This window comes from Homo sapiens, chromosome 4 (genome assembly GCF_000001405.40).
Source record: "Homo sapiens chromosome 4, GRCh38.p14 Primary Assembly".
In the NCBI taxonomy this organism is placed as follows: Eukaryota; Metazoa; Chordata; class Mammalia; order Primates; family Hominidae; genus Homo; species Homo sapiens.
In genome coordinates, this window is record NC_000004.12 from 89,528,865 (window position 1) to 89,646,009 (window position 117,145).

General features: G+C 37.2%; 1 protein-coding gene and 1 long non-coding RNA gene across 8 annotated transcripts, besides 1 other annotated feature; one reads left to right on the top strand and one right to left on the bottom strand.

Annotated features, from left to right (window-relative positions):
• Positions 1-9,343: 9,343 nt before the first annotated feature.
• Positions 9,344-22,460, bottom strand: LOC124900855 (uncharacterized). Of its 3 annotated transcripts, none has more exons than XR_007058464.1 (5): positions 22,196-22,460; positions 16,462-16,723; positions 12,008-12,163; positions 11,044-11,370; positions 9,344-9,522 (listed from the first exon to the last, which is right to left on the bottom strand). XR_007058464.1 is itself a non-coding variant. In XM_047416552.1 (3 exons), the coding sequence occupies exons 1-3, from the start codon at positions 22,322-22,324 to the stop codon at positions 9,466-9,468; spliced, it is 342 nt and encodes a 113-aa protein (XP_047272508.1). In that variant the 5' UTR covers positions 22,325-22,460; the 3' UTR covers positions 9,344-9,465. The 3 variants fall into 3 exon arrangements, 1 of the variants encoding a protein (XP_047272508.1); XR_007058463.1 differs by having other exon boundaries at positions 12,008-12,202; XM_047416552.1 differs by lacking the exons at positions 11,044-11,370; positions 16,462-16,723.
• Positions 12,802-13,310: an enhancer, noted in NCBI's record as "H3K27ac-H3K4me1 hESC enhancer chr4:90462817-90463325 (GRCh37/hg19 assembly coordinates)". NCBI's record gives its function as "activates a minimal SCP1, AML or CMV promoter by ChIP-STARR-seq in naive H9 embryonic stem cells {active_cell/tissue: H9 hESC(naive)}" and the evidence as "EXISTENCE:reporter gene assay evidence [ECO:0000049][PMID:30033119]".
• A 65-nt stretch (positions 22,461-22,525) lies between the features above and the next one.
• On the top strand, positions 22,526-116,582 carry LOC105377329 (uncharacterized). 5 transcript variants are annotated; one of them, XR_007058469.1, is made up of 4 exons: positions 22,526-22,706; positions 58,957-59,076; positions 98,918-99,053; positions 113,553-116,582. It is a non-coding gene; the product is annotated as an uncharacterized LOC105377329 (long non-coding RNA). The 5 variants fall into 5 exon arrangements; XR_007058468.1 differs by lacking the exon at positions 113,553-116,582 and adding an exon at positions 101,544-101,822; XR_007058467.1 differs by lacking the exon at positions 113,553-116,582 and adding an exon at positions 99,721-100,316.
• Positions 116,583-117,145: the final 563 nt, after the last annotated feature.

Sequence of the window (117,145 nt, forward strand, 5' to 3'; positions counted from 1 at the left end):
TAGGATGGGACTATCCTGTCCCATCACATTGCAGTTATGTGTGGATTTCTATACTAGCAAGTAAGGGCCAATTCAGAAGAGAATTACAGCAAATCTTTCATAGGCAGGAAACTCTACATTCCTTTCTGATAGTTCTTTCTTCTTTCAGGCATAGATAGTGTTAAAGGCTGTATGTAATTAGTGTGCCTCAGTAAGGTACTATAAGGCTATGTGTGGCTATACTCAGTTGAGAGTTTACACATAGTTAACACATTTTGCAAGAATAGACAAGACCTGTAATATCTGGGAATTTCCAGGAGAAGCTCTTTTATCTAAAAATTACATAATTAGAAATTGGATGAAACTTGTCCTTTTGTATATTTAAGGATGTAGCACGGTGCCCCCAAAGACTCTTGATTTCTGCTAACAATCTTATAAAAAGGTGTTAGAGTATTTCCCACCTTCTTTAAAATAATTGTTCCATCCCGCCCACAGCAGATGATCCCAGATGCGCCCCTAAGGCCAAGTGCACCGTGCCAACCAAGGGTTCCAGGATTTTATGAATATCAAGCAAATTCCACCTTTAGCAGAAGTTAACTTGTAGCCCAACACTGCTTAGCATCCCTTACATAGGGACTAAATGGGCATTTAGAAATTCAAGCAGGTCTCTGTCTCCTCCCTGTAATGTCTATTTCATTGTCATTAAAAATTCTATGTAATTTATATTTTCCTTTAAATGCCCAAGGATAAAGCACCTAAAGACTACAATCTTCACAAGAAAATAGAGTGGATATCTTTTTTGGGAGGGAGAGGATTGGTTATTAATCCCTTCCCCCTTCTTCTGGTAGGAGCACCACGTACCCTCACTTGTGTTCTGGAATATATTCCTTAACCACCTTTTGTAGTTATTGTAGGAATGTCCATAGGGTATGCTGCCACCCAAACCCCTGTCCAGCCACCAGGGAGCTCATATGACCTAGTCTGACAAATCATAACACTCTATCCATACAACTGGGGTTGTTTATCAAATGGTGTGTGACTTAAGCCAGGACAATTCGATTTCTTCCCTGGAATTTTATATGACCAAGTAAAAAGAGAAGCTCTTTTTTTTTCCCTCTGGATCACTAAACTGGGACAATGTAAACCCAAAACAGATACTAGATCCATGATTGCCCTTCCCCATCCCAACTTACTGGTGGATAAAATTGTCCACAAGTTAAGGCAATAAACAACCCACAGAGAGGAGTAGGGACAAGAATGTTGTGTGATTTCCCTGTTATAGTTCCTTTAGATTTTCCTTTTTTTTTTTTTTAGTCTGTTAGCTACTCCGTAGCCTTGCAATCCTGCAATAAGTCTTTATCTATCTATCTATCTATCTATCTATCTATCTATCTATCTATCTATGTATTTATTTATCTATACTTAAGCTGGTTTAAGATTTGAGTGTTGAAGTTATCGGTAATAAGAAGGTCTAGGAGGCAGGGATCAACAAACCTTTAAGTAAAAGACCAGATAGTAACTATTTTCCACTTTGTAGGCAATAAATCTGTCTCGATTACTCGCTCTGCTGTTGGAACATGAAAGCAGTCATCGACAATATATACACGAATGAACCTGGCTGTGTTCTGCTTAAAAATATAAACACCATCCTTCATTTTCAGTCTTTACAAAAACAGACAGTGGACTCAGTTTGGCTATGGGCCATAGTTTGTCCACCCTCTGGTCTAAGATATAACCATGAACATCAGTGTAAGACACTGGACGTGGAAAGAATTAAGGACCTGCAGAGTGAGAAGTTTCAGTGAATCATCTAGAGATATTAAAGTCACCATGAACAATAACAGAAATTCTGAGGGAATAAGGACTTGGAGACAAGTGCTAAAATCATCAATAAATATAGACATTCCTGGGCGGGGCTGGGTGCGGTGGCTCATGCCTGTAATCTCAGCACTTTGGGAGACCTAGGTGAGTGGATCAGCTGAGGTCAGGAGTTCGAGACCAGCCTGGCCAACATAGTGAAACCTCATCTCTACTAAAAATACAAAAATTAGCCAGGCATGGTTACATGTGCCTGCAGTCCCAGCTACTTGGGAGGCTGAGGCAGGAGAATTGCTTGGACCTGGGAGGTGGAGGTTGCAGTGAGCTGAGATTGCGCCACCGCACTCCAGCCTGGGTGACAGAGTGAGACTCTGTCTCCAAAAAAAAAAAAAAAAAAAAAAAAAGAAGAAAAGAAAACAAAAAGAAAAAGAACTGCCTGGGTGGATGGTAGATATCTGTGAAAATGAAATGTGGTGTCAGATGGCATATGTTTCATGTAGTTTCTTTGTGTGTTTGTTTTTGGCGAGGGGAGGAACATTAATTTCGAAGCTGTAATAGAGAACAAGGAGGACACCAACCTGCCTCCTCCCAGTGTTCTGTGTAAAGAGGGAGAACAAACTTTCTCCATTTGTGACCATGTGGGAAAAGTAATGTCATTAGGGCATAGCAAACCTTCAGCTGGTTTTGGCTAAGCAAGAAAGTTATAGGATCATTCAGATAACTTGAGGATACAGGCTTTTTTGCAGATGCCATACTGGAGGGCACAGTGGAAGCACAAAGACATTCAGGATGGGAGGCTGAGTAAGCTTAGGGGGCTATACATACAGAGGTAGAGATAGGGGACTGGAAGACTAGGAGTTCTTGTGTCTATGGAAGAATGTTTTAAATATGATGCGATTCATCTGTATGATTTCTTACAGAAAGGTGAGTAATGGGTTTTAATTATAGTCCCCTTCTCAATGTTTATCTCTGACTGTTACAGGGGGTGAGACAGGCAATATTTTGAAAGAAGATAGGAAAGGAGAATGTTTCTGCTGGATTGTGAGGATCTCTGTGGCATCCTCTTTGTCCTGCTAAGGAACTGTATATCTCCTTTGTAATTGTATTCCCAAAGTCAAGCAAAATTACTGGCAATTCATCTTTGTGAAATAAAGACAAGTATACAAACAACAATATTAACAGGTAGAATAACAGAATGGTGGAATAAATACACTGACAAAGTAATTGGGGTTGGGGAAAGGCAAATAATTTATCAGATTAAGATCTCAGGGAAAGATTCAATACGGTGATGCCTTTGCCAAGGGTCTTGACAGGTGAAATTGTGACAGGTCATTGATGGGCTCTGATGCTGCTCTCAGGACTACAAAGGTGTTTTTGTGCTTCCACAGCCCTCTGACAAGGATAGGTCTGGGCATTCTGGTTACATCTATCTATGTTCCATGATATGAAATTAAAAGATCTCATCATTCCAAATTACATTTCCCAAGAGATAAGGAGCTAATTGCCAAACAAGCAACAATACATCGAAAAGCCCAAATCATCTCATCCATTGTCTGCCTTAAAGGGAAGCTGGAGCCCTTTTGGAAAGGTACCAAGGGTGGAGAAAAAAAAGTAACAGTTTGGAAGATTATTTCTATTATTTCTCCAAGGAAATCAGTGGCATTAAAAAAAAAACTGGCTTCTAGACTAGTTTCAGTATAATGTCAGTATCATATAAAATGTCATGTTCAGTTAGCCTTATCATATGTACAATTTAGTCAGTAGAAAGCCTGAGGGCCCTTCTAGATATAGAATGATTTCTTTGTGCTGTCAGAGCAGGAAAGTAATAACTCAATGCTTTCAATTTTGGTTTGCTTCTTTGGTCTAGTTTTCAATAAAATTATAGACACAGGCTATTTTTATAAAATTCCCAAGTTGGTACAACATTACTTTAACCTTAAGGGTTTTTTCCCACTCTTGGATTCACTTTACATCAGGCTTTTCTATCAGTCCATATATAATCTGTGATGAAAAATATTCCTTCTTTACAGATATGAAAATAAATGAAAAAAGGGTCTGGAGTCATCATGTTGACCAGATTTTTCACTTTGTGAGAATTGTTCCAAACCTGAAGTCTTTATAAATAAAGGTTAATAATGTTTAAAAACTCCCAGGGGAAAGTGTAGGAGCCATCTGAGAAAAACAAAAAGACTTTCTGTCTACCTGGTTATTTGTCTTTATCTTCAATGTTGTAGGGGGAAAACAGTTAACTACTGCTGAGTAATAAATTACCACAAAACTTAGCAACTTAAAATAACACTTATTCATTATAATCTGCAGTTTCTGAGGGCCAGGGATCCAAAAGGTCTTCCGGACTGGCTGGTTCAGATTCTCGTGAGGTTGCAGGAGAACTTCTAGCTTCACTGGCAGTCACCCTCAGACTCTGTTGCAATTGAAAGATCCACTTCCAGGCTCACTCCCATGATTGTTGGCAGGCATCAGTTCCTACTGGCTGTTAGATGGAGACCTTTATTCCTTGCCAAGTAAGTCTGTTCATAGGCTACCTGAGTCTTTAGGACATGTCAATGGCTTCCTTCAGAATGAGTGATGAGACACACATACACAAAGAGAGAAAGAAAGGGAAAGGGAGAGAGAGATGAGGAAAGTGTGGTAGAGGATGTTGCAGACCTTGTCCAGAGTCACTAAGTTAGTGAGTGTCAGAGTCTGCCTCCCAAAGGAGATCTCTTAGCCTCTTTGTGCTAATATTACATCCCAAGGTGTCCCAGGTGCTGTGCTAAGCAATATATATGCATATATATGTATATATATTCTGATGTTTAATCATTCTGTGACACTAAAAGGTAGATATTTTATATTTATTTTATTTATTTATTTTCAACTTTTAGGGTCAGGGGATACACATGCAGGTTTGTTACATAGGTAAGTTGCATGTCATCTCGTGAAGACTGGTGTAGGAATGATCCTGTGACTCAGGTGGTGAGCATAGTACCCTGTAAGTTAGTTTTTCAGCCCTCACCTTGCTCCCACCCTTACCCCAGTAGTAGTCCTCAGTGTCTATTTTTCCCATCTTTGTGTCTGTGTGTACTCACTTAAAAGTGAGAGCATGTAGTATTTGGTTTATTGTTCCTATATCAATTCACTTAGGTTAATGGCCTCCAGCTACATCCATGTTACTGCAAAGGGCATAATCTCATTTTTAATGGGTGCATAGTATTCCATGATGTATATGTACCACATTTTCTTTATATAGTCCACTGTTGATGGGCATCTAGGTTGATTCCCTGTATTTACTATTGTGAATAGTGCTGTGATGAACATATATGTGCATGTATAACAGTTTATTTTCCTGTGGGTATACACCCAGTGATGGAATTGCTGGGTCAAGTGGTAGCTCTGTTTTAAACTCTTTTGAGAAATTCCCAAACTGCTTTCCATGGTGGCTGAACTAATTTGCATTCCTACCAATAGACTATAAGCATTCCCTTTTCTCTACAACCTCACGAACATCTGTAATTTTTTGAGTTTTTAACAATAGCCATTCTGACTGTTCTAAGAGAGTATCTCATTGTGATTTTGATCTGTATTTCTCTAATGGTTAGTGATGTTGAACATTATCTTCATGTTTGTTGGCCACATGTATGTCTTCTTTGAGAAGTGTGTTCATGTCCTTTGCCCATTATTTTAATGGGGATATTTGTTTTTTGCTTGTTCAATTGTTTAAATTCCTTATGGATTCTGGATATTAGACCTTCATCAGATACATAGTTTGCAAATGTTTTCTCTCATTCTGTAGTTTGTCTGTTTACTCTTTCTTTTGCTATGCCAAAGCTCTTTGGTTTGATTAGGTCCCACTTCTCAATTTTTGTTTTTGTTTCAATTGTTTCTGGGACTGAGTCATAAATTCCACCTCTTTCCACCTCTGCAAGCTAATAATTTTAAAAACTTATTATTCTTATTTTTTTTTGTAGAGACAGTGTTTTACTATGTTTCCCAGGCTGGTCCCAAACTCTTAGGTTCAAGAGATCCTCCTGCCTCAGCCTCCCAAAGTGCTGGAATTACAGATGTGAGCCACCATGCCTGGCCTGGATCTTGCTTCTTTATCCAACTTGCAACTCTATGTCTTTTAATTAGGGTGTTTAGCCCATTTACATTCAAGGTTAATATTGACATGCGAGGATTTGATCCTATCATTGTGTTGTTAGCTTGATTAGACTTTATTGTGTAGTTTCTTTATAGTGTCAGTGGGCTGTGTACTTAGGGGAATGTTAAACATGGAAGCAAAAGAAACATGCCACCACAAAAACACACTTAAGAACCTCTTATACAGCAGGTCTAGCACTAGTAAATTCCCTTAGAGTTTGGTTGTCTGAAATGGATTTTATTTCTCCTTTTCTTAAGAAGCTTAGTTTAGCAGAATATTAAGATTCTTGGTTGGTCTTACTTCTCCTTAAGGATGCTGAAAATAAGGCCTTGGTCTCTTTTAGCTTGTAAGGTTTCTGCTGAGAGGTATGCTGTAAGCCCAATGGGGTTCCCTTTGTAGGTGGTCTATGACTTCTATCTAGGTGACTTTAAGATGTTTTTCTTTCATGTTGATCTTGGAGAATCTGATGACTGTGTGTCTTGGGGATGGTTATCTTGTATAGTATCTCACAGGGGTTTACTGAGTTTGTTGAATTTGCCTGTTAACCTCTCTAGTGAAATTGGGGAAATTTTCATGGACTGTATCCTCAAATACGTTTTCCAAGTTTCTTACTCTCTCTCCTGTTTCCTTCCCTTTCAGGAACGTCAATGAGTCATAGGTTTGGTCTCTTTACATAATCTTGTATTTCTCAGAGGTTTTGTTAGTTTTTTAAAGTTCTTTTTTCTTTATTTTTGTCTGCCTGCATTGATTTGAGGAGTTGTCTTCAAACTCTGAGATTCTTTCCTCAGCTTGGTCAATTCCATTGTTAGTGCTTCCATCTGTGTTATGAAATTCTTGTCGTGAATTTTTCAGTTCCACAAGTTCAGTTTTGTTCTTTCTAAAAATGGCTATGTTGTCTTTCAATTCTGGGATCATTTTACTCTTTTTCATGGGTTGGGTTTCAACTTCCTCCTGTATCTCATTGAGCTTCCTTGCCATCCTGATTCTGAATTCTATGTTTGTCATTTCAGCCATTTCTATCTTGTTTGGAACCATTGCTGGAGAGTTAGTGTGATCATTTGAGGGTAAGGTGACACTCTGGATTTTAGAGTTGCCAGAGTTCTTACACTGGTTCTTTCTAATCTGTGAAAGCTGATATTTCTTTATCCTTTGAAGTTGCTGTCCTTTGGATGAGGCTTTCTGTTTTTATGTTCTTTATTTCCTTGAGGGTTTGACTATGGTGTAATTTGGATGTAGCTGATTGTCTTCATTTCTGGATGCTTTCAGAGGACCAAGGCTCAGCTTGGCACTCCTGGGCTGTGTGATCTAACTCTGGGGGGCTGGGACTAGGCACATGGGTTTGTCCTCTGGATCCCCACAGAGGTCAAGGACAAGCTGCATTGGAGGGGTCAAGGTGCTCCCAGGCTGCTGGCAAAATTGCTATGTCAGGGGCTGCTGACAAAAGCACTCCTGTGGGGGCGCAGGAATCTCTTGTTAAAGCACTTCAGTGGGGTGATGGGGCATCCATTGAAAGCACTCTGCTAGGGCAGCAGGGATGCTAGCACAAGTACTCCTATGAGGGGCCATCATCAAAAACACTCTGGTGGGGCACTGGGGGCCCCCTGCAAAAGCACTCTGGCTGGGCAGTGGGATCCTATTGCAAAAGCTCTCTGGTGTAGTAACACAAGTACCAGCGAAAGCACTCCAATGGGGGGCCATCAGCAAAAGCACTCCAGTGGATTTCCTTCATGCCATAAATGGGGAAATTGAGGTACAAAGAAGTTAGTTATTTTGGCCAAGCTTTTATGGCTAGTATAATCAGAGCTTGCATTAAAACCAAGGTTTGTCTGACTCTAAATTCTATTCTGGGAAGCATTAGGTAAAACATTACAGGAAAAACTTTTCTCTTTGAACCCTCAGGAAAACACAAAGATATGTGTGTGCACACAGGAAAGACTATATGAGGACACAGAGAGAAGGTGCCCATCTGCAAGCCAAGGAGAGAGGCCCCAGAGGAAACCAAGCCTGTTAATACCTTGATCCTTGCCTTCTAGCCTCCAGTACTAAGAAAAAATAAGTGTCTATGTACTTAAGTCTGTGGTATTTTGCTATGACAGACCTAAGAGAAGAAAATACTCATAAAGTGACTTTTTGTGTCCTCCTAATATCACTGTGATATCAGACACTTACACAATTCTATCCTCTGTCCTGGAAAAGGGAAATCATCATCTCCCTCGTATTGACATATATTCATGTAAAAGACTATGAGTTATTTTGAAATAAGATTAGATACCAGTTGGCAATTAAGCTAGATTTTTTTGTGTGCTTGTGTGTGTATGTAAAGAAAAAGCCAGTATTGAGCCAAAGGACTTTCTTCAGGTATGGTATGTTCCTGAATAAATAGGCAAATAATTTGCAATTCACAGGAGAAGAAATGAGTCTAGGAAGACTAATGAACCTAGAGTTGGATGAAAAAGCTTCAAGTTCTTTAAACTGAAATTGCTTTTAGGGAGGTGAGATTCTCTTATAGCATTAATATAAACCACTTCAGGACTAAGAAATAGGCAAATTATTGTTTGTTTGCTTATGAGCCATAAAAATAAGAGTAAAGCCAACATGTAATTTTTCTTTACATTGTTAAGAGTGCAGTTTTTCTCTCTATTCATTATACTTTTGGCAAACATTGCTGTTTGCCTTCCCAACTCCATAAATCATTTTTTCCGTAACAATAACAAAATTTATCTACCCAACTCCATAAACTACTTTTTCTCCACTAACAGCAAGAAAATTGGGATACTTTTGTTCCCAGTTAAAAATACTCAACCTTTTATACTCCATTGGTGCTAAAGTTGGCTCTATTATCCTGTTCTGGTAAATGTCACATAACTAGAAATATACTAGCTAGGATTTCGAAGAAATCCATTGTTTCCCTGACTATTTTAAAGTGAAAAACTCAAATAGAATGTATCTTTTGCTTTTCTAACTTCCACCTTTTTCTGCCTGGAACAATGATGATATACCTGAAGATACAGCTGCCATCTTGCAATCATGAGGAGAAATTTGCATATAAAGAAGTCTAAAGCAGAAAGTTAGAAGGAGCTTCAGTTTTTGTTTCTTTTAACACCTGCACCAACTCTTGGCTTACCTCTAGCTGTCTTGTTATGTATAAAATTAATTCCCTGATTAATTCACTGTAATAGATTATTCTCCCACATTTGCCAAACATATTTCTAGTCAATATGTGGACTATTTCCCCCTTTGTTTTTGAAAGAACATCCTGTTGAAACACTTCAATATTAGAGTGCTGGAGCGACATGGAGATACACTGTTTTGGATTCTCAGATGTACTGTTGTTTCAAATAAAAGTCAATTTTTTTTTTTGTAGATTTCTTACTGGAGGACAAATAATGGTCTAAAAGATATGAATACTTTAGCACACTTTATTGTGAAAATTCATGTATATTCCAATGATTGAAAACATTAAAAAATAACCACTGGTTTTATTATATTGGTTTGACTTGCAAATACACATTGCTTCTTTTTAAATTTCAACATGCCACACCCTCTTCCTCCAGGTTTCCTCTATTGCTCATGTCCTCATGTTCCTAGATTAAGAGAACAAATTGTTTTATTGTGATGGGCAGACACAAAGGGAGTACTTAGCATTTTAGAAAAATTCCATGTAAATTAAACAGGGAAGTATAGTTTGAACAGAACATACAGGCTATATTTTAGACACCTGGTTTAATTATGACAATTTTTTTTATTTTCTTAAGGTTCACCTTGAATCACTTTGGGCCTTACCTTTAGAAGTGGTGTTTATTTTCATGGTCAGATTATAGAAAATATCTGAAGGTGATTGTGCATTAATGGAAGTTCCTTCTGGTATGGCATCTAGGTTTTATCAGTGTAACTCAGTAAATACTAAAGCAGAGATATATTCAGCTCTTGAGTCACTTGATTTAGAATCTTCCATTCATGCACATGTAAATATATGAACATGTGTGCACGTATGCATACACACTGAGGACATACAATCTATCAGTTCTGTGTTTGCATGCAGACATTTGGAAGAGGTTAGGCACTGGAGAAAGAATAATGGTATTCCAATATATTTTATATTGTATTCATATAAAAGAACTTAAAGGGCTTCATAAGTCTGCATTAGTGAAAGATAGTGGAGGTTAAGTTTCTTCACAATTGTGTATAATTTTATGTTATCTCTGCTGAGTAATGTATTTATGTGAGCATACTTGAATATTGTTATGTCTGATGTTTTCCAGTGAAAGGAAATCCTTGCAATAAACCCGAGTCACAGGAAGAACTAGGGCTACATTCCATTTTCCATTCTGGTTTTTTGGCTTGGGTCTTCCCAAACATGGAAATAAACAGCTTATCTGAACTAAAACACTGACCTTTCTTGGAGCAAGTTTTGTGATTAAATATTAGTTTTATACAAGTTCCTTTCTGAAAAACATAGACATTTATATAGAACCAAGAGTAGATTGATAATGGTAAGGCACAAAAATGTTATGTGTTTTAAAGTTAGTACTTTGATTTTCCATGGATAAACCTTTACGAAGTTAAATATTTCAGGTCATCCTTAGCCGTAAGTGTAAAGTTGTAAAATGTTATTTCTAGCATCTTCCTACTTATCCTGTTTATTTTCTTTTTCTCTTCTGGGTTTTCACCTCCTCTTCTCTTTCTCCCCACTATCACCACCAAAATACCCTTGCCCTCCTCCCCTCTGGAGGCCACATGATATGTGTAATGACTGCAGAATGGCCTTGTAATTATGCCCTCTATCTGAGGTCCTTATCTTAGACTGATTTATTTAGATGAGTCACACGATTTCACTGATGCGCTTTCCTAACATGCAAGCTGGGGTAAATAACAGTGACTTTGCAAAGTTGTGAGTTTTCCCAAAGATTCTCATAAAATGCCTGCCACATGGTAACTCTGACTCAAGATTATTATTATCCAGGCAGTCTCACCCAAACTACATTCATACCTCAAAATTATTCTGTGCCTTCCCTAATCAGCAGTTCCATTTCCACTGTGACTTCACATCAGAAAACTAAGTGAGGAAAGGATTAGACGAACTAATTTAAATATGAATTACTTACAACAATGTGTAGCCAGATTAATGAATGATGTGAATTTGATGAGACACAGATATGAAGTTGTTTCTCTTTTTCTTTTAAAAGTCATTTCCTTCAACTGTTCTGTAGAATTTTCATTTCTATCCCTTAGTGACATTCTAAAGGAAATCCCATTCTTTCTCATCACTCTCAGCTATTTGACATCAACCTAGCTAGCTTATATCCAATTTAAATCTTTCTCTTCCTTCCATCAGCAACAAGATTTTGGCTCATAAGACTTGGAATTGAAAAGTATCAAGATCTGTTGCAGAAACTCTTCCCCATCCTCCCTTTCCTGAAGCTCTTTTTCTCCTGGTGGGTTAAGAACAGAGAAGTGAGAAGCAAAGAAAAGTTCAGTCAAATGACTCATTTAATTGGGGTTGTTCTTTTCCTGTCTTGACTTTGACAGTTTCCCTGGTGATGACCTCTGAGTGAAAACCAAATGCTGATTCTCTTGTGGGGTGCATGTGTGAATTCTTTAGGAGACCCTGCAGAGGCCTCCCAACTATACAGTTCTGTGCCACAGAAGATCTGCTCTGCCTTGAACTCTTCTGCCCAATGAATCCCTAGGGATAGAATTTCAGATGGTAAGGCAGCTGTCCAAGGTGATTTAGGGTGGGGGCTTGGACAACTTTTGCTATCGTATCCCAAATTATAGCACTTGGGTAGGCAGTGTCTAATGTATGTATCCATTTCTGAATCCATTCTTGCCTCAGAGGATTGTGTTTGCACTGTCTTTATTTGTCTTTACTTACTTCAAAGAGTGTTGTGGCAGAGGCAGGCACAGCATTTGAAAAGTGAAGGAATTAAAATGACTCTAACAATGATGAGGGAAACTGGCAGAGTTTGGAACCAACAAAAGCTAAATCTCAGGGACTAAGTACTCTTAGAATTTCTAATTGCATCTGCTCTGAAAATGTGAAATCCCCTATGAAGAAGGAGAGTTTACCTCTTGGAGACTTAAAGATGTAGTCAGATTTGTGCTACTGAGAAGGTAGTGTTCACGTTTAACATCTGTGCTGTCCAAAATGCCCCAGCCTCTTACATTCCAGTCGTGTGGCTGAGCAAGGTTACCAGTGAGGCTCCAACTGAAATTATTATCACCCTTACAACAAATTATAAGCAAATACTCATTATGAGAAAGCTGTTAAGAGAAAGCATAATTTTACCACAATGTAGATCTCAAAGTTTAGGTCATTCCACTTACTTGTTTAGCTTTTAACAAGAAATTAAAGTTCCAGTTTCTTTCGTACAGTGTATAAAACCTTATATTTAAAAAATAAGAGCCAATATACCTTACTTAGAAAGGGGGTTACATCTTTACTATGGCAAGGGCAAGATGAAATACTCTTCCTCTCAGTAGCTACTAAAACAAGATATTTTTATATATTTATTTTTCTCTCTGTGTACCCACAGTGTAGTGAAATGCCAACACTCTCCTTAAGTCATTTTTACAACCTTCAGTATGAGCAGCTCCATTGAAAATTATCTATAAAAGTGCAATTAGAATTTGTGATCTCCCTCTGGGTCACTAAAACTTAGATTTAGATTGTCTAGGGGATGGCAACAAGTTGGCAGAATAGGGCTTTCCAGTGCCCATCCCCCAACGGAAACATCAATTTGAACCATTTTCCACACAAGAGAATACCTTCCCAAGAGCTAAGGAAACCGGGTGAGACATTACAGCACCTTAGTGTAGCACAGAAATAAGAAAAGACACATTGAAGAGGGCAGGAAGGACAGATTCACATGATCCAACTATCCCTCCCCAAACCCTAGGCAGCACAGCGTGGAGAGAGAAACCCACACTTGGAGGAAGGAGAGAGAAGTGTGCACTGGATTTTGCCTTAAATATAACACCAGACCTGCCACAGTAAAACCCAGAACTGGGCAGGTGTCTATGGCCTCAGACCCCAGGCTGACACACTTGGACTGGGCCTGCAGGCCCACCTCACCACCAGGCTAACCTAATTGGCCTCAGAGTTTGAGGCTGCCCCCAAGACTCACTCAATCTCTTTGAGCTGGCCCTGGAAGTCATGGGCTCTGGACTGCCCTAGCAGCAGGTTGGCCTCTGTAGCTGCAGGCTCAGGACCATCCCAGCACTAGGCCAGCACTCAAAGCCCTAGTCATCAGGCCAGCTGCAGTGGGCCCAGCCTCCAGGCCAGCCCCTGCAGATATTGGCTCCAGAACTAACCCCAAGCTCAGAACAGCCCAGAGACAGGTTGGCCCACAGAGTCCCAGGCTTCAGGCCTGCTTTAGTGCTGAGTCAGCACCCCTAGTCTCAGGTACCAGGCTGACACCCAAGGACACAGGCTCCAGTCCTGCCCAGTCCCAGGCCAGATCCTGCAATACCACCCTGCAGGCTGGACCCTGTGGCCATGCACTCCACTAGGCTGAGGGTCCAGGCCTACTTTACAAGACCCAGGGTACAAGCTCATACCAGTTAACCCCAGCACTGAGCCAGACCTCATAGACACAGGTCCAGGACTGCCCCTGTGGACCCAGATTTATGTCCACTTCCCACAGCTCTAGGCCCCAGCTCAGTCTCTATGGCTCCAGGCTTCAGGCCAGCAACTGCAATCTCAGGCTCCAGACCAACCAACCCCCACAGATTCAGGCTCTATGCTTGCCCCAGTATAAGGCCAAGCCCTAGCTACAGTGAACCTAGGGTCCAGGCCCACCTGAACAGACCTGGGTGTGAGGCTGGCCCTCAAAGATTGAGGCTCCAGGATGACTCCTGCAGACCCAGGCTCCAGACAGCCCCCATGGACTCAGGGTCTAGGCTTGTCCCCATGGACTCAAGCTACATGTCCATTCTGGTGGACCCAAGTGCTGGGACTATTCTGGTGCCTCTAGATTTAGGCTCAAGGCTCACCCATGTGCCAAGTCAGCCCCTATGGATCAAGGCTTTGGGTTGGTCCCTAGGGATACAAGCTCTAGGCCTGCCCTCATAGGCCTAATCAACAAGTCTGTCCCAGTGGATTCAGGTTCCAGACTCAACCCCAAGGACCCAGACACCAGACCTACCCCCACCTGATAACCCACAATCTAGACCAGCCTGCTCAAGAGCTTCAAAAATAAACCTGCCCACAGGCCACACCAGACAGTCTATCCAGAATCTCTGGATGGACTGACTGGTTTTTAAGGGCTTTCCTAGAAAAAGCTAGTATGCAAAAACTAGGATAAATTTCTGCTTCTACAAATGTGCCACAGACAAAAATACAAGTCAACAAGCAACATGAAAAACGAAGTAGACATAGTACCACCAAAATAACGCAAAAAAGACCCCATAGAAATGTAGATATACAAACTGCAACACAAAGAATTCACAATAATTGTTTTAAGGAAGCTTAGCAAGCTTCAAGAAAATACAGAGGGACAATTTAATGAAAGCAGGAAAACAATAAATGAACAAAACTAGAAATTTAATAGAGAGATGGAAATTATTTAAGAAAATCAAACAAATTCTGAAGCTGAAAAATGCAATGAATGAAATGGGAAAATTCAATAGAGATTATCAGCAGCAGAACTGATCATGCAGGAGAAAGAATCTGTGATTGTGAAGATAGGTTATTTGAAAATATGCACTGAAAAGAAAAAGAAAAAATAAATAGGAATGAAGAAAGCTTACAAGACTTATTGGACAGTATCAAAAGAGCAAATGTTTGGGTCATTAACATTCAAGAAGGAAGACAGAGACAAAGCTGGTAGAAAGTTTATTTAAAGAAATAATACCAGAAAAAATTCCAAATGCAGAAAAATATAAATACCTAAATATAGGAAGGTCAAATTTCTTCAGTTAGATTCAGTCCAAACAAGACTATATCAGGACATATTACAATCAAATTGAGAAAATTCAATGGCAAAACGTATCTTAAAAGCAGCAAGAGAAAAGAAGCAAATCACATATAAGGTAGTTCCAATATGGTGTGGCAAATTTCTTAGCAGAAATCCTGCAAGCCAGGAAAGAGCAAAATGATATATTCAAAGTGCTGAAGGAGAAAAATTGCCAAGCAAAAATATTCTACCTGGCAAAGCTATCCTTCAGAAATGAAGAAGAGATCAAGACTTCTCCAGGCAAACAAAAACTGAGGGAGTTTATCACCACCAGAACTGTCTTACAAGAAATGTTAAAGGAAGACCTGAAGAAGCAAAAAGACAAGGATGCTAATTGGTATATGAAAGCATGAAACTCACTGTTAAAAGTAAATACACAAATTCAGAATACTCTCATGCTATAATAATTGTTAAATTACTTATATCTTTAGTATAAAAGTTAAAAGAAAAAACTTTTTAAAAAAGCAATAAAAACAATAACTTATTAAGGGATACACAATATAAAAATACATATTGTAAAATCAAAAATATAAAATGTAGGGTGGGGGCTAAAGTAAAAGTGTAGATTTTTAAATGCAATCAAAGTTAAATTATGATCAGCTTAAAATTGCCAGTTATAATTACAAGATGTTTTATGTAAGCCTCACAGTAACCATGAAGCAAAACCTAATAATTGATATGTGAAAGATAAAAAGGAATCAAAGCATACCACTACCGAAAATCACCTAATCACAAAGTAAGACAACAGGAGAGGAAGATGAGAACAAAGTATCTGCAAAACAACCAGAAAACAATTTTTTAAATGGCAATAGTAAGTCCTAGCAATAATTAAATTAACCAATCAAAGATACAGAGTACCTGACCAGATTAAAAAAATAAGATCTAACAGTATGCGCTCTATAAGAGACTCACTTCACCTTTAAGGGAACACATAGACTCGAAGTGATGGAAAAAGATGTTTCATGCAAATGGAAACCAAAAGAGAGTAGGGGAAGCTATACTTATATCAGACAAAATAGACTTTAAGTCTAAAGCTGTAAAAAGAGACAAAGAAAGTCATTATATATTAATAAAGGAATCAATTTATCAATAGGACAAAATAATTGTAAATATATATGCACCCAACATTAAGTCGCCCAAATATGTAAAGCAAATATAAATAGATTGGAAGGAAAGACTAACTGTAACACAATAATTAGCAGGAGACTTTAACGTATAAGTTTCAGCGATGGACAGATCGTTCGAACAAAAAATCAATAAGGAAACGTTGAACTTAAACTAAACTTTAGACCAAATAAACCTAACACATATACATAACATTCCATCCAACAGAAGTATAATATGCATTCTGCTCAAGTCCATATGAAACATTCTCCAGGATATATTATATGTTAGGTCACAAAACAATCCTTAAGAAATTTAAGAAGATTGAAATGGTATCAAGTATCTTTTCTGACCACAATGGTATGAAATTACAAGTGAGTAACAGGAAGAATTTCAGAAAATTAAAAGATACAGTAGTCCTCCATTATCTGTGGGACACATTCCACAATCACCAGTGGATACCTGAAGCTGCAGATTTCCAAAATGCCAGTGACTCAAACTTTTGGTCTGTTGATGCTGTCTCATAATTCCTGTAAGCTTTCTTCATTTTTAAAAATGGTTTTCTTTTTCCTCTTCTCACTGTATATTTTCAAATAACTCATCTTCAATTTTGCAGATTCTTTCTTTTGCTTGACTAATTCTGCTGCTGATAGTCTCTGTTTCACTTTTCACTTTGTTCATTGTATTTTTCAGCTCCAGAACCTTATATATACTATGTTTTTTTCTGTGCATACATACATATGATAAAAGTTAATTTATAAGTTAGGCACAATAAGAGATGAACAAAAATATAATAAAATAGAACAATTTTAACAATATATTATAATAAAAGTTATATGAATGTCGTCTCTTTCTCTCTCTCAAAATATCTCAATATTTTCATACCTATATTGACCATGGCAAACTGAAACTTGAATAAGGCCTGATTACTATACTTGGAAATTTACAAATATGCTTCTGAACAAACAATGAGTTAAGAAGAAATTAAAAGTATCTTGAGACAAATAAATATAGATAAATAACATATCAAAACTTACGGGATGTAACAAAAGCAATTCTAAGATTAGAAGTTTATAGCAGTGAACACCTAAGGCAAAAAAGAAGAAAGACCTCAAAAAAAAAAAAAAAAAGGAACTCGAAGAATAAGGATAAGCTAAGCTGAAAGTTAGTAGATGGAAGGGAATAATTATCAGAGCAGAAATAACTGAAATAGAGCATAAAAGAATAGGAAGGATTAATGAAACTAAGAGTTGGTTTTTTGAAAAGAGAAATAAAATTGACAAAACTTTAGCAAACTAAATTAAAGAAGAGAGAAGACAAATATCAGAAATGAAAGAAAGACATTACAGCTGATACCACACAAATGCAAAGAATCATAACAGACTACTATGAATAATTATATACCAACATATTGGATAACTTAGAAGAAATGGATAAATTCTTAGACACATACAACCTACCAAGACTAAATCATGAAGACCTAGAAAACCTGAACAAAACAATAATAAATAAGGAGATTGAATTACTATTAAAAAGTCTCTAATAAAAGAAAAGTGTAGGACCTGGTGGCTTTACCACTGATTTTTTTTTTAAGTGAAAGCAAGTTTATTAGGAACGTAAAGGAATAAAGAATGACTACTCCATAAGCAGAGCAGCCTTTACCACTGAATTCTATCAAACATTTAAAGAAAAACTAATACCAATCCTACTGAAACTCTTTCCCAAAAATGGAGAAAACAGAATACTTCCAAACTCATTTTATGAGACCAGCATTACCCTGATACCAAAGCCAGACAAGGAAATGAAATTTCAGGCCAATATTCCTGAAGAACATCGATGCAAAAATTCTCAACGAATACTAGCAACCCAAATTCAATAGCACATTAAAAGAATAATTTACTGTGATCAAATGGAATTCATCACAGGGATATAAGAATGGTTCAACATTTGCATATCTATAAATGTGACTCACCACATTAGCAGAATGAAGGACTGAACCATGTGATCATCTCAATAGATGCAGAGAAAGCATTTGACAAAATTCAACATCCTTTCATAAGAAAAAATTCTCAACAAATTAGGTATAAAAGGAATGTATCTCAACACAACAAAGGTCATATTTGACAAACCCACAGGTCAATATCACACTGGTGAAAAGTTGAAAGCTTTTTCTCTAAGATCAGAAGAAAGAAAATGATGCCCACTCATCGCCCTTTCTATTGAACATAGTACTGGATGTCCGAGTCAGAGCAATTAGCCAAGAGAAAGAAATGAAGCATATCTAATTGGAAAGAAAGAAGATATTTTGTCCTTGTTTGCAGACAACATTATTTTATATATATGCGACCTTAAAGACCCTACCAAAAAAAACTGTTAAAACTAATACACAAGCTCAGTAAAGGGATTTGCAGGATACAAAATCAACATATGAAAATCAGTTGCATTTCTACACATTAACAACAAACAATCTGAAAAAAGAAATCAAGACAACAATTTCATTTACAATAGCTCCAAAAACTTTAGAAATAAATTTAACCAAGGAGATGAAAGTCCTGTATACTGAAAACTATAAAATATTGATGAAAGAAATTGAAAAAATCACAAACAAATGGAAAGATAATTCCATTTTGTTAATGGATTAGAAGAATTAATATTGTCAAACTGTTCATACTACGCAATGCAAGCTACAGATTCAATACAATCTCTATCAAAATTCCAGTAACATTTTTCACAGAAATAGAAAAACAATTCTAAAATTCATATGGAACTACAAATCACCCTGAATAGCCAAAGCAATCTTTAGCAAAAACAACAAAGCTGGAGACATCACACTACCTGACCTCAAAATACTGTACAAAGCTATTGTAATGAAAACAGCATAGAACTGGCATAAAAATACATACATACAACAGTGGAACAGAATAGAGTCCAGAAATCCACACATTTACAGTCAACTGGTTTTTGACAAAGGTGCCAAGAACACACAATGGGGAAAGGACAGTCTCTTCAATAAGTAGTATTAGGGCAACTAGACATCCATATGCAGAAGAATGAAATTATACCCTTGTCTCATATGATATACAAAAGTCAACCCAAAATGGATTAAAGACATAAACATAAGATCTGAAAATGCAAGACTACCAGAAGAAAACATAGGGAAAAACTCCATTACATTAGTCTCGCCAATGAGTTTTTGGATTTGACCCCAAAAGTGCAGGCAACAAAAGCACAAATAAACAAAAGAGATTGTATCAAACTAAAGGCTTTTGCACAGCAAAAGAAACAGCAGAGTGAACAGACAACCTATGGAATGAGGAAGTATTTGCAAACCAGACATCTCACAAAGGATTAATATCCAAAATGTAAAAAATTCAAACAACTCAATATCAAGAAAACAAATAACCCAATTAAAAGAGGGACACAGAACTTGAATAGAGATTTCTCAAAAGGAGACACACAGGCTGGGCGCAGTGTCTCACGCCTGTAATCCCAGCACTTTGGGAGACCGGGGAGGGTGGATCACGGGGTCAGGAGTTCGAGACCAGCCTGACCAACATGGTGAAACCCCGTCTCTACTAAAAATACAAAAATTATCTGGGTGTAGTGGCACGCGCCTGTAATCCCAGCTACTTAGGAGGCTGAGGCAGGAGAATCGCTTGAATCTGGGAGGCAGAGATTGCAGTGAGCCGAGATCACACCACTGCATTCCAGAGACATACAAAGGAGACATACAAATGGCCAATATGTATAGGAAAAATGCTCAATATCACTAATCATCGGGGAAATGCAGATTCAAACCAGAATGAGATATCACCTCACACTTCTTATAATGGCATTTATCAAAAATCATGAAAGATAACAAGTGTTCGTGAGGATTTAGAGAAAAGGGAACTCCTGTACTCTGTTGGCGGGAATGTACTAACTTAGACTACTTACATGTACTTATATGTGAGTTAGTACATTCCCCCCAACAGTGTACAGGTGTTATGGAAAACATTATGGACATTCCTCAAAAAATTTAAAATGAAACTACAATATCATCCAGCATTCCCACTACTGAGTATATATCCAAAAGAAATGAAATTGGTATGTCAAAAAGATACCTGTAGTCCCATGTTCATTGAAGCACTATTTACAATAGCCAAGAGGTGGAAACAACCTAAGTGTCCATCAGCAGCTGAACAGATAAAATGTCATGTACATGCATAACTGAATACTATTCAGCCTTAAAAGAAAAGGAAATCTTGTCATTTGCAACAATATGGATGAACCAGAGGACATCATATTAGGTGAAATAAGCCAGACACGGAAAGACAAATAACTATATGATCTCACTTACATATGGAATCTAAAAAAGTTGAACTCATACAAGTAGAAAGTAGAATGATGGTTACCAGTGGCTGGAAAGGGTGGGGAGTTAGGGAAATGTTGCCAAAGGATCCAAAATTTCAATTAGGAAGAATAAGTTCAAGAGTCCTATTTTTACAACATGGTTAACTACAGTTAATGACAATGCATTGTATTCTTGAAAAGTCACCGAGAGAGTAGATTTAATTATTCTTATTACCAAAAAAGGTATATGATATAATGCGTATGTTAAGTAGCTTTATTAACCATTCCATAATGTAAATGTATTTCGAATCATGTTGTATATAATAAATATATACATTTTTGTCTTTTATTTTTTTGAGACAGGGTCTCACTCTGTCACCCAGGCTGGAGTGCAGTGGCACGATCTCGGCTCACTGCAACTTCTGCCTCCCAGGTTCAAGCGATTCTCCCACCTTAGCCTCCCAAGTAGCTGGGACTACAGGTGTGCGCCACCACACCCTGATAATTTTTGTATTTTTAGGAGAGATGGGATTTCACTGTGTTGGCCAGGGTGGTCTGAAGCTCCTGACTTCAAGTGATCCATCTGCCTTGGCCTCCCAAAGTGCTGAGATCACAGGCATGAGCCATAATTAATTTAAATATATAAATCAATAAAACTGCTATATTTAGGGTCATTTAGCTGTTTATGGGATAATCACATTTTAACTTGAAAGAATCTCACTTTGGACAACAGAGTTTTACTTTGTGTCCGAAAGCTTTCTTTTTCCTTTCTCTTTTTGTTTCCTGCTTAAACTGGCAAATTGCACTATGTTTATAATTTACCCTGATGCCCTTTGCCCTTCATGTGATTCATTTCCATCTGGCATTCTTTTCTAATTTCTTTCTTGAGAGTTATGAATTATTTTCTAGCTGTTTCTAATAACTGCCTTTAAATGGACATAAGCCACTGCCTAGATGTGTACCTGCTTCTAATAAACAAGTGAGTCAGGGCTCATTGTGCAAATGAACACAGCAGCATCTGGCCCATCACACAAACATTCCATTTCTCTCACAGGTTCATTATTTCTCTTTTGTCCATATTTAGTTAGTAAAGCCATATATTCAAAATGTAATTTTGACTTTTTGTCTATAGTAACAAAATATAAGAATAGAACTTTGTACAAACTATGCAGTCTACAGAAGGTAAAAATATATATTTTGATAAAAGTTTCAAAACCAAAATAAGTCCATACAAGGTCTGAAATCAGAGTGCATATTTCCAATAATAAAATAGATTTTTAAAAAATTTATGGAAGCTTGTGTTAACTCCAAAATGGATAATTGAGGGATTGAATCTTAAGAGTGCTTTTTAAAAGTACTTGAAAGGGTGGAAAAGGATTCCCTAGGAATATTATATAATTTTCAAATATAAAAATATAAAATTTAATTTCAACATAGAAATAGAACAGCATCTCAACAAAAAGAAAACAAATCTTTATCAAATTCAGTAGAGGTGTATTGAATACACATTTTGCTGAATGCTGAAAATGTTAAAGTCGACAGTTGGTCAACATGGATGTCATGTTATAGAAACAACATGTAAAAACAAAAATCTGAACTGTTATTAAATAAAGTTTAATTGTTCAACTTTTGTTATAATTTTAGAAATTGCATTTTAAAACTTGACATTATAGCACAGAAACATTTTTTTCAGCATTAACACCTGATAGCTTGCTCCTATGGTAATTATATTATACATTAGTGAGACTATAAATAGGCATTCATTTTCCACTGAGGCTAGAGGAGGAGCAACTTCTTTGGTCTAGCTCCTGCAGCCTAGGGTACAGATGATGTAGCAATATAACCATTATTCAACTTTCCCTACCTCTGTAATTCTAACTGACTCAGTTCCCCTCTTCTTGAGCTCCTGAGCGGGATGGTGATGATAAAATGATGCCAATGATGCAGCCTCACAAACTCTCTGTCTACCTGGAAAAAGATGTTTTCTAAACATTCTTTCGGAATATTTTCAGAAACAGTCTTGTAATTTTGGCTCTTGCTGATATTTTTATATCTACTATTTTCACAGGCATTTGCTGCTCCACTCAATCACTTGGGAAAAATTGTCCTTACTTTGGACTAGAACTTTTGCAATAGAACAATATGCTTGGCTTTTAGAATGACAATATTGTTCCGGAATTTTTAGCTGGCACTCAGATTTCTGTCTGCCTCTCATTGGCAAACATGACATTTCAGCAATTTCTCTAAAGAGGAATGACTGGGGGGTATGTACAGCAGGCATCATGTAAGAAAAACTCACACCTCACGACATATTTGTTTGATTTATTCAGCAGACTTCAGCAAAGGAAAGATGTGAAAGCAACCCTTGATTGTTGGTATGTCTGAAGATATTGGTATTGTGGTGGTATTACCTGCAAAGTATGTAATAAGGCTTGCTTTTATTTGCTCAGTCTTTGGATGTGTATTAGCTTTCATTCTATCTTGGTTGAACATCTTATATAAGTGTAAGATAAGGTAGTTCAAAATATCTTGATAACATGTAGCCTATTTTTGATTAAAGTCCATTTTCATTGCAATTTTACATTTATGATGATTACCAATATTTTAAAGAAAGTATTCAGGTGTTAAAAAGATAATCAAAGATGGATAAGTGAACAAACATTTGATAAAGTAAAGTTGAATATAGATGGTAGAATCTAGGTGGTAGACACATGATACAAAGTTTTAAAAACCTTTCTTCTTTTGGAAATTTACATAATAAAATGTTAGTTAAAATAATAAATCTAAACAACATGCCTTACATTTATACGGTAAGTTAGGATCTCTGGGGAGAGAAACTGAGGTTTGCAAATAGGAGGTTCATAGGGAGTGCTCATATGCAATACTTGTGAGGGATGGGGAAAGCAGGATTAGGCACAGAGAAAAGTTAAACTGTGATGCAGTTGCAAAAGCAGCCTCAGCTGATCCTAAGGGGATCCAGAAGCTGAGATGACTATTTAGAATACCAGTTGAGTCAAGGGGCCAAGGCCTTTGCACCCCGACTTCAAGCAGTTATTGGATGTAATCTGCTCACAAGGGGGAGAATGTAATCTTGGGCAAGGCAGGTTCTTCAGTGAGGGCAACTTACAGAAAAAGACTCAGCAATGAGCCTCAGCACTCATCATTCCTGGCTGCAGGAAGAATGAGTGTCTCAATAATGTACCGCAGTGTCACAGCAACTTATTGATATTTTTAATGTGTTAAAATAACTAGGTAGAAAGGTTACCTACATGATCATGTATCCATTGATCACACATGAGTTCATAGATGCCAGAACTGAACATGTAGCATTTAACTATTCATCTAAAGCTGAAAGGTAACACCAGATTTTGCTAATACCCACGCTGAAACAAAAGTTTAGTACCACCTATACACAATGGCATTTGAAAGATCAATGTTTTTTCAGAAAGTCAAGCTGTAAATTATTTTGAAAAACAAAGCAAATCAGTACATGTTAAAATAACTTTAAGTGGCTTGAGTACTGCCAGTGCCTCTTATAGAAACACGTCTATGTTTACTGTGTAAATCTCTGTTATTTTTTCCACTTATAATTGAGTCACCTCCTTACACAGCTTGGGCCCAGGAGTTTGAGACCACCCTAGACAACATAGTGAAACCCCATCTCTACAAAAAATAAAAATAAAAATAAATTAGCCTGACATGGTGATGCACACCTGTAGTCCCAGTTACTCTGGAGGCAGAGGTGGGAAGATCTCTTAAGCCTGGGAGGTCGAGGCTGCAGTGAGCTGTGACTGCGCCACTGCATTCCAGCATGACTGACAGAGCGAGACTCTGTCTCAAAAAAATATATATACTATTAAATATATTTATTCAGTATGATAACTGCCATTTCTTTTATGCCCACTGTGAATCAGAAATTGATCTTATGCTTTAAATAGATTACATGTATTTTACCCAGGAAATCTGCAAGATTAAGTATTACTATTCGTTGAGACATATAAAAGAGCTCTATGATTTTTCGACTTCTTTTTTCATAATTAAAACACTCTTCGTTGTGAAGCATGAACGGAAGGTGAGAAACTTGGCCATCATTATTAGCTACATATTATATGTGTGGGTAGTGGTCATACCTCATAACTCATCATTATGGCAATTATGTTTGAACTATAGTGGTCACAAAGATGATTTATTTTTCTTTCTTTTTAAAAGAAACTTTTATTTCAGGCTCAGGGGTGCATGTGCAGGTTTGTTATATAGGTAAACTCACGTCATGGGGTTTTTTTGTACAGATTATTTCATCACCCAGGTACCAAGCCTAGTACACAATAGTTACTTTTTTTGATCCTTTCCCTCCTCCCACCCTCCAATCTCAAGTAGGCCTCAGTGTCTGTTGTTCCCCTCTTTATCTTCATGAGTTCTCATCATTTAACTCCCACTTATAAGTGAGAACATGTGGTGTTTGGTTTTCTGTTATGGAGTTAGTTTGCTAAGGATAATGGCCTCTAGCTCCATCCATGTTCCTGCAAAAGACATGATCTCATTCTTTTTATGGCAGCATAGTATTTCATGGTGTATATGTACTACATTTCCTTTATCCAGTCTGTTATTGATGGGCATTTAGGTTGATTCCACATCTTTGCTATTGTGAATGGTGCTACAATGAATATAAGCATGTATATGTCTTTATGGTAGAACAATTTATATTCTTTTAGGTATATATCCATTAATGGGATTGCTGGGTCAAATGGTAGTTCTGTTTTTAGCTCTTTGAGGAATCAACATACAGCTTTCCACAATGGAATTTACATGCCCACCAACAGTGTATAAGTGTTTTCTTTTCTCCATAACCTCTCCAGCATCTGTTATTTTTTTGACTCTTTAGTAATAGCCATTCAGATTAGTGTGAGATGGTATCTCATTGTGGTTTAGATTTGCATTTCTCTAATGATCAGTAATATTGAGCTTATTTTCATATGCTTCTTGGCTGCATGTATGTCTTCTTTTCAAAAGTATCTGTTTATGTCCTTTGCCCACTTTTTAATGGGTTTGTTTGTTTGTTTTTTCCTTGTAAGTGTGTTTAATTTTTTTACAGATGCTGTATATTAGACCTTTGACAGATGCAGAGTTAATAAATATTTTATCTCATTCTGTAGGTTGTCTGTTTACACTGTTGATAGTTTCTTTTGCTGTGCAGAAGCTGTTAAGTTTAATGATACCTCATTTGTCAAGTTTTTGCTTTTGTCACCATTGCTTTTGGCATCTTCGTCATGAAATCTTTGCCTATGCCTATGTCCAGAATGGTATTGCCTAGGTTATGTTCCAGGGTTTTTATAGTTTGGGGTTTTACATTTAAGTTTTTAATCCATTTTGATTCTTTTTTAGTATGGTTAAGAAAATGTAACATGAGATCTACTCTCTTAATACAATTTTGGGTGTACATTACAGTGTTGTTAAGTATAAGCACAATGCTGTATAGCAGATCGCTAGAACCTTTTCATGTCGCATGTGCGAAACTTTATGCCCATTAACCAGCAACTCCACATTTTCTTCTCCCCCTTAATCCCTGACAATCACCATTCTACTCTCTGTGTTTATTTTTAATTATGTGTATGACAACTTTAGATATCTCATGTAAGTGGAATCATGAAGTATTTGTCTTTCTGCAACTGGCTTATTTCACTTAGCATAATCTTTTCAAGTTTCATTCATGTTATAGCATATGGTAGGATGTCTTAGTTTGTTTGAGCTGCTATAACAAAGTACTGTAAACTGAGTAATTTGTAAACAACAGAAATTTATTGTTCACAGTTCTGGAGACTGGGAAGTCCAACCAGCACACCAGTAGACTCAGTGTCCAGTGAGGGCTCACTCTCTGCTACAAAGATGACACCTTCCTAGCTGTGTCTTCACATTTGCATAAGGGGCAAGCAAGCTCACTCAGGCTTCTTTTCTAAAGGCATGAAATCCGTTCATTAGGGTGGATCCCTCAAGACCTAATCATCTCCCAAAGGCCTCACCTCTTAGTACCACCACATTGGAAATTAGGTTTCAACATATGAATTTATGGACAACATAAACATTCAAATGACAGCACAGTATTTTCTTCTTCTTAAAAACTGAAAAATATTCTACTACATTTTATATATATTGTCACTTTTTAACCATGCATTTGTTGATAACTTAGGTTATTCTCACCGCTTGGAAATTATAAACAATGCTGCAATGAACAGGGGAGTGTAGATGTCTCTTTGACATACTGATTTTATATTCTTTGAATATATACCTGAAGTGGAATTGTTCAATCATATGGTAATTCTATTTTTAATTTTTTAAGAAGTCTCCATACTGTTTTTCATAATGGCTGTATGAATTTACATTCCCAGTAACAGTGTACAAGGGTTTTCTTTTCTTCACATCCTTTTCAACACTTGTTTTCTTTCAACTTTTTGATAAAAGCCACCCTAAGAGGTGTGATATCTTACTGTGGTTTTTAATTTGTGTTTTCCTGATGATTTGTGATGCTGAGTATTGTTCCATATACCTGTTTTCTATTTATATGTCTTCTTTTAGAGAAACGTCTATTTAAGTCCTTTGCCCATTTTAAAATCCAGTTATTTGTTTTCTTGCTATTTAATTCTTTGTGTTCTTTATATATTTTAGATATTCATGCTTTATCAGATGTATGGTTTACAAATATTTTTTTCCAATCTGTAGTTTGTCTCTTCACTCTGATAATTGTTTTATAATCATGATAAGGATTTTTTTTTTACCACAATTTTGTTGTGTTCACTTTAAAGTGGTTCAATGAATCCAGATATTCATTAGATAGCATCATTGCTAGGGGCCTGTACATACAGCATAATGGTATGGCTGTAAGAAAAGTCTCTAGGTGGCCAGGCGCGGTGGCTCATGCCTGTAATCCCAGCACTTTGGGAGGCTGAGGCGGGTGAATCACAAGGTCAGGAGTTCAAGACCAGTCTGGCCAATATAGTAAAACCCTGTCTCTACTAAAAATACAAAAAATTAGCTGGGTGTGGTGGTGTGCACCTGTAATCCCAGCTACTCGGGAAGCTGAGGCAAGAGAATCGCGTGAACCGAGGAGGCGGAGGTTGCAGTGAGCCGAGATTGCACCATTGCATTCCAACCTGGGCAACAGTGCAAGACACTGTCTCAAAAGAAAAAAAAAAAAAAAACGGAGAGAGAGAGAAATCTCTAGGTTAAAGAAAATGGTGGCTTTCCTTCACTCTGCACCAGAGTACATTTTGAGGTGCCATGGAGCTGCAATTGCTAGTTCATGAATCACTGACAGAAAATTAAAAAATGTTGTGGTGATCTGTTTTTGGAAATTTTTTCTGTAATTATAGACAAGCAAAAAAGGAACCTTACTTAACTTTACATGTGGTATCTTGAAGTAGAAAGATTTACTTGTCAAGCAACTGTATTAATATTGTTGCTAACAGCAGAAAAAGGACATATAGAATTTCCTGATGAGATAGTCTACTGGGGCTCCCATTAAACTTAAGACATATTTCTTGAATACAAAAGCAGCCCTGGGCATCATTTAAATCACTTGGAGTGATGCAACTCAGAAGCCAGTGAATTCTGAAAGAGCACAGGTTCTTTCTTCCCTTAGTGATTGAGTCACTTCCTAACAGAACAGTGCAATTAAATGAGCTGATGTTCTGGATGTTACTTATGTCTGGGAATCAGGTTTGGGAAATACGTTCAGGGGCATCACTAATAAACATCACCTACCATACTGTGTGCCATGTAGTCTCTATCAGTACTACTGACATCTTAAATCTGGGATATCACAGTACTGGTGACAGTTTGGAAACAGGAAGCTAAAACTCAAGAGACTAAGTCAGTTGAAATGCTGATAATTGCCACTTGAAATGTAGTCCTGATTTGTTGATAAAAGAAAAATGCCTGAGGCATAGTGGAATTACCTCGGACCTTCTACCATCCTTTGAAAAGAAATCGTGGATACATGTGCATAGTATCTCTTTCAACGTGAAAGTTATTCTTAATCTCAAACTGAGGTAAGAGACATGCTGTTTGAAATGAAGTTAATTCTGAAGCATGAAGATGAGAATTACCTCCTGTAGGGTAATTTGGCCATAATTTGGGACTGTAGAAAAAGATAAGGAGGAGCAGGCAGGAGCTGAGAATAGTTGCTTAAAATAAATGTTCAGATCGAAGCTGGCTGTAAATGGAAGTAAACTCAAAGAACTGAGGATGGCTGGCTTTCAGTGGTCAGATGAAGGAAAAAGGAAAGACTCATCACAGCCTTACCATAATTACAGGCAGAGATTGAAAGTCCAAAAGGTACATAAGTTAGCATAAAGCTACCTGTTACACATCTGAACAGTGATTACAGTAATCAAATTTTGTTTAAGATACCTCAGAGACAAGTAGCAATGGTAGAAATTCTGTAATGGAACCTGCTGATAGTGCTCATCCACAGGGCTGGCCTGATAAATGCTGGGTTCAGTTATGGAGTAATTTCCTTTTTACTGTTGAGGAAATATAATTAAAAACAATATCTTCTCCCAACCCAGAAAACTTCTCCATTAAGGTAGTAAAGAAATAAACAGTTTTATTACTGAATGAGTGTGAAATGAGAATGTGATGCTTATCACAGGCAATCCACCAAAAGCTTGCAAAGAACTAGCAGAACAAAATCTTACCCTTTTATACTGTCACTATGTGTAATCCATCACACACATACATGTTTTCTCGGTAAATATTCAATAGTCTTCAAGTAAGAGGACTAGATAACACCATTTGTCATACATATTTCATCCTAGATTTCATCACATAGATTCATCTAGTAATTGGGGTGACCATCTGTGTAAACTGATTGGCTTTATCCAGAGGAAAAGCAAATTTCTTATATCTTTTTGACAGGAGGTAGATTTGTAACTTGGATCAAGGCACCCATGGAACATAATCTCATATCCTCCCACAGAAACTGGTAGATGGGGGGTTGTATTAGTTCCTTCTCATGCTGCTATGAAGAAATACCTGAGACTGGATAATTATAAAGGAAAGAAGTTTAATTGACTCACAGTTCCACAGAACTGGAAAGAGCTCAGGAAACTTACAATCATGGTGGAAAAGGAAGCAAATACATCCTTCTTCACAAGGTGGCAGGAGAGAGCACTGCTGAGCAAAGGGGGAAAAGCCCTTTTAAAACCATCAAATCTCATGAGAACTCACTCACTATCACAAGAACAGCATAGTGGGGTAATTGCCCTCATGATTCAATTACTTCCCACCGGGTCTCTCCCATGATGTGGGGATTATGGGAACTACAATTCAAGATGAGATTTGGGTGGGACACAGCCAAACCATATGAGGGGTGCTAACTCCCTTTATGTTTACAATCAATTCCTTTTTTTTGGAGGGGACTGAGTCTCACTCTATTGCCCAGGCTGGAGTCAGTGACATGATCCTGCAACCTCTGTCTGCTGGGTTCAAGCGATTCTCCTGCCTTAGCCTCCCGAGTAGCTGGGATTACAGGCACCCACTACCATGCCCAGCTAATTTTTGTATTTTTAGTAGAGACGGGGTTTCACCTTGTTGGCCAGGCTGGTCTCAAACTCCTGACCTCAAGTGATCTGCTGGCCCCGGCCTCCCAAAGTGCTGGGATTACAGGCGTGAGCCACTGTGGCCCCTTGATATTTACATTTCAAAGAGATAGCTCCCAGGTCTTTGAGAAAAACATTCCTGAGGCATAAAGTTGACAAAAAGCCTATCGAGTTTTCAAAAGGATTTATATTCATTTCAAAGAGAGGAGAAAGAACTTACAATTGCAAATTTTCTAAAATAAATGCCTTAAGAAAATGGGAAGGGGGGGTAAATTTCTTTATTTCCAATAGAGAGGATTAAGCATCTTATTTTTAATTTGTATGTGTTCTTACATTACTCATGAGTAACATTTTTGGAAACTGTCCTCTGGCACAATATCTGTTAACATATCTGAGTATTATGGCCCTCTTAACATAAAAAAAAAGCCTCATAACATCTCTCTATGATAGTAGTAGTATATTTAGTATCCATTTATTCAGAAAATATATACCGACCAAGCCTTGCTATGAATTCAGATACTCTTTAGATCAGTTTGTAGTTTATTAGTTGAAACATTTAAAACTAATAGTATCCATATGTGCAAAGCATACTAGTTAGTGCATAGTCATGCCATATTCCTTGAAATAACCTAACAGCCACCCATCATGGCTCAAGATATGAAAAATACTAATATTAACTAAAATAGCTTCTGATGAGCCAAACTTGTTCTTTTTTTTTTTTTTAAAGACACCTGAGCACTGAAGTTATTTACTTGATTTGATTAACAAGGAATGAGCCTCAGAGCCTCATTTAGCTCTTCCTGATTCCAATTTACAGAGAATTTGGCAGGTCTGATTATCTGGTATGTCAGGTCACTGTAGGGAGAGTCTGTAACAGTCATTGAAACATTGACCAAAAAAAAGTGTTAAGGATAAAATTATTACATTAGAAGTTGAGATTATGATTGAAATTTATGGTAATAACATTGGATCTTTAAGAAGGACTAATATCCAGAAATTTTGCTAAGAATATAAGAACATGAGTAATACAAACAAACAGATTTTCTTTTCAAATCAATAGACCTTTTTTGGCGAGGGTCTGGGGAGACATTTGATGCTTAAAGGAACTTGCTCTTTAAGACCCACTCTGTATTAACACTTTCTTCCCCGGTTAGGAAACCTGCTTATTATGTGCTAAGTTGCTTGTTCAGTGAAACTTAAAATCAGGTATTTTGAATTGTGGAGTGAATATGGAGCCTTCTGTCTTAAACAGAGTTCCAGTATTTGCATGTTTAATGTGGATACCACAAGGATGGGAAATCAAGGTTGTGTCAGAGGCTGGGATTGTGGTGATGTTTGTGGAAGATTGTTTTTCAGAGCTCTGTTAGCAATCATCGGTCCTCAGACTTACCTTTGGGTTGGGGATTATTGGAAAGGAACTGTTGTGTAAATGTCCAGCAATTCTGATAAGATCCCAATGCAGCGTGCAGAAAATACTGGTTCTTGGAGTGTAATATTTACCTAGTACTAGAATTATCTGCATTTATCAGCCAAAGTTCAGAGAAAAAAAATTACTGCCTTAAAATCTTAAGCAAAAAGGAATTTGACACAGAGAAGTAGGTGCTTACCAAATTGTTAAAGACATTAGAGGAGTGGGTTTCAGACCCACTAGATTAATTCCCCAAACATCATAGAACTGACTCCCCAAGTGAGCTGTTACCTCTGGCACCATCAGATGCTAGGAAATCAGGAGACTGCCTCTGGAACTATGGAGCTGAAGATCATATTACCATTGTGGTCATTAGAAGATCAGGAAGCTATTGCTCCTTCTCTTCACACATCCAGGTCCATATGTGTCTGTCCCACGTGGATTCCACAGGTGTCCCACACTAGGGCTTCAGGGAAGCCCAGGGTAGTATAGTAAGGCAGGTGTCAGGTCATAGCAGCACAAATCTGGATGCTGAAGCAAAGGCTGGAATAAAAGTTGAGCCAAGAGGAGGTCAAGTGTAGTACAAGGGGTGTCCAACACAGGAACTCACATCCTAGCTACCCTCAAAGCCACTTCAGTGCTAAAGGCAGGCCTTCTCCTGGATGCCTGCAGAGCTACTGGAAAAAGGTCTTTGGTGTGGAGGAACCTAACTTTTCAAAACTTTTTAATCTGAAGACAATGACAATTGGATATAAGAGTAAACTATGGTATTTTACTGGCATAACTTGAAGACCCTAAAACGTATCCAAACCCCTTGACTCTTCCCTATGATCACCCCAAAACTGCCCTTTCAACAGTTTACCCCCTCTCAACAAATGGTACCAGCTTTTACTCAATTTCTCAGATCACACCTTGGAGCCTTGGTTGACCTCCTTGTTTTTCTCATATTCAATATCCAGTACAGGAGCAATCTTGTCTGTTGCATTTTTACAATGTATTCCAAACCCTCCACTGCACTGCCTCCGGCACTACCATGCTAGCCCAGGCAGCACCTCCTCCCCTGTGGATTATCCCAGCAGCTTCCTGACTATTCTTGTTTCCGCTTTTATCCTCTATAGACTGTTCTTTTCACAGTAGCCAGAGTGGGTACTTTAAAAAATGTTAAGCCATGTCATTTCTCTGGTCTCAACTGCTCTATCATTCCCATTAGATTTCAAATAAAACCCAAAGTCCTTTTTATGATCTTGTTTCTACATGATCTGGGCCCTGTTTTAGTCTGTGGCCTCATTTCTTATCACTCTATCTCTTGCTCTCTGGTCTGTGCTTACTTTTACCTCCCTGATAGTCCTCAGATGTGCCAGCAAGTTTCTAACTCAGGCCTTTACATTTGCAATTTCTACTTGGAGTTGAGAATTTCATTCTCACACTCAATTGATACTTCAGTTCAGATGTTAACCTCTCAAGGAGACTTCTCAGAACTCCTTCTTTAAAATAGTCCCTCATCATACTGTATTCTCTCTCTCTCTTTTAAGAGATAGGGTCTTGTTCTGTTGCCCAGGCTAGAGTACAGTGGCATGATCGTAGCTCAGTGCAGCCTCGAACTCCAAGGCTGAAAAGATCCTGCCTCAGCCTCCCAAGTAGCTGGGACTACAGGCTTATGCTACCACACTTGGCTAATTTCAATTTTTTTGGTAGAGATTGGTGGGGGTCTCGCTACATTCCCAGACTGGTCTCGGACTTCTGGCCTCAAGTGATCCTCCCACCTCAGTTGCCCAAAGTGTTGGAATTACAGGTGTAAGCCTGTTGAATTTTTGTTCATAGAGCTGATTACCCAATGTGTGTGTGCATGTGTGCATGTTTGTGTGTGTGTGCATGTGTGTGTGTGTGCATGTGTAAATTCCTTATTTATTGTCTGTTTCATTCACTGAAATATTTGCTACATGAGGGCAGGAACTATGTTGAATTTATCATCCTATTTCCAGTGTCTATAATGGTTCTTGGCACATAAGTGTTCAATAAATGTTGTTAAATTAATAACTGAATTAAATCAGATCAAATTGGTGTTTGGTTTTTCTGACAATAGATTTCCCTTTAAATGTTATGCTGTCCAGAAGCTACTAGTTAACAGAAAAAAGAAAATAACATTTCTGTAGTATTTGACAGTGTAAATTCACTCCATACAACTATAACCAAATCATTTACTTATGTTCATTTCATAGTCTATTGAAGGACATCTGGGAGTGCAGTAATGTAACGACCTAGTCTGGTGAATACTTCTTCAGAGTCCCAGGATACTCTTCAAAGTCCTAAAGTTATCTAGCCATCAAGTTGGAGGCTGAGCTTGGATTGTGGAGGACATTTTAGAACCCTCTGTTGAAAATGACATTCATCATTTCCAATACCTCATTGACCAAAATTTAATCTTATGGCCCCGCTTAACTCTAAGGGAGGCTGGAAAATATAATTTAGCTGTATTCCCAGGAGGAAACGTAACTGTATTAACTCTGTCAAAATAGGTATATGCATGATATTCTTTAATGCTTAAAAATCTCTGAATGATAAGTACTGCATCATCATTTACAGATGAAAAAATCTGACCCTCAGAGAGGTTGAGCTACACAACCAAAGTCATACGGCTAATGATTATGTGGCAAAGCCAGGGCTTCACTCCAGGTCTCCTATGATTTTCTCTGTCATTTGGGTAATGGGAATTCCATACATAGTACCAGTCATTTTGATGAGACTGACTTTGCTAATCATTTTATTTATGCTTACACATCACTTAAGAATGCACATATGCCTTGGACTTGAATGACTTTTATTATGTTTGTTAACATAGTATGATTATTCTTTATAGTTCGGCCTTATTCACTCTGTCTTCTTTGATCTGTTCCCACTCCTGCTTAGCAATCGCAGTATCTCAGTACTTTTCAAAAATTACAAAAAAAAGCAACACAACTTTTGTTCTACTTTTCAGTCAGCTTGGATGATGTATTAAAAATCTTCATTGATGGCAAGAAATACATAGTTGTATTGATTAATGTTTCTGATTTATTTCATTTGAATGACTCCCACTTTGACAGAGACATGAATTCTACTTGATTGCCTCTAGTTGCTAAACACCGATTACTTGGAAAGAATGTTGTCCCTATGAATAGATAATAATTAAGCAGAACATCAATAAAATAAGAGATTCAACTTGAACCAGTGGAAGAGTAAGATGTAGCTCTAAGCCTACACACAGATTTCATAGAAAACATTGCAGTGGGGCCTTGTTTACATGAAATCTCTGTTACTACATGCTGACCCTCATCCTTGTAGGTGCAGAAACTTTATGTCATCAGTGTAGCCTCAGATGAGTAGACACCTCAAAACCTCACTCACCAAATACTTCACAAGCCATTGATGACTCAAACAGAATCCTAATTGTTCACTTATGATCAAATGTGTGACAGCCAGTGACTAGAGCACTCGTTTCCTTTATCTAGGTCACCGCCTCCTGCTTTCAAGGTATCTAGGAAACCAAATTATAAACCTGCTGATTCCATGGCAAGCAAGAATTATGAAATATGATTAGGGACATTTTGTCCAGGAACTGTTAAGACTTGACAAAATACTTCCATACCACAAAATCAGACACACAAAGTAAAACAAAACCAACAATAACTCTTTCCTAGGGAAAGAAAAACTCCTGTACACTAGACATATTATTTCCATACCCTGAAGATAGTTGAATAAAGGCATGACCAAATTAATTTTGTCTCTCTGAACATTTTCTGAGATTCATATATTTTATCCAGGAAACATATTCTTTATACTAGAAAGAATCTGTTAACATATTCTTTCTTCAGGGAGATCACAAACTTTGATTAGACCACAGAGTCTTCTACAACAAAAATTGTTTTCAGAGTAGCATTATTTTTAGTGGAAAGAACATAGAATATTTTCATGGAAAGGGAATATAAATTTAGGCAAATCTAGGATTAAACACATATAACAGCTGCTTATCTAATGAATAATTTCATGTAAGTTACTTAACCCTGCTAAGAATCAATTATCTCTGAAAATAGTATCTACCTTTCAGGGTTTTTCTGCAAATTAGAGACAACAGATATTAACTACCTGGCATATAGTAGATGTTTAATACATTATAGTCATTATTATTAGAGTTTTTGGGACTTCTTCCCAGTATTAATTGTGGTGACATTCTCTTTAAAATAGTTCTGCAAATAGCTAATTTCATTCAATACATGTGGTTTTTATACATTTAACTCTTATAAGGTAATCTTCTTTTTTCTTTTTTTTTTTAGGTCAGATTTATTGAGGTCTGATTTATGGATAGTAAAATTTACCCCATTTAGGTGTAGAGTTGATGATCCTGGTCAAAGACATGTAGCCCTGTAATCAAGACTACAACGAAGATATAGCACATTTCATCACCCCAAACTCTCCTTAGTGCCACTTTGTAGTCAGTCTCTTCCCCTAATACTTGCCTCTGGCAACCATTGGTGTGGTCTAGTTTTGCCACTTCTAGAATGTTATATAAGTTACAGTTTACACTATATAATTTTTAAAATCTGGCTTATTTCACTTAGCACAATGCTTTTGCAACATATCCACATTGTGTATCAGTAGTTCAATCTATTACCAAGTAGTATTATATTTTGTGAACATGAAACAATTTGTTTATCCATTTACCAGTTGATGACATTTGGGTTGTTTTTAGTCTTTGTCAATTATGGATAAAGCTACTATAAACATTCATGTATAGTGGTTTTTGTTGTTGTTGTTTGTTTTTTGAGACAAACAACACTTTGAGACTCACTTTGTTGCCCAGGCTGAAAGGCAGTGGCAGATCATAGCTCACTGCAGCTTCAAACTCCTAGGGTCAAATGATCATCCCACCTCAACCTTCTGAGTAGCTGGGACTACAGGTGAGAGACAACACGCCCGGCTCAACATTTACATATATTCTTTCTGTAGACACATATTTTCATTTCACTTAAGTAAATATCTAGGAGTGGGATAGCTGGCTAATATGCGTGTATAGTTCACTTAAAAATATATCATATTTTTTTCCATAGTGGTTGTACCATTTTGCATTACCACTAGCAATATGAGAGTTTCAGTTACTCCACATTTGTACTAGCCCTTGATATCGTCAGTTTTTTCTTTCATTATTCCTTTAAAAAATCCTCGATTTTCTATTACGTGTATAGTGGTATCTCATTGCAGTATTAATTTATACTTCTCTTATTTTTAATGATATTGAGCATCCTGTTATGCACTTATCTGCCATTGGTATCTTTTCTTGGTGAAGTGTCTATTTAAATTATTTGCCCACTTTAAAAATTGTGTTTTTTGTTTCTTATAATTGAATTTTAAAAGTTTTAAAAATATATTTTAGATACAAGTCCTTTATGTGTTTCGTGAATTTTTCTTCCAGTCTATAGTTTGTCTTTCACTTTTTTGGCAATGCTTTCCAAAGAGCAGTAGTCCTTAATTTTAATCAAGTCCAATTTAGCAATTTTTTTTCTTTTATGGCTCATGCTTTTTGTATCATATCTAAGAAAGCTTTGCCTTGCCCATGGTTGTGAGCAATTTTTTCTATGTTTTCTCTCAGAAGCTTTATAGTTTTAGATTTTATATTTAGGTGTATGATCATGTTGAGTTAATTTTGTATATGATATCTGGTAAAGTTTGATGTTCAAGATTTTGCATATAGGGGACCAATTGTTGGAGTAACATTTATTGAAGAGACTATCTTTTCTCTATTGTATTACCTTGGGCCTTTGTCAAAATTCAATTGATATGTAGGTTGAATTTCTGGACTCTTTATTCTGTTCTATTAATCTATATGCCCTTATGTCAATACCACATTCTCTTGATTATTATAGCTTTATAAGATGTGTTGAAACCAGGTGGTGAGAGTCCTCAAACTTTGTTTCTCCAAAATTATTTTGGCTATTCTAAGTCCTTTGCTTTTCTCTACAAATTTTATAGTCATCTAATCAATGTCTACAAAAAAAATCAGGCTGAAATTTTTATTGGGATTGCATTAAATTGATAAATCACATTGAAGAGAATTGATCTTTTAACAGTATTGGGTTTTTCCTACCTATGAGCACATACCTTTGTCCATTTACTTAGGTGTTCTTTAATTTTTTCATCATTGTTTTGTGATTTTTAGCATTCAAATAGTTCACATGTTTTGTTAAATTCATCCCTAAGTATTTTATGATTTTTGATGCTATTATAGATGGCATTTTATTTACATTTAATTTCCAAATGTTTATGCCTAATTTATAGAAACACAATTGACTTTTGTATTCTGACTTGTATTTTTCAGCTTAGCTAAACTCACATATAATTCTATTAGAATTTTTTTTTTTTATACTTTAAGTTCTGGGGTACATGTGCAGAATGTCCAGGTTTGTTACATAGATATACATGTGACATGGTGGTTTGCTGCACCCATCAACCCATCATCTACATTATATATTTCTCCTAATGCTATCCGTCTCCTTGCCCCCCCGCCAACAGGCCCCAGTGTTTGATGTTCCCCTCCCTGTGCCCATATGTTGTCATTGTTTAACTCCCACTTAGGCTTGTCTGTAAAGGATTTTATTTCTCCTTCACTTATGAAGCTTAGTTTGGCTGGATAGGAAATTCTGGGTTGAAAATACTTTTCTTTAAGAATGTTGAATATTGGCCCCCACTCTCTTCTGGCTTGTAGGGTTTCTGCTGAGAGATCTGCTGTTAGTCTGATGGGCTTCCCTTTGTGGGTAACCCGACCTTTCTCTCTGGCTGCCCTTAACATTTTTTCCTTCATTTCAACCTTGTTGAATCTGACAATTATGTGTCTTGGGGTTGCTCTTCTCAAGGAGTATCTTTGTGGTGTTCTCTGTATTTCCAGAATTTGAATGTTGGCCTGTCTTGCTAAGTTGGGGAAGTTCTCCTGGATAATGTCCTGAAGAGTGCTTTCCAACTTGGTTCCATTCTCCCCATCACTTTCAGGTACGCTAATCAAACGTAGGTTTGATCTTTTCACATAGTCTTATATTTCTTGGAGGCTTTGTTCGTTCCTTTCATTCTTTTTTCCCTAACCTTGTCTTCATGCTTTATTTCATTAAGTTGATTGTCAATCTCTGTTATCTTTTCTTCCCCTTGATCGATTCGGCTATTGATATTTGTGTTTGCTTCACAACGTTCTCGTGCTGTGTTTTTCAGCTCCATCAGGTCATTTATGTTCTTCTCTAAACTGGTTTTTCTAGTGAGCAGTTCCTCTAACATTTTTTCAAGGTTCTTAGCTTCCTTGCATTGGGTTAGAACATGCTCCTTTAGCTCGGAGGAGTTTGTTATTACCCACCTTCTGAAGCCTACTTCTGTCAATTCATCAAACTCATTCTCCGTCCAGTTTTGTTCCCTTGCTGAAGAGGAGTTGTGATCCTTTGGAGGAGAAGAGGCATTCTGGTTTTGGAATTTTCAGCCTTTTTGCACTGGTTTTTCCTCATCTTCGTGGATTTATCTACCTTTGGTCTTTGATGTTGGTGACCTTCGGATGGAGTTTTTGCGTGGTCATCCTCTTTGTTGATGTTGATGCTATTGCTTTCTGTTTGTCAGTTTTCCTTCTAACAGTCAGGCCACTCTTCTGCAGGTCTGCTGGAGTTTGCTGGGGTTCCACTCCAGACCCTGTTTGCCTGGGTATCACCAGCAGAGGCTGCAGAACAGTAAAGATTGCTGCCTGCTCCTTCCTCTGGAAGCTTTGTACCAGAGGGGCACCCACCAGATGCCAGACGGAGCTCTCCTGTATGAGGTGTCTGTCGACCCCTGCTGGGAGATGTCTCCCTGTCAGGAGGCACAGGGGTCAGGGACCCCTTTGAGGAGACAGTCTGTCCCTTAGCAGAGCTTGAGCGCTGTGCTGGGAGATCCGCTGCTCTCGTCAGAACCAGCAGGCCAGAACGTTTAAGTGCTGAAGCTGGGCCCACAGCCAACCCTGCCCCTAGCTGCTCTGTCCCAGGGAGATGGGAGTTTGATCTATAAGCCCCTGACTGGGGCTGGTGCCTTTCTTTCAGAGATGTCCTGTCCAAAGAGGAGGAATCTAGAGAGGCGAGAGGCACTCTGGCTACAGCAACTTTGCCAAACTGCGGTGGGCTCCACCCAGTTTGAACTTCCCGGTGTGTTTCCTATCCTCAGCAGCACATTTGTCTTGCCTAAAGCTCCAATTTATATTTCAATCCAGTTAACACAACGTCATCCATATAGTTAGCCAGCGTGATGTTCTGTGGAATGTTTGTGTGGCTCAAATCACTTTGGATTATACTTTGAAAGAGACCAAGAGAATTTCTGTAGTCTTGGGGAAAGACCATACTGCATACTATTGTCCATTCTATGTGAATGTGAACTGTTTTTTGTCTTCCTTATTGATAAGAATGGAAAATAGTGCATTCATCAAATAAGTGGCCACATAAAACGTGCTGGTGGCTGTGTTAATTTGTTCTAGCGTAGAGTATATCTGATATAGAAGCTGCAATTTGGGCTTCTACTTGGTTGAGTTTCTGGATTTATTTAATTTTTGCAGGGACCAGACTTTTAAATTAAGTAGGATATGATGAGGGCTAATACCTCCACATATTTTATATCATAAATATTTCACTAATCTCATAGATACTTTTATGACATGTTATTATTTTGACTGTATTTACTATTCTACTACTATGTTTACTATGTTGGTCAGAAGTGGAGGGGCAATTTCAGAGGCTTCCATTTAACCTTTCCCTCTGTTATTTCTGTTACACCACAGCTCAAGGAACTGATTCTACTGACTACCAACTATAACTAGCACAATTATACATTTAGGAACTGGAAAATAATTTTTGTGTGATCATAACTACAAGCTGAGCCAGCCCTAGGACAACATTTATTACCTAGAAACATGTGTTTGTATTCTTTTATGGGGCAAAGGTGACACTTTTCCTTGGTTATCCATGCTACTATAAATGCTGTATACTGACATTCTCAAAATATTTGGAGGTATTCTCTTTTTCCCAATGTATGATTAACCAAATAAATGGCTGTAGGTTCCTTTAGGAAAAGACTGGGGAAGTTACTAGTGAATATACTTGTCATGGTTTTGCATGGTGCTTCCTTAAAGAAACCTAGGATTTTCTTTAGTTAGTGAGTTCTGGGTCTGACAATGGGCTCAAGTCCAGAAATTCTGCATGGGTTCAATTATATTTTTAAATATTTCATTATGATTGATTTTTAAACATATTGCTATAAATTTTATCAAAATATAGAAAAGTTGAAAGAATTACGTGGTGAATAACCATGAGCTCATCACCTAGATTCTACAATTAACATTTTGCTATAATTATTTATTAAATATTTAACCATCTTCTGTTCATCCCTCTAACAGTTCATCAAATAGTATTTTGATGCTTTCAAAGTAATTTGCTTCATCAGTACACTTCATTCTTAAACATTCCCGAATGTGTTTCCTCATCTAGAGTTTAACATTTGTGTTGTGTTAAGACTTCTTTCCAAAATACAGTTCCAAGCAAACCCATAGAGTAGGGAATTTACTGTCACATTATCCTCTTCATTTCCCTTTTGTGAATATCTCCACTGTTCCTATTGGCTGGTAAAGGGTTTTACAAATCTATATACTTAGAAAGCAAGAGTATACAAAACAGAGTATCAAAAACAAATGCTACTTTTGTCTCAGAGCAAAACTCTTACTGTAAAATAAAATAATAATGAAGTAAACTATTCTTTATATTTACATTGACCAGCTTGACAAGCAAAGAAGATCATTTCTAACATGACGAAATGCATCTTTGTTTTTATTTGAGTGAGATCTTAGTTTTCTTTGATGTTTAACAAAATTGTGAAGCCCATTTTTTTAGATTTGTCAAATTATAAAGATTAGTGAATATTAAAGAGAAATAGTTGCCTTTGAAGTAAAACCATGTTTATGCTTATTGATCATCCACAGGTTAAAACAAATAATGTAGGCAAAGTAGACTGATGAATTTTGGGGGTTTTGCATATAAGATTTTCTTTTTAATGTGGTTTGTTAAATAAAAGAGACAGAAATCTCCTTCCTCCTCAAAATAATATAAAACAACAGGAAAGTAATGACAACAATAAGAATAGAAACAAAGAGATTTATAGTGTCCTTACTTAGATTTATCTTTTATCCCAAGTTCTCTCTCATAATACTGACTCTTTTCTCCATGTCCAATTTATATGCGACTTGAGGAGATGATATGACATAGAGTAGAATAAGAACCATATATTAATGTAGACAAAGATTTGCAAAATGGTTTTACTATTTCTCTCCTGTGTATTTGAGTAAGCCTCATATTGATAAACTTCGTTTTTCTTTTCCAAAAAATGGCAGAAACTAATGCCTTGATTAAAGTATACTTTTGAAAATGTTACACAGTGGGGTAATTCCTAGCATCATGGATCATGTTATGCAGAAGACATTTACTGGGGAGGTATTATATTCAGACACTCTGATGTATCACAAAAATATAAAGACAGTAAGTCTCTAACCTAAAGGTACTTACTGTTTAAGAAAAAAAAAAATGAAGAAAACCAATAGTTAATATACTACGCAATAATGTTAATATTATAAGAAAATAAGACACTGAATGGTAAAGAACTAAAGAGAGAGTGTGATGAGTAATACCCAATCCAGCCTTGGGGTTAAGAATATGGGAGGGAAATTGGAGAAAGGAAAATTGACTTCCTTTCAAGAGGAAGTCAGCTTTGAGTTACTTCTTAAATAATGAAATATCTAAAGTTGGGTGGATGAGAGAGAGGGATGTTACAGAAAGAAACACACCTGATGTATAAACATACAGAAGTAGAGCATGGTTTATTTGGGAGTTTTGTGTGACTGATACAAAAAGCACATGTGGGGCAGTGAGATAAAGAGTGAGAGAAATAGGCAGGACCCATATGATAAAGGATTTTGCAAGCTTTGATAAGAATTTGAGCTTTAAGCTAGAGGCCACGAGATACCATTAAAAAGTTAAAACAAGGACATTGTAAGAATTTTAGGAAGATCAGTACATTATCCAGACACAGTGGTGAAAATGAAATTGAAGAAGCTAGTTATGATTTTATCACAGTAGTATAAGCACTCTAATTTAATGAAGTGGTAGTGAATGTGGTAATTGCGGAAATTTACATTGTATTTAAGAGATACAACGTATAGGACTTTGTAACTAAGTGGACATGGATAATGATGAATTAGAATTAAGAAAGATTCAGACTTTGGGCTTCTGGGTTTGAAGGATGGTGAAACCATTCCTCGATATAGAAAACCCAGAAAGAGTGGTAGATTTCAAGAGGAACATAATAATTTCTTCTTTAGATATATTGAGTTTGAAGTTTTATATGGCACTGAAGTGCAAAAATAGTGGGAATTATAAGTGTAAATATATTCCCTACAGATGTTCCTTAAACAACCAAGTGTGAACTGTGTGGGTTCACTTAGATGAGGAGTTTCTTCTGCCTCTGCCACCCCTGAGACAGCAAGACCAACTTCTCTTCCTCTTCCCCGTTAGCCTATTGAACGTGGAGGCCACAAGGATGAAGATCTTAATGGTGATCCACTTCCACTTAATAAATAGTAAATATATTCTCTCTTTCTCATGATTTTTAAATAACATTTTTTCTCTAGCTTACTCTATTGTAAAAATACAGTATATAATAAATAGAATATATAAAATATATGTTAATTGTTTATGTGATTGTTAAGGCTTTTGGTTAAAAATAGGCTATGTTCAATTCCAAGGTGAGCAAGACAGGTTTGTCTGTGCCTTCATGTAATTTACATTCTGATGAGTGAGAGAGATCAAAAACATAAAACAATTGCAATAAGTGCTCAGATAAAGAGGAGGCCTTAACATTTAAAAGGCATCAAAATTGTTTAAAGAAAGGAGGAAACTAGCCATATGAAGAAAGGTAGAAAAGCATTCAATCCTAACCCTTTTCTTTTCCACTGGACTACTAGAAATGTAACTATTTAGTCTTGGAATAGAGAGCACATTTTCTTACTCTCCACCTCCTTCACCTCCTTTGTGTGTTTTCCATGCAAACACTTAGGGCAACTAGGCAAGCTTTTGTCACTTCCTTAGTGTCAGCATTTCTATTATAAGTCCAACAGAGGACTCTTGACAAGATTTACTTGAAACTTGAAGCTATAAAGTCATTAAGTGCTGTGAATAGCTCTGAACATTTTGGCTTTCCTCCAACATACTCTCCTCCTACTAACAGGGAAGAATTACAAAGCAAATAAGACAACAAAAGGAAGCGCATTCATCTCCATGACCACCGACATTTTCCAATCATTCAATATCCCCAATGGGACAGTGGGTTGGGGTGTATGCATATATATAAAAACAAAATTCTCCACTGTTTTTCTTTTTCTAAGGAAGGTTTAAACTCAGCATATTTACCCACTTAGCTATATTCATCCTGCCCTTAATGCCTTTAGGAATCTGGACTAGTAAATCACTAAAAAACAATATTTTCAATTAAATTGTTACATCATAATTCTGTTTTTAATCCTTGAATGCACAGCAGCAGCAGACAGAATCTATCTGACTTGGTGACCCTCACTAGAAACCTCAGTTAATTATAACCCTCCTCATTTTGATTATAGTACTTTGCTCATTTGAAATTCCACCTAGTCAATTAATGCAGCTTATGGTATCTGTAGAATATCATGAACCCATGGTTACGATTTTAATTATAACATACATTTTACAGATCTCAGTCATCCATCTCCAAGGACATTCTCCTTTATATAAAGTGTCTTAAATTGGGCTGCTTCCTTTGACTTAATATTGCCTTCTTGGAATGTAATGAATACCTTTTGGTGACAGCATCTCTTTCCCAGTCTGTGCTGATGAGAATCATGAACTGTACTAAGAGGTATTTTGCTAAACACAGGTACAGGAGTAAATGTGCCATTTATAAAATGTCATGACATATGGCATTTTTGAAACGCTATACGAACTTGGTGTCTAATAAGCTAACATAAAAGTCTTTTTGAGAAAAGAAAATATTGACAAGAAAAGTGAAAAAATAAGGTATATTATTCATAAATACATGTAACTGTTTCTAAGATTTTCATAAGCATAAAATTATAAAGGGTATTATCACAGCCTTTAGAACATTAACCAAGAATAAGGACAGTAATTGCAAAAAGGATAAGAGAAAGGAAATCTAAGATTATTCAAATTTGGGTTTCTGTGGTTTTCTGGTATTATGATTTGGTAAGAAGTAATATAACTGATAGTGTCTTATATGCAAAAGCATGTGAATTGGTGTCCAAATTTTATTTCCTAGTTTTTTAACCTCTAAAAGATACCTGATATATTTCAGTTCTGACTTCATTACAAAAATGTAGCATATTCAAGGTTCTCATAAGAAAATAAGCTTTGAATTCAGGCATTACACATATATGAGGCAATTAATTTATGAAGCTTTGAAAGAATGCTTAGAGCTAGTGTCTCCATTGTCAAGCCAGGAAATAAATATAGTAGCCATTGTAATAGATTCATGTGTGATCTCATGTCTATAATTTGTTTACCAATTAATATGCTCTGTTGAAAAGTTACACCCATATTCCATTCGATGGCTCAGAGAGAAAGATGTTAGCCAAGAGTTTCAATGTGTCATGTTTAAGATTTCAGGCCCTGGACCTAGTTTGGTTCAGTTCAAATCCCAGCTCTGCCATTCATTAGCTGTATGACTTAGAACAATTGATTTAACCTCTCTGTGACTCAGTTTTCTCATCTCTAAAAATAAATGTAATAATGGTGTCTACCTCAAAGGTTTGTAGTGAGTATTTTAAAAATGCATAGTAAGCACTCAGAACAGTGTAAGGTCTCAAATATTAACTATTATTAATACTATCTTTATTGTTATTACCCATACGACATTTCTGGAAACAACTAGGCCTTTCTCATAAATGATTTTGCCAATTTCTATCATGTGCCAGTGTTATTATATGCTGTTAGCTCCATGGGGAAAGAAGAGAAGGGGACAGAGTGAAAGGGAGGCTGAGAACTATGGAAGTTGACCTGTTCACATCAGGTATGATAAGTGCTTCTGCTGACACTGAACAACCTTCCACCAATAATATTTTTCTATGTCTGTATGTTAATTCCTTCAGTTATTGACTGGGGCCTCACCTAAGTATATTGATTTCATTATTTGAATAATATAATTTTGCTGCCTTATCAGTGAACCAGGAGATAAAACTCCAGGAAATTCTCAGCACTGTATCAGCCTAGGCAAGCACACTGATGGTTTTTAATAAGCGCTTACAAATGACTGGAGCCTTATACTTTCAGGGGGATATTTTTGAGTAAGTGCCCACTCCCCCAAAATATTCCTCTTCCTCAGTCTGCTTGGCATCATAAAGACAGAATCATCATCTTCACACATCATTCACCTTCTTCATTGCCATACTATTGCAAATAGGAGTTCAAGGCCTCAGGGAAGAAAAAAATATATACATTATTTAGGAAAGGAGCTGGTATTGGCAAAGAAAACAAAATGAGAAAAACTAAAACCCACAGATGGGTATGCTTAGAACTTTAATGCCTAAACTCAAATTATTTGGTAAGCTGCAACAGCAGATTTTTATGAATAAATTATAAATTTCAATTTGGGTATGTTGAGTTTAAAAGAATTAAAGGGCTGTGATATGATTTGGATTTTTGTCCCCACCCAAATCTCACAACAAATTGGAGGAGGGACCTATCAGAAATGATTGGATCATAGGGGCAGATTTTCCCCTTGCTGTTCTCTTGACAGTGAGTGAGTTCTCATGAGATCTGATGGTTTAAAAGTGTGTGACACTTCCACCTTAGCTCTCTCTCTCCTGATCCACCATAAGAAGATATGCCTTGTTTCCCCTTCACCTTCTGCCATGATTATATGTTTTCTGAGGCCTCACCAGCCACGTGGAACTGTGAGTCAATTAAACCTCTTTCTTCATAAACTACCCAGTCTCAGTTAGTTCTTTATAGCAATGTGAGAACAAACTCATACAGAAAATTGGAACAAGGAGTGGGTTATTGCTATAAAGATACCCAAGTATGTGGAAGCAGCTTTGGAACTGGGTAATGGGCAGAGGCTAGAACACTTTGGAAGGCTCAGAAGAAGACAGGAAGGTGAGGAACGTTTGGAACTTCCTAGAGATTTGTTGATTGGTTTTCACCAAAATGCTGATAGTGATATGGAGCATGATGTCTAGGCTGAGATGGTCTCAGATAGAGATGAGGAACTTATTGGAATATGAAGCAAAGGTCATTCTTGCTATGCTTTAGCAAAGAGACTGGCAGCATTGTGCCCCTGCTCTAGTAATCTGTGGAACTTTGAACTTGAGAGAGATAATTTAGGGTATCAGGCAGAAGAAATTTCTAAGCAGCAAAGCATTCAAGGTGTAACCTGGCTATTTCTAAAAGTGTACTGTCATATGTGTGAACAAAGAGATAGGATGGTCTGAAATTGGAACTTATATTTAACAGGTAAACAGCATAAAAGTTTGGAAAATTTGCAGCCTGATGATGTAGTAGAAAAGAAAAACCCATTTTCTGGGAAGAAATTCGACAGCTACAGAAATCTGCATAAGTAAAGAGGAGCCAAATGTTAATAATGAATACAATGAGGAAAATGTCTTTAGGGCATTTCGGAGACCTTCACAGAAGCCCCTCTCATCATAGGCCTGAAGGCCTAGAAGGAAAAAATGGTTTCATGGGCCAGGCCCAGGACCCACTGCTCTGTGCAGCCTTGGAACATGGCACCTGGTGTTCCAGCCACTCCAGCCATGGCTAAAGGTATAGCTCAGGCCATGGCTTCAGAGGGTGCAAGCCCTCAGTGCCAGCCCATGAAAGCAGCTGCTGGGGCTGTATCCTGCAGAGCCACAGGGGTGGATCTGCCCAAGGCCTTGGCAGTCCACCTCTTGCATCATCATGCCCTGTATGTAAGATATAGAGTCAAAGGAGATTATTTTGAAGCTTTAAGGTTTAATGACTGCCCTGCTGGGTTTCAGACTTGCATGGGGCCTGTAACCCCTTTGTTTTGGCCAATTTCTCCCATTTGGATTGGGACTATTTACCCAATGTCTGCACCCCCATTGTATCTTGGAAGTAACTAGTTATTGATTTTACAGGCTCATAGGCATAAGGGACTTACTTTGCCTCACATGAGACTTTGGACTGTGGACTTTTAAGATGATGCTGAAATGAGTTAAGACTGGGGGCTGTTGAGAAGGAATAATTGTAATTTGCAGTGTGAGAAGGACAGGAGATTTGGGAAGGGCCAGGGGCAGAATAGTATGGTTTGGATTTGTGTCCCTGCCTAACTCTCATGTTGAATTGGAGGAGGGGCCTGGTGGGAGGTGATTGGATCATGGGGACGGATTTCCTCCTTGATGTTCTTGTAATAATGAGTGAGTTCTCGTAAGATCTGATAGTTTAAAAGTGTGTGACACTTCCCCCTTAGCTCTCTCTCTCTCCTGCTCTGCCATGGGAAGGTATGCCTTGCTGCTCCATCACCTTCCGTCATGATTGTAAGTTTCCTGAGACCTCCCCAGCCATGCAGAACTGAGTCAATTAAACCTCTTTCTTCATAAACTACCCAGTCTCAGATAGTTCTTTATAGCAATGTGAGAATGGATTAATACAGACTTAATGTTCCCTTATGCTCTTGTACACGGGAATATCCACACACCAGACACCCTGAAGTTCTTATCACTCCTGAAAATGCCATTTTTTACCCCTTGCCTGGTATTCTTGTCCTTGCATAGTGAGGTATTTAGATTGCCCTCAAATCTGTGTTCAGATTGTACTTCCTCACCGAAACTGTTTATCATTCCCCCTGCAAGTCTTAGGAAGTAACTCTTATATGTAGGATGAAGTTTTAAAATCTTTAATGTGATAGAGGTAACAACAAGTCCCAGAAGGGCAGCCCAGGTTGCAGATCAGTAAGCTGCAACAAAAGTACAGTCACTGGCAGACAAAGAAAGCTTAGTGGGTTTAACAGAAAAACTGAAGTTTAGTGCAGATGAGGCACACCACGAATCCTAGGTATTTTAAACTGGGTTAAGGACAGCAAAATTTAACCAAGATTCTAAAAGCCGATGAAACTAAGCCTTCTGATAGAAGTATTGGCTGAAGAACAGGCAGGGCTGTCTGAGAAAGGTGGTAACAAACACTCTGGGAATTGGCTAGAATAATGTCAAATAATTTTGAAATAATTGAGATCTTTAGCTTTCATGAATTTATATACAACCAGTTTAGAGTAACACAAATAAATATGTGTGAAATTCAAACAACTGATTGATTGAGTGCAAGATAAGCTGCTTGTTTGAAATGTTGAGTATTTCAAGAATTCTTTTTTTATTATTATTATTATACTTTAAGTTTTAGGGTACATGTGCACAACGTGCAGGTTTGTTACATACGTATACATGCGTCATGTTGGTGTGCTGCACCCATTAACTCGTCATTTAGCATTAGGTATATCTCCTAATGCTATCCCTTCCCCCTCCCCCGACCCCACAACAGTCCCCGGTGTGTGATGTTCCCCTTCCTCTCTGCAAAGACTGAGAGAGCTGTGCTAATATTTCCCTAAGATAAAGACCTGCTGTTTTGCTCATAATTGTAAATCTTTGACTGCATGGAGGAAAGGTTAGCTACCTTGTGAATGATTTTCTGCCCCTTCCCAAATAAGCAGGCCAATTAATTATATCTAACCATTATGGGAAAAGCCCCTCCTAAGGGAAAGTAAGGCCATTCTTTAAATTGTCATCTGAGTGAATGTAATTCATAATTCCACATTTATCTTTGATCATTTCTTAATTATTACTGCAGTTAAGTCCCATTCTATTTGATATACTATATATATCTTATTATTTTTTACTTTTATTCTACACAATCTTTGCTTAGCTTCTTGCTGACCACAAAGCTAAAATTAATCTGTCTTTAGTCATCTTATACTTCTGTTTAGCTTTTCTTTTGCTATTTGATATTTGATAAAACTTGATGAAATACTATATAGAGATGCATTACCAAATAACATGGGTTTTCATCAAATGCCTTTTTTTTCTGAGAAATTAGGAATTCTAGAAGTAAAAGTTTTGTTAAGTCTTCAAGTTATTCCAGTGCTTAGGGACCCTGAGTATTGAAAAATGTTATGTTTAATTTATTCATTCATCCCCACCTTGCCTCCCAAAATATTTAAATGACTTTTCAGCTTTATAAATGATTTAGTGCTTTGTGCCTTGTTGGGAGATTTACCTCCATTTAGCAAAAAATTAGCACTTTTAGGTATACTGATTTTTGGCCTGGTGGAATCAGTGATTTTTTACTCATTGTGGAGTTGTTAACACTTCATGTGGCTCAGATTCAAAGTACTGATATTTACAGGAGATACATGGATGTGTGTTAATAATAGACATAACTGGTATTACAGAGAAGAAGGGGCAACAATTCAGGCCACATAGACTCTGTTTATAATGATAAGAAGCGAATTATACCACAACATTATGTATGACCTTAGGGCATAAATTTTAAAAAATGTCCTAAAAACTCATCAGCTACTGCAGATCATGAGCTACGAGAAACCACTTGAAAACTGATGCACAGATGAATTGACTAAGTATGCTACTCTAGAGTAAAAGCTTGGCCAGCTTTGCAGAGGTTCACATTTACGTGGCAGAATCATCAACTTCCAGAGAAGTATGTTTCTAGAATTTCCTACTTTTTCATAAATATCTTGAAAGAATTTCGATGTAAAATTCTAATTATTATTGTCAATAGCATTTACTATAAAACCTTTAAAAATCTACTTTTAAAATTCAATCATATGTGGTAGACATATTTCCATTTTGAAAGAAGTAATCTAAATTACAGTTTTTAAAAAATAAACTTTATTTTTGGCCGGGCACAGTGGCTCACGCCTGTAATCCCAGCACTTTGGGAGGCCAAGGAGGGCGAATCACAAGGTCAGGAGATGGAGACCATCTTGGCCAACATGGTGAAACCCTGTCTCTACTAAAATACAAAAAAAATAGCCGGTGTGGTGGCACGTGCCTGTAATCCCAGCTACTTGGGAGGCTGAGGCAGGGGAATTGCATGAACCTGGGAGGTGGAGGTTGCAGTGAGCTGAGATCACACCACTGCACTCCAACCTGGCAGCAGAGCAGGACTCCATCTCAAAAAATAAAAAAAAATTAAAATAAATAAATAAACTTTATTTTTTATTTTTAAACTTTTTTGATGTACAGAAAACTATGAAAATAGTACATTGTTCCTGTATACCCCATCCTCAGTTTAACATTTTATTAACATTTTACATTACTCTGGGCCATTTGTCATAATTAGGGAACTACTATTGATACATTATTACTAATTAAAGTCCACACTTTATTTACATTTCTTTGATTTTCACCTAATGCTTTTGTTTTCTGTTCTGGAATCCTATCCAGGATGCCACATTATGTTTCATCATCATTTCTCCTTAGTTTTTTTTTTTGCTATGGGAGTTTTACATATTTTCCTTGTTTTCGATGACCTTGACAATTGTTTCAAAAGCTGGTCTGGTATTTTGTAGAATGTTCCTCAGTTGGAACTTGCATTTATTTTCTATTAGATTGGAATAAGGGTTTTTGTAAGGAAGAGATCAAGGTCAATTCTCATTGCTTCTTATCAAGGGTAGCTAATAGCCACATGACTCATCACAGCTGATGTTAACCTTGGTCAACTGGTTGAGGTAGTGTTAGGTTTCTTCCTTGTAAAGTTACTTTTTACCCTTTTTCAGTCTGTAGTCTTTGTTTTTTTTTTTTTTTTTTTTTTTTTTTGAGAGAGAGTCTCACTCTGTCACCCAGGCTGGAGTACAGTGGTGCCATCTTGGCTCACTGCTGCAAGCTCTGTCTCCTGGGTTCACGGCATTCTCCTGCCTCAGCCTCCCAAGTAGCTGGGACTACAGGCACCTGCCACCATGCCTGGCTAAGTTTTTTGTATTTTTAGTAGAGATGGGGTTTCACCATGTTAGCCAGGATGGTCTCGATCTCCTGACCTCGTGATCCACCCGCCTCGGCCTCCCAAAGTGCTGGGATTACAGGCGTGAGCCACCACACCTGGACTTCAGTCTATAGTCTTTGAAAGGAAGTCACCATGCACAGCACAGATTTAAGGAGTGAGAAATTATATTCTCCCTCCTTGAGAGTGAAGCATCTGGTGAAGTATACACATAAATTATTTACAATTCTCCTGCATGGGGGATTTGCCTTTTCCAGCCTCCCATTATGTTTTTTTAATTTGTTTGTTTGTTTGAGACAGAGTCTTGTTCTGTTGCCCAGGCTGGAGTGCAGTGGTGCAATCTTGCTCACTGCAACCTCTGCCTCCCGAGTTCAAGCAATTTTCCTGCCTCAGCCTCTGGAGTAGCTGGGACTACAGGCACGTGCCATCATGCCTGGCTAATTTTTTGTATTTTTAGTAGAGACGGGGTTTTGCCATGTTGGCTAGGCTGGTCTTGAACTCCTGGCCTCAACTGATCTGTCCACCTCAGCCTCCCAAAGTGCTGGGATTACAGGCGTGAGCCACTACGCCCAGCCCCATAATGTATTTACTTAGTCATTTATTTATATCAATATGGACTCAGGCTATTTTACAATTTGAGTGATAATCCAATACCACTTTACTTATTTGTTGCTCAAATTATTTTAACTTTGGGCCAGATACAGAAGCTCATGTCTGTACTCTCAGCACTTTGGGAGGCTGAGGTGGGAGGATTGCTTGAACCCAGGAGTTCAAAACCAATCTGGTCAACAGAGCAAGGCTCTTGTCTCTACAAAAAACTGAAAAATTAGTGAGGTGTGGTGGCATGTGCTTGTAGTCCCAGCTACTCAAGAGGCTGAGGCAGAAGTATTACTTGAACCCAGGAGTTTGAGTCTGCAGTGAACTGTGATCACACCACTGCACTTCAGCCTGGGTGACAAAATGAGAACTGATCTCTTAAAAAATAAAAAATTTCAACTTTGGCCATAGGGAGCTCTCTCAGTTAACTCTTATGTCCCTTTGATATGCCCATCAATGTGTGTGCGTGTGCACCTGCATGTGTGTATGTGTTTGTGAATTGGAGTACTTTCTTACTTTTGGACGCTACAATGTTTTCTCATCTCTTCTAATATATTTCTCATTTTGTATATTTCTTGTCCCAGCCTTACAGTCAGCCATTTATCCAAGGAACTCTGGTTCCCTTTATTGGAGAATAAAATTGGTACTATTAAAAAGAAACCAAGATCTAGGCACCAGGTGTGCTCATCCCTTCCAGGGTGACATTTCTTTTAGGTCCTCTTAGCTAACAAAGCAAAAAATATATGTGTGTATACTAACCTGTGTATGTACACAAATATATAAATATTGCCCCATATGTATTTACAGTGAGCTAAAAATTAATTCATACTGTGATGGTTAAGACTGAGTGTCAACTTGACTGGATTTTAGGATGCAAAGTATTGTTCCTGGGTGTGTCTGTGAGGGTGTTGCCAAAGGAGATTAACAGTTGAGTCAATGGACTGGGAGAGACAGACCTACCCTCAATCTGAGTGGACACCGTCTAATCAGCTGCAAGCATAAAAGCAAGCATGGGAAGAGCAGACTTGCTGAGTCTTCCAGTCTCCATCTTTCTCCTGTGCTGCATGCTTCCTGCCCTCGAACAACAGACTCCAAGTTCTTCAGCGTTTGGACTCCTGGACTTACACCAGTGGTTTGCCAGGGGCTCCTGGGCCTTCAGCCACAGACTGAAGGCTGCACTATTGGCTTCCCTACTTTTGAGATTTTGGGACTCCGACTGGCTTCCTTGCTTCTCAGCTTGCAGACGGCCTATTGTAGGACTTTACTTTGTGATTGTGTGAGTCAATTCTTAATAAACTCCCCTTAATATATTCATCTATCCTGTTAGTTATGTCCTGTTAAAGAACCCTAATACACATACTGATGTTTAGAACTCATTTATTACCACATGAATCATTCTGGTTTTCTGTTACCTGTCTATAACCTCCCACTCCAACTGTGAGAAACCTGGCTCCCACAGTTGCCATTCCTTTACTTAATTGTTCACTTTCACTACACATGTATTATGGCTTCTGAATTGTTAATATGTACCTCATGGGAAACACCTTCAACTCAAATACAATGCTATGTACAATTCCTTTGTATTGGTTTTGTGAATGATGACACTGAAACTCTAGCTGAGGAGATTTCTAAGCAAAGTGTTGAAAGTACAGCCTGCTTTCTCCTTACTGCTTATAGTAAAATGTGAGAAGAGAGAGATAGATTGATGGAATTAGTAAGCAAAAAGTAACCAAAACTTGAAGATTTGGAAAATCCTAAGCCTATTCATATTGCAAAACAAGAGAAAGAATATTCAGGAGAGCACACCAAGGTTATGTCTGGATAATCACCTAATAAAGGGATTACCCATAATTTTAATCAGCCATCTCAGCAGAAGCCAGGAAGAAATGAGCTTACACCAGCAAAGTCACTGGAGTTTGAACCGAAGGGTATAGAGATAGGACAAAATGAAGAAAGGTTTTCCAACTTCTGGGATTTAAAACATGAGACAGTAAAGCCACCCAGTGATGATCATGCCTTATCTTTCATGAAAAGGGAAGAATGACCATGAAGGCTATTTAAAGATCATCAGAGTTGCCACTTCCACCACAGGCCCATGGGTAAAGCTATTTCCTCCTTGGTTTCAGAGGATGAACTCACCCCCTTGATTTCAGTGGGCCAGGATGCCCCTGTGAAGAGCTGAGAGGGTGAGGCCACTGCCTAGGGCCCTGGGGTGAAGGTGCCACCACAGTAGGCTTGGAAAACAGAGCATAAAGCCAAAAAGATTATTCTCGAGGCTTAACGTTGAATGGAATTTGTCTTGCTGGGTTTTGGACTTGCTTTAAAACCTGTCACCGCTTTATTCTTTCCTATTTTTTCCTTTTTGAAAGGGAAATACCTATCCTATGATTGTCTCACCTTTGTATTTTGGAGGCACATAACTTGTCTAGTTTCACAGGCTCACAGCTGGAGAGAAATTTTGCCTCAGGACAAAGCATCAGTCTCATTAAGTCTCATCGTGCCTGATTTAGAGGAGACTTTAGTCTTGGAATGGATGATGGAATAGGTTAAGAGTTTCAGGGCTGTTGGGATGGAAGAAGTATATTTGGCATGTGAAAAGGACATGAATTTTGCAGGAGCCAGAGGGCAGAATTTTATGGACTGAATTATGTCATCCCTAAACTTATATGTTAAAGTCCTAACCCCCAAGGTCACTGTATTTGAAGATAGGGCCTTTAGGAAACCAATTAAGGTTAAAGGACGTCACAAGGGTGAATCCCTAATCCAATAAGACTGATGTTTTTGTAAGAAAATAAAGAGAGATAAATAAAAAATAAAAAAAAGGGAGATCTCTTTCTCCAAATCCTACCAGAGGAGAAAGGGCCATGTGAGAACACATGGAGAGGCAGCAGTCTGCAAGCCAGTGGGAGAGTCTTCATCAAAAGCTGAATTTGCTGGCACCTTGATCATGGACTTCCAGCTTCCAGAACTGGAAAACATGTATTTTGTTTGTTTGTTTGTTTAAGCCACCTAGTCTGTGGTATTTGATTATGGGAGCCCTAGCAGATGGATACACTCTTCATGAGGTAGAAACTACTAATTTATAACAAAAAAAATAAGAGTTGGGGTAAAACACTATCTTAGGCATAGCCACTTTCCAAAGCACATATGATTTGAAAATAAAAACAATATATGTGGAGGAAGTGGATGTAATAGCTACTTTAAAGCCTTTTAAAGGTTGATGTTTTAGGATAGCCTAAGTCATACTGATATCTACTTTAAACATACTAAATGGGTTTATGTGCAATATATTCCCTTAAAATAGGATTTACTATTAAGTGGTAGTTTGGTAAAATATTTCTATAAAAGAACTGATTTAATTAATTCCAATTTAATTATTGCCTTTGAACTATGCAGATTAAATTATATATATATAGGCACGTGCACATATTTGTATGTGTGGTATGTGCATGTGTGTTAGACATGTGTGTATTAAATGAGTCTTCTGCACATTGAGTTCAGTTTGATAAAGTGTTTCATTTTTTATCCTATTTCATTGCTTAAAACGTAAAAATTGTATAACATTAAATTATAGGATAGCTGTGTGACATCCAAATTAGGTGGAAGATTCTAACAACTGAATCACCAGTGTTTTGTCATCTGAAAAAACTGAGCATTGTTTTAGATTATTCCAGTACCAGAGTGTTGTCCATCGAGTGGCTCTGCAAAGGCACCCAGCAGCAGTGAGGGTGAGCAGAAGAAAACTGCAGACACTGGCAAATACCATGGTCCAGTGAGGAGTGAGTGAATAAATCTATTCTTTTTCCTTATACTTTTGATTTGCTCTGGGTGCCTCCAACTGACCAAACTCATCTGCAACCAGAGTGTAAGGAAGGAAGCCCATAGAGAAGATCCTCCTGGAGCATATTGTGGTACAGAAGAGGGTGGAAAATGGATCCGAATTGACAAAGGGAAAATCATTTAATGGTTGTGGGCACTTTGTAGAACATTTGGAAAATGCCAGAAGTCACACAGAGGAAAAACCGTTAAGGGTGGTTCTAAAAGGGCAAAGAAGCTATCTATACATTTTTAGGTAGATTTTTAAAAATCATAAACATAAACCCTGGTTTTTGTAAAAAGGATTCCTCAGAGCTACTATTTTGCCTATATTTTAAATCTATGGCCTTGACTACTAAAGAGAGGGTTCACATAATTATGTCCATGGATGAAGGTGTGAGAGTCTGCTCAGCATGGCTCAGAAGTTGACAATTAGCAGTAAATCAAAGGTTTTGGACAGTCTAATGTTAACATCATCATTAAATTGAACAAGAAAATTACACTGATCAAATAAAAAAAAGAATACTTAAAACATTAAATCTTTGGGCTTTCCTGCAAATTATTACCTCAGAAGGCTATTTTTCAACTAATTGCCAGTACTCAAATGATTTTACTACTGTGTTATAATTCAGGATCTAGATTTAAAGTATTAAAGTAGCAGCTTATTTAAAAGAAACTGTGCTGTTTGTCCCATTTTCTTCATTTTGATCTTAGACTCTAAGTTTGAAATATCTTAGAACCTTTAGGAGGATACTCTTCAAAAAGTAACTCTGACAACACTTCTTTGGAAGCAAATGGGTACTGGGCTTGGTGTATTCAAATGACGTTTCCCATAGGTCTTTAAAAACCAAGAGTCTGATTCTTCTATCATCATTGTTACTTGACATTGTTCGTTGAGTTCTGGACATGATGATAAGCTATAAAACAGAAATAAAGCATAATTAGTAGAAGAAGGAGACACAAATTATCACTTTCACTGTAATATTCAGATTTTCATCAATGAGGAAATTGAGCAACAAAGATATCAAGCAACTAAGACAAGTTTAATAGCCCATTAGCATAAAAGCTGGGTTAATAGAGCTAAGATCAAGGAAAAGTGGTAGCAATTGACTTTTTGTGTGTGGTTTACAATAAGTAGAGATGATTGTCAGAAGAAATAATTTAAAGTCAAATCTTAAGGCATTTGTTCACTTACTTTTCATTTAATGAATATTCTTTTTAGTGCCAACTTGTGTAAGAAGAACCTGTGCTATGCTCTGGGGAGGTCAAGCTGGTCTAGATAGATGCTGTCTTTCCCTGGTCTTATGTTGTCTTTGTTCTAGCAGGGTTGCAGATTTTTAACCCAAATCCATTACTGTTGTGATAAATACTTCCAGAAAGTAACACAGGGTGCTAAAATAATACAGGTGAGAAGGACTTGACTCTCTTCAATGAATCAGAGTTAAAAAAAAAAAAAAACCCAGCATAGGACCTTAATCATTTGGGGAATATATGTTTTTTTTTGTTTTTGTATTTTTGCTTTATCCCTTTAAAATACAGAAAATGATACAATATTGCATTTAGAAAAATTGGTGGTAAAGGCAAAAAATTATGCTATAAATTTTTAAACTATCATTGGGCAAAAAAAGTAAGAGAAAGTGTAATTAAAAGTAGAGTGCAGATTTATGTGTTTTTTTACGCAAATGGAGGTTTGCTTTTTTCATTATCAGCCCTCTGAGGAATCATCTCTTGAGCCACGAGCCTTATAGAGCGTGTAGGCTGCAGGGCTCAAGTCACATGCTGAATCTTGACATTCCTGCACAAGCCATCAATGACAACACATTGACCTCAGATGACACTTCACAGCACACAGCACAAATCCCTCTTCAGCTTCTACTGGTGATGCTCCTTGGGCAAGAGGTGGACTTGTTTGAGAAATCAGATAAGATGGATGGCAGTTTGCTCAGATTCCAACTGCTTGAACACTGTCACTGAGGTCAGATGTTTGGATGCTTGAGCAAAGACATACTGGCCAAATCTGAAAAAAATCCAGAATAAATCTGTATGTCATGACACCAAAGCATCCCTTACTTTCCTTATACAGAAAAATAAATGCTACTAATGTGGATATCAAGGTTTAGGTACCTGCGAGCATTAGTTAAAACACATTGCAAAATTCATAGTGAATATTATCATGCTGTGAAGCAGCCATTCAGCAAAGTGCTAGTGGCATGCTATTTTTAAAAGACATTTTAATAGCAGCTTTCTCCCAGAAAAAAACCTTCACGTAAATGAGAGAAAAATGTGAGTTTCAGAAAATAGAATATTTATGCACTCAATTTGTTTAAATGGCTGAATAGCTAAATTTGACAGAACTGGCCGATTGGTTTATGTAAGTCACTAGATGGCAGTACCAACTAGTTAGTATGATATAGTTTAGATTTGCTTCTTAAATACCAAAGCAAGAACAGATAATAGGAAAAAAGTTAATTCAGCACACTCTAGCATGGAGAGACAGTCTTTTACTTGGCATGGAGAGACAGTCTTCTAGAGGTAATACTGTCACAGTGACAAGGTCTCAGAGTTATGGAAGTGCTAGAAATTTCCAAATTTGCTCCAACGTTAAGTCTTGGCAGACAGAATAATATTTATTATTTCTTTGATGTGTTGTGGTTTATAACGGGCTTTCAGAAACATTTTTCTCATTTGATTTTCACATCAGCCTTGGGATTTAGGTAAGGTTGGTAAGAATATCTTCATTTTACCAAAAGGTTACATTCTGTTTAGGTCAGTGGTTCTAAGACACTGGGAGCTGTTTGGGAAATAGAGGCAATTTTGGTTGTCATAGTGAAACAGTAGGGGTGGGTAGATTCCCAGCACATAGTGGGTGGGTGCCAGGTATGAAAGACATCTTCAATATGCAGGAAAATCCCACACAATAAGCTTAACCCACGTTGAACATGACTTTTGAAGTCTTCCCAGACATTCATGTTTATAGTCTGTAAGGGTTTTATAATTACCCAACTTTAGAACCGAACTCAATTTTATATGGAAAGTAGTTATGCAATTTTAATATATGATAACTTTTCCAGGAATTTGACTGCCATGTAAATCTAAAGTAACACGCACTTTGTCTTTTTCTAAATTCTTGCAGATTTTTTGTTCATTCTGAAAATCACATCGCCAGATCCAACACCTTTTTATCCCAATCACCAGTACAAGCCACCCGTATCAGTGTACACTGTGGCTGACCGATCCATAGTGATGCTTTGAGGTAAGCATCTGACCACTTAATATGTCTTCTAGTGTTCATATCAAAATAGATATTATTTTACTATGAATTGCCTAATTTAATATTTTTATTTAGATTACAATTAGGATATGACATTGATTTATTGAAATAATGACTTTAAGAAGGCTATACTCTATGAATTCTAGGATAATGAAGGGAGACCTTAGAAAATATTTGTTCTAAAAGGGGATTGAATGTTTAGTGAAGTAAATAACTGTCGAGTTAGAATATACATTTAGGTAACATCATGTACTAATTGTATATTACACCTTCAGGCTATTTCATTGTGGTATCAGAGCACCTAGAGCTCCTGGTAACATATAAAGAATTCACGTACACTCTGTGCCTTCCTTGACAGAAATCCCACTGCTGTGTCTTTTCCTTCTCCATTGCATTTAGAATGTGATTTGCATTTCATTATAGAAGGAACTGCTTAAATATTTTTGTGACCTAGAAAAATAACTTAGTTAGTTTTCCAAAATGCAGCCCTCTTTTAATTGAGAAATATCTATCAAAAGAAGCTGGCTGTATCTATTTTCTTCTGAACCAGATCAAGTCAGTTCAACAGTTACTGAATGCCTACAGCGAGCCAGGTGCATTTTGGGTGCTAGTGATGAGAAGGTGAATGGGAGGCCTTTGAGCAGCCCATGATCCTGCCAAGAAAAGAGGCAGGAAAAAATCAGACAGTAACAAAATGTGATAAGGGCAATATTAACAGTGAGCAAAATGCTAGGGAACACAGAGGCCAGAGTGATTAATTCTGCCTAGGGAGGAAGCTTCACTGAACTGCCAACATAAAAGAGATGGAAATAAAAATCAATGCTCTGATTTTTCTGAAGGCCTTTTATTCTGCCTTCAAGAAATATAGGGAAAGGCAATGCTCAGAAAACAAATACTATAAGACTTAAAAAAAGACCTCTAGTGACTTATGGAGTGAGAATCACCCAGTTTGGACGCTGCCTCTAGGTAATTAAGTACACATTGGAAACTATATTAACTGTAGTGGGACCTGTGACTTGAAATCCTTAGTGGTTTCTCAGAGAGCGGATGTCTGCATCACATTCATGATATTGAACCGAATACTACCTGTGCCATTGGGTCCAGTTCTATAAGCTAGATTAGTGGTATGCTGGTGCATATTTAATAACTGGATCCCCTATAAACATAATCCTTGATTAGTAGCATTTGCTAATTTCTGTGGTGTAGATAATCTTCTCATGGTCGATTTCAAGTTACAAACATGATGTTATCAAATGGAGGGTTAGGAAGTGTTGTTCACAGTTGGCTCTCATAAATAAGTACAAACAGGTCTGAGCTGGTAGGAGCTCTAGAATCCAATACTTATACTCATGACATAAAAGAAAACAATCAGCAATTCTGATTCTGACTTTGTCTCTAACAAACTGTGAATAAACTTTTATCATTAGCAATTTGTGTTAAGGCAGTCATTTAACTCTGACATTTTAGTTTGCTTAGAATTTATTGAGCACTTTACACTAGGGGGTATGTCAAATACTTTACCCACATTCTTTTGTATCCCCCTTACAGCTCTGGTAGATGTGATTATGCCCATTTTACAGATGACAAACTGAAGTTCAGTCTTTAAGTGATTTTTCTTGATGCAGTAATGAGTATGAAAACTATGAAGCTCTGTAGAACTTGAAGAACTACTATATTGTCAGAATAAATTAAAATGCTCATGCTTCATTCCATCTTTTTGAGCTGTTTGAAGATTTTGTTTTAGGAAAGTTATTTGCTGCATATCACTCTTCAATTCTATATCCATTTACATTTTCTCTGTTAGTTCTACCATTTCATAGAAATCCAGGAAATGTTGTCTCAAAACCAGTTTGTTGGAATATGATTGCCTTTATTGGCAATATTCTGAAAAGTTTAATTTTTATGAAAAAAATTAACTTGTTTTTACCTAGGAAACTATCCCCAGAAGCTGTTCAACTGGGACTGGCATTTTCCAGTCCCTTGCCCCAGTGCTTATCCCTGAGGTGACACAATCAGGGCCTGATCAAATATCTTACACAAAGATTGAGACACTCCATAGGTGATAGATTAGGGAAAAGTAATTTTTCTCTGCTCCAAGAAAGCAGGGATTTGTCCCCCTCCTTGGAAAAGTCATAGGCCCAAAACCTAACTCCAATGTTTGACATGTAAATAAAATCTCTCCAGGTGTCATGTCAGATAATCCCCAGTGCCTCTGCTTTTGCAGTCTATAAAAGTCTCCAAGTTCCTAGTGCCTCATTCCTCCTTCAAATGTAAATACTAGAGAGACGGCAGGCAGTCATCCTGACACTCTGGGGTTTAACTTAGGAACCTAGTCTGGGCTGTATCTGAGCAGTTAACTGGACAAATGGTGACAGCTCTAATTCTCATGGTCTGTGAGAAACCCCAGCAAGGCAGGTTTCCTTACAGGAATCCTGAGAAATCCATTGTAGTCTCATCCCCTCACAGTGCTGCCGGTGAATACTGGCTTCCAGCAACAGTCTCAGACATTGCTACTGTGCTTTATTGATGACAACTACACATACAAGTTTTAGCTAGGGTGTTCAGGAAAGTGTGAAGAGTAATTTGTTTCCTGCTCATGTTACATTCACTGTTCAGAATTTGATAGGATCAATGCAAGGGCATGTCTCCTTTAGAACTCTTTAGGTAGTAATCACAACATCCCCAGAATGTGATCTCTCTAAATGTTGGTTGCAAGCTTCCCCTCTTCACACAACCTACCAGTGGGGAAAATAGGCAAAGGCTCTGTGGGTTGAAAAAGAAGAATTATCCTATTCATATAAGAAGTGTTTATATTATTGTTGGTATGGCTTAAGGCTGACTGAGGAGAGTACAATGGCACCACACTGATTATGAGAAAGACAGAACATAAATCAGAAGGGAGGACATAGATGTGGCCACATCTGGAGGACTGCCTGATGCATGGCATGAAGCCTTCAGAGAGGATGGGGTGACTGCTCTGGGTGCCAGCGATAAGGGGGTTCACAGAGTAAAGGACATCTACTGCTACAACCATGGTTCTTGGGAGCTATAAACTAGGAAGTGAACCTATAGTCATCAGCAGCTGAAATATGGAAGGGTGAGAAACAATCTATGGACCCACATATGTGGCTCAAGCCTGAAGAGCATGGTGGACTTTCGGTAGCTTAGAGCCCTGAAGTTGTCCTTTGTGTGCTGTTAGTGAGAATCACTCAATATGGGCACATTAGCACCAAACTGGCAGCCCAGTACTATGAACAAATTCTCATGCTGGTCAGTGTGAGTAATCGTTTCACCAGGTCACTCTTCTAAAACTGGGCCAAGAGACTGCCAGATAACTCCATAGTGGACCTCATGCATCACAGTGGCAGTGGTGGTTGTGGTGGTGGGAGAGTTGGACAATACCCTGAAAGGGAAAAAGGGGACCAGTAACAAGGGTCCTGGTCTGAATCAGGACACCTTATCCCAAAGGTACTTCTGGCCCTGGGTGACCCCAGGAGTTGGAAAGGGACTCTCTCAAGGTGAGGAAGTTTCTTTTTATCCTAAATTATTGAGTGTTTTCATTATAAAGGGATGTTGAATTTTGTCAGATGCTTTTTCTGCATCAATTGAGATAAACGTGGTTTTTGTCCTTTATTCTACTGAAATGGTATATTACACTAATTGATTTTTGGATATTAAAAAAACGTTTCACACCTGAGATAAATATCACTTGTTCACGATTTATAATCTTTTCCATATGTTTCTGAATTTAGTTTGTGTGGTAGTCCATTCTCACATTGCTATAAAGAAATACCTGAGACTGGGTAATTTATAAAGAAAAGAGGTTTAATTGTCTCACAGTTCTGCAGACTGTACAGGAAGCATAGCGGCTTCTGGGGAGGCCTCAGGAAACTTTCCATCATGGTGAAAGGTGAAGAGGAAGCAGGCACATTTTACATGGCAGGAGCAAGAGAAAGAAAGAGAGGGGGGGAGGTGATACACACTTTTAAATGACCAGATCTCATGATAACTCATTCTCACCACACCACCACCTAGGGGGATGATGTTAAACCATGAGAAACAACCCCCACTATCTAATCACCTTCCATCAGGCTCCTCCTCCATCACTGGGGATTACAATTTGACATGAGATTTGGGTGGGGACACAGATACAAACCATGTCAGTTTGCTAGTATTTTGTTGAGGATTTTGCATCTACATTCATAAAAGATACCGATTTATATTTTTTGTGATGCATTTTGTATTGATATAAGGCAAATGTTAGCATTATAGAATGGGTGGGATGTGTTACCTCCTCTTTTGTTGTTTGGAAGAGTTTGTGAAGAATTCTTATATAATTGGTAGAATTCAACAATGAAGCCATCTGGATCTGGGCTTCTCTTTGTGCAAAGTTTTATTTTTTTCATTACTAATTCAATCTCTTTACTTGCTATAGTTTGATCAATTTTTAAAAATTTCTTCTTTAGATATTTTTGGTAATTGGTATTTTTCTCAGAATTTATCTATTTAATCTAGATTATCTAATCTGATGGCTTACAATAGTTCATAGTATCTTTGTTTACAATTTTTTTTTCTTTTAAATTTCTGTAAGGTATAATTTTCATTCCTGATTTTGGTAATTTGAATCTTTTTTTTCTTTTTTCAGTCAAACTAGTTAAAAGTTTGTTAATTTTGTTGCTCTTTTCAAAGAAACAACTTTCAGTTTGTTGTTTTTTATTATTTTTCTAATTTATGTTTAATTAATTTCCACTCCAATCTCTACTCTTTCTTTTCTTTTACTTGCACTAAGTATAGTTCACTGTTTTTTTTCCAGTCTATTAAAGTGGAATGTTAGTATATTGACTTGAAATTTTTCTTCTTTTTGAACATAGACATTTACAGCTACAAATTTCTCTCTAAGCATTGTTTAAACTGCATCACATAACTTTTGTCATATTGTATATTAATTTGTATTCATCTCAAATTATTTTCTGATTTTCCTTGGGGTTTCTTCTTTTACCTATTGGTTATTTAGGAGTGTGTTGATTAATTTCCACATATCTGTGAATTCTCAAAATTTTTTGTACTATTAATTTCTAAAGTCATTCAATTGCTGTCAGAGAACATATTTGTATATTTTCAATCATTTTAAATTTATTAGGGCTTGTTTTGGGGCCTAACATATAGTCTATTCTGGAGAATATTCCATGTGCACTTGAGACGAACAATATTTTCCTGTTGTTGGGTGGAGTGTTCTATAGATGTCTTTTAGGTCTAGTTGGTTTACAGTATTTCCAAATATTTTATTTTCTTATTGATCTTCTGCCTGGTTGTTCTATTCATTATTGAAAGTGGGCATTGAAGTGTCCAACTACCATTCTTTAAATGCCCATTTCTTTTTTCAATTCTGGTTTTGCTTCATGCATTTTGGTGCTCTGTTGTTAGTTGTATGCATGTTTATAATTCTTTTATCTTCCTGATGTATTGAACTCCTTGCATCATAAAATGTCTCTCATCTCACAGCTGTGGGTGTAGAAAAAATAAGACTCTCTTTATCTATAGTATCAATTCTTTTTGTTGTTGTTTAAAAACCTATTTTGTCAGATATTAGAATAAACCTTCCAGCCTTATTTGGTTGTTGGTTGAATTTTTGACATCCTTTCATTTTCAACCTATTTGTATCTTTGAATCAAAAATATTTCTCTTATAGACAGCATATAGTTGGATCTTGCTTTTTTATCTACCCTGATAATTTCAGACTTTGCTTTGCATTATTTAACGCAGTCACACTTAATGTTATTATTGATATAGTTGGGCCCACAGAAGTTGGGAGACAGTAAACAAGGGAAGTTTCTCTGGTAATAAGCACAGATGATTTACAATTGGAATGGCCTCCCCAAATGTCTTGCTAACAGATAAGACCAGGAGAGTCAGATCATTACACTAAAATGACTGAGGTTGAATTTCAAGACAGCCTGGCCAGGTGAAGTTTTTAATTGAGATTATATGATGAGCTTTCTGAGCACTATGAGTTCATACTCTCTGTGGAACTTCACTCATATGTGTAGCTATCCTTGCAGTTTGACATTCTGAAATGACCCAGGTTCAAACTTAGAAAGTAATCCCAAGCCTTAGGAAACCAGACCTTGACTTGTACCAAGGAAATTGTCAAAATCTCTTGCAGTTTCAGGTATCACTACTAGAGGCTTCTCAAAGAAGAAGCTTCATTCTTTAGGTGGGACTTGGTCTTCTAAACCCCTGATGACTGAACATACACAATACTCACTTTGGTTAGATGAGATAAAATAGAAGTGTTGGCTGATATTTGGGAAGAGTAAAAGAGAAAGAAGAAATAAAAGAGGAAGGTGAGAAAATGTGAATAAGAAACTATATGTATACTTTGAGTTTTAAACTCCACACATAACAGATTCTGTTATCTCCATAACGTCCCTGCCCTCTTGGTGTATTTGTCTTTGCTCCTCCTTACGTCTTTGGAAAGGGTTAGTAGAGGAATTCTGAACTCTCAGGGTTGTAATGCAAAAAGTGTTTCACCCTATCATTTAGTGGACTATGAACAAATGTAACCTGAATTCAGGTATATTGTTTTATTCACTGACATATCTGCAGTACTCAACACATTTCCAGGCATATGGTAAGTACTACAAAAATTCATTGAATGAATCAGTAAGCCATATCTTCTTTCTCCAGGTAGCCGCAATAGGAGGACAAGACTATGAACTAGCACCCTTTGTAAGGGGAGGAATAATTGAAATATGGGGTGGTAAGAAGTAACCTAATACATTTTTCTAAGGCACCAGGGAAATGAGTTCGATGATATGCCTCTCCTCCACTTTTTCTCATAGACTTTGGTGAAAAGTGAGGCTCTCCTGGGTTCCAGCCGTGGTCTTTTCACTTGCTAGCTTTGTGACTCTGAGCTCTCTGGACTTCAGTTTCTTCTGTAATAAAATTGTGAAAATAGTACTCTTGTAAAAATCAGGTAAAATGGTGCCTTTGAATATATATTGTAAGCTAAAAAATATTATGTAGTGCTAATGTGATATTATCACAAATGTAGTGCTTCTCTATCTACCGTTTAAATAAAAGAGCTGATAAAACAAAATCCCTTTACAAGGATCTAAATATCTATTTTTACTGTACTTAGACACACACACAAACACGTACACACCGTTCATATCTCCGAAAACATTAAATTAAATTTTTTTCCATATGGCTCACAACATCTGGTGATTAACAGTTAAATAAAATTAATGAGGCCTTCCATTTTTATTAGTCACATAGTCACCCACTGGTAGCAGTAGCTTTTTAAAAAAGATCTATGTTTTCTAATTCCTTTAAGTTACAAGTTGGCCTGGCTGACCTGACTTTGAACTATGCTCCTTTGTAGACGAGGGAAATGTATTTAACTTGCTATAAAAGAGCTAAACTTGCATCCTTCCCTCCTGTGTTTGCTGTAAATCAGAGGACTGTCTGCTTTGTGTTTACTTCTTTTTATTTCTTTTATGTTTATAATACTAAGTATTCTAATTTTGTGTGGCGTGTGTGTCTGTGTGTGTGTGTTATGTATGACAAGCTTGTTGTACGGTTCATGCTAATGACTTTCTTAGCCGTGGGGCATTTTATTGCGGTAACATCATGCTGAAATTGAGAAATAATTTATACTCCACCATGCCCTGGCAACATCCATTGCTACTAATATGGAAATAGTGTGGAATTGGACATTTTCTTGTGTCATATTGCTTAATAAATTATAAACATTATCCTATCAGATCTAACAGTGGTATATAAATGACAAAATAAATGACCATTTGCAATATCAGGTGACTTATGGTTCACCATGAATATTTATTATGATTTAATATGAATACTGAATATCCAGTATTAAAGGTTGTATATTTCATTACCAGTAAAATTAAAGGTGCTTTGGTGATTTTAACATTTAAAAGTCATAGAGTTTAATAGCCTCACTAGACTGAATCTTCATATTCTGAATGACTGATTTTAAAACTTCATAGGTTTCAAGAGGTGACTAGCAAACTCATTTCAACTGCATGAAACTACAAAGAAAATGAATCCTTAGACACCATCAGACTATTTATCAAAGCAGATGAATAAGAACATTTTCACACTCACTAGTCCAAATGAAATAATTGCTGAATAAATATGTTTTATCTTAATACAGCACTTTAAAATATTATATTGATTATTTTCCCTACTTTTACAATTCTTCCTTCTCCATTTAAATGTTATTTAATGATTACCAGCATCCAATGAGAAAACATTGGCCCTGAGGAGATAAGCAACTTATTCAAGGTTATGTATCTGGGTGGTAGCACTCTGAAATTTAGCTTTCTAGATGCCTTTCATATGCATGCTGTACTTCCATTGCATTGAAAGAAGAAATAGAGTTGTCAATGTTGCAAGTCTCTTAGACCTGGGAATTTGATCAATTTTTAAGTTACTTATATGTGTTCATGAGATGCTTCATATAATCATAATAAACAACTAAAAAGTCCTTACAGCTAAAAAACAACTAAAAATACTTTTTATGTTTAATATTTCCTAAATTCTTAGAACCACTCTATAAAGTAGATATTGATACTCTCATTTTTCTGATGAGGAAAGTTTAACTCAGAGCAGTTTAATAAATTGTTTATATTCAGGCAGCAAGTAAATAGTAGTGCTATGACTCAATCATAGGATCAGATCATTGGTTACAGATGTGGCACTCTACTGCATCATTTTTGCCTTTTAATCCAGTGCCATTAATCCATTTAGTGTTCATATTTACCTTGGGAGACTATAAAAATAATTTGAGTCTCTTGCCATATGTCCTTGATTCTTGAGTTAGACCTGTTGGTCAAGAGTTCTAGGGAATAGAAGTATCTACGGAAGTATAAAAATTCATCCTGGGTTGCGGAGTGTATACTTTGACTGAAGCTGCAGAAAAAGCTGAGGGAATTGCAAGGAAGTGATGCTTGGTGATTGTCCACATTTGCTTTCTTAAATTGTAAAGATGGAATATGGTAGTGAAAAGAGCTGTGTAAGCTACAAATGGCAACTGGGGCTTTTTGCAATGATACAGTTAGGCATAGGAAGGCAGAGGGGGAGGGTGAATGTTAAGATTAACTTGTGGCAGAAATGGGAGTAGAAAATTTATGTTCTGCCTCCTTTAAAAAGAATTTTAAAGAGAAAACAATTCTGCATCTATATTATTGTTCACTGGAATTTGAGTGCCAGAAATTATGGGTTGGGTCATCAGCCAAGGATGAGATGATTTGAGGGCTGGTGTTTCTGCAATCTATCCAGTGGATCACAAGCTACCATAACATTTAGAGGCTTTAAACAAAACGTTTACTTATTTAAAAGTTTCTGTGGGTCAAGAATTCTGCTGCAATTTAATGGGTAGTTCTAGTTCAGGTTCTCCAATGAGGCTGCAGTTGAAATGCTGGCTGGAGCTGCAGTCATATCAAGGCTTGACTAAGGATGGAGGATCTCCAACATGGCTCACTTACATGGTTGTTGGCTGGAGGCCTCAATTTCTTGCTATATGAGCCTTGCCATAGAGCTACATGAGTATTCTCATGACAGGGTAGTTGGTTTCCCCAGCATAGAGATCTAAGAATGATGTCCAGGAAGAGGCTGCAGTGCCTTTTATTACCTGGTTTGAGAAATCAGGCACTGTCACTCCTACTTCATTTGATGCTTTAGAAGCCTGGTCCATACACAAGGGGAGGGGAATTAGGCTTTACTTTTTGAAGGGAAGATGGAAAAGGAATTTGTAGACATATTTTCAACCACTGCAGATAGGTTAGACATCATGAGTGTATGCCATTTAATTCTTACAATTAGAAGGGGCTTCAGATAGCACCATATCCCAAACCCTCATTTGACCTAAACTAAAATTGAGACTGGTGGTATTTCAATGATATCACCAAAACACATTACTTGCTAGTGGCAGAGATATGGCAAGATTCCTAATTTGTCTGGGTAGTGCTCTTTCTTTTTCCAACCAAATATATAAACTTTAAAAAATATATTTTATCTATTCTTTCTATGCATTTGGAATAAAGTGATAGTTGACTAAACTAGTTTTAAGAAGACCTAGGAAAAACTTAATTATAAGTCTCTATGGTTAGATAGCCAGGCTAATGCAGCCAGAATGAGGAGCAACAATACAACATCTCTTCTTCCTAGTTCTATGAAGTGAACAGGCATCCAACAAGGCTGATGGCACAGAAGATGGTCCTAAGACAGACAAGCAAACAAAACTTGCCTTCTCTGTGGAAGCACTTCCTGACTTCGCTTCCCCAACAAGTAAGCCTTACTTCTGTTACAGGACTTTGAACACTTCATATCACCAACTTTTTTACATGTCTGCTTCCTCTACCTTACAGGACCTGGCTATGTCTTATTCATTCTTCTATTCCCAGTATCCTAGTTCATCATATGCACAGTGATAACGTATAACAATGAGAAGATTATTTTATGGAATTACTGAGTGCATCTGTTATTTTAAAAATTGACATAAATCTCACACTTTTTAGTGTGAGGCAAGTTTTTGTTTGTTTGTTATAGGACCATCTATTGTGTAATGAGATATTCTACAACTTTCAGCCAGACTATACATTTTTAAAAGATTTGGGACAAGTTCACATATAGAAATCAAATAATATTTTGTTTATTGACTTTTCTCTCTGTGGCATCTCTTGCTCTGTTGAATGGCGACCACCTGACAATCTATTCTAAGTCCTCTTGTGTACCTGGGAGGAACAAACCTTGTACTGCAGAAGAATATGTCACTACTTTTCACTCCACTAGGTGTCCTCTGTCAGTTATTCTTATCTATTTCCAGTAAGTTTTGCTTGGTTTCCATCCTCTTTATTTCTGATAGATATCACAAGCACATACATTTTAATAATTACATGTAATCACCCTTAAAAAAGTTGGTAAAGGCACAATTTATTTTGAATTAACTGAAAAGGTATAGGCAGGGCATGAGAGATGTTCAAACTTGAAAAGAAGTTTTTGGAATTATTAAAACTTTTTTTTTAATGGCATAGTTTCCCCAGAATAGTATATAATTGCTTTTGCTTTCTCCCCTTTATACCCAGTCTCTTTCCTTCCCATATTTATATATTTCTTTCTCTATAGATATAAAAGAGAAAAAAATGGCTGTTTAAACTGCACTGTATCTATTTCATGTTCTTGGCTTTGAAAACTGTCTTTCATGCTATGTGCTTTTCCAGAAATAGAAATAATTGGATACTGCTGTAAGTTAAAATGAAAAGTACATCTAAGTATTTCATAAGAGCAAAGGATGATTAATGTAGTAAGAAGTGGTTTTTCATGGGCAAGTAATGTGCAGTAAGTACTGCAAAACTTTTCAACAACAAAATACAAAACACAGTACTTTTCAACAACAGAACAACAAAAATGTGAAAAAGTTTTCACATTTGACTAATGGCAATTTTAGTTTACCGTCAAGAGATAAAATCCCCTCTTTTTAAAAGGAATCTCACTTATACACATTTACCATACCCTTACAACCTCATGGGCTATCTTTGACATAAACTATATTATGACTTCCTCTCTTTATTAATATTTCAGCCCTAGGGGCTAATATGAAAAATTTATTTTTATTCAATCTAGAACTTCCTTAACTTTTTTGTTTCTTCATACTTTACATATTTAGAATATTATTTGCTAGGATCTGATCTTCCCACCTGAGAAACTTCTGTGCCAAGTTTTCCTCTTTGCTTCTAGTGCACCAGTCTGCTAATATTTGAAATGTGTTACTTTACATTACAAAAAGAGAAAAGTAAAGCATAACATTGTATTTGTTATTATATCTAAATACTAATAATTTCAGGGGTCATTTCTACATTTGGATTATATTGATATAAGGGCATTAAAATTATAGATATACTGGGATTAAAGATTCAGTGCAGAATAGCACCAAAGATATATTTCACATATACCATTGGTCAAATACACCTACCGTTTAGTTAATAGGTAAAGAATATTAAAGGATTGCTAGTTAGAATGTATAATACTCAGATGACTGTAGAAAAACAAAAGACTTGGACATTTTAAGGAAATTACTATCTAGTTAAGGTGATCTTCCAGGCGTGGTGGCTCACACCTGTAATCCCAGCACTTTGGGAGGCCGAGGCAGGTGGATCACCTGCAGTCAAGAGTTCAAGACCAGTTTGGCCAACATGGTGAAACCCCATCTCTACTAAAAATACAAAAATTAGCTGGGCATGGTGGCAGGTGTCTGTAGTCCCAGCAACTCAGGAGGCTGAGGCACAAGAATTGCTTGAACCTGGGAGGCAGATGTTGCAGTGAGCCGGTATTATGCCACTGCACTCCAGCTTGGGTGACAGAGTGGGACTCCATCTCAAAAAAAAAAAAAAAAAAGGGGATGTATTAAAATAAATGAAGAAGAAAATCTCCCATTAATCAATAAATCAAGAAGATCAAATGTAATACAATATGATCCCGTATCTAGGTCCAACATCACAAAAATACTTCTTGGATGGTGTAGGCCGTCATAAGAAGCCACAGTAGCTGGAGAAAAGACAGAAAGAGGAAAGATAAGAAAGAGATACAGGGAGGAAGAGAGAAAGAGAGAGACAGAGAATAAAGCTCAAGACAATTTAGACAACATTCAAAGGGATACGTTACAATGGGGTATTGGCAGTCATCTTTTTTCTTTCTGGACTACAGAGGTTTGGAGATGAGGGGAGCTGATGTTGAAAGGAACAAAGATCAGTTTTAAGAGGCTAATAAAGAGATTTTTGGAGGAAATTTTGGGGGACTATATATTATTATAAAACTATGTGTGATATTATAGCTAGGGTAGATATGAATATAGTACAGCAGAAGTCGTACTATGCAAGCCACATTGTAGACAATGAAGCCAGAGTTAAGAAGTTGGAGATTCAATCTGACAGATCTGTAACTAGAACAATGGGTTCAAAAACAAACAGAGAAGACAAGTAAATTAATAAGTACTGTAGTCCAGATAATCAGAGTGTGGAGAGTGAGTAAGCCAGAACACAATGCATAGATTGCCGGTAAATAGGTTTAGATTCATCCATTTTTAAAAAATGGTGTGGGAGCATTAAATATGTATATAGTAGATATGGAAAAATGATTCTCATAATAACTGACATTTCTGTTTCACAAGAAAATTATTTTACATTATATGTATATTTTACATAAATTATACATAGTCATTTAAAAAGCTCAAATAGTGCAAAAACAATATGGAGAATTGCCTGAAATCATCCTACCGTTAGAGAAAACCATATTCACCATTTGCTGATTATTTCTGTTAGTGCATGTCTTTACGCAAACACATGTGCCCATGCATACATAATATTATATAATTTATGTCATATGAAATATACTACTTTTGCAAAACTTTAATTTTTCAAGTTTTTTTTCCCTAAACTTTGTTCTTCCTGTTCTCTTTTCTTCTTTTCCTTTTTCCCGTCTCTAGGTTATCTATACCATAAAACTCATGCATATCTTTCCATGTATATCTCCATGCTCACAAAATCATATATATATGAGGTTTTATTTCGCTGTTCATTTTAAAAAACTGAAATTACATAATACAGCCAGCCCTTTATATCCATGGGTTGCACATCTGAGAATTCAACCAACCACAGATATATATTTTTAAAAAAATAACAATACAACAATAAAAATACAATACCACAACTATTTACATAGCTTTTACGTTGTAGTAGGTATTATAAGTAATCTAGAAATGATTTAAAGTATATGGGAGGATGTGCATAGGTTATGTACAAATGATATGCCATTTTATATAAGGGACTTGAGCATCTGTGGATTTTGCAGGGGGTCCTGAAACCAGTTTCCTGCGGAAACTGAGCAATGACTGTATACGTGTTTCTGCAACTTGATATTTTTGTTGAAATTCTTCTAATTGACGTTATGGGGCTCTAGTGCATTCTCTTTTATGGTTGTACAATACCCCATGGTAGGAATGTTCTGCAATCTACTCAACCATTTCCCTACTGAATATTATTCTCTTTGTTTCAGTCTTTCATCATGATAAAATCTGGAATAATCATTCTTACATACATAACTTACTAATGCTTTTATTTCTATGTAATGATTTCCCCAGAGTAGGATTACTGGGTTTGAAGACATGTGCCTTTTAAATTTTTAATAGACACTAGCAGGTGTCTTTCCAAAAAGCATACAATTCACATTTCTACCCTTTTTCCTACATCCCTGTTGGCAGTAGGTATTACTATTGTTTCATTTCTAGCAGTCTTATGGGTAAGCTGTTATTATTTTAATCTGCATTCTCTTAACTACTAGTAGCTGCCTGTTCATATTCTGGTCTATTTTTATTATATATCTGAGTATTAGTATTTAAATAAACATAATTTAATATCCTTTTGTATCATGAGAAATACATGTAATATGTGAAGGAAGATAAAATTGTTAAATATACTCTGTGTAATAACAAGCATCCCATAAACAGTTATGATATCATTTAATGCTAAGGCAATCAGGAAGACAATTCCAGTGCTACTCTACTGGGATCCAGGGAGCATAGATGAGTAACTTTGAGGGAATTCATTCCCTGGTAGAAAGCTGAACTCAAATAACATCTGTTCTATAGGGTATACACAATTTTAAAAATAATAATACGTGTTTGGGTCAGAGAGTTTAAGAGATAGAAGGAAGCAATTTTATGTGTTGAAGGTAAAGGTCATTGGTCCCAGCATACCAACACAAAATATGCAAATCCTGAGAGGGAAAGTGCAAAGGGAGATACACTAACCATTCCAGAGACATGGTTAACATGAAAGTCCATAAGGCAGAAACTAGGGAGAGAATGTACACATTCACATGCAGACAGTGGACATTTGTGCTAGAGGTATCTTTTGAATGCTCCACTCCCCAAGCATCTCTAAGTCTGCTGCAAAGCCAATGCTTTGCAGTATGGCTTCTGACAGTGAAATTTACCATGACCATCTGACTTCTCAACTCCAAGACTAGTAGATTATTTTGTTACCTTTTAGATGGCTATTTGCAAAGGAACTAAATGTTTTTAAGTCAAGTACTAGACTGAATTATTCTTATCAGTTCACATGTTTGACTTGCAACTATTATAGATTAATATATTTGTGTATTTTTAATTAATTCAAAGGTGAATTTTTCAAAAGCAGTTTGGCTGCCTGGCTTCTCCAAAAGTAACAAAATACCTTTCACACACCACAGATGAGAGCACTCGGGATTCCTTAAGCTTTGATAATTCAAATGTGTCTTAAAGGTATTGATTTTATACTCAACATGACAGAATTTTAAGCAAAGAGATTTTTAAAAAGCAATAATAAAAATAAGTTGAGTAGAATATTAAAAAACAAACAAAAAAACCCTTATACTACATGCTTTGACTAAAGTTTGAAAGCATGCCTTCACACACAGATCTCCTCGGCAAGGGTGGAATAAGCAAGACATTAAAAAAATGTTCTGGTTGATCATTGGATGCCTGCCCAAGTTATTTTGACACAAGAGTGCTCCATAGGTTTCAAAATAAAAACAAGAATTTAAGGGAAATAAATGCTAAGCAGAGAACTCAGTGGCTATGGCCATACGCTTCAGGAAATACAAAATCTACAGAATTAGTCCAGGAAAGTCATCAAACAAATAAGCAGCAACAGCAAGAGCAACAATATTAACAACAACAAAATGAGCAAGGAAAACCAGCTATTATCAGAGAGGGATCAGATACTAGAGTTATTGCAATGTTCTAACTGAAATGTCCAGTTTTCAACAAAATTTACAAGACATGAAGAAATAGGAAAGTATGCCACACACAGGGAAAAAGAAAACAGCCAACAGCATATATCCCTGGGGGAGCTCATATGTTGGAGCTAGAAAATGAAGATTTTTTTTTTTTTTTTTTTTTTTTTGAGACGGAGTCTTGCTCTGTCGCCCAGGCTGGAGTGCAGTGGCGCGATCTCGGCTCACTGCAAGCTCTGCCTCCCGGGTTCATGCCATTCTCCTGTCTCAGCCTCCCGAGTAGCTGGGACTACAGGTGCCTGCCACCACGCCCGGCTAATTTTTTATACTTTTAGTTGAGACAGGGTTTCACCGTGTTAACCAGGATGGTCTCGATCTCCTGACCTCAGGTGATCCGCCCACCTCGGCTTCCCAAACTGCTGGGATTACAGGTGTGAGCCACTGCGCCCGGCCAGAAAATGAAGACTTTAAATATGACCCAAGAACTAAAAAACTATGGTTAAATAATCATAAGAAAGTATGGTGACTATGGCTGGGCACGGTGGCTCATGCCTGTAATCCCAGCACTTTGGGAGGCCGAGGCGGGTGGATCACATGAGGTCGGGAGTTTCAGACCAGCCTAACCAACATGGATAAACCCCATCTCTACTAAAACTACAAAATTAGCTGGGCGTGATGGCACATGCCTATAATTCCAGCTACTTGGGAGGCTGAGGCAGGAGAATAGCTTGAACCTGGGAGGCGGAGGTTGCAGTGAGCCGAGATTGTGCCATCACACTCCAACCTGGGCAACAAGAGCAAAACTCCATCTCAAAAAAAAAAAAGAAAGAAAGAAAAGAAAGTATGATGATGACTATGTCCCACAAAATAAGAAATGTCAACTAAGATAGAAAATTTTTCTAATAAAAGAATCAAATAGAAATTGATTCTGGTGTTGAAAGTACAATAACAAATGAAAAATTCACTAGTGGGACTTCACAACAAATTTGACCTGGCAGAAGAAAGAATTGGTGAACTTGAAGAAAGATCAATGGAAATTATCCAGCCTAAGAAACAGAAAGACAATAAAAACAGTAAGAAAATGAAGATTTTCAGAGGTGTGTGCAACACCATTAAGCACATCAACATATGCTTAACAGGAGTCCCAGAAAGAGGGAGGAAAGATAAATGAGAAGAAAACTATATGAAGAAATGAAGGCTGAAAACTTCCCAAATTTGATGAAAACATTAATCTAGACATCCAAGATACTTAATAACCTCTAAATAGAATAACATTAAGAAAACCACACCAAGAAACATCACAGTCAAATTAATGATTACTAACAAAGAGAGAATCTCGCGAGCAGCAAGAGAAAAAGAACTTACATCATACAACGGACTTTCCATAAAATTAACAGGTGACTTATTAGAAACCACTGAAGCCAAAGGACAGTGGGATGACACCTTCAAACTGTTGAAAGAAAAAGACTTTCAGCCAAGAATTCTACATCCAGCAAAACTCTCCTTCAGAAATGAAAAAGAAACTAAGACATTCTCAGTCTTAGAAAATTAGAGAGAATTGGGCGGGCGCGATGGCTCATACCTGTAATCCCAGCACTTTGGGAAGCCAAGGCAGGTGGATCACAAGGTCAGGAGTTCAAGACCAGCCTGACCAACATAGTGAAACCCCACCTCTACTAAAAATACAAAAAAAATTAGCCAGACTTGGTGGCGTGTGCCTGTAATCAATCCCAGCTACTTGGGAGGCTGAGGTAGGGGAATTGCTTGAATCAGGAAGGTGGAGATTGCAGTGAGCCAAGATCACACTACTGCACTGCAGCCTGCGCAACAGAGCAAGACTCCATCTCAAAAAAAAAAAAAAAAAAAAAAAAAATTAGAGAGAATTTGTCACTAGTAGATTGGTGCCTTGAAAAATGCTAAATAGTAGTTCTAAACAGGATTCTTTAGACTGAAAAAAAGGATAGTAGATGGTAATTTGAATCAACATGAAGAAAAAAGGGAGCACTGGTAAAGGTAAATGCATAGGAAATATAAAAAACTATAAATATATTTTTGTTTGTATTTTTTTTATTTAAGAGCAACTGCATAAAGGAATAATTATAAAATTATGTTGATGGATTTAGTAAGTATAAATAGTGCATATGACAATAATAGCGCAAAGAATGTGGGAGGCTATGGAAGTATACTGGAACAAAGTTTCTGGAAATGATTGAAATCAAGCTGGTCTTAAACCAAACTAGATTATTTTAAGTTAAGATGTTAATTGCACTCTTGAAGACAACTACTATTGCCATTGCATTCATGGATCAAAGGACCAAAGGGCAGAAGTAAGGATGGCAGTGATTAAAATTACTTCACTTGCAAAACATATTATTCCCAATCTGAAGTGGGCTGTGCTAATTTAGTAAGTACCAGTTATTGGTCATATGTCATTTTTCAGGTTACTTAAACTGTCTTTGCATTGAGTATCTCAACTTTGAAATAACAATAGTAATTGTCATCATCATCATTATCATCATCATACATTCCTTATGTTGTTATGAAATAACAACAAATTATTATTATTTTGGAAATGTATATATGGGAAGAAGAGTGGATGGGTATATAAAAGTATGGAGTACATCAGATGTTTTTTCCTGCCTTCTCTACAGCCACTTCATCTCTTTAACAGCACTCTGAAGTCCTTCTAAAGAGTTACTTCTTTCCCACTGAATAGAGTCTGCTGGGACAATCAGGTACTCTTCACTCCCCTAGGCTATTGGATGCTCCTGCCCTGGAATTCAAAACTTGAGAAAAGGGTAGAGATCAAAAATAGTTGGAGTTTATTTCTTCCAAGAGCAGTACCTAATCTGTTACTGCTGTGACCACTCCTGTAGTTCCTGCTTCCTGATCCTCTGGAGCTGCTTTAGTTCTAGTCCTCCTGCCTTTCTGCTGACTCTGTGGTTCCTAATACTCTCCCAGTAAATTCCAATTGACTAATGTTAACCCAAGTTGGTTTCTGTTCTTTGCAAAGAAGAAAAAACCAAAAGCAATAACCATACTGCACTGAGTTCTACAGAAACAGATGCTGAGATGGAGTTTGAACATCAAGGCATTTATTAGGGATAAATATCTGTAAAAGGGAAGGGGAGTAAGAAGAATTGGGCAGAGGGAAAGTCAAACCAGGATGCAGGCCGGTCAACCCCATGGGGAACTCTGTTACACATAATGCCTGTCAAGTTGTTTTTGGTTGACTGAAACAGTCAGACCTTTATGCTATCTCTTGGTTAGTCACTGGATATGAAGAGCTCCAAGACTAATGAATGTGCCCATGTGGGAGGTGGCTTTTGGGAACTCCTGAAGGAGCTGATAGCTGGAGGTCATCTGATGAAAACTGGGACAATGAGTTCTTCCTTGTAGAGGAATCTGATTGGCACATCTCTGGGCCCACCAGTCTACATCTTGCACCATTCAGATTCAATTATTTATTTCTAATCTTTCTAGAGTTCTGGTTGGCCTCTCTTCTTGGGGGAAACTGGGAAGAGAAAAGTTAAACTATAGCTCTTACTATAAACTATAGCTCTTATAGGGGTATAGCTCTTATAGGGCTATAGCTCTTTATAGGGTTAAACTATAGCTCTTACTACTGTAGGTGATCTTGGAGGCACAACTGGCAATCATTACTTTTCTTTAACATTCTTCATTTTAAACTCCTCTCATCCTCAGCTACCACCTCTGCTGGTCTTGATGGCAGTGCCTTATCTTGATATCCTGGCTTACCATGCCAAAGGGGTCTGAGCCTCTTTCTGATCACCATGGCATTTTGGGGTCAGGATTGCCATACTTATCCATTTACTATCATAACTTGGCAAGGCAGTACCAAGAGGCACCTAAGTGGATCTGAGTGTCACCTGAATTTCTCCCTGCCAGCATTGTGTAACAGTAGCTTGAACTCCTCCTGACAATCATGGTCAATTACCACTGACAAGTGGTGACTCTTTTCCTCGTCTTCTCATTCTTGGACACAAGGAGGTCAAAACACCAAGGCAGCAGCCATTCCTTATTATTTACTGGGACTCTTGCTATGGCCAATGGAGAAACCATGCTCACGTTGGGCACTAGGACCACGAACTTTGTAGATCCCAAAGTCATGGGAATGGGAACCAGAAAATCTCCCAGAGGGATGGGATTTGAGGAAGTACAATGATGTATTTTCCATTTCCATCTTCATGTGTTTGATATAAACTACCAATGCAAGGGAATAAAAATGCAAGATTATACTCATATCCACATTATGCTTGTTTTCATATTCACATAGGAAATTGTTGTGCACCTGTTTTTATTGCTTAACTTGAAATAACTAATTAAAAATGCACAGTGTTGGTCATGAGGATAAGGGAAAGATTAGGGTAGAAAAAATTGGGATTTTGAGTGCTCTGTTTTTACATTTTATACATATTTTGGGTATACAAAATAAAATCCAACTCCCTTGTCCCTTTGTAACACATATGCACATATTTGTTTATGGAAAACAGTCTGTAAATTTATTAAATTTGCATTTTTATTTGGTAGGTCAGGAGGTTGCTGAAAATAGTATGTATGCATCCATTACACAGACAGAAAGGAAAAAGAAAGTTAAGAATATGTAAAACATTAATGCTAAGCACAATGACCGTTGTACCTACTATATTTATTTCTAACCTAATCTCACCAGGAGGTCTTCAGGGAAGGCATTTTTAATAGTAATTTTGCTGATGAAGAAATTGGTGCTCAGAGAAAGAGAAGGTGGGTAACTTGACTAAGGTCATGTGATTTGCAAGTGTAAATAGATATTAAAATGGGACTTATTCCATCTCAGGTAGGCCACAAATAACATATGTTAGATATGCTAAGAGATTGTAAAATGGGTTCTTGAAGCAATATCTCATACAAGAATGGCACCCAACCAGTTGAGAAAGAAGGTTCTCTTGAAAAGAGTAAATGATGGGAGTAGGGAGGGCATTTTCCCTCACCTTAAGCCAGGGTAGGGCCCTAACCAGGAGGTGCAAAGTGGAATAGCATCCCCGGGACTGAGGAGAAGTCATTATCAGTGAGCCAAAGAATACTGCCATAAAAATTGCAACGTTTCAATGCCAGATGGCAACACGTAAAACAGACATGAATTCTTTCTTCATTTGGGATAACAACTGAGGAGTGGGAAATGGCAAATAATACACAATGCTAGAGCTGGCAGGATAAAGAAAGTTCTTCCTCTAGGACCAGGCCCTACTCTCCCACTCTGGCTTCTCAGCCTGAAGGAGCATGAAACTTGGGGAACAGATAACTCTAAGTGGATTAAGGGTTTGGTGTTACCAGCAGTTAGTTAGGCCAAACTAGAGGTTAAAGAGATTGAGGTTATGGTCTTCCAGGTGGCCAAGTCCACCTAAGACCATTGACAGTAACTGTGAAGAGTTTACCAAACTACAAAGTCAGACAGAATAATACCCACAAGACTGCCTTCGTTTCAGACACCAGCTGCAAATTCAAGGGTCCCTGGGGCCACCCTTGCTTCTAACCAGCTGGTTATAAATCCAATAATGTCCACGGGCTCCCTCAGGTTTGATAATTCAGTAGAATGACTCACAGAACTCAGGAAAGTGCTATACCTATAATTACAGTTTTATTACAACAGAAGGATACAAATTAGAATCAGCCGAAGGAAGAGATGCCAAGTGCTGACTCTGGGACTGGTATGGTTCCAACCTTGAAGCTCCCAGCATCATTGATGTGTGCCAACCAAGAAAGCTCAACTGGACACAGACCCCCTGAAGGAAGCAGACTGCTCCTGCAGGACTCAGGAGGCCCACCCCGCCGACCCAAAACTGTGCATGCCCCAACTGCAGAAGTGGGAAAGGGAGACCCTCCTCTCCTGAACACACACCCCCCACTGGAGAAGCTGAAGGTCTGTTTGCAGGAGAAGTTTCTGAATTTATGTGGAGCTGGGTCAATTTGGAGAGCTGAGTGAAATACAGGGGTAGAGGAAGCAGCAGAAAGGCTCTGGAAGCTCACTGTGTCCCCTAGCAGCCCATTCCTGCCTGGCACCACAGGGATCCATTGAGTGAGTGACCAGAGGAGAAAGGGCCAAAACTCCATAGGGAGAAGGAAATCTCTAGCTGAACTTTGTAACAATTTGAATAGGGTGAGAAGCCTCCTGGCCAGAACTGGGAGGAGGGTGCAAATCAGGTGTGCAGACTCCACCGTGGGGAAAGAACTAAGCCCTTTTCTTTCCCAGCTGGGAGGCAGGTAGCCTGGGGCAGGTTTTCAAGCCCATATTGCTCTCCACCTGGAAACGGTCTGGGGGCGGTTGTTAGGGGCACGGTGGAAGTGAGACCAGCCCTTCGGTTTATGTGGGAGCTGGGTGAGGCATGTGACTGCCAGCTTTCCCCCAACTTCCCTGACAACCTGCATGACTCAGCAGATGCAGCCATAATCCTCCTAGGTACACAACTCCAGTGACCTGGGAATCTCACCCCCATGCCCCACAGCAGCTGCAGCAAGACCAGCCCAAGGAGAGTCTGAGCTCAGACAAACATAGCCCACCCCCACCTGATAGTTCTTCGCTACCCACCCTGGTAGCGGAAGACAAAAGGCATAAAATCTTGGGAGTTTTAGGGCCCCGCCCACCACTGGTTTCTCCCCATAATACCACAGCTGATGCTCTGTGGAAAGTGCCACCTCCTGGCAGGAGGCCAAACAGCACAAAAATAGGACATTAAACCACCAAAGCTAAGAACCCTCACGATGGAGTCCATTGCAGCCCCCACCACCTCCAATGGAACAGGTGCTGGTATCCATGGCTGAGAGACCCATGGACTATTCATATCACAGGACTCTGTGCATACAACCCCCAGTACCAGCCCAGAGGAGGGTAGACTTACTGGGTGGCTAGACCCAGAAGAGAGACAACAATCACTGCACTTTGGCTCACAGGAAACCACATCCATAGGAAAAGGCAGAGAGTAATACATCAAGGGAACACCCTGTGAGACAAGAGAATCTGAACAACAGCTTTCAGCCCTAGACCTTCCCTCTGACAGAGGCTACCCAAATGAGAAGGAACCAGAAAATCAACCCTGGTAATATGACAAAACAAGGCTCTTCAACACCCCCAAAATATCACACTAGTTCACCAGCAATGGATTCAAACCAAAAAGAATCCCTGATTTACCTGAAAAAGAATTCAGGAAGTTAGTTATTAAGCTAATCAGGGAGGGACCAGAGAAAGGCAAAGCCCAATGCAAGGAAATCTAAAATATGATACAAGAAGTCAAGGGAGAAATATTCAAGGAAATAGATAGCTTAAAGGAAAAACAAAAATTCAGAAATCTTTGGACACACTTTTAGAAATGCAAAATGCTCTGGAAAGTCTCAGCAATAGAACTGAACAAGTAGAAGAAAGAAATTTAGAGCTTGAAGACAAGGTCTTTGAATTAACACAATCCAACAAAGACAAAGAAAAAAGAATAAGAAAATATGAACAAAGCCTTGAAGAAGTCTGGTATTATGTTAAATGACCAAAGCTAAGAATAATCGGTGTTAATGAGGAAGAAGAGAACTCTAAAAGCTTGGAAAACATATTTGGGGGAATAATCGAGGAAGACTTCCCCAGCCTTGCTAGAGACCTAGACATCCAAATGAAAGAAGCACAAAGAACACCTGAGAAATTCATCACAAAAATATCTTTGCCTAGACACATTGTCATCAGGTTATCCAAAAGAATCTTAAGAGCTGTGAGACAGAAGCACCATAAACTATAAAGGAAAACCTATCAGATAAACAGCAGATTTCTCAGCAGAAACCCCACAAACTAGAAGGGAGTGGGGCCCTATCTTCAGCTTCTTCAAACAGAACAATTATCAGCCAAGAATTTTGTATCCAGCGAAACTAAGCATCATATATGAAGGAAAGATACAGTCTTTTCCAGACAAACAAATGCTGAGAGAATTCGCCATTACTGAGCCACCACTACAAGAACTGTTAAAAAGAGCTCTAAATCTTGAAACAAATCCTAGAAGCACATCAAAATGGAACCTATTTAAAGCATAAATCACACAGGACCTATAAAACAAAAATACAAGTTAAAAATCAAAAACAAAAAAAAACCAATGTACACAGGCAACAAAAAGCATGATGAAAGCAACAGTACCTCACATCTCAAAACTAACATTGAATGTAAATGGCCTAAATGCACCACTTAAAAGATACAGAACTGCAGAATGGATAAGCACTCACTAGCCAACTACCTGCTGCCTTCAGGAGAGTCACCTAGCACATAAGGACTCACATAAACTTAAAGTCAGGGGATGGAAAAAGGTATTTCATGCAAATGGACAACAAAAGTCATCAGGGGTAGCTTTTCTTATATCAGACAAAACAAACTCTAAAGCAACAGCAGTTAAAAGAGACAAAGAGGGTCATTATATAATGGTGACAGGCCTTGTCCAACAGGAAAATATCACAATTCTAAAATATATGCACCTAACACTGGAGCTCTCAAACTCATAACACAATTACTAATAGACCTAAGAAATGAGATGGACAGCAACACAATAATAGTGAGGGACTTCAGTACTCCACTGCCAGCACTAGACAGGTCATCAACACAGAAAATCAACAAAGAAACAATGGATTTAAACTATACCTTGGAACAAATGGACTTAACAGATACATACAGAACATTTCATCCAACTGCTGCAGAATACACATTCTATTCAACAACACATGGAACTTTCTCCAAGGCAGACCATATGATAGGCCATAAAACAAGCCTCAATAAATTTCAGAAAATTGAAATTATATCAAGCACTCTCTCAGACTACAGTGGAATAAAACTGGAAATCAACTCCAAAAGGAATCTTCAAAATCATGCAAATACATGGAAATTAAATAACCTGCTCCTAAATAAGCATTGGGTCAAAAATGAAATCAAGATGGAAATTAAAAAGCTCTTCAAACTGAACAGTAATAATGACACAACCTATCAAAACCTTTTAGATACAGCAAAGGCAGTGTTAAGAGGAAAGTTCATAGCCCTAACTGCCTACAACGAAAAGACTGAAAGAGCACAAACTGACATTCTAAGGTCACACCTCAAGGAACTAGAGAGACATGAACAAACCAAACCCAAACCCAGAAGAAGAAAGGAAATAACCAAGATCAGAGCAGAACTAAATGAAATTGAAACAAAAAAAATTACAAAAGATAAATGAAACAAAAAACTGGTTCTTTGAAAAGATAAATAAAATTGATAGATCATTGACAAGATTAACCAAGAGAAGAAGAGATAAAAATCCAAATAACCTCATTAAGAAACAAAACAGGAGATATTACAACTGACACCACTGAAATACAAAAGATCATTCAAGGCTACTATGAACACCTTTACACACATAAACTAGAAAACCTAGAAGAGATGTATAAGTTCCTGGAAAAATACAACCCTCCTAGCATAAATCAGGAAGAATTAGATACCCTGAACAGACCAATAACAAGCAATGAAATTGAAATGGTAATTTTTAAATCACCAACAAAAAATTATTCAGGACCAGATGGATTCACAGCAGAATTCTACCAGACATTCAAAGAAGAATTGGTACCAATCCTTTTGACACTATTCCATAAGACAGAGAAAGAAGAAACCCTCCCTAATTCATTCTATGAAGCCAGCATCACCCTGATACCAAAACCAGGAAAGGACATAACCAAAAAAGAAAACTGCAGACTGATATCTTTGTTGAACACAGATGCCAAAATCCTTAGCAAAATACAGTGTGGAGATTCCTTAAAGAACTAAAGTAGAACTACCACTTGCTCCAGCAATCCCACTACTGGGTATCTGCCTGGAGGAAAATAAGTCATTATTCGAAAAAGATACCTTCACATGCATGTTTATAGTAGCGCAATTCACAACTGCAAAATTGTGGAACCAACCCAAATGCCCATCAATCAATAAGTGGACAAAGAAACTGTGGTGTATATATACAATGGAATACTATGCAGCCACTAAAAGGAATGAATTAACAGCATTTGCAGTGACCTGGATGAGACTGGAGACTATTATTTTAAGTGAAGTAACTCAGGAATGGAAAACCAAACATTGTATGTTCTCACCGATATGCAGGAGCTAAGCTCTGAGGACACAAAGGCATAAGAATGATGGAATGGACTTTGGAGACTTTGGGGGAAGAATGGGAGGGGGGTGAGGGATAGAAGACTACAAATATGGTGCAGTGTATACTGCTCGGGTGATGGGTGCACCAAAATCTCACAATCACCGCTAAAGAACTTACTCCTGTAACCAAATAACACTTGTACCCCAATAGCTTATGGAAAAAAAAAAAAAAGAAAGCTCAACTGACTTTGGTGTCTAGAGATTTTATCGAGTTTTCCTTATGTAAGGAGGATTGATGAAATCATGGCCTATGGCCCATGGCCCACATGGTTGAACTGCATCTCTAGCCTCCTCCCTCCAGAAGTCACACTTATATTGCCTGGTTCTATGTTCCAACCATCTAATCACATGGTTGTCTTTCTGGCATGGCCAGCCTTCATTTTAAGACTGTGGTTGTGGCCAGCTTCACCCTGAGTTATCTACTTAGCATAAACTATCAGGTGTGATCCAGGGCCTCACCATGAATAACAAAGACTTTCCTATCACTTGAAAAATTCCAAGGGTTTACAGATTACCTCTCAGGAAGGAGCTGGAGCTATGGCAAAGGTTAGATTTCTCTTTGGGTAAGATTAATCTTTCACTACATAGATATTATCCTTCTTTTAAGAGGTGGCACCTTCATGTTGAAATGTCATTCTTCATGTGAAATGTGACTAAAAGTGATTAAGAAATTCAAAGACAGGGAAAGAACTAGCCCAGTGAGAGGATTTGAAGGGTCAGTGGGAGAATGGATGGTTGCTTTTGATTATGTCCTCTTGAGTTCACTTCTTCATTACACCTGCTGTTTAAGAAAGGGAAGCATATTTTGAACCTGAGTTTGTACATTAAAGTCTAAAATCCAAACTCCTTTCATTATGCCATGTGGTGATATTTTATTTTTCTACAGAAATAAAGTTATAGTTTTAGATTCAGTAATGCATACAATTCCTTGTGCTTCATTTTTCTTATTCAGAATATAAAATGTTTATGAATACATTCGAAATGTTTCATTGTGTGGTTTTGTTTTTGTTTTTGTTTTTTCGAGACAGGGTCTTCCTAGAGTGCAGTGATGTGATCTTGGCTTACTGCAGCCTACATCTCCAGGCTCAAGTGATCCTCCCACCTCAGCTTCTCCAGGAGCTGGGACTACAGGCATGCACCACCACGCCAGGCTAATTTTTATTTTTTTATTTTTTGTAGGGATGGGGTTTTGCTGTGTTGCCCAGGCTGGTCTCTAACTCCTGGGCTCAAGTGATCCACCCGCCTCAGCCTTCCAAAGTTCTGGGATTACAGGCATGAGCCACAGTGCCGGCATGTGTAATTATTAACTGATTACAGGACACTACTGTTGTGCAAACTTCATAAATAATTCATAGGAGTTTCTTATGTTAAAAATAGAAAGACTAAATTAGCAATATGCCTCAATATAAACTACTTTAAAAGTCATTTTATGAAAATAAATTTAAAGAGAGAATAGTGTTAATACTGCAAGATAGACACAACCCTGTTTATATCGCTACATAGTCTGAATATCATCATTAGTGTAAATAAAAGTTGACTAGGTCAGAAAGCCAATTTGCAAGACAGATCTAATAAGCTGTAAGTTAGTAAACGCACCTCATCATGTAAAAAAAATCATAGACAATAGCCATGTGAGAAGTACACATTGTCTTCATGTGAGCAAAAGGAGTTGATAATGAAAAAGATTGCTTTCATTCGACATGTTCATATTTTGTTTTAGGAAAACATATGAGATATTAATTTTAATTAATGTGGGATAATTTGAAAACAATTTTTCAATTCAATTTAATAAGTAATTACTAAATGTTATGCCTTCTTCCTTTGATAAACTGTCAATATTTCAAAGTAGAAGTTGTTATAAGTATGAATTTCATATTATAAAAAACAATGGAGTAGAATTCTCTATAGGTCTTTTTTTCCATTGTAGTATTTAATTTTTTTAATTGACACATAATAATTGTATGTATTTATGGGGTACATAGGGATGTTGTGATACATATATAGTGATCAGATAAGGGTAATTAGCATATCCATAATCTCAAACATTTTAAATTTGTGTTAGAAACATTCAGTATCCTCCTTCTAGGTAATTGAAACTATATATTATTGTTAACTATAGTCATCCTATAGTGCTATAAAAAACTAGAACTTACTTCTCCCATCTAGCTATAATTTTGTACCCTTTACCACATCTTTCCCTGTCTTCCCCTTCCCCCGGCTCTTCCCAGTCTCTAGTGTCCTCTGTTCTAATTTTTACTTCTAAGAGATCAGCTTTTCTTAGCTTCCATATATGAGTGAGAACTTACAGTGTTTAACTTTCGGTCCCCGGCTTATTTCACTTAACATGATGTCCTCCAGTTCCATCCATGTTGCTGCATATGACAGGATTTCTTTCTTTTTTTTTTTATGTCTAAATAGTATTTCATTGTGTATGTATACCACATTTTCTTTTTCATTCATCTGTTGTTGGGCACCTAGGTTAAATCCTTATCTTGGCTATTGTGAATAGTGCTGCAATAAACATAGGGGTGCAGATGTCTCTGTAATATGATTTCCTTTATTTTGGATAAATGCCCAGTGGCGAGATTGCTGAATTCTTAGAAAAGTCTTGTGTTGACTTGCCCATGAATGGGACAGCAGGTGGCAAGGCTATACCTTTAACTGACCCATGAAGAATGTTTATTCTAAGGAAAACCCGGAGGTTGATTTTAATCTGTCTTACTGCAGTATTCCACCTGCAGCTTCCTTTCCACATCTCCTCTAGCCATGTCCTCTGCTTTTGCTTCAAGTCCAGTGGTTTCAGGCTGTCCCTAAGCCCAAGGATCTCTCTCTTTTGAATGTCCCTGTTCAGGGGCCACCATTCTGAGGATACTTCCTGTCTGTGTTCCTTCTTTAAGATATTTGCCTGTTTTCAGTGCATTGGGCTCTGAGAATTAGGCTTATTGGTACAAATTGGTGAAAGTGCTTATCCATTCCAGGTACCTGTTTGAATTTTAGCAAAGACAGTATTAGAGTGAGTCTAAATGCAGGAAGCTTCAGGTACGGGAGCAGAATTCTTACATAAAGCAGAATTACCTTTTCTACTTGGAACTTACTTATTTCCTACTCATCTGAGTAGCTTTGTGAGGCAGAGTTTAAAAGGTTGGCTGTTGTCTGAGTTTACAGCTTCATCTCTTATTAGCTATGTGACCTCATGAAAATTATTTAAGCTTGTTATGCTTAATAAGGTTACCTATATCATAGGTTTGTGGTAAGGATTAAACAAGATAATATACGTAAAGTGCTTCTCTTGGTATCTCCCACACAGTAAATGCTCAATAAAGGTTAGCTGTTGTCATTTCTATTTATGTATCATCTTGAAGCACTTGGGAATACTAATGAATAGAACAGAATTCAGTCTTACTTTTTAAGTTCAAGAAATACCTATGTTGTTCTGGTTCAACTAGCAAAGGTTAAATAATTACTAGATTGGAGCTGCTTGAAGAAGCATGTGACTCATGTTTTCTGGTCTGGTAGCCAGGAGTTTGGCTGCAGGTTTTTCTTATTAGCCGCTGCAAATTGTGCTGTGCGTAATATGATGGGGCCCATGCTGATTTGGATGCTTAGTGTGTGCTTGTGCACGTGAAGGGAATAATGCTGTCTTCTCTAAGATGAAAGGCAAAATTAGCTTTTGCATTGGAGTTTGCATTATAAAGAATAGTACAACTGTTCACCCTGCCTCTTATTCCAGGCATATGTTAAGTGGGTGATTAAATATCTCTATTTCTAGTCCTAGTGCAATTTTTAATGTCTATTCTTTTCTTCACATAGTTCAAGTTGTGAGAGTCATATGTTTACCTTAAAATGTAAACAATGATTAATTACTTGCCAGTAAATGTACTGTGGTAATAGAAATACAATAAATGCAAATTAATGCTGGTTATTCACTTTATGCCTAATCTAATGGTGTTGAAAAGGCTAAATTCGCAGGCCTTGTTGCTTACCTTCATAGAATTTACATATAGTGTTCCTGAAAAAGCACTTATAAAGTATACATTTTTTTCTCTTTTAATTTTCCGTAAATTTAATGATGGCTGCCTGAAAAAAAAATGTATACTATTCTGGCACAGAAGTTACCACTGAAATGAGTAGAAATGAAGATTTTTGAAACTGGATATTAGGTTCTTGAGCCATTTTGTTGCCCTGTTACCTAAAAGGGTACCCTGTTCCTAGTGAGGCAAATAAAAATATCTGTTTATTATGATGATGATGTACCACTCAATAGCTATTTTCAGGTTGGTTGATTGATACAGCTCTGACCCTTATGAAATTCCTTAGCAATAGAGCCCAGAGCACGGCTTGACTCCCTCCTGGGAGCTGTGGTTATTAGGAACAGCGGCTCTTTTCAGTTCAGTTGCTAAATATTTCATCTACTTTCAGAAAATCAGACTAGAACACAGTTCACTGCTCTTCAAGCAGTATAGGCTCTTACCATGCCTTCAGGGATGCTAAACTGCTACTGCTGTGGGGATTGTGGCATTTCAAAGGGATATTAAGACATAACATATTACATTATATGGTAGCAATGGGCCACTTCTCATTTCTTTTTTAAATAAAAAGAATGTGAAAGTGAAGAAAATGTGAGTATATCCCTAGAAGTAAAACTATATCTTTCTGATAAAATATCCCTAGTAAATTCAGAATGAGGAAAAGATGAATGTTTTGGCACTCTGGATAAATGGCTAATCTTTGTGAAAAACCTAATTATGGCAACCTAATGAAATACATTTGTAATACCAGGTAGACAAAGCCAATGAGATTTATATCAGATTTTCTCACCCTGATTCAGCAGAAGAAAAATATTAGTTCTGCTTGTGACTCTGGTTCCATTCCAGCACTTGGTAGATACTATTGGTTTCTGTTCTAAGAACTATGCAGGTTTATCTTGTGATAAAGAGAAGTAGACACAGCTATAACAAAACAAAAGGTAAAACACAACTACTCCCACAGGTCTGTTTTCCTGTGTTTTCATTTTTGTAGAATTTCTGCAGTGGAACTCTATTTTGTCTTCACTAAAGATCAGTCCTCCTGTAGGCAACGTCTACTGCTATCTAATGATCCATGTACTCTTTTAAGATGTCTCTCCTTTTTGCTGAATTGAAGCAATCCTTTCAGGATGAACAATTTTTATTTTATATGACTTAACTTCATTTGCTTCTAACTTTGAATTTACGTAATATTTCTTGTGAACAAAATCATCACACTGAAAAGGGTAGAAACCATTTTGGGAGGGCCCTCAAGTGTAGAGCAAGTTCTCCCACATCAGGCTCTGCTCACTCCTTTCTTTTCTCTCTTTAGGGACTTCAGCCTGGGCTTTTTCTAAATGATTGGCTTTCATTACTTAAAGGGTCAAAGAGATGCCTCTTCTCATCACCGCCAGAAAAGCTTCTGCTCTGTGCTCACAGCTTTCATTTCTTTGAAGCCTCTGTGCACTGTTTCCACTTGACCAAAACCACAGGGAGTTCAATTATCAAAGAATCACTCCCTTCTGAGAATTCTTAAAGAAAAACACTTCCATTCTGAGATAAGACAGCAAATGCAATAAGTTCCCCATTCACTGTGTAGGATGCTAAACAATGTCAAATTGAATTCTCTGTAGTGGGAAGTTTGGAGTGGATTTTTTTCAGCTACAGAATGGTCAGGGCACATCCATATAATGTCAGTGGGGGCAATATTGCTAATCCATCCTTGTGTCACCTCTGGGACAATTCTGAATGCCAGAATGACTTCTTCCTCTGCCCAGGACATTATTGAGCCACTCTCATGGCTCTGCATTGGCACACTCCAATGCTTCCTGTCAGCAGGGCTAATGTCTTATTAAAAAGGGGTGAGTGGAGGAGGGTGTATCTTGTGATGCAGCATACCATAGTTGTTAAGATCAACACTTATTGAAAAAAATATGCTTTGAAATGACACTTGGGGATCTTCTTTACTAATACAGAGATTTATATTTCAATAGAATTTTGAAAATTAAAGAAGAAAAAGACACTATGATTTGTTCAAGGTCCATTATATGTCAGGCATTTGTTGTCTCATTTAATCATAACCACAGTCCTGTAAGGTAGATATTTGTGTTTCACTCTTTATGAAGGAGAAAAGGGCTCCAATGAACTAAAAACCTTGCCCAATATCACAAGAATCAGTGTTTGAACCCAGGACTCCCAGATTACTCATTCTGTGTGCATTTCACTGACCTGCTCACTTACACTAACATTTTAGTGGTAGGAAAATAAATCTGTCTTATAAAATCTAGACATTACAAAACCAGATTCTTGGTTACTGTATGCAGATCTGAAAATACAAGAACCCAAAATCTGTAGGTGAGAGTACTATGTTTATTGTTCTGTGAAGAATACAATTAAAGTTGAGGACACAGACCAAAGAGTAAAGTTGATTCTCAGGATATTCCCAGGAGTGTGGCTAAATAATAAATGAGAATCACTTCTTTGATTTTTTTTTTAGGAAATATGGCTATGTGTTTAATGTTCTAATTTAGTACTTAGAATAAGAGTACGCATATACACACACATGCACACACATACACTTTAAAGGGACACAACATATAGAATGTTGTCCATTCCAGTATCTCCAAACTCCAACTCAAAATGAGTTGTAGCTATGAATGTGGAGTCTAAATTCTGCCTATTGGATCATCCTGATGCCAGCATTTACTAGACGAATGACTTTGGGAAAATTATATAGGCATCTTACCATGGGTTTTCTCTTGTATTAAACCATTACTATGGTTTTCTTGTCGCATTAATAGTAATGCAAAAACCACAATTACCTTTGCACAAACCTAATATGAAGTAGAGGTAAAAATATCTAACTCATGTGGATGTATATCAGATAGAATGCATGTGTTTTGAACAACAGAAATCTCAACTAAAAATGATAATTTTACCCTCATGGAACTGAATATTCCAACAATTGATCTGGTTTGAGGTGTGGTTTCACTCAGGACTCAAACAAGGTCATCAGAATCCACTTCCAGAATCTGGTTCCTTTCCATTTTGGCTCCAAAAACAGGCATACAGTGGGCTTCTGGCAAATATTAACTACAGCAGTTTCAAGCTCCAAATCCTTATGTCCAGTGAAGAACATGTGAATCTATGCACTAGAATTTCCAGAGCAAATATTAAGGCTCATTCTTATTCAACTAGCTTACATTATATACTTATCCCTAAATCAATTACTGTGACCAGTTGATAAGATACTCTGGTTTTAGCTATAACATTCTTAATAGAGGACTGGGCTGAATAGCATATAGAGGGTATTTAAACTTATAGGTTTGGATACAATCACTATGGAAGTGTAGTGTCAAACCAAATAACAGACAAAAGAAGCTCTTTAAAAGAAAATAATATTTATTTGGATATGAGCATCGAAATGGGAATGTGTGTGCCATAGTAAACTATGTGGGTATTCTGGGTGATAAAGACAAAGTTTAAAAAAAATAAGGAAGATTGCATAATTGTTTTGAGATAATTATCCTGGACTACAAGGATCAATAATAACAAGGGTTGTGCCAGTTGGAGATTGGACAGGCAGTTGCTGGGCAGATATTCTTGCAGAAATATTTTTTGTGTAAGGTTGAGATGGCCTTTGTGCAAGGTTGTCATTTTTAAGTCTTTTGTGATAGTTCTTATTATCAGACATTCATGCATGAGAAGCCTCTCTTCATGGCTTTCCCCAGCTTCATTTGTCAGAGCTTTTAACACAAGTGATTCCATTTTGATTCTGACAACTTTCATAGTAGATAGAGAAGAAAGAAGGCCCAGAATTTGAGAATTATAACAATTTAATATTAAAAGGTTGAGAGAAGAAAAACCACAAGAGGAAACCAAGAAAGAGTAATCAATGAGGTAGGATAAAAACCAAGAGGAAATGTTATCCTCAAAGCCAATTCAATCACTTATAGGAGGACAGAATGACTAACTGACTGAAATACTACTGATACATTAAGCAAGAGCAGGACCTACATCTAAGAAGTAACGAGATCCTTGATGACTTTGATAACAATGATTTCTGTGATGTGGTGCGAGCAAATGTCTGATTGCCATGGGTTTATAGAAAAGAGAGGAGAGAAACTGGAAAAATAGAACTTTCAAGAGGTTTGTTGCAAAAAAGGGGCAAAGAAACGGGAGCTGGTGAAATGGGTGGAGTAATGAAAAGTTTTCTCTAAGATGAGATAAGTAACATTATATTTCAATGATGGTAAGAATATTTGGTAATGACTAAAAAGTTATTGATGAAGGAGGGAGGGGAAAACTACTAAAGTGACATCCTAAAGGAGGTGAGAGGAGATGGGATGCAGTAGAGGGATGGGCTTTGGATAGAAGCATGGACAGGTCACCTGAAGTAGCTGGATAGAAGGGTGGGTGGCAGGTCCTGATAGGTAGGTGGCTAGATGTCATGGTGGGAATCTGGTGAAGGCGCCTATGGTTGCTCCAGGTTTCTTTGTGAAGTAAGAAGAAAGGTCATAAGCTGAGAGTGAGAATGGGGAAAGAGGTATTGGGGATTTTCAGAGAGGGGAGAAATCATAAAATGTATATATATTTTTTAGGACAATGGGAGACTGAATGGACACAGGGGATGTAGAAGATGATTATTGAGCAGCATTTTAAGGGCCTATAGGTAGCTATTTTCATGAATTTAAAATGAGATCTATCAGCTTACTTGTTTGTTTTTCCCCAGCTACATCTAATTTCTTAAGTACAGGCATAGCGTTAGAAAAGAGTTAGATTTACCCAGGGCTGTGGTATCAGCACTATAATGAAGTGGAAAAGAGGTGACTGAATCAGGGAGTGAGGGGATTTCATGTCACCTTTTTGGCTTAAACTTCTGACTTCTCTTACTAAAATTACTGCAACAATTTCCTAAATGACATCTTTGCCTTAACCCCGCTCCTATTACATTCCTTCTCAGCATTAGAGCCAGAATTATTTTTCTGAAGAACAAATGTGAGATTGCTGTCTTCTTTAAAACTCTTTAATAGTTACCCACTGTCATAAAGTCCAAAACTTCTTAACATAGTTTCTATGGACCTTTTTGATCTGGCCTTTGCTTAGTTTTTAAGCCCTATTTCTTTCCATTTCCTCTTCACATTCTTGAATTCAGCCAAAATTAATGGATTTTAATTCCATGCTCTTTCTAGCTTCTGGAACAATCTTCTCTTATGTTCACATTCTTTTCTTGGGTAACTCCCATTTGCCCTTCAGGACTCAGCTTAAAACATTGATTCATTGGCTGGGCACGGTGGCTCACGCCTGTAATCCCAGCACTTTGGAAGGCCGAGGCGGGCGGATCACAAGGTCAGGAGATCGAGACCATCCTGGCTAACACGGTGAAACCCCGTCTCTACTAAAAATACAAAAAATTAGCCGAGCGCGGTGGCGGGCGCCTGTAGTCCCAGCTGCTCAGGCGGCTGAGGCAGGAGAATGGCGTGAACCCGGGAGGCGGAGCTTGCAGTGAGCCGAGATAGGCCACTACAGTCCGGCCTGGGCGAAAGAGCGAGACTCCGTCTCTAAAAAACGAACAAACAAAAAACAAAACAAACAAACAAAAAAAACATTGATTCATCCAGGTGGTCTTCTCTGCAATCCCAAGACTGTTTGTGGTCCTCCATTCTTGTTGGCTTTTACTCAAAAGATTTCCTTCGAAGAATGTTTTTGCCCTATTTAAAAATGAAAAAAAAAAACTTGGAATAATACTAATCTAGATTCTAGATTAATCTTTTCATTTCACAGGTTCAAATCCATAGGTAAATAGTGGGAGAGCCAATTATCTCAGCAGCCTCAATTCGTTTTTCTTTCATTCCAGTTTCTTTCCACTCATATAACTGTGATCACTCCCCTGACTGCTGCAGTTTCTTTATTCTCAAAGATTCACACTTACAGAGTGCATGGTACCATACCTAGACCTCTAACAAGCAGGATCATAGCTGCTTTCAAAGAACTTCTAAACTCACAGGGAGAGAGTTATCAACTAATAATTATTACCTCATGGGAGCGGCGCAATATTAGGGATATGCATAATGTGTGCCTAATTTCTAATTCTGGTTTATTGCTGATTATTTTCTTGTGTGTTGATTACATTGATCAAACCGTAAATTCTTTGCATGCAAAGTGCATCTTTGTTTTTTTGTGTGTCTTTCATCATTTCTGCTTAATGTCTAGGATCGGGTCTGCCTCCTACCAGGACCTTAATAAAACTTACTGATAGAATGGCACTAATTCACTGCTTTCTAGTTCCCGTAAAGCAATGAATGTTTGGCCATACCAAGCAAGGAATGTAAAGAAATTTCTGAATCAGATTGCCTCTAATCCTATTAAAAATGATAAAAATTATATTGAAGAATGTCCAACTTAAAAGAGATAGTGATATAATACTAATAATTTCTAACACTGAGCCATGTGCTCCCCAAAGTACTTTATTTATACTACTTAATTTAATGGTCACAATGAACCAATTCTGTCATTATTCTTATTATCACTACCATTTTACAAATGAAGATACTAAAGCACAGAGACTTTGAAGAACCTTTTAAAATCACATGGCCAAAAAATTATGGAGCTGGGATTTTAACCCAGGCAATCTGACTTACATGCACATATTTGATAAAGTTACTGATCTCCTTCAGGTTCCGGTTAGCAGACCAGAACTTCTTTTCAGGCCCTGTTTTTTCAAAAACTTACTTTGTCTTAGGCAGGAGGATTATATCTGGTGTATATATATAATAGTATATTATACATACTACAGTCATGTCTGATTAGAGACATTTCCTTATATTCTGAGCAGCACTCACAGTTTTACCACTGTTGGTATTAAAATGATTACAATGCATGTGATCATTTACATTTTCTGAAGCTGATAATGAAATTAGAAAATTTGAAAATCAGACTTTTTTTCCTGGGAGAACTGAAAAGAATAATTGAATCGGAACAATTGAAAACCTGATTAATCTGCATAAAATGCAATTGAGTATTTTCCCCAAATAAAACTATTACAAATTTAAAATGCTTTCTGCATCATGAGGTCAGTCTGTTATGCAGTGATTAATAAATAAGGCAATTTGTTTTCCATCACGCAGAAGCTAATATTAGATAACCTGTACTCATAAGCAGACAGGCTACTTTAAGCTTTCCTTTCAGAACTGGGCCAACTCTCCAGAGAACCCAGACTCCCTTATTTGGAGGTAGATCTATAAATTGACTGATACTCACACATACCAAAAAGGCTCTTGGGAAGGCCTTTGAGAAGGTCAACCCCCCACAGGCTACTCACTAAAAGATAAATGAAGGAAAACAGCTTTTATTAGACATTTACTTTTTTGGATGAAGGTAGAAGTTCATGCTCACATATAGGATCTTCTTATAGCATACTATAGTCACACCTAGAATCCTGCTCTACTTACAGTATACTATCCTATATTCATGAATTTAGGCTTAGGATTCATGGTTCTGCTGTTAGGATAGCCCTATGCTACATATTTTCCTGAAATATTTAAGGTGTCTTAGAGGTGTTTCAGATGTTTTAAACAGCTACCCTGGCCTTTCAGTCAGCTAAAGGGCAAATGGAAAGCACTATTGCCACTGATAAAGAAAAAAGACCTAGAATATAAAGATGATAAAGATTTTTAAAGAACAAATGGCAACTTAACAAGACAAGCAGTGGTCAAATGTGCAAGAAAATCAGTAAAAAGCTATTGCTTTTTGAAACATCAGAGAAGTTCCTGCTTTAAAGTCTTAATCTTGTTAAGATAAGAATTTGTCAATCAGCTCAGTGGGAAAATTGGATTATACTTTGACCCATGGTTGGATGAGTTGCAGATTATCTTTCAGGACAAGAAATTAAATAAAACTAAATTCAATAAATTCAATTCTTCCTTGATGTAGGACATAAATATTCTCTAGCCACCATCTTTTTTTTCTTTTCTTTTCTTTTTTTTTTTTTAACCAAAAAAGATAAAATGCTGCTTATACAAAGACTTTCTCCAGGGAATGAGCAAAGTCACTCTCCAGGAAAACTAGATAAATAAATAAAATAAATTCCTCTACCCAGTTGTCTGAGGCATTCAAACCAGAGTGACTCCATTTTGAATGAGGGCTAGGAAAATTAGGTTGAGACCTGCTGGGCTGCATTCCCAGAAAGTTAGGCATTCCTAGCCTCTAGATGTTTATGGTTAAGGGAACAAATTAATAATGCTTACTAAACAGACCCAGACTTGGGAGTGTCCAGATATCCCCATATCTGAAGAAAAAAGGCATTCCTAATTTTGCTTTAAAGATAATAATATCGATTCTTGCAAAATATAGTGGTTAAGAAAATTAATCCTTTATCACAAACCCTTGTAACAGAGCACATCTCCCCATATAAACAAGCATTGTACCCATGGTGAACATGTTCCTCCTCTTACTTTCGGGAACATCCTACTCTGTCTGTGGAGTAGCTGTTCTTTCAATACTTTACTCTCTTAATAAACTTGCTTTTACTTTGCTCTGCAGACTCGCCCTGGATTCTTTCTTCCTCAAGATCCAAGAACCCTCTCTTGGGGTCTGGATTGGGACCCCTTTCCTGTAACACAATTATTGCTTAAAATCTTTCCACTATTGATGTTTTCTTCCCTCAGTTATAGTCCCTTGCATTTACATAGTCTTTTTTATTTTTCAGTCACTCTTATAGACATTGGTGATTGTCTGCTTAAAGGCTATTTCCCTCTTCTTCTTACTAATGAAACTCTTCTGTTTTTAGGTGTTAGTATTCCTTTCCCTGAAGGTATGCTTCAAGGAAGGCTGGCCTTTGCCACAGGACAGAAATCTTGATAACCCAATTATGCTTTTTTAGATAATTATGGCTTGACTAAGCCAATGTCGGTAATTCCATTGCCTACTGACCAGAATGGGTTAAGAAGTACCATGTGACCTAATTCAGGCCACTGGAGACCTAATTCTCCAATGAAACATAAGGAGATGGCTAAGGATTCAGAAAAAGATTTTTTAGATCTTAAATGATACACAAGGATTTGTTTTATTTTCCCTCTTTTTTTCACCTCTGGACATTGCTGTTTATGCATGTACTGCTATACCCATTTTGAGCCCCGTGATAAGAGCTGGCTGACAAAATGAGAATAGCAGAATGGAAAATAAATCTTTGAGTACTGATTTATTTTTTCTTTTTTCTTTTTTTTTTTTTTGAGACGGAGTCTCGCTCTGTCGCCCAGGTCGGACTGCGGACTGCAGTGGCGCAATCTCGGCTCACTGCAAGCTCCGCTTCCCGGGTTCACGCCATTCTCCTGCCTCAGCCTCCCCAGTAGCTGGGACTACAGGCGCCCGCCACCGTGCCCGGCTAATTTTTTGTATTTTTAGTAGAGACGGGGTTTCACCTTGTTAGCCAGGATGGTCTCGATCTCCTGACCTCATGATCCACCCGCCTCGGCCTCCCAAAGTGCTGGGATTACAGGCGTGAGCCACCGCACCCGGCCTGATTTATTTTTTCAAAAGAAATCAAATTTCATCAAAACAATTTGAAATGACAGGATGAAGAAATAAAATCAATGTTTATTGATAGACATAAAAAAGAATTTTTCAAGTGGTTTTCAGGGTTAAAAGAGAAACTACACAATGTCAGAACAAGCCTAGGAAACACATTTCTTCATCCTTTCTGGCACACAGTAGGTCCTGTTGGGGCTCAGAACTGTATTCCCCAAAGACTGGCAGTTGGATGTGATGAAAGGCATTGGAAGCTGCCACAGAATCAAGGTCCTTCTAACCTCGTCTCATCTCTTCCCTTCTCTCCAAGCACAAGGAAGGACTTTCTGGAATCTACTTATCTGACCAAGAAAGCTTCTTTCCAAAAGAAATGCAATTGTCTTGAGACTTCTTCCCTAGGGATCTGATCAACTAACCAGAAAAGAGCAACCACCAGAGAAGAGACTGTGAGTTAAAACCCCACCCCAGAGACTTTTTATCTATTCTTCTGAGGGCAGCTCCAAGAGTTTACCTGGGGAACTCTATCTGCATAATAAGGGTACCTTTGCTCCTATGCAGCACTGTCCCTCACCTTTCCATAAGGTTTGTCTCCCACTTCCCAGGTTTATACATCTCTCTTCTATGAAGAGAATATTTAAGCCCAATCACCTGGCTCCTCTTCAAGTTCATATTTTGTCTGGCTCCCATGAACACTTGTGCATGTAATAGTAATGAATTTGTTCTCCTTTTCCCTTGTTAGCCTGTTTTATATTATAGGGATGTTTGCTATAACCTTTTACAATGGGGAGAAAAAAGATCATCCCATGTCTGCCCCTATAATTTTAAATATATCAACAATTAGATTCTTGTTTATCCTTTTTGTTTTGGTATTTTGTTGTATCTGGGTGCCCTGTAAATGTTTGATACTCTTGCTTTCCACATAGAAGAGTCTTCTGAGTTAGGTCAGTGCTGTTGGATTGTAGTCAGTGGAGAATGTGTCAGTCAGGAATGTGCATAAAAGCACCTTCCTACCTCTCCCTCTTCATCTTCTATGATTCCTCATACCCATTTGAATCTTTAGCTAAACACCACCAGTATATTTCTTTGACACTGATATCCTCTCTTCTGCTTCAGTGCCATTGTCTATTGTACGTGACTTAACCCTAAGCTACCTCTGCTGCTACTATCAGTGGATGTAGCCTTCAAGTGTTATTCATGGGATTTGTGGAGCTACTGAACAATAGAAAAATCTGTTGTCAACTCTGATTACAAGAATGTAATGATTCTTCCTAAAATAAAAGGAGAAATCTTTCTCTTTAGCAACATGGGAGAAGATGAAAACAAAAATACAGCTACTGTTCTGAACAAAGAGAAGAAAAGCCATTTCAAGGGTTAACAAGTAAAGTTTTTATTCAGCAAGCAATTTCAGAGCAGATGGGTTGGGAGAGGATAAAGGAAGAAAGCAAAGTCTTTGTAGAAACCATTTGGTTAAGACTTAGTTCTTGAAACAAACTGAACAATAGCAGGGACTCAACAGTAAGTCTTCTAACAGGATGAAATGAGGCTCCATCACAGACAGCATACGTTTGTATACTGGAGTGCACCAGGAGAAGCAGAACTTGGAAGATATGGTTTCTCACAGCTTCCTTAACTCAGAGGGTGATTTCAATAATTCTCAAAAAGTTCTTGCTGGCTGGGTGCAGTGGCTCACACCTGTAATCCCAGCACTTTGGGAGGCCATGGCCGGCCTCCCAAATGTCAGGAGTTCAAGTCCATCCTGGCCAACATGGTGAAACCCTGTCCCTACTAAAAATACAAAAAGTAGCTGGGCATGGTGGTGGGCACCTGTGATCCCAGCTACTTGGGAGGCTGAGCCAGGAGAATTGCTTAACCGGGACCCCGGAGGCGGAGGTTGCAGTGAGCCGAGATCACACCACTGCACTCCAGCCTGGGCTATAGAGCAAGACTCCATCTCAACAACAACAAAAAAAAGTTCTTGCCGTGTTCACAAATTCATCCAGGTATTTTGAAGCATAAGTACTTTTACTGGGTACTTACTCCTACTGATTTTAATAGGTGCTATAAATTAGCAAAATAAAACCATCAGAACTCTGATAGGTCAGGGTCCCATTAGGAAACAAAAAGCTATCAAAATAGGGTTTATTTGAGGAGCGGTTAATGAAGGGGACATTTATAAAAGTATCAGCAAGAGAAATCACAAGAGAGTGCTTGGGACCTTTCTAAACTCCCCCTATTATTATTTTGTCTTTTTACTGGGCTATTCATTTGTATCCTCTAAGATATCTTTTGTAATAAGCTAGTAATCTTATAAGTAAACTGTTTTCCTGAATTGTGAGCTGCTTTAGCAAATAATGGAAAGTGAGGAGGGGGTCATGGGAACCTTCAGTTTGTAGCCAAGTTGAACAAAATATTGGGCAACCTGGTGATCTACCACTTGAAGTTGGCATCTGAAGGCAGGGAGGGGTGGGCAGCCATGTGGGTGTGAATCCTTAACCTATGGGATCTGTGCTAACTACAGGCTGTTAATGCCAGAATTACTTTGTATGGGAAACCCACATATCTTTTGTCAAAAGTGTTCCATGTTGAATGTGAGTATCAAGAAAAAAATAGTTTTTTTTTTTTATACAGTTAGTAACAGCAGGATGCTACTGCCACTCCTAGTTCTAAAGGGACAAAGGGACAGAGAAGTCACTGGAACCCAGAGAGAAGGTCACCTGTCAGGAGCCATGGCCATTGGTAGAGGGATTCTCATAGGGTTAACAAGAATTGCCATAGTCTTTAGGCAGAATTATAGTTAGAAACTGACCAGGGTGCGCTTTGACCCTGAAGCTGCCGAGTAACTGAGAGTCATGTAGCTTGCTGACCACCTAATCCCTCATTGTTCCTATAGATAGAATCTCTGACACTGGACCTTTTTACGTAAGAATTGCTTAAAGTATTTTTCAGATCCTGAATTCGCAGAATGGCTGACATCAGCCTGTCTGAAGACCCCCACCAAAGACCTGACTCAGCACAGGAATGCAGTTTCGTCTTCCTGTCCCATAATTTCACCCCTCACTTCTCAACCAATCAGTGATCCCCGCAATACCCATCACCTGGCCAGGCCCTTTAAAATCCCTAACCACAAACCCCTCAGGGAGGCAGATTTGAGGTTTCCTCCGGTCTCTTCAATTGACTGCATGATGATTGATTATTAAACTCTTTCTCTGCTGCAACCCCCAGTGTCTCCATATATTGACTCACTGCATCGGGCAAAGGACTCGTTATGGTTATAGTATGCAGCCAGTCCTGACTGGCTCTTCAGGGAAGAAGCTGAGGGAATACTTTTCCTAAACCTCCCTCTGTTTCTTCACTCTGATATTCTGCTGGTCCTTCCTATTGACTGAACCCAGCCAGAATGTCAAGAGGCAAAGGAGCTTGTTGATCCAGTTCATGGAGGTCAGCCTGCTGCAAGATAGGGATAAGGGGAAACTAGAGATCACTAACGTGATTCATATTAGGATACCTCCTTCATAAGCTTTAATGGTTTAAATCTGAGTGTACTTGTAGTACATCTGAACATAGTATTTATTCTACCCAAAATGCCTCTTAATTCTCCAGTCTTCTAAGTCACAGCAACCTCCCCTCTGCTAACCCAAGCTCCATCTGGCTAAAGGTCTAGTTCAAGACTTAAATCAAGTGTTCCCTCCCTGAGAAGGTAGGGTCTGTTTGTGTCTATTCCTGATGACTAGCTAAACCAGTTAGAATTAAGATCGGCTGCATAAAGAAAAACACCTAAAAGGAGAATGGCTTAAATGTGATAGAAGTTTATTCCTTACTTATGTAAATTTGATCTACTTAGAAAAACCTACAAATCTCAAATATTTGTCCTGTAGAAAATGAATGAACTCACCCCATGTACTAGGATCCCAGGTTGAAGCAGAGTTGGTCTACGAAGCTCATAGTCAGCTCACAACTTGAAGATGGAGAAAAAAAACTAGTTTCTACAGGCTTGTAATAATGTCCAAAGAATAATATAAATTAAAAAATGTAATAAGAATAATGGTGGGAGAAAAGGACTTGAGAAACATTGCAAACACATTTTTTTAATAGTATACAAGAAATGTAGAGAAAAGGGGATCTAGTCATGCCAACTCTTTGAAAGCAGCTCTCCAAATGATTTCTTCTCCAATAAGGGTAACCATTGCCCAATTATATGGTTCTCCAGTTACAAGTACATTAGAGGAACTGGCACAGGAGGATAGGAAGATTTCTGCTAATGATGGTCAGTGTTTTCAAACTACATAAAACCTTGAGTAATAGTTGAATGGAGACCCATTTACCAGTTAACTTGGCTAATTGTACTAACTGCCAAGTAAATGGGGATACTGTAGCCCTGCAACCAGACATCACAAACAGCAGAATCATCTATTCTTTGGTCAAGTAATATTGGACTTTATTTGAAAAAGAGGTAACACTCAGAGAGATATCTTGCTATCTGCTGTTACTGCCCTGGATTTTATCCAATTATGTTGGCTACTTCATTTCAGTACTAATTTCAAGAATGTGCTATTCAAAGGACTGAGAGGAGAGAGAAAGAGCTGTGTCACAGCTTAATTCTCAAAAAGATAACTTCAGAGCAAGTTAAATTCCATTTAAAAATGAATATTACAGACAATCATTTTGGAGGAACTAATTTTGCTCATTAGTATTTTTTCAGTGACTCTTACAATGATGGGGGCACTTTGTATGAATACTGTGATTATACTCTGGAATGTGGTTGGGATTTTGTCAGTGGGCTAAACACTTCTGCTGTGGCTTTCGTGATGGCTCTTGCTCCTGCTATTGCTCTCTCCATTCCTTCCCACCCCAATTCCCCAAAATTCTGCTTATACCTCATATTGAGTAATATACAGAGTTTTAAAAATTATTTTTTTTGTGGAGAAGTAATCTAAATATAGCTTCTGGAAGAAAATAATTTGAACTCTCAGGAGAGAGAAAGGAGGTTGAATATTTAGATAGGTTCATACTCGAACACCAACTTTATTAGCTTATGAGAATCCAAGAAAGAAAGGAAAGAAAAGAAAGGAAGAAAGGGAGAGAGGAAGGAAGGAAGGACAAGAGTAAGGATGAGTGGGATGGAGAGAGAGAAGAAAGAAAAATATCCTTCAAATCACAGGAATGTTTGTGAACAACTAACTCAGTGAACTGATCCTGACCAGTACTATGGCATTTGAGATTCGAGATAGCAATCATATCATAACTTTTGAAAGATATTTTACAAATCAATAAAGCAAAACTTTCAAAGAGAAATGTAACATTGCTCCATAACATTTAGACATTTATTTGGTAGAATTCTGAAGAATTTAATTCAATTGGCAGAGACTTAACACAGTATACCTATCCATTAAATCTGAAGAGAAGAGATGAGAATAAAATTCTAACTAGATTTTTTACTGCTTTTGTTGCCATAAAAGGAAAATATATCTCTCTACTGATTCAACACTGTTGTATGGCTTGTTTTATAGAAGGGAATTTAAATTAGTCTTGACTATGCAGGAGTTTTCTACAGGTGTTCCGGAAAAGAAGTATGAATTCTGGTTTAAATGTTAGTTCCCAAATAAAAAAGCACCAGGTTTGCTTTCATATGTCTTGGTGGAAATTAGCTAGAAACAGTTTATCTGTCCTTGAAAAAACATTTTTAAATTGGCTGTAAAGTTTCATCTTCCAGATGGGCAGCCTTAAGCGGGCCCTGCTGAGATGGCACATTAAAGGCCTAAATATGCCATCCGTCTACACATGAATTCCCCAGGTTGTAAATATTTAAAGAGTTGCTGGTGTGTCACGAAAACAGAACTCCACCTTGTGTCTTTGTAGGATGGTTTATAAATAAATCTGTTTTCCACTTTTTCTTGTCTAATCATTTTTATTTAAAGGAGCTGAGCCAGCTGCATTTTAAGGGCTCACCAGTACCTTGAGCCACATAGCTGAATTACATCACCATTAGAAGCTACAAATAGCTGCCATTGTGTTCTGTGGATGCTACCAATACTCATTCATGTTTCCAGTAGAAAACACTGCTCTCTCTTATGGACATAAAATGATACCACTTGCTCAGCAGTGAGACTATAGTTATATTCACTCATTCACGTGCAAACACTGTTCTAGGCTCTGTTAAGTACTGAGTCTACAAAAACAATACTAGCAATCATGATAATGATAATATTTATATCAACAGCTAAGCAACCACTGTCACCATTGAGTAACCACTGTGTGGTAGGCATAGCCTTTTACTTAGTGCTTATGTAGGATTTTATTTAATCCTGTCCAAAAGTCTTTGAGATGGATATAACCTCAGATTTATAGATATGAATTCTTCAGCTCAAAGGCAATAATGTTATTATTGCCATACAATGGTCAACCATAGAACTAAGATATGTTCTTCTAACTGGAAACTTACTGTATTTTTCTATTCATTTTAAACAAGTCAGTTACATTGATTATAAGGAAGGCACTTCCATCTGAGACAGATTGACCCACATTGAATTATGACAGACGGATCCCAAAGGCTATAGCTATATAGGGGAAGGATGACTGCTAGGTGCAAAAAAATAGGAGAAGGCAGATGAGAGAAAGCAAAGTGTATTGATTCAATGAGGAATGCTATGCATAATGAAAGATACAGAGTGATACCAATCTAAGTCTTCATCCGGATTTCTTCAAAGTTTTAGACTCCAGAATTACCAAAGACTTCCTTTTAATTCTGGACAACAACAGAAAGACTTGCTGCTGCTTATTGAGTGCTAACTCTGTATTAGGAACTGTACCAAGCGCTTACATACTCCATTCAATTCAATCCTACCAAATGCAGTTCTGTGAGGTAAGTATATGTGCTCCTATGGTTTACTAAGCCTTGGTAAGATAAAGTGGCTGCTTTAAGTTCATATAGTTTGTAATTGCAGACCCAGGATTTGAATCCAGTCAATGCTCTTCACCACTACACCTACTGCTTCCTATGTAACTATATAACTAAGACAGGAGAAGAGTTATTTGACACAGAATTATATTCTACCCTTGACTTAATCTCTATCATCCTGAGACATTTCAGATAGGAATCCAACATAGAAAAAATTGTGTTCACTCAATGAATGTATTGTGAGATGACTTTTTTTTTTTTTTTACTAGCAGTCTAAATTTCAATGTTCAAAACTCCATGTTTTGTGTATGGGAGGTGACAGCAAATTTTAATATAGGGTGTATTTAGTGCATCTTGAGTTTAACTCCCATTTTTAAAGGCAATAATCTATTGTATGGTATTTTTTAATGTAAGAAGCAAATTTCTATACTTGCTGAACAGACAACTGCATATCCAAAGACAATATTTTGCCAGCAATTAAGCTAATTATAATAACAATTAATGTTTATTGAGGACTTACTACATGATAAGCCTTCAGGTATTTTATTTAATCTTGACAAAATGATTATCAAGAACATCTGAAAGCTGCTATAAAACAAATATTTTTGAGAACCTACTCTGTGTTCGTGAAACTCATATTCTAGAAGATGTTAAAGTAGTTAACTAAATATCTCAAGGTGAAGAATTGAGTAATTTAGGAAAGAAATCAGAAAAAGAAGTCATTTTTTTGTGCCTTACTATCTTGAAGTCCTCTCTCTGAAATAATTCACTTTAGAATAACTTTGGGGCCAGTGATAAGACCAAACTTCACATTGAAGGATACACATAATTCACACACATAATAATGCAATAACGATTTTGCTGTTTCAAAAGGTAGAACAACCTACAGTTGCTTTGAATATGTTTTGTTAAAAAGAATTGAATGTGTTCCAATGTTCAAAGCTGATGATTATAAAATTATTTATGTAATTGAAATATTCTTATTTTAAATAAAATATTAAAATATCCTTTTCAATAATACAAAATATTTCAGCAAGTAGGTGAGAAGCAGAGAAAATTTGAAGATGATGCCACAACAAAACTTCTTTCTAAAATTCCACTCCTAAGATATTTTTTCTTTTATTTGTGTCTAAATTAATGCATGTGAAGGTTGTACTTACCTCTCTCTGCTTTTGTTGTCATTTTTACTACCAGTGAAATATCACTAAGTTGTCAAATGTTGATGTTTTGTGGAGTTCAAATGTCCTTTGAGAGAATATTCAAGTGTAAACAGAAGGGAGATGCATAACCAGCCAACTGGATCAACTGTGCAGTCTGAAGGAAAATAGCTTCTGTTGCTTTTTTTGTTTCATTCATATTACATATAATATTCATTGAAGGAAAAGCAAATAATCACCCCCAAATTCTGCTCTGAAATAACTGCAAAAACATTTATGTTTATTATGGCTCTCCATCCTTTTTTAATGCATATAAACACAAAATATGTGCAATATATGTGGTAATAGTAAAATTGATTTTTTATTTAATATTTTATAAAAATTTTTGTCAATATCAATGAATATAAAACTATATCATGAGTTTTTTTCCTATGTGCGTAGCATTCTATTTTGTCATAGGATATTAATCATCTTTAGTTGCATATCTTTGTTTTTTCCCCAAATTTTCAATATTATAGATAATATTACAGCAAAAATATTATACGTAAATGTCATTATATAGAAACATACATTTATATATATAAAACAACATTTTTATATAACTATGTAAGTAGGCATATAAAACAAAATTTACCAGAAGTAAAATTGTTAATTCAAATAATATGCTCACTCAAATGGAGTAATACATACTACCAAAATGTCTACCAGAAAGATGGTACCATTTTAAATCCCTAACAACAGAGTATAAAAGTACCGTACTAATGTTACTACATCTTGCTAAGACCTGGTGTTACCATGCTTTTAAAACTTTCCCATACTGAGAAGTAAAATATAACGTACTTTTCTTTTAAATGTGCATTTATTTAATTTCTAGTGAATTTGAACATACCATATAGTTCATGAATTAGCATTTTATATATGTGCCCATTGTTTTGTCTTTTGTTGAATAAATGAATTATTTGCCATGTGTATTGCAAACATACTTTAGTTTGTCATTTACATTTATTTTTATGGTAGTTTTTATTTCAATAAAAATACTTGAATTTGTTCAATCTAATTTATATTCCTAACCGATAGTTCATTGCAAACTGCTTAAAATTAAATTCATAAATGGGATCATGTGTGATCAAATGTGCTTTGGCACTCGAGTCTGAGACTCCTTGAAAACTTTTCACTATTAGTAGATTTTTCTGCTATCACTAGCTAGAGCATTAAGAGAACTTTGCTATCATTTCCTAATATTTTCCATGCTCAGTCATTAAAAATTCAAAATCAATGGTAGAAAACAAACTGAAACTTCGTGGGTGATGAAATAAAATTGAGCTAGTTATAAATACAACATTTTTTTTTATATTAACTTGGTGCACTTACTTCACTAGAAGTCTGGTTAATCAGCCCAATCCTTTATACTTCCAAATTTTAGATTCCCCCTTTGCTAGTTAAACTCATATTGTTATATAATATTATGACATTTAATTACTTTAGAGATAACTTGTCTCCTCATTTCTCAAATGACATTAACAACTTACATAAGTTGTTAATAACTTGATCAAGATTACTCTGTAGCAAGACTAAAAACTAGGTCTTTTGATTTTTACACTGCATTATACTTCTCTTCCATGGGTCAACATCGGCGATATTTGCTGATTTTAATTTCAACAAATTGTTTGAATTTTGAAAAAAAAAAAAAAAAAACAAAAGTAAAATTATGTGGCGTGATCAACACATTGAGGGATAATCCCAGAAAGAAATATGTTCCTTTGTTGACCAGAGTCCAGAATAAGGCTTCTCAGTTGCTTTATTGCTACTCCCAGCCCAGGAATCCGGGTTTTAATCAACAGTCCTAAGAGAAAGAGGGACCCTACGCGAGAAAGAAATAGAAACTGAATTCACATTTTTTAAGGAAATTCTTCATGAAGGATTGAGATATTATAAAATAAACAAAATTTCGAAAACCCTGTGCAGAGGACTAGAACTCAGTCTTATTGTTCAGGTGATTTGAAATATATCTCCAAAAGGAGCACCAGAATGTAGCTGATGAGGGCAAAAGAAAGTAAGAGTCAGGTGCAAAAGTCGGGATTTGGGGCAGGTCAAATGGATAAAAGTTGGCAACAGAGTCAAAGGTAGACCAGAAAGTAAAACTGGGTAAGACGTTCCATAAGAAAGCATTAGATCAATTGGACTGAGGTTCTGGCTTCAATCATCTCTTTCTTCACATGGTCAAGGGTTGGATGCCATGGGGGAGATTCTTGGTTTCTGGCAGTCCAAGTCTTTCTTTTTTGTTGTTTTTAGAGACAGGGTCTTGCTCCATTGCCTAGGCATCGGAGTGAAATGGCCACCACGCTTGCCTAATTTTTTTTTTAAAGTTTTTGAAGAGATAGGGTCTTGCTGTGTTGCCCAGGCTGGTCACAAACTCCTGGCCTCAAGAGATCCTCCTGCTTTGGCTTCCTAAAACACTAGGATTATAGGCATGAGCCACAACACCAGGTCAGCCCCAGAGCTTTCATTTGAGATGAACATTGTTCTTAGTCCAGCCACTTGGATGCCAATGAGCTAATCCTGCCCTCATTTGGTGTCAGAAAATCTCAGGTTCAAATCTCGGATTCACTGTATTATTAACTATGTGATGTATGGACAATTTGGGTATACTCTTTCAACCTCAGTTTAGATAAAAATAACTACCCCACTGGGCTCACATTAAAAATATTTGTATAATGTAACAAACTATATATATATATATATAAACTATATATTTAAACTATACATATATAAAATATATATATATAGCTAACAAACTATATATATATGGCTTAGCTTCTTAAATGGCACATAGTAAGATCTCAATAAATGAACTGCAGAAGGTTAGGACTCTTTCTGTAATAACTTTAATTTATCAAACTTTTAGATTGTTTTAAAATCTTCTAGTTCACACTCAGTGGTCCAATTAGGTTTCTTTTTATCATACTTTAAAGGTAAGTTTTTAAAAAAGTAACATAAAGGTAATGAAAAGATAAAAGTAATTCTGTTTTGGCTTACGTTTCATGCCCCATGTTTACTTTGGTGCAGGAATGGAAACAAATGGAAACAAATAAGATATTAATTCTAATTATAAAGTGAAGCTAGAATTTGAACAAACACAAAACAACCTCCCAATTTCCTAATAAGTCACAAGTCTCAAGAGAGATGAATAAATGGCATCTTAGTCCTACAGTCATGCACATAATTCTCTTTTAAATTTCTGATTATAATTCTCTAATTTTTACAAATGATGAGCATTTCCCTGGGGCTTGAGTTGTTCAGGACACTAACAGAAGACTTGCATTCTTGTATTTCAAGATAAATTTTCATTGCAAATACAGAAGAGCCACATGTCCCTGGAATTTAGATATTACAATCACAGACACTTAAAAAAAAAAAAAGTAAATTTACTAAAGGCAGACACAGTATAAAACTGAATGTGATGAGAAAATAAATTCACTTATCATACAAACTATTCTATTAGTAATTGATTTGTATAAAATTAATAAGTCTTTCTTGAAATTCAGATATAAAATTTATCAGCCTCATTTTCTAATCTTTTTATTCAGGTGTCATGAAAATTCTTAAATTATTAAAAGGCTTATGTGTCCTTTCAACTTTTGACTACTCAAGTTGTGAATTTTCTTTGAATAGTAAACTAATGTATAGTGAAATGATTAGCATTATTATAATATATTACATGTTTATCCTCTTAATGACCACCAATATATTTTATTAGTGATATATTTAATATGCATATATATCTTCTCCCTCTCTCTCACTGACTCAGACACACAAAATAAATCACTACAATTTCCAAATTTAGGTTTAGAGCTCCAAATTACATTAATATTTTCTTTGGCATAAAGAGATTTTCTCAAGTTTCTAAGATAAATCTATTTTTAGAGTTAACATAATTGTAAAGAGGGAGGTTATTGCTACATGACCGTACATTTTCTTTTCAGTGTAAGAAAGGGAAGAAGGAAAGGAGGAAAGAAGGGAGGAAGGTAGGAAGGGAAAGAGGAAAGGAGGAAGGGAGAGAGGGAGAGAGGGAGGGAAGGAGAGAGGAATGGAAGGAAGGAAGGAGGGAAGGAAGAAAGGAAGGAAGGAAAGAAATTATTGTTAAAGACAGAGCCAATCAGGAGACATGAATTTCAACTTCAAAATTATAATTAAGTCTGGTGAAATGGGTGAAAAAGTAAATACAAAGTAGGACCAACTTTCTCGGGGCACTTTGAAACTCTCCATCAATCTCCTTAAATTTTCATGTATATATATATGTGTATATACACATATTAAAAAAATACATATATACGTATATATATATGTATATATATGTGTGTGTATATATACGTATATATATACATATATATACACACACATATATATACGTATATATACACACATATATACGTATATATACACACATATATACGTATATATACACACATATATACGTATATATACACACATATATACGTATATATACACACATATATACGTATATATACACACATATATACGTATATATACACACATATATACGTATATATACACACATATATACGTATATATACACACATATATACGTATATATATATATACATATATATATATGTATTTTTTTTTTCGAGATGGAGTCTCGCTCTGTCACCCAGGCTGGAGTGCAGTGGCGCGATCTCGGCTCACGCAACCTCCGCCTCCCAGGTTCAAGCAATTCTCCTGCCTCAGCCTCCTGAGTAGCTGGGACTACAGATGTGCACCACCACGCCTGGATAATTTTTTTGTGTATTTTAGTAGAGACGGGGTTTCACCATATTGGTCAGGCTGGTCTTGAACTCCTGATCTCGTGATCTACCCTCCTTGGCCTCCCAAAATGCTGGGATTACAGGCACGAGCCACCGTGCCCGGCCCAATTTTCATATATTTTGTTAAATTAATTCCACTTCTAGAAATGTAGTTAATAGAGAAAGATCAGAGATGTACCAACATATTTATGAAAAGATAGTAAACATACCAATATTTTACTATAACAAATTGAAACATCTAAAATATTTATTAGTATGGAATTAAATAAATTTTTATTAGGTCTGTTTACATAATAATAGGGACAGGAGGCAGGGAAATTTGGGGCAGAAGAGAGCGGGTCCCTGGCAAAAACCCCACCCTCAAGCCGAAAATCCTGATACCATGGCCCAAAGTGAGAACTTACATCCCTATTTTCCTGCTCGAATGTTGCCTTTTCCAAAATCACCCATGGCCTGCCCCACCCCCTATCCTGTGCCAGTGAAAACCCCATCCTCAGCTGGCAGAGATAAGAGAAGCAAATGAACTAAGGCTGGACATCAGAGAGAAGCAGCTTGACTTCAGGGGGACAGCTTGACATTGGTACTTTGGAGAAGAATCTGACCAGAGATGGCCGGATTTCAGGGGAAAATTACCTCCATACCCTGTCCCCTTTTCAGCTCCCCTTCCCGCTGAGAGCCACCTCCACAACAATAAAATCCCCCACATTTACCATTGTCCAATTCATTTTGTAACCTCATTTCTCCTGGTTGCCGGACAAAAGCTTGGGTGCCACGAATGCGGATACAGAAGGCTGTCACACTGACCCTTTGCCCTCGCTGGAGGAAGGCAGCTGCCTCACACAAAAAAGCAGAGGGCCCGCTGAGTTAATACTTAAGCTGTCCGCAGACAGCAGAGCTAAAAGAGTACTGTAACACTTCTGGGCCTCCAGGGGTCGCAGGCATCTCCCTAGAAACTGCTGCGGGGCCGGTGCGGAGTTTGCTCCTGCTGGTGCCCAAAAACGCTCGCCCCAGCTCCTGCACTCATTCTTCTGCTTGCTCCCTCCAGCAAGCAGCGGAATGCAGCAGGTCCGAGTGAATGGAGTTTGCCCCTACCAGCACCGAAGCAGCTGGCTAGTTCTTGCGCTCATGTACTCCAGTTCCTGCCCGCAAAGGGGTCAGGGAAATATCCTGCTTTATCAACACAATACTATAGAGCACGTAACTAATTTTAAGTTAATATCTAGGAACATGGAAATATGCTTATGATAAAAAGTTAATTGAAAAAAGAGAAAGAACATTATAACCTCAATTTTGGAAGAATATCTGCCAAAATGTTAACCCCTATAATTATTAACAGATGATGTGATTAGGAGAAGCTTTTATATTCTATTTATACATTTCATATTTTCTGCAATAAACATGTAATTTATCTAATCATAATAAAATAATGGCATATAAAACTTGTACCTATAGCTACGATCTCTTATGAGCACTGGAACTTAAATTGGCAAATGGCTTCTGATATCACACTACAGATTATTTCTCTGATTAGCTCAAGCTCCACATATCCCCTAAATCTGCTATTTTTCAATAATTTCCTAATTCTGTTGATTTAACTACCATCTGCTTAGTCACCCAAGTTAGACATTTAAATTCCTCTTGATCTGTTTGTCATTCATCGTTCAGAATAATTAGCTCTAAATTCTAGTGCATTATTTCTCCTAAATGGCTAAGTACGTCTTCTCTGTAAATTAACGGCACCTACAGTTCTAAACATGTTACAGAAAATTAACAAATACATATTTGAATTCTATTTTTTAGAGAGTTCAAGCCAGACGTATGCTCCAACCACACCAAATTCATCATTTCCTAAGCAAAAAATACTGTTCTCCTTAAAATTTTTACTCACTATATAAAACAGCAAAAGTGTCCCCTCTCCCGTATTTTCCTCTGGGTAATCTTGGCGTTCAATCCTGGTAAACTGAACCAATTTTATAGCACCCCAAATACTTAAATGCACAACCTACTTTTAAAGAACCCAGCATATTGAATTGCGATTATTTGCTTTCTGTAACTTATCTTCACTAGATTGTGGTCTACTCTATAGAAGGGATCATGCTTTGAACCTCATCTTGAAAGGAGATTCAATCTTTCCTTCTTGCTCCTAATATCAACAGAGGGTGGAATATATGGTAGGCATTCAGTAATTATTTTCTGTATTACATTATTTTGATTGTTACTCTATGTTGTACTCCTAAATTCAAACTGCAAATTTCTATTGATTTCATTGATAAACACATCTATTTCACTATAGTCTCAGTTCATACAACTCTTAGAATTTATATCGATGTCATTTAAAAGTCAGAAAAGTGACTTCTCTTTAAGAAAGATATTATTAAGATAATTATAATAACTTTGGTAAGGAAACCTATGTTTGTTGAAAATTTTCTAAGTACCAGGATTATGCCAGACACTTTAAAAATTTATTTGTTTTCTTAATTCCTACTTACAAATGAGGCAAGTGAGGACCAGGAAGTTAAAAAAACTTTGATAAGGTTCGCAGCCAGTTTAATGTCAGATCTATATAGGACCAAGTCTGTATCATTAGAAAATCAATTTTCTCAAATGAATTGAGTGGAAAGTTTTTGTAATAAATAATACAAATTTGCTTATACGAGTGTTATGTGGGCATATGGGTATTTTCTGAGCTGGATCAGAAAAACTGTTATGGGGCAAGTAATAATAGTACTATACAATTTCAATTATTTTAATATTTGTAGGGAATATTACTCAACTAAATAATAAATGTATGATATGATCCTGAATTCTCTTATTTCCCCTTTGTGTCTGCAATTGACAAGATATTTGACAATGTGTCTCAAGATATCCTTAGGAATAATACAAAGAAATATGGCCTAGATGCTAATGCAATTAAGGTGGAAAGAAAGTGCTTATATTATCATACCGAGAAGCTATTAATATGTTGATTCCAATCTGTTGCCATTTTATTAATGCCTGTAATGAAGAATTAGAGAGTATACTTAATACATTTGCAGATGATAAGGTTCATTGATATGACAAAAATTCACTGGAAAAGCAGAATCAAATGATACATAGAGATTTGATGAATGGGCTAAATCTTCAGAAACTGCATTTGAAAGGAATTACTATGAATTCTTGTCTTTTGTTTCAAAAACCTAAGTAGCATATTAGGAAAAGATAATCACATGCAGAGATGGAGAAATTTGAAAATTAGGAGGGTGTGTTGTTTCCTTTAGTTGTCACCTCAAGGTAAATCAAAAAGGTAATGTTGTTGCCTCAAACAAATAAAACCCATAGGCAAAAGAAAACTAGAATTTCTGTGTAACACAATCTGTGAAGGAATCATTTTCCTTAATAAATATAGAATCATCCAGGCTTTAGAAGCTAGCAGCAAATGAGAATTCTCCAGGTGGGGAAGGGAATCTGATAAAAACAGATTTTATGAGATTGTCAGTACATTTGGCCTTTTCCTTAGAACTCAGCCACTTAGAATACAGCTGCCTTCAGGAGGCTGGATGACAACGTGCATTGTTCCCCTCCAATCCAAGCTAGGACAAAAATATTTATTTTGCATATGCATCTCAAAATTGAGCCTGGTTGGAATTTTCAGAGATTTTTCTGAACACTAAGGGAAAAACAGAAGAGAAATGGCCAGACACCAAGAAATACAGAAGTAGTTTGTCTCGAAGATGCAAGCCCAAGACTCAGACTCTGCCTTAATCTACCATTGTCCCGAAGTAGAGACACCTGCCTACTCTCCCAAAAGTTTCATGGAGCTTAGTAGGTGCAAGGCCAAAGTTTCCTCTTTGAGACACAAAGTTAGCTCTCGCTCTTAGTGAGCCTCCCCTTGAGGAATGCCACTTTTTGATTCATTTTTCGGGAACCAGCTGCCTAAATACCTTGTTTTCCTGCTGCATCCTAATCTTCTGTTCAGTTCAGCATTTAGGTCTGAGGAACATAAATCTTCAACAATAATTAGGCAGATTTACACTGCATGAATAACTTCAATTTCACCTTTCAGGTGATTCTGTATTTCCTATACTTGGAAAGAAACTATACTTTTTCATGCACCAAGAGTAACAATATTCTAATTCAAAATGTGTCCTGCAAGACACTCTATGAAAAGGGTCTTGTGTCAAAAAATTTTGGAAGCACTGCTCTGTGTTTATCCCTCAAGGAGTCTTGGACATGATTATAATAGCATCTTAAGGGTCTAACATGGCCTGCAATTTAAAAATCTCTTAAATTTAAATGTTCTAAATCTCAAGTTAACTGAAAGTTTTCCAAGCTAATTTGACCAGAGAACAGATTATGCACATAAATTGTGTTGTGTGTTAATACAGCACCTATTAACCTCCTATGGAAGGTAGTTTGTACAACACTGCTCTTTACCAAAGAAGTGTACAGTCAGATTTTACACATAACATGCGATAAGCAGATCACTGCCTCTCAGAAGTTAGTTTCTGAGAATCAGATGGGTCCTGCTCTGTATGTTCAAATACATACTATTTCAGTTTTGAGAACCATTTTTCTTAGTAATCTGGACATGTATGTTTTTTTTTCAAATGAGAAGAACCAGATTTTAAAAAATGATTGAAATCATGCCCCATGATATATATTTGGAGTAACAGGGGATGGGATGTCTAGTATGTAGAAGAGAGATGTACAGTGGGGAAAATGTCATTGATTGCCTCAGTATTTGCAATTGACATAAATCTATGTGAAACCGGTTTTGGGGGGCCAGGCGGGGTGTCTCTTGCCTGTAATCCCACCACTTTTGGAGGCTGAGTTGGGCATATCACTTGAGGTCAGGAGTTCGAGACCAACCTGGCCAACGTGGCAAAACCCCATCTCCACTAAACATACAAAAATTAGCAGGGTGTGGTGGTACACACCAGTAGTCCCAGCTACTGGGGAGGCTGAGGCATGAGAATCGCTTGAACCCAGGAGGCAGAGGTTGCAATAAGCCGAGATTGCCCCACTGCACTCCAGCCTGGGCAACAGAACGCAACCCTGTCTCAAAAAAAAAAAAAAAAATCCAAAACCAAACCAAAAACAAATAAACAAACAAAAAAACCCAGAAGCTTTTATGTACTATCTCAAGATAAAGACAAGGGCCATGAAGGGCCACTAATTACAGCCCAGTATAACAATGCTTTGTAACACAGCTATTAGAAATTTAATATGCTGACTCCCAAGTATGTATGGGTCTTATTACTGGGGAAGGTTCTTTGATTCACCTGTATCCCAGGTGCTCATACAACTCCTGAAAATACAAAGGTGATTTCTACATATGCACTCTTAAGCCAGAAGCACACACATCACATACAGGCATAAAAGTATTCTCTATGGCTTTGACAAAGACCTTTTCAAAGCTTTGTAAATATACAGAAGAGGGAGTGGTTAGTTCTAACTAAAGTCCAAACCTGCTTCACAGATGGTGTTTCAGCGCACTTTGAAATATTTCAGCCAAAATATTGCAGAAAAGAATCTAGCTTTAGCTTTATAGTTGGATGATATGATTTTGAGATCTCTTCAATATCTACTTATCATCAAATTCTGTTTATTATTCTAATATTCTTTTTAGTATTTTAAAACTATACCAAGTCTAATACTTTGATTTTTACCATTCATTGGCA

Excerpts from the sequence above, each read along its gene's own strand:
- LOC124900855 (XM_047416552.1), bottom strand. The coding sequence starts at position 22,324 with ATGTTTAGAAAACATCTTTTTCCAGGTAGACAGAGAGTTTGTGAGGCT. Across the intron at positions 12,164-22,195 it reads AGTCAGTTAGAATTACAGAG|GGTGATAATAATTTCAGTTG; the intron begins GTAGGGAAAGTT and ends ATTTGTTGTAAG. Across the intron at positions 9,523-12,007 it reads CATCTTTAAGTCTCCAAGAG|GAACATGAGGACATGAGCAA; the intron begins GTAAACTCTCCT and ends CTCTTAATCTAG.